Source organism: Biomphalaria glabrata, chromosome 4 (genome assembly GCF_947242115.1).
Source record: "Biomphalaria glabrata chromosome 4, xgBioGlab47.1, whole genome shotgun sequence".
Lineage (NCBI taxonomy): Eukaryota > Metazoa > Mollusca > Gastropoda > Planorbidae > Biomphalaria > Biomphalaria glabrata.
In genome coordinates, this window is record NC_074714.1 from 44,127,199 (window position 1) to 44,238,406 (window position 111,208).

General features: G+C 34.7%; 4 protein-coding genes across 13 annotated transcripts; 2 read left to right on the top strand and 2 right to left on the bottom strand.

Annotated features, from left to right (window-relative positions):
* Window positions 1–4,922: 4,922 nt before the first annotated feature.
* On the top strand, window positions 4,923–16,774 carry LOC106064066 (ras-related protein Rap-1b). 3 transcript variants are annotated; one of them, XM_013222557.2, is made up of 8 exons: window positions 4,923–5,040; window positions 6,854–6,963; window positions 9,636–9,704; window positions 9,919–9,975; window positions 11,352–11,492; window positions 11,597–11,737; window positions 12,867–12,967; window positions 14,373–16,774. In XM_013222557.2, exons 2-7 carry the CDS (start codon window positions 6,907–6,909, stop codon window positions 12,954–12,956), a joined length of 555 nt encoding a protein of 184 aa, XP_013078011.1. In that variant the 5' UTR covers window positions 4,923–5,040; window positions 6,854–6,906; the 3' UTR covers window positions 12,957–12,967; window positions 14,373–16,774. The 3 variants fall into 3 exon arrangements, with proteins under 3 accessions (XP_013078011.1, XP_055881848.1, XP_013078013.1); XM_056025873.1 differs by lacking the exon at window positions 4,923–5,040 and adding an exon at window positions 5,159–5,181; XM_013222559.2 differs by lacking the exon at window positions 4,923–5,040 and adding an exon at window positions 5,401–5,666.
* Window positions 16,775–16,873: 99 nt separating this feature from the next.
* LOC106064067 (intraflagellar transport protein 122 homolog) lies at window positions 16,874–42,269 on the bottom strand. The gene is made up of 27 exons (XM_056025872.1): window positions 42,128–42,269; window positions 41,310–41,540; window positions 40,624–40,700; window positions 39,863–39,996; window positions 39,478–39,630; window positions 37,992–38,183; window positions 37,261–37,399; window positions 36,730–36,788; window positions 36,485–36,628; window positions 35,643–35,780; window positions 34,822–34,986; window positions 34,134–34,253; window positions 33,726–33,844; window positions 32,322–32,475; window positions 31,828–31,989; window positions 31,506–31,672; window positions 30,975–31,146; window positions 30,299–30,401; window positions 29,433–29,573; window positions 28,849–28,946; window positions 27,707–27,809; window positions 26,498–26,661; window positions 26,106–26,217; window positions 25,267–25,395; window positions 23,394–23,473; window positions 20,779–20,940; window positions 16,874–17,519 (listed from the first exon to the last, which is right to left on the bottom strand). Exons 1-27 carry the CDS (start codon window positions 42,184–42,186, stop codon window positions 17,439–17,441), a joined length of 3,558 nt encoding a protein of 1,185 aa, XP_055881847.1. The 5' UTR covers window positions 42,187–42,269; the 3' UTR covers window positions 16,874–17,438.
* Window positions 42,270–45,000: 2,731 nt separating this feature from the next.
* Window positions 45,001–57,032, bottom strand: LOC106064064 (GATOR complex protein NPRL2-like). 8 transcript variants are annotated; one of them, XM_056027711.1, is made up of 12 exons: window positions 56,905–57,031; window positions 56,389–56,520; window positions 55,115–55,206; window positions 53,989–54,157; window positions 52,594–52,702; window positions 52,132–52,268; window positions 50,687–50,784; window positions 50,460–50,496; window positions 49,524–49,617; window positions 46,450–46,570; window positions 46,177–46,331; window positions 45,001–45,719 (listed from the first exon to the last, which is right to left on the bottom strand). In XM_056027711.1, exons 2-12 carry the CDS (start codon window positions 56,449–56,451, stop codon window positions 45,652–45,654), a joined length of 1,143 nt encoding a protein of 380 aa, XP_055883686.1. In that variant the 5' UTR covers window positions 56,452–56,520; window positions 56,905–57,031; the 3' UTR covers window positions 45,001–45,651. The 8 variants fall into 8 exon arrangements, with proteins under 8 accessions (XP_055883686.1, XP_055883684.1, XP_055883685.1 ...); XM_056027709.1 differs by having other exon boundaries at window positions 56,389–56,639; XM_056027710.1 differs by having other exon boundaries at window positions 56,893–57,031.
* Window positions 57,033–57,124: 92 nt separating this feature from the next.
* Window positions 57,125–97,725, top strand: LOC106064063 (uncharacterized). The gene is made up of 9 exons (XM_013222553.2): window positions 57,125–57,575; window positions 59,807–59,849; window positions 65,145–65,315; window positions 66,708–66,853; window positions 84,349–84,484; window positions 85,214–85,359; window positions 91,693–91,852; window positions 93,689–93,790; window positions 94,237–97,725. Exons 1-9 carry the CDS (start codon window positions 57,435–57,437, stop codon window positions 95,568–95,570), a joined length of 2,379 nt encoding a protein of 792 aa, XP_013078007.2. The 5' UTR covers window positions 57,125–57,434; the 3' UTR covers window positions 95,571–97,725.
* The last annotated feature ends 13,483 nt before the right edge of the window (window positions 97,726–111,208 follow it).

The window sequence follows — 111,208 nt, forward strand, 5'->3', positions numbered from 1 at the left end:
CAACAATACAGTGGCGTGGCTCGGGTGGGGGAGGGGGTCCACATTTGACAATCTCCCCGGGCCCCCAAATGAGTGTCCGAAATGTGTTTTTACATTAAATATTACGCGATTATCTCATGTCATGATGTCAAATGTCAAAATCCCAAATCCCTAGCTACGCCTCTGCACCAATAATAGGAACGTCGCCCCCCTCCCCCATCACCTGAGGCACCAACACAACGACACAAAGTCGGCGTTAAGATGTAGAGTCTAGAAGGCTCGAGTTCATAGTGGAAGTGGTAGTATTTTTGGAACTGATTTGTGACGGCTCGATTCTCATGTTGCGCAATGTGAGAATCCTGTCAATGTTGATAAGCAGCCGAACTTTTCGCGAAAGTGGCGCGGACAGGCTTGAGAGGCTTTTTGTTTCCCACTTTGGTAAATCCGAAGCTAATGAAAATGAAAAGAGGAAAAGGATGGAGTTAAATCTTAACCCATATATACATTTATACAAAGCTTATATCAACTCACTCTGTCTGTCTGTCTGATCAAAAGTTTGTAGGCCTTACACGTTATTTCTCACACACCCAATCTCGGATCAAGCTGAAATTTTACACAATCATTTCCTTTACCTGACAACACAAGAATCAATAAAAAAAAACAACAACCAATTACTAAATAAACTATTGGTAATTAACTATTATGTTTCGTATCTCGAACAAGGGAAAGAAATAGTACTCGACTGAAGTGGTGGTATAAGCTGAATTAATCTGATCCAAACTATAGATACAATTACTTTTCGTATACGCTTTTTTTTTTATAATATTTTTACAAATGTTTTTCTTGTTATATCTATACACCACAGAAGCATATTTCTATTTACCACATATATTTGTTATCTTATTAATTACAGGCGTTACTTCAAAAGAGAATATTATTACGTCCTACGTATTTTATGTGTCAATTTAGTCATGCATGTTAATCAGTGACTTAAACTCTGCTTTTGATTTGAGTAACACCTTTAGCAAAATCAATAAATTTGGAAAGCCTTCAGGACAGAAGACTCAAAAGTAAAGTAGCAATTATACATAAGACACTGAACCATAATCTTCAAATACAAAATCTAATAAAATACCCAGAAAGACACAAAGATAAAGGTACATTCCTCGTTCCATATGCTAGGACAAATTTTAATACAGATGCTCCTTATTCCCTGGTGCTATTAGAGCATGGAATGGGTTGCCTGAGCTAGCCAGGAAAACCAGTGACTTGGCAGAACTTAGGTCATTGGTTAATATGCATGACTAAATGCATGACGCGTAGGACGTAATCATCTTCTATTTTGAAGTAACGTCTGTATTATATAAGATAAGATAATAGACAGATTTAAAATGTATCCTGAACTTTCACTATTTCAGTTGGTAAGCTCTGACTAATTGAATGGGCCACGTAGCACTGACTGGTTGAATGTGCCGTGTAGCACTGACTGGTTGAATGTGCCGTGTAGCACTGACTGGTTGAATGTGCCACGTAGCACGGAATAATTTAATGTGCGTAGTAGCACTGACTTTTAAATGTGCTATGTAGCACTGACTGGGTAAATGTGCCCTATAGCACTGACTGGTTGAATGTACCATGTGGCGCTGACTAGTTGAATGTGCCGTCTGGCAGTGACTAGTTTAATGGGCCCTGTGGCACTGACTAGTTGAATGTGCCGTGTGGCACTGAATTAATGTACCATGTGGCACTGACTAGTTGAACTTGCCCTGTGGCACTGACAAGTTGAACTTGCCCTGTAACACTGACTCCCAGCACTCAAACCACTTTTCCATTTATGTTTTTTTGAATTATAGCCAGGGCATGATGAAAACTTACAGCCAGCTTGCTTTTATAAACAGTCGCAAATTACACACCAGTTACTAAAAATTAAGACGAGAGTAATATAGGCTAATATAGGCTAATCGTGGAACAGGTCTAATCATTGTCTACTATGTACTGCGGCCCTTTTGGAGAAATTTGTTATTTTCACTCTAAAAGTTAATCACTGTAATCTGTACTTTGTTGACACTTTCTAAAGATCGTGTTTACGTTCTTCAAGCAATAAAATGCAGTAAGAGAGAAGGAGAAGAGAAAAGGATATGAAGAAATGTGGTGGCAATATGGAAATTAAAGAAAAACGTAATTAAGTGAAAAGAGGAAGACTGTGAGAGATTTTGAAATCAATACAGAAATTGAACAATGTCAAGGACGTCATATTATTAGATCCCTATTGCTAACTAAATAATAACAAATATCTTTTTCTATGAACGAAAGCGCTTAGAAATCTTGATTTTTCAGGTCTCAAAAATGCACAAAGATTATTATCTATATATATAATTCTCTTCATGGCTCAAGAGTTTGGACGTGAAGAAGAAGAAGTAAAGGAAAGATGTACTCTTTTATTTCTTCGGATAGAGTTATCACACGAAAAAACAAGAGGGGGGGGAGAACAAGTAGTATTCACCCGTCACTACGGATGGCTGCATGGTCGTGCGGTTTGCGCGCTGGACTGTCGTTTGGAATTATCAAACCTTTCCCGCTCCCATCTCCCTTCGTCCTGCGGGAGGTTTGGACTAGGAAGTAAACTATCTTCAACTCTGAAGGAACATCCGAAACATGTAAAAGATTTTACAAACAAACATTTTACAAACACTAAGTAGCAGCGCCGGACTTAACCATTGTGACCAAGAAGTAATGGAAAGAGAACAAGGTGTAAATTATTAAATTAAACCATTATCACTTATATGTAATAACTTCCTCGGCCTCCTGATTCTGAAATTATTAAAATCTCCTGAAAGCTCATAAAAATGTTCTGCAAAAATGGATTTAATTGTCATTTTGGAGTGCCGATCCCACGCGGGATAAAAAAAAAACCGGCCTAGTCAACTTTCCTTCAATAAAACTTTATTGTAAAGACGAATGTATTTTCTGATACAAAATCTTATTTTGGACATTATGCTTATCCCCGCCCAAACTAGGCCCGGCGCAAGCCGTTTAGCATAGGGCCCAGCAATAGTTAGGACAGGCCTTGTTTAGAAGAACCTGTTTACAAACGTTAAGGCAAATCTAATCCAAACATGGGAAAGGCTTCGTCTTTTACCATATTTATGAGACAATCCATCATCTCTTCGCGACTGGTGGAGTCCTATGCATAAATAAATTATAGAAGTGTTTCGAATTTTGATTCTGCAGTTCTAAAAGTGCAAAAAAAAAAAAAATGATTATATGTCTTTTAAAATACCTAGTACATCAACTTTTTTTTTTTTCCGAAAAAAAAAAAGGGGGGGGGGAGTACTTCTAATATATTATGTACATCAGGAACACAAACTAAATAAAAGTTAACTGCTAACTTTATCCCCGGAGATACTTGCCCTAAAACATCCCTAATGAAAAATTGTATGGAGAACTTCTTCCTGATAAGGAAATCACTGCGCAGTTTATCTTCTTTGTGTAAATCCTCCATGAGAACGCAAACGCAGGCATAATATAGATGATGCAATAGATGAAAATAAAATAACCAGTTGGACCTGTATGATCATAAATGGTTAAAATCGAGTTAATCGACCATGAGATATAGAGGTCTCTAAAAGTGATGTCTGTATTCTATTTATTTGCTAATTCGGATTATTAATATATATATATATATATATATATATATATATATATATATATATATATATATATATATATATATATATACATTGTTTAAGTTTAGACCTTACAATACATAGGCCTATCTACAAACATCAAAATATTTACAGCTTTTTACTTATAGAAAGAACGTCCATAGAGTTCAATAACTAGAAAAATCAATAATTTTTTTCTAAGCCATTTAGATGTAGGGGTAGCTCACCTAATAAGCCTCTAAGTTATCATAAAGATTTCCTTAACACTTGAAAAAAAGCACACTTACCCTACATTAATACAAGATCTAGATATATAGATCTAGATCTATCTAACTCTAAACCACAAATGGCCTTCTCTACTCTACCTCACAGAAGCTCCTTCTAAAATTCGTACAAGTGCCCCTTCTTCCCTAGTGCCATTAGAGAGTGGAATGGGTTGCCTGAATCAGACAGGAAAACCAACGACTTAACAGATTTTATGTCACTGATAACTAGTTTGACACGTGAAATGCGTAGGACGTATTATCCTTTTTTCTTTAAGTAACGTCGGTAATAAGAAAATTACGCTATGTAGATCTAGATGTTTATCTAATTAGGCTACATGAGTAGGCCCTACATCTGTATTTTTTTTAAAAGTAACACTAAATAATTAGGCCTACGTGAAAGTTTTGTAAGTTATTTTTTTATACTATTAAGTGATTAAATATTTACGTAAATTTGTTTCATTATACAAAATCATGACATAGATCTAAAAAGATGATAGATTCGAAGATCCTTGAAGTTAAAGACCTACTAAACTAGATCTATTTTCTTCCCTTTCATGCCTACTTTACGAAATAAAATGTCAGTCCTTAGCAAAATGTTTAAAAAGGCACGCAAGCAAAATTAATTTTAAAATTATTAGATCTAGATCTAGATCTAATTATGTTATACTAGATCTAATTTCAGACCAAGCTAGTGGATCAGATATGTTCATTTCACAAGAATCAAAGGGATATTTGACTTATCAAACAACCCCAATCCTTCTAAATCTTTTCTCATCATGTCCACAAATTTGCCTGCTCGGCATCATCGCATTATACTAGCCGAGAAGTTTCCTATCATTTCAAACTCAATTAAGAGTAGATCAAATAAGATCAAAGCTTGTGTAGGTAATAATTGAAAGAGGATGGAGACAGATAGAATAGAGATTAAGAGCAAGTTTTAAAGAATAGACAGAATAAGAGAAGTAAAGGGAGAAGTAAAAGAAAAGATAGTGGCTGAGCATGCGCTGAAGTTGTCGCATGGTATGCTGGGAAAACACTGCCAAATATAGAATCATGCACAGTCTGAAAATTTTTGACGTCACAAATTTCTTTACCGGAAGCCATCTGTAAATCAGTCAAGGGCCAGTCCGGTGAGTAATATTTCAAAACGAAAATAACATTAAAAATAACTTTTAAAAGCCCATCAATTGCATTATCAACTGTATATTAGATAAGCCATTGCACATTAATATGTTTTGAACTGTTTCATGCAATACGACAGCAGGCTTTAGGTGTGGCAAGTACTGCAAATGCAGAGAAATTGAGTCGAATAGTGAAGACAGACACTGAAGTCTTGTTACTGTGAATGTGTAAAGTGTGTAGGCTAAGATTAGGGAGTAGGCAGTAGGAGGGTGGGAGTGGTAGATTATTTTTTTTAAGTAGGTTATGTATTCAGTCATTTTAGCATTCCTTTTTATCAGTCTATGTTAGACCAATATTCGTACATTTATCATAAACATTGAATGATCAACAGAACCCTGGATTTTTTATTACTAGTATTAGAATAGATTGATGATTAAATCTTATATTTATCTTTAATCTTAGTCTTAGTACTCTTAGTTATAGTTATATACTCAGTATACTGCTGTGAGTGTGACTTGACTCGACTAAGACTTGAGTGGATTATAATTATTTCCATTTGAATGATATTTTATAATTTTTGGTAGATCAAGATCTATCATCAAAAAAATATTTTAAAAAAATTAAATTCTCAATTGTGAGTATCAAAATTCATAAGAGTCTAGATTTCTAGATCTAGATTAATAATAATTAAATTGTTGAAATAAAATATGATAGGCCTACAATGTACACATTTTATATTATATATTTAAAGTATTATTATGATTATATAATTATAGTCTATAATATAGTTGTATAATATATCAAATTATTAAATATATATATAAAAATATATATAAACTTATGAGTTTCACTACCATAGATCTATTCAATAATTCACCATTGACATTGACTGTCTCACTCAGCAGACAGATCTGAAAATTCTGATCTAGATCTAAAGTCTAAAGTTAAAGAGTAAAGTAGAGATCTCTATTTTTCTAGGGCCCTGGTCTAAATTTAAATCTATAATAATCTATAGATCTATATAATATTAAAATTAAATAATATATATATATAATTTATAATATAGAATATAGATCTATATTCTAGACTCTATATAGATTGTATATCTACTAATCAATGATCTAGACTCTAGACAAAAACTTTAGATCTATTTAAGTAAGGTCTAGACTAGTAGAGCTAGTCAAAATTGATGGTGACATGACAGTAATCAGTAATGACACATTGATCATTGGCAATCATTTACTCGCTGTCACTACTAATTCTACTATATTAATAAATTTCAATTACAGAACATGTACTTTCTTTCATAATTAGGTATACTAGTACATATATAATATATATAATAATAGCCAATGTTGTTTTGTATTATAGAACTAGTAGGACGTAATCATCTTCTTTTTTGAAGTAACGTCTGTATTATATAAGATAAGATTTAACAAGATTAAATGAGACCTAATTTTTTTATGTTAACAACTGTGAGTTTTTCTTTTTAAACACAGACGACTTGTATTCAAATTGTAGTATTATATATACTTTAAGCTTGGCCTTTGCCATTGGTCTATTGTTGCTATAGTATGCATGTATATATTTATTTTTATATCATATTGAAGTCTTTATCTAAACTACTATGTAAAACGAAGTCCTCATATAACCTTCATAAAATTTAAAAATTCCAAATAATGTGAAGCTCTTTAAGAAGTTTTAACTTTTTATTATTCTATTAACTATTTATATATATTATATATATATATATATATTTATAATTATACAATTAAATAATTAATGACTTTGTATTTTTTTTTTTTTTTTTTTGCCTGTTAGGGTTGTGTTTAGGATAAATCACAAGAGAAAGGAAATACCAGCAAAGCTTAAGTATGCGTGAATATAAGCTGGTTGTTTTAGGCAGCGGTGGTGTTGGCAAGAGTGCCCTGGTAAGTAGTTATTATCCCTGGCAGCCAAAAAAAAAATCAGTTCTGTGAAATTTTGATAATAAAGTGCTCTACTTTATTAAGAAAATGCCTAATAACAAACTCAATTATACTGTAAATGTCAAGTCTGGTCTCTGTTCTATTCTGGAAGATTCCAGATGTGAATCAATCTAAAAAAAAATGTTTTTGAACACTATTAAATATAATTTCATAATAATTATTATTGAAAAAAAAAAAATTCAAACTACTACCAGTGCTAAGTGCGGCTGAAATAATTGCTAATGTTGGTCCACTAAACCTTAGAAGGGAATGGTCAATACTAAATTGCTTTGAGGGGTATAAAAGGCTGGATGAATACCTCCCAGCTAGAAAACTAGTTGATGTTTGGAGATGCAGAACCAGATGCAGTCTTTTATACATCATGCCACTAGACTATCTGATAAAACTGGCCTCTCCAACTAACAAAACATTAAACGTTTTCATCATTGGTTTTGTCCATCGAACCCAGACATATGTTTGTAACATATACTGATGTAATATATTATATATACTGATGGTTCAACATCAATAAATTTAGAAAGAGCAGGCTATGGAGCCTACATCTAGTTTCTTGGCTCTGGCTCATTTAAAATCTTTGGACTATGTGGTAGCCTTTGCAGTTTTGATGCAAAGGCCATGGCAATCTGTGAAGTTTTAAAAGTCATTGACTCTCTACTCGGCTAGGGTCATTTGAAGTTAACACAAATTTTGCGGTCGCAGACTCAAAACCTGTACTACAGGTTTTGCAATGCCTTGGATCATGGCCTCCCAATATCGACACTGTCATCATCGCTTCACACAACCTTAATCAACGCAATGGCACCCCTGTAATAACGCAGAAAGTACCAAGTCAAATAGGTGTGACTGGCAACACCATTGCAGACTAACACCACCTATCAAGCAGGCTGTAAGTTTTCATCATGCTCTGGCTACAATCCAAGAAATGGAAAAGTGTTTGAGTGCTTGGACAAGTACTAAAAAGCCTGCGGTGTCTGGGAGTGCATGAGGCGCCCTGACCGCTCTTCCCCGTAGTAGGGCCTTCCAGGCCTGAGCAAGCTATTATAGCACAGTGCAGGACAGGCCACTGTACTGTTGGCTCATATTTCTCATGGCTATGGCCAAACTTTGACTCATGGTGCCCCCGCTGCAAGGAACAGTATCTCATATCCTTTTTGACTGCCCCAGACTTGCTGATCTTCATCTTGACAGGTCTGGGAAACAACAAATTCTCGACCTGTATGATGATATGTATGCACTACGCAAAAAAAAAAAAAGCAGAGTTTCTGTCCAGGGCTTTTGCAAGAGAGAATTTGAGCCTCTCAAGTCTTCACTAAAATGGAGTTTGATGATCATGAAGATGACAAATGCTAAAATGACATATAAAAATATTGAACTAAAAATTAATAGAACTTTAAAGTAGTTTTAAAAATGGGCTGCAAAAAAGTTGTACTTTTGTAATTCAAGTTTTTAATTGGCAGAAAGTGAAAATCTTTATCCAACCAAGGTGATGCTATTGCATTATATGGCTAATTAATGCTTAAAGAAGAGCTGTGAAAGAAACTCTAGGATTAAATTTTAACAGGTCATTATTGTCTTGATGATGTAAAGGGGTCTTTGGTATGAGGGTCAAAAATTGGTAATTAGTAATGATACAATACTGACAATATTAGAAAGTACAATTTTAAAAATAATTATTTATAGGCCTGCTAAGTAGATACTGCTTTTATTTTTTTTTACAGTAAAACAACCACTGCTATCAAATATTACAAATGTTTATTACTAAAACATCATTTTCAGGTCTAAATACCCACATTCCGTACTGGTGGTATATTATAGAGTAAAATGAAAAATAAATTATAAAATGTAATCTTACAGAAATTTTTTAAAATTAAAGTTGGATTGGTGATTATTTCTTAGCATGGGTGAAAAGAAATCCTGGTTGCTTAGTGTGTTGAGACAGTGTTACGGTGTAGCAGTCCTGAAATAAAACATGATGAGAAAGTGCTGTCTCTGAGAAGCTAATTTAACTGCATTAATAATACTTGTATGTGTTCCTGCTGGTGCTGTTATCACTAGCTGTAAAGTAACAGAATGGCAAAACATTTCCGTCCTTTTTAAGGTGATGATGCTGTGGAGGTTTACATATTGGCTTTTGTGAATAAATTTTGTCTGGAACAAAGATGTTTAGCGACCTTAGTCATGTCATAAATAGCTTTGAAACACATGAAGAACTTCCTGGACTTGTCCATATGCAAGGCACCACTCAATGAAGAAGGTCTGCTATTCAGATGTGACATAAGTTGCTATTTCTTTCCTCCTTGTTCTAAATCCTTTTATGAATACACCATTGCCCAGTGTCATTCCATTTGATTTTGTTTTGTAAACAAAGTTCAATGTGCAGCGACTTCTTAACTTGTTGCAATATGTATACTGTATTATCATTTATATTTGTATGATAGGAAAAATCTATTCAAATTATTAATATTGAGTTTAAATTATTCAAAATTAGTTTAGTAACCAAGATATTTAATTGCTGTGGTTATTTGAAATTTAATTTTCACTTTTTTTTTTCTGATTAAAAAGTTCAAGAATAAAATATTTCAGTCTGTCAAAACATCATTTGTGTGTTGTTTCAGACTGTGCAATTTGTTCAAGGTATTTTCGTAGAAAAATATGACCCAACAATAGAAGACAGTTATAGGAAGGTGAGCTTAGATATACATTTCTTATTCGTTAAAAATTACTAACTGGCATAGAAGATATTTATATAATATTATGTGAAAGGTGTAAGGAGATTTATACAGAAATTAATCTTTGGTTTGCTTAGCCTTTACAGGTTATAATTAATTGCTGTTATAAACAAATGTAAAGAATATTTCTTGTCAGTTATAAAATCTTGTGTTATGTTTTGTGTTTCAGCAAGTGGAAGTAGATGGTCAACAATGTATGCTAGAAATTTTAGACACAGCTGGCACAGTAAGTTTTAGTCTATATTTTATACCTTTTATATTGCTTTTATACCTGTTAATTAACCTATTGGGTGGTCCTTTTTTATACATATTATTACCCAACTAGTTGACCCACGGCCTAGCATACGCCATTATAGGTTGCAGTGCCCCGCACTTTCATGGGACCCGCAACTAATTCTCTGTGTAAATTATTAAATTAAACCATTTTATAACTTATAACAGATTTCCCCCTGCCTCCTGATTTGCCAGGAGCTCCTGGAAATCTCATGAAATTGCAAAATATATGAAAAAGTCTCTGGAAATTATTAAAATTGTTTAAAAACTCATACAAATCTCCTGAAATATATAGACAAAAAATGTCATTTTGGGGTGTTATTCGATATGGAAAATGCCAATCCTATGTGCGATAAAGAAAAACAAAAAGAAACGGCATTATGCATTACCCGTAATTGTGGACTCTGCTGAAAGAAGCTTCTTGCGCCTCAAACTAATGAAGAATTACTTGAGGTCACAATTCTCGTAGATAGATTTAACATTTGGTAATTCTTTCTATTGAGCATGATCTAGGTAGGAAAGAATTTTTATGATATACTGTATGACTTTGCTACAGGCAAGGCTTCTGTACATAGTAAAGAATTTATTTTCTGATACAAATTCTTAAATTTCATTTTTTTCTACCTAACTTGGCCCCGCCAAATACATTTTGTTAGGGCCCCACATTGGTAAAGTCCAGCCCTGCTATTTAGTGACGGGTGAATACAGAGTAGATTACTTTCTCTCCCCCCCCCCCCCCCTTTCTTTTTTTTATGTTGAGTAACTAGTCTGACTTACAGAAATAAAAGAGTGATTTCCATGACTTCTTGGTCACAATGGTTAAGTCGGGCCCTGCTATTTAGTGACATGAATATTACTTGTTCTCCCCCTTTTTTTTCCTGCCCTTTAAGTTATGTGGGATAACTCTTATCCGACTTGCAAAAATAAAAGAGTGATCTTTCCTTTACTTCTTAGTGATCAAACTGTTGAGCCATGAAGAGAATTATATATATATATAAATGATCAGTTCTTTAAGGGGGTTATACTATACATAAAGAACTGATCATTTATATATATATATAATTCTCTTCATGGCTCAACATTTTGATTTGCCATCTCACTTGACATCAGTTGGTGCCTAATAGAAGCTGTTTAAGAAAGCGATTGACGTTTATTTATATTGTCTTTTTTTCTCCAACTCTTTGACTTTATTTACAGATAGATTTTTTGTTTTTGTTTTTTTATTGCCACATAGATTTTGATGTGCATGGGTGTTTTCTGTGTGGTTGTTTATAAAAGTATCATTCAGGTGAAAATCCCTTAATGTTTTATATATTTTTAACCAAACAGGAACAATTTACAGCAATGCGAGATCTGTATATGAAAAATGGCCAGGGTTTCTTGTTGGTCTATTCAATAACTGCACAGTCTACCTTCAATGACCTTCAAGATCTCAGAGAACAGATTCTCAGGGTGAAAGACACAGACGATGTAAGATTTGAATTCAGACTTTGATTTTAATTACTAAGCATCGACCAAAAAAAAAGAAATGGTATTTTCTAAATATAACTTGGATTTATGATTTTTTTTCCTAGGTTCCAATGTTATTAGTTGGCAACAAATGTGATCTTGAAGATGAGCGTGTTGTTGGCAAAGATCAAGGACAGAATCTGGCTAGACAATTTCAGTGTGCGTTCCTAGAAACCTCAGCGAAAATGAAAATAAATGTTCTAGAGGTAATTTTTTAATGCTTGAACTATTTCATTCTCTTTTAAGAAAAAAATAATTTAGTAATTTATATTATTTTTAAGGAATAAAAAAACAACTCATTAATGTGTGTTCAGTTTTGTGTAACATCTGATCTGAACATCAGTGTATCTAGCTTTATAAGGTATCATAGTTGAGAGAACAGTTTAATTTTTGCACATTATAAACGTTCATTAAAAAAAGGTATTTTATAATTTTAAAATTTAGAAAGTAGCAAATCTTGTAGAGGCTTACCCTGAACTGAAGACATTACTTTCTAAAAATCCAAAATATACGGTACTCTAAATGTAAAAATGCATACATAAAAATGGAACAATAGATGACATTTTAGAGCAATTCCTTAAAAATGGCTTTAGTATATAACATTGTCGTGTGGTGGAGGTTGATTGGTATGGCTTAGTCCCTGAATCAATAGTCTACTTTTCAAATCTCAGTGAAAACCGAGATTTTCAATTTTAGAATTTTATGGTGCTCCTAAGTCCACCCTATTGGTACCTGACATTTGTTGGGAAAAGTAAGTAAAGTAGCTTGATCATTGTGCTAGCTACATGATTCCTTCGTTAACCATTGGCCACAGAAACAGATGACCTTTATAAATATCATCTGCTCTATAGATTGCAAGGTCTGAAAGGGATACTTAACTTGTTTACTTTATTGCCTTATTGTTAAGTCTGTTTTTATGCTTAGCTTGTTCATTGTGCTAGCCATACTTAAAGCATTAAAGCATTTTTCACAGAAAAAAAAAAATTTTTGGTTGTAATGTTTTCCATTTCTCATAAAGGGTATCTAGATGTCACATTTACATTGTGAGGGAATTTAAGTGTTGACATTTAAACATTAGAATGTTGCTTAACTTTTCCATTTGTACTTACAAAGCAAATTGTTTTTCACACATAAAGTTGGTTATTGTGTAGCTACTTGATCTTACCATATTCTCTTTACCTTTTTATTGTGGCAACTCCTTGTTGCTATTATACAGATAGATATCTTTTAAAGATTCACATTAGTTTATGAATGTGATAGTTATAAGGTGTTGTGTGCTATGATTGACTTCTTAAAGCCTGATATTCAATTAATGTTTTCTTTTACTGTTCCTAGATATTCTATGATCTAGTCCGTCAAATAAACAAGAAAAACCCAGGACCAGGCCGACAGAAGAAAAAAAAGAGTGGTTGCAACTTACTTTGAGTTCCGAAGAGGTTAGTGTTTTTTATCATTTACTGTGGCCTTATATATTAAATAAAAAAATACTTACTAAACTGTTAATAGTAAATAATGATCAAAAAAAGTGTAACCCAAACACCCTTTAATTAATTTAATTTTACAATTACAACTTAACATAAATTACTGTACAAATCATGTATACCAATTCTTTTTACAAAGCTTATTATTAACTCACTGTCTGTATGGGTAGAATCTTGTACATGCTATTTCTCCTACTTCCCACTCAATCAAATAACCAATTAATAATCGTTGATTAATTTTGGTTTATTTAGAAATGTATTAAGCTAAAGTAGGCTGAGTGATAAAGCGCTTTGCTTCTCAACCAAGGGGTCCTGGGTTCGAAGACTGATTTTTTAAAGATATTTATTGCGTTTCTGAGCTCACCAACCTGACATTAGTTTGAAAAGTAATGTTAAACTAAAGAGTTTTTTAAATTATAAAACCGTGTGATTGTCAAAAGAGATGAGCCAAGGCTCTTCGAGCTCTAGGCATGTAAGCTTGCTTGAACAAACCGTTCTGACTGGAAGAGATCCAAGTCAATGCCTATGTAAAGCATTGCTATTTCCGGCATATCTGGCACTCGGGGCACATGGACTAGAATGCATGGCCGAAGGCCGAGTACACCGGGAACGTCCGCCATTTCCCTATGTTGTACCAAGCTAACCCTGCAGGACTCGCCATTAGTGTAACGGCCCCTTGAGAAACGGCACATGGATTATCGACAGGGACGTGGAAGCTCTCTTTCAACTCTGCACCATGCAATGGGAAAGCTTTCGCATTCCCTTGGACACTCCCACAGGAGTTTAGTTTTGCTATTCATTTAGCCTAATTACTTCCTCAAGTAATCGTTTCCACTCGGGTGCCACATTGAGGCAGAATAGCATACCTGAGAATTATAAAACCTACTATTTTTATAGTACTCATTGGCTAATGTGTCAGCCTTCCATCACGTAGGCTCAAGGCCTTGCGTTCAAATTCAGACTTGAGTAACTTTAAAACAAAATGTGATTGGGCTAAAACATGCTAAGCATTCTATAAGCATAAAAGTGCGCTAAACGAAAACAATTAATAACAAATATTTCCTATCACACAAATATATTTTGTTAGTTTGGATCTGTTAAAAATTAGTTACATGAATGACTCAAAATAATTGATGCAATTTCACTTTATTTTACTTGTTTCTTCTTTTGTAATCATACTGTAATAAAATCAGATATACAGTTTCACAATGTATATGACAATAAATTGGAATGAGTTTAATTGTAATAATTCTAATCAGGTAGAAGATTTTTGTTTCTAGATAAATTTTATGTTCAACTATTTCAGTTATCAGTTTCTGTAATTTTCTGCATTTCATTTTAAAAACATTTTTTTCCCCAGGTTTATGCTTAAACAAAATGATGGCAGGCTTTAAAAAACAACTATTTCTTTCCACTTGAAGAATGTTGATGGCAGAGTAGCACCAAATGTTTTCGTTATATGGCAGTGTAAAAACAAATAGAACCAATATCTCAAGGTTATTTCGTTAAATGGTTTCCTGTTCCCGTTGTATTAGTCTCCCCTTCAAAGCCATCAATCTTTATAGCCTGGACCATTTCCACCAGTGTTTGGTAGTTCTTGAATATTTATTTTTTGCAGCTGTTAGGGCTATGACAGTGTTAGCAGACGAGATGAATTGCGATAAAGCTTTGTTTCTTTCTCACTTTTATTCCAGTACACAATTGAGATTTTTGTGATGATCGCTACAGCACTATTCATACCACTTCCTTTAGTGGGTTCATTGAAGATACAATGTAATATATTCAATTTTAATTTATTTTTTGTTAAAGATTTGCAAATCATCAAGACATCTGTAGTTTTTTTTTTTTTTTTTAAATCTATCTAGGTTGTTTTTTTTTTTAAGAGATTTTTTTTTTTTTTTTTGAAGCATGTGAAAAAAAATTTAATCAGTTTTTCAGTCACTTGTTTGATTGTAATCAAATGCATGCCATTAGGATAGTGCTTAGTCACTGAGATCCTTGAAACAATTTATAACTGAATTGCTAATTATTTTTATTCTGGCTTTTTTTTTTCTTTTTAAATTTGCTTCAAATGATTATCTTTGATTTCAAAGTGAACTTACTTGCATTTCTAACATATTTTTTTGTTGTTAAATTTTTTCTAAAGATGAAATGGAATATTGATTAGTTTTGTATTGTCAGCTTTTATTCTGTTTTTCTTTTGAACTTTTCATAAACAGTGCTGCTAGGCTAGGTTTTTTAAACATAAACTCTACATTCTACTGAAATCATTGCAATTGAATTTTGTATTAATTTAAAATACATTAAATGCGTTGAAGAGAGTTATGTTGAACAATTTGACCACTCTAGTTGAAAAGTTAAACTAAATATTAAATGGAGCAGTTCACCCTGGCAATAGGAAAGTTATAACAAATTGGGCATTTTGACATCCATTAGCCATTAAGATACAATAATGGATTTCCGGTTATGACAAGGGACCAACCAACGAAGAACATGTGGTTCAGCAATTTGTTTATGGTACTGACAATACTATTTATGTCAGTCAAGAGTATAGATTAACTCTCTTATTTGCAGTAACAGAGTTGTGGAACATAAACACATTTTCATTTGCTAGAGTCTGCAGTATTATTTGAAGCCTAATTTATTGAATTTTTTTTGCCAGAGAAATGTCATTCATGTTAATCTTTCTTCTCGAGAACTGTCCTGCAATAGTAATTATTTATATGAATATCATCTGATAATATTAACGATGTATTGTTTAATTGTTAAGTCAGTTATGGTTTGTCTTTTATTTTTTATTAATGCACTTTGGCTGTTCATGATTTAAAAAAAAATTTTGTTAATATTTTGCCCTTGGAGAACAACACACTGTATTATTCACCTTTTTTTTTTCCCCCTCTTCCTCACATAGAAAAAAAAAAGAAGTTATGTTTTTGTCAATTTTGATGCAAGAATTTTCTTTTTTTTTAAATTTGATTCTTAACTTTGCTTATAGCCACTTGTCCAGGTCATAGTCATTTGTGAACAGCCTTTTTTTTATTGTTCTAAAAAATTTTTATCCTGAGATTACTGTTGTTGTGACAAGTATACTTGAAATATTGTTGTCTAAACACATTTCTTTCATTTAAAAAAGAAACATAACTTGATTTAAATTGGCAAGTAGTTGTTTAACTCTATAAACAGCCCTACCATTGAACACAATCTGAAAATGTATTTAATTTTTTTTTTTCTTTTTGTTGTAAATATTGTTTAGATCTATGCTGTACATTCTTCATTAGTTGTGCTTTAAGGGGAGAGCATGAAGGCTGTGTGGTAGCTTAGACAAGGCACCACATACACACACACCACATGCATACGCTGTTGGTTCATTCTGTACATTTTGGGGAAGTTGTGGACAAGTCCTTGCAATAATCTTTTGACTTAATGACAGTTAACCGTGTAACCATTCATACGATTGTATTTACAGACATAGTCACTATATAATTCAAGTTATTTTGTTTAGTTGGTTTGAAATTCAACTTTTATTTATCCTACTAGAAGACTGTTTTGACAGACTTGTTAAAGCTTGCAATTGTATTTGGCTCAAAAATGTGTTTTCTATAATTAACCCATTAACAAAGTAGTCTAAGTAAAGGTTAGCTCTTTGTTCATTATATCTTTTGCTTCTAAAGTTGTACAGTTTCTCTCCAATCACTATGTCTACACTGATCACAGTTGATGGACGCTTTATTCAAATAAAGGAGACATTTTTGAAAACATCAATACATTTGAAATGTATGGCATTTTTTTTTCTTTTTGTATTTCATAACCCTTCTGGTTGTAATAAAGATCATATAAAGTACAAGTTTCACAACGCAGACATTTGATTTGAATTCTTTTACTACATATAGTACATTATTGTCAAACAAATAGTTCTAAACAAGATTTGTGCTTGTAGATGACAGTATTAAGAACTTTAAAACATTTATGCTCTCAACACATTTCATATATAAAAAAAAATTAGAGAAATCATCACAGTTTTTTATTCCTACACTTGCCTCCAGGTTCATACCAGTTTCTCATTCTGAGATTATTAAACCCTAGAGTTGAGTTTACAGGGGAGTAAAACAAAAAGGAAACACGTGGTAAGGTCAAACTAAAAGCTTGAAATGAATTTCCTCATCACAACTTTTTTGTTTTCCTTTGTGAAGTAATTTATTGAATATACATTTTACAGATAGTAAATAGGCTTTCTATATTTCTTATTAGGTAAAACAGTTGCTGGATTAGAATGTTCTTGTTGAGCAGATTACACATGAAACTGTGTTCAGTTTAAACCATGGAGGCAGTAAGTTTGGGACGGAATTGAAATTAATTCATTTTGATATGTAAAAAAAAAAAACATTTGGTAAGATTAGATGCACTGGGGTGTTGGTCCTTTCAAACTTCAGTCTTCATATTTAGTTCTGCAAAATGGGCAGTGTCCACGCTGAAGATATTGCTGCTCAAAGTCATCTGTGTGAAACAGCTGTTTGAGTAAAAAAAATTTGATTAGAAAGTGTTTTCATTGGGTCAGAAGTGCATGAAAGCAATAAAGTGTATTTCAATATCTTTACAATAAAACATGAAAAAAAAAAGATATCTCACATAGCTCTAACAGCATACTTTCATAAACATTACGATACAATTACTCAAAATATACATTGATAGGGTGATATTATTTATTCTATTTTTGTTTTGTTTCCAATTATATTTCCATACTGTACAAGCCTAGCAATATTCAATACATTTATATAAAATAAGTTTTTATCAGTCGAGCTCAATAAGAAGTGATTTCTAAACATTTGAAATGTAGAGACAAGGCCTTCAGGCTAACATATTGATGAATAGGCAAAGCAATACTAGTAGAGATAAGTTACACATGGAGTGATCAGTTCACTAATGTATAAGGGCATCTCATCATTATAGATGCACTTATGACAAAATTGGGACCACCTTGTAATTGAATAATATACACAAGCTTGACATATTTTACATGTCTGATTGTACATTGTATTATGAAATCTATAAATAGATGTTCAAATTTAAGCTTTTTAGTGGAAGATGAACACAATATGTCCTAGAATCTCAAAGATGGATGTGAAGTCTTCCTTTTGAAAAGCGCATTACACTGGTGGGTACTCTGGGTCTATTGCACTACTGTGTGCATTTTGCTGTTTTTTTTAAACTGTTCTATTTGTTAATACTTTTGTCTTGAGAGTATCTATATATATATCTTCTGTTTTGATCTTCTTGAGAAGTCTTTAATTGCACAGCTCCACATAAAATAACCATTTAGAAAGTTGACTATAGATACATGGATTACATGTCCAGCTCACCATAGTTAGGACCTTTTTGATATTGTACAGATACTGTCCGTCTTCGATGTGTAGAATTTCATAGTCTGGTATGTGATCAAATCTATTTTTCTTAAGAAGCCAATTGATATTTTAGGAATTTAAATCAAGGAACTTTGAAGCATACAAAAAAAAAGATGGATCTTCAGCTGAGTTCACTCCTTGATCAGAATTTATCTTGCAACTACACCAAGATTGACATCTATCTTATAGTACTTTTCCAGTTAATTTTTTTAAAGTCTCATTTAGACAGAATGGAAGCCTCTTTATTTTTAGATAGGTTGGACAAAAGAAAGCCCAGAAAAAGATCTCAACCTTTAAAACTCCACAAACTCTAAAAATTACATACTAATCCCTTGCTCGTTACATTTTTGCCATCTACTAAATATTCTTTATGTTTCATCAGCGTACTCCAGGATTCATAATTCAATTGTACGGTTAGGTCTCTATCCTGTATTTTAAAAATCTTATTACTACATCCCTTCAAAAAAGAATATGCGCTTATTTTAAAAAATGAACACAAAAAAAAGTAATAGTAAGTTGAATATATTGAAATAACTAATAAAAAAAAAAAAGTAATTATCTTTAATAATAATAATAACTCCTCCCCATCTTAAAAACAAATTTAAATTCAAATGACCTCTTGTGTACAACTAATTTTAAAATGTGATCTTCAAGTGTACATCTTTCTAAATTTATGTCACGAACAGGATGAGAATCTACTATCAGCTACTTGAATTATTATCATCTGTGTTTCCTGCTTGGGAAGTGAGTCCCCATTTATTTTTACTATCATACTAATAATTCCCCAATGAATGAAACATACTTCCTCATTATGACTCAACTAATAATGAAAAAAAAAAAAATGATCATTGAAATAAATACAAAGTGAATAACCAAGCAGGTTTGAACAAAGTCATATGTGACATTTAAAAGAGTTTCACACTTTGTATGTGAATCATTAAAGTTTAGATTAAGTAAAAAGTCTGGAATCCAATTTTTCACTACCAGATTTAACAAGTTTTGTGGCATAATAAAATCTAATCAAAAGTAACAAGGTTACAAAAGACAGTTTGTGTGGAAACACAAACTAAAAATCGGCCCCCGAAGTGGTCCACCCTGGCAGGCTTCAATATTTTCAGAAAGAACATCCGAACGAAATTATATCAAAGACAAATGAGAGATCAGAATGGAGAATGAAGGTTAACAGATCTTGTGTAGTGCCCCAATGGTCCAGCAGATCAATGGATAGGTGAAAGTGAATGTAAAGTGTAAAGTTAGATGTGAACCTGGCCTAACTAGTTCCCCTTTCAGACCTTGTGGTCTATAGGGCAGATGATGTAAAGTTCATCAGTTTTTGTGGCCTGCGGTTAACGAGGGTGTCATGTAGCCAGCACTACGACCAACCGCCTTTACTTTTCCCCAACTAATGTCAGGTACACATTAGACCTGAGTGGACTCAGAGGCGCTCAAAGATTCCAAAGTTGAAAATCCCAGTCTTCACCGGGATTCGAACCCGGGACCACCTGTTCGGAAGCCAAGCGCTTTACCACTCAGCCACCGCGCCTCCCCTGGCCTAACTGATGGCTTATAATTAATCCAATTGTTTTGAAAAGGCTCAATCTCTTATCCAAATCCTCAAAAAAAAAAAAAAAAAAAAAAAAAAAAAAAAAAAAAAAAATTCTGCAATAAAAAAAAAATTTGGAAAATGAAGTTTACAAGATTACTATTCGTTTTAAATTAGGTCTAACTTATAATGCATACTAATTAGCTTTTTCTCTTTAAAAAACTGCTTGCATAACTGATTTTAAAAATTAGACTTTTCGTTTTCAGAAAAAAAAAAGTAGCTGTTGCATCAGAACTTTGAATGGTCTAAAATATTGTGATGTTGGATTTTCAATATCTTTTCTAGTTTACGAGATCAAAACGGGACGGACAGACAGACATTTCACACAAAACTAATAGCGTCTTTTCCCCTTTCGGGGGCCGCTAAAAAAAACTAACAAATAAAATTATTTCTTTTTCAAAGATAATCTGAAGTAGTGGTTTTCAAATTCATATTTTTATAACATTTGTAGACAACTTAAAAATTTTGCGCCCAATGCTTAGGAGTACCGGTACCCTGACATATAAATAAAAAAAAGTTAGCTGTTCTTAGAAATTTTGAAGGATCAACAAAGATTATATATATATTTTAGCCTATTATCTCTGGTACCGGTAGTTAACAGTAAATTGGGCATTTTTTCCATGTTGATATTTAGCTAACCCCTCAGCCACAAATTTATGTGTCAATGAAATCTGTTCTCCATGGTAAAGTAATATATCTGGATGAAAATCTCAGCTGAAATTAATAAGAAACTAATTATAGTGAGCATGAGCAGTGGGTCTCACCTTATTACATGTGGAACATAAAGTGAGTGGCACATCAGGCAGTAATGACCTAAAAAATTGGTAGCGTAGAGGTTTGGGCCACTTGAGGATGTAGACATCTGAGCGTGACATTGTCTGCAATGTGGACTTGTTCACAACCACAGGTTGAAAGTCTTCCCCTTCCTAAGATAAGTTCAAAGAAACCAGAAGATACTGGGTATATTTATGCGTTATCTGTAAGTTTGTTCTCTAAGCAACATTTTAAAAATAATTTATAAAAAAAAATAATAGGCCTCTTAAGAGAATGTAACAATTTATTTCAATGTTTCTTTCAGAGATTTTAATTTTTATCATATTAATAGTTTATTCATTTCTAAATCTTACTCTATAATATTCACAAGTCTGTCAACTGTTGTTTTTTAAGCTAATGTCTTTGAGTTCAAATATAAAGGATGAGTGCAGCTTTTCTTGAGCATGAATTTAGGCTGTTCCTTAATTTTCTTTTGGTAAATACTTTTAAAAAAACGATTACTGTAAAATTCATCCAGATATCCCTTTCTTTCTCCTTCCCCCCCCTCCCCCTGCCCATTTTACCAACTCATCTGATTAGTGATAGGAGCATATCTTATTGAGAAAGTTCAATAACAGCGCTAAACAAAAACAATTGGTAAAAATAATTTCTAATCGCACAATTTATTGTTGTTGGTCTAGAATCTAGATCTATTATAGATGACTGACAAAACTAATTGATACAATTACACTTTATATAAGATTTGATTTTAAAAAAAGTATTTTTACAATTTTTCTTTCTTAGTTGTCTGTTTCCAACTGATAAGGGATGTAGATACAAGTTACTTATACTGATGCTTCATTTAAGTTTTTCATTGCTCAAGCATAAAGATGTTTACCCTTTGAGTCCTAAAAAAAAAAGTTCCCCTTTCAGACCTTATGGTCTATAGTGCAGATGATATAAACGTCATCTGTTTCTGTGGCTTACTGTTAACGAGGGTGTCATGTGGCCAGCACAACGACCAACCGTCTTTACTTTTCCCTAACTAATGTCAGGTACCCATTAGAGCTGGGTGGACTCAGAGGCGCCAGAAGAACCCGAAATTAAAAATCCCAGTCTTCACCAGGATTCGAACCCCAGTCCCCGGTTCGGAAGCCAAGCGCTTTACCGCTCACCCACCGCGCCTCCCCTTTGAGTCCTAGGGACATTAAATGTTTATAAACTCCTTTTTCTTTTATTGTCATTAAAAAAGATGATCTTTATTTATGTATCGACAAACACAAAGCCTCACGCTACTATTACTACCATAAATAGTTTGCACAGATTGTTTCGGGATTAACAAGTAAAAATTTAATTACCAAATCATATATTTTTTTTAAAATGGTACTTTGGGTGTGCCTAGTACGAGTTTAAGTGGAAGTCACACCCAACACTTTGTTTTTTTTCTATTTTATTTTCTACTTTTTAGTGAGTTTTAATATAAGCAATGTTTTTATATATGTATTTTTTTTTTTTTACTATTGCTTTTTTTAGCCTTAAACTTTTTACACTAATTTTTGACTTCTATTGATGAAGGGGAGATAAAAGCTTGGGCATTATTTATGGTCAAAGAGATGTCACTCACACAGAAGTTCCCCCCTCTCTATGCAGCCGATGTGACCAAATAAACAGAAATATTGGAAACAGTTTGGGATCAGCAGCGCCACAGGTTTTGCCAGGTTGTAGCACAGTGTGCCACAGTCTGCCTAAGGGTCACCACTATTGCTACTCGAACAATGAAAGGTTTTGTGAGCCAAACATGACAAGTGTGTCACACTTAGGTCTTACCATTCACCTCCTGGCGAATTCACAAAGTTGTTTAGTGTTATATGTTTACATACAACTGTCATATACCAGTTTTAGAACCCCTGCAATATTTGGTGACTAGTAGTCACTTAACTATTCCATGCTAGTTAGCACGAGATTTTTCTTGGTTTAGAACTGACCACGAGGTGTACAACACAGTTGATCCTAGACTCTTGTAGAGAAAGGAGTGTTATGGATATCTTCTACAGTAGAGTAATGTACAAGTATTGAAGTTATCATAATTCATTTGTATTCAGGACATATTTCCTTTTATGTATAATTTGTGATGGCTGAAGTCGCCAATATCTTTGTGATTGGTTTAACGTAAATAAAAACCATGTCTGCTACCAACTCGTCTATTAATGATTCTAAATATTGTGGTCAGAGAGCTCAGTATGTTAGTGTTCTTACTCACCTGCGAATCTAGTGCGTGTGAGAAAGTAATTAACAAAAAAGACAAAGAACATTATAGTAGTACCAGAAGAGGTATCTACAACACACAGAGGCAGATCAATTCAAGACCGTCCAAGCCTGTACAAATAACCAGGTCGTGACAACTACCCATGACTTATCTCTGGTTAGCTTAGTGCATTTTTGATATAAAAACAAAATTAATCAATAAGGACTTATTGATTAACTAGTTAGTTGATTTTTTAAATTGATTCATGTGACGTCATCAAGCATGAGCTTGTATGTAAAATTTGATGACAGTTGGATGAGTAGAAGTAATGAAAAAATCAATTGCGAAAATCCAAACACATGCTAGTGTCTGCCTACTTACGTGATAAGATTTAAGTCTTGCTGTAAATGGATCCTCATCTTCTTCTGGAGCTTGATCACCAAGTCGCAGTGACTGAAAATCTTGCAAATGGTCAAGGACAACAGCTAGCCAAAAAAACAACAACAACAAAAAAGCTTCTAATTAAATGATATACATGCTAACACAACTTTTTTACATATATTAGTGTACACAAATTTCTAAAAGATGGTATTTATTCAGAGTTGTTGTGCATACAGATTGCGTTGACTAACACTTAATTCACTTTTTATACTTCAACATAGTAAGATTATTTATAAAAAGACAAAAAGGAGGCATGCTTAGTAAAAAAAATAATTAAAAAATTGTTCATTAAACAAATATAAAACAAGGTTACAAAGACAGTTTGTGTGGAAATACAAACTCAAAAATTGGCCCCCAAAGTGGTCCACCCAGGCAGGTAAAAAGGCAGGTTTCAATATTTCAGAAAGAATATCAGAATAAATTTCTATCAAAGGCAAATGATGGAGAAAGAAGGTTGACCGATCTAGTGTGGTGCCCCAACAATCCAATAAATAGGTGAAAGTGAAGGTAAAGTTGGATGTGAACCTGGCCTAACCGATGTCATATAATGATTATTTAATTGATCTAATTGTTTTGTAAAAGGCCAATCTCTTATTCAAAGCATCAGGAAAAATAAAACATATCCACATAGCTATATAATTTTAAAAAAATTCTCCCCTTCCTTTAGTTCAGTGTTTCATGTTCATTCTATGGAACATTGCAGTTCATGCGATAATTTAAAAAAACTACTTATAAATTGTTGTTTTAAATTATGTTCCACTTATATGCATATTAAATAGATTTTTTCTCCTTTAAAAAAAAAAGAACATTTTTTTGTAAATGTAGTAGTTAGAACTTATATAACTTAACTTTGCATAAATGTGTTGAAAATATGGTAAATAGTCATCTCCCTTACAAAATAGCCTCCCATGTTTGTTACTATTAATAGTGAATTGTTGTAAAAATGGTGTATTTTTTTTTTATAAAAAACTGCTTGCATAGTTGATTTAAAAAAATTTTTGCTTTCAGAAAAGAAAATAGCCCTTGCATCAGAACTTTGAATGGTCAAAAATAATATTTTTTTACAATTGTATTGCTAAGTTATGTAAGTTCTGTCATACTAAATACTACTTTTACAAAAAAGAGAAAAAAATCTATTTATTATGCAAATAAGTTGGAAATAATTTAAAACAACAATTAATAGTTTTTCATGTTATCGGGAGAATTGCATAGTACTGTCAAATACTATGGAACACAAAACTAAAGGAAATTTTTTTTTTCAAGGAAATGTTTTTTTCTTGAGGCTTTGAATAAGAGATTGACCCTTTACAAAACAATTAAATCAATTAGATACTCATTATAAGACATCAGTTAGGCTAGGTTCACATCCAACTTCACATTCACTTTCACCTATCCCTTGGTCTGCTGGACCTTTGGGGCACCACATAGGATCTGTCAACCTTTTTTCTCCATTCTTTTCTGTCATTTGATAGAATTTCATTATGATATTCTTTCTGAAAATATTGAAACCTGCCTGGGTGGACCACTTCTGATAGAATTTTATACCAATATTCTTCTGAAAATATTGAAACCTGCCTTATTTCCTGCCTGGGTGGACCACTTTGGGGGCCGACTTTTTTGAGTTTGTGTTTCCGCACAAACTGTCTTTGTAACCTTGTTTTATATTGAGTTGGCAACAGTGAAGTTCAATTTAGCGTCCTTGACATTGTTTAGTTTATTTTGAAAATCCCTATAGCCTATTTGTTTTTTTATCTCAAGATAAGTCCATAAGATGCTTCAAGACACTTTAGAGCTGTAATAAAAAAAAAGATACTGTTAGTCTTCGTTTCAGCCCAGGGACCAGTTTTTTTCTTCTTTTTGGGAATGGACATGTCTAAAATATGTATAGCTTCCTGGTCAGTCAAGCTTTCATCTATAACAAATTCAACCAGTGGCAAAACCTCTGAAAAAAAAAAAAAGGAAATAGTTATAATATCTATTGCGATCTAAAAAGAAAAAAGTAAGAAAAAAGAAAGAATCCTATATGCCAAAAAAAAAAAAATACATTCAAATGAACTGAAAGTTATTTTTAGGTGTAGCTTGGATGATAAATTATAATATAATCTTAAAAAATGCTGAAGAAATGTACAATAGCAATTGCAAATAGTAACAAGGCAAAGTTTCTGCAATGCAAAAATAATGATTCAGACAAATACAGTATCATTGAACTTTAAAAAGAAAACTTTTTATTTTCTATGCTCCTGTATGCTTCATAATATGGCTATGAGCAAGTCAGGCCTTAGGCATAGGCAAACTAGGAAAGTGCCTAGGGCCTTTGACTGGTGGGGGCCTTACACAGGAGTCAAAACAATTTTTTTAGAGAAGAAATAACAAAACTTGTGCCCAATATTGTTGGAGTATACTGGCCTGACTAGGTTTTAAATACACTGTGTAATTTTATTTTTCCGGCATTCATTTTTTATTTCAATTTCATTTCGCCTAGGGCCTCCAATTATGTTAGGCTGGCCCTGCAGTAAGACTAAGACTTTTTGGAAGGACAAGAGTTGGATGGAGAAGAAACTCCATAAACAAAAACCTGGCATGCATGAACAGCAAGCTGTTTTAAATTCAACACACATTCTTTTAGAACTTCTACATATACATTTTTCTCACCAAAAGTAACAAAAGAAAAAACAAAAGGTTGCTTGCAATTTACACATCTATTGCCAGTCTTGCTGAGCAGAGGGTTAGTGGTAGAGCATCTGTAACACATTGGCAGGAGTTCCTGAAAGAAACACATTTTTTAGATCTCTATTTTCCCCAAAAAATGTTTCTTGGTAAATACATAGTAGATTTAAAAAAAAAAAAAAAAAAAAGATTTAATTTTTTTTTTCTATCATTAATATAAAATGTTCAACATTTCTTTGATTCAAAACCTTTATATTTCCCCTTAAATTTCCCTTATTTTCTATTGGCCTTAATTTGCATGACTTTAGTCCCATAGTATGCCAATAATTGGTAACTTTCATGAAAACCCTTTTAATTTATTTTGTTTCTATAAATACCTCTGCATCATGAAATGGTTTGGATCTAATAGTTAAACAGCCAAGGTCAATTGCAGTTTGGAACCTCTGCGGCAAACACAACAGTCTCAGTTTTTCATAAGCAGTTCTTGCCAGTTTGTACGCTCCAAGATTCTTACTTTGTTTTGCAATAGTGTATAATGCAGATGTGATGGCCAGTTAAGTAAAATACTTCATTAAAAAATAAAACATTTTAGTTCTAATTTAGGTCCAGAAGATTGCACAAGTAAGAGTGGTTGATTTCAATTTTCAGTAAAGTTTTTGTTCATTCAGATCAGACCAAAACAGTTATCAAGTATGAAATTCAACCAAGAGAACTAAACAAATTAAATCATAAATTAAAAAAAACAAATACTGGCTTACTAGAAGAGTCTAATACAAGTCTTAATATATATATATATATATATATATATATATATATATATATATGGCTCCTCAAGTCTCAGAAGACAATGGATGCGCCTAACTGAGTCATGTCTTAATATAGTAAGAGAATAAGCATATTAACTACATTTGTAAAACTGGTCATTTAAATAATTACTTCCTTCTTTTCTATTCTATGGCCTCCTTCAGTAACGAAGCAACTATGGATCATCTCATGGAAATGAGATAATTGCCTGGGCATTAGCTGTGGTCAGAACGAAGTCACCCACATATCAGTTCCCCCCTCTCCAGGCAGCTAATGTATCCAAAGAAACGGCAGTGCCAATACAGTTTGGGGTCAGTGGCATTGCAGGTTCTGCCAGGGTGTAGCACTGGGTGCTGCAAACTGCCTTAGGGTCGCCAGTTCCTGAATTTTCCTCAGGGTTGACTCCTAAAGCCTTTCCCATGATTGGGTATAGCTGCAAGGCAACAGAGGTCTGATTTCAGAGTTTTCCTTCTCCTAGGTGGGTAGCCAGCCATGGCTAATGAGCCTCTCCTGCCCGTGGCTTACTGGTTAAGGCAACAGTTTCTTGCCTTTGTCCCTTTTCCTGTTAGTGAGAACAGTTCTGCCGGACTCAATTTCTGAGCCACACAAAGAAAGGCCAGGAGTTGGACTGGTTGTCAGAGGCTAGTTGAGACGCATGCCATTAGGAAGAATTATTAGGTAGTGGACTGCTTACATCCATTACCCCTTCAGCAAGGACAACCTTGCGGTTATTCCCTTATGGTAGAAAAAAAAACAAACAATCATATGGAACCCAGAAGGATATGTTTTAGAGACACCATATGGTACATCATTCTCAACATTGTGAAGTAAATATCTTGACATATTAAACAATCCTTCAGGTAGAACACTTGTGAATGGCTCAATCTGAAAATTCAAAATATAATTTAAAATGCTACCTTAAACAACTATAATAATTTTGTCCAGAGAGTAAAAAAGTAATTACATTTTTACAGAATAACCCACAGAAACATTAAATAACCTAACATAAGCATGAAAAATGAAACAACACCTACAAGACTTGATCACCAGCCTCTATGAAAATGGAAATGCTAAAATAATTCCTTAATTTTACATAATCTACAATGAACTCATATGAACTTTTTTAAGATACTAAATATATTTTAGTCTTTTTTACTATGCATGCCATGACTTTTATCTAATATCTGTTGAGGCTCTATTAGTTATTTCAGAAGACTAAAAGAAAATGATTTTGTATGAATGCCGTCAATACAGTGTTTTCAAATTGTGTGTGCATTGATGTCTTATAAAAAAGATTATTGCTCTACAATATATACCTCTAAAGTTTTTTATATTTAGTAGCCCTAAACTGGCCTAAATGTTGTAGAATTTTTATTTCTAAGAGTTTTAAGATGACTCTACCGAGTTGTTAATATTGCTATGATGAATCAGTGAAGAACTACATATGTTGCCCAGACTACCACAATTGTCTCATAGTAAGTGAGTTCTTCTGTCACCAGCAGTTCATTTCACTGCACATTTTCATTGGGGCTCAAAAACAGCATTTTGAAGTTCTTGATAAAAACTGACAATTGTTCTATTAACATGACAGACATTCTTGCTATTATTAAAAATATATACATATAGAGCATTTGTTTTCCCATCTAATGCTCTTTCCTTTTCTGTACTTCACAAAAGAAGATTTACTTTTGTTATTCTTTTATTTAACTGTGGAAGATGCTCCAATCATTGTACACCTGTCAAAGAGGCAGCCTATTTGGGTGATATGTGTTTCAAACTTTCGTAACAGTGGCCCTGATTTAGAACCATGACCACTGCCATCCCTTTGCAGACCAACTGGATGTTTGGATCAGGATTTGATAATCTTTCTGAAGGAAAACCCAAAACTTATCAAACAAGACAAAAACAAGTTAAATGTTCTTACCACATGTCTGTAGATGGTGTGATACACAAAGTAGATGTTGGCTTTCATCTGAAACTCTTGAAACTTGTGCAACATATCTTCCCTTTTCTCTGGCTCTTCTGGAGAACAAACATTGTCATTGAAATCTTTTTTTTTTAGTTATTTTATTCAAGATGCTATTCAAGAGAACTGCTCATTTTGAATTAACTCAAGTAGAATATTTATATTATAAACAGGAAGCAAGCATAAAAGAAGGGATGCCAGATGCCATACACAACAATAGTAGAAAGAAGGGTGAAAATGCAACAGTTCCTGGTAATTACAGATGCCCAACCTGTGACCACAGCTGTTTATCAAGGATTGGCCTCTTAAGTCACATAAGAAGTTGAAAAGGGAAAAGACTATCTCTTGAGATATAAAATGCCACAGAGCTTAAAAATATACCTAGATATGTAATAGAAAGTTTCAAATATACCTTTAGCGATTTCTAAGATATTGCATGGAAAGTTTAAAATATACCTCTTGCAATAGCTAGACAATGAGTGAAGAATTTAAATTATACCTCTAGCTTTATATAGACATTATATAGAAAGTTTCAATTATACCTCTAGCAATATCTAAACATTGAATGGAAAGTTTCCAGTAGTAGTAGCCAGCATCATCAAAACGTGATTCAGCCACAGCATTGTGTGTCAGCTGTTCTAAAACCTTTACCGCCTCCGCCTGGAGTCCAGCTTTATGGAATGCTGTCAAATTGTAAATACATTGCATAGTATTATTCGTTGATGGAGCAGAGCTATTACCACTCAAACATTTATATAGACATATGGTATTCATAAATACAAATTATGAATACCATATTCTACACAAAATTTCATATATATTTTCAAATTTGCCATTCCTAGATGTATTAATAAAGTTAAAGAAATTAAAGAATTTGTGTGTGTGTGTGTATTGGTACTATTGTTATGAATTGTAAGTATCCTAAGAGTTAGCTAGGTATCTTGTGTTAAATCAGTTACTTGCTTTAAGAAATTATTTCCCATTTTTATTACTATTATAAAATCTACAACGGTTTGGGGTTAAGGCAAGGAGACGAAAGGCCCAGGAGAGATCTGAATGGAGGGATGTGATGAAGCAGGCCAGAGCCCTCCATGGGCTGTAGCGCCACTGCGATGGATGGATGATTACTATTATAAAAAAAAATCATATGATAGAAATTCTATGTAGTGGCTAAGATAAAAAATTGTTGATGTTTTAAAAGAACAGTTTATTATGAAAGACAAAGTTGCAGCATAAAATTCTAATGTTTAATGAGTGAATGGGAGATGACAATGATTCCTCCTCCTCATCTCCCAGCAGAAATTAAGTTGAGGAAAAGAATAAAAAAAAATACTTCAGCAAAGATCTTCTATTGTCTTTAGACACTTTTTTTTTTCTATTATTGGGAAAGGACAGGGAAAGAAAATACCTTGTTGGGCTTCTTCAAATCTGTCTTTCTCTGCCAGCCACTGGGCATAAGGCACATACACATCTGTCTTAAATTCTGGATGTTTCTCTACCAAGGTGAAGGCCTGAAACATAAGTTAAATGCTGCTTATCATAGCTTCCTGTTTGTTCCCACAAACTCTTTTACTTCAAAGATTATATATTTTTTCGACCTTACCACTAAGGTCTACAGTATAAATTATGGAAAACAGACTGGATTTTGTCTTATAAGCAGATTTTAGAAGTAAATATAAACAGTACATCACATTGTGGGGAAGGGAGTGGAACTTCAGAGCCAAGAAAAAATGTATAACAATAAAAAAAGCAAACTGGTCTATATGAGAAATGTAAATATATTTAGAAACAGTTGTTATTTACAAATATAACTCAGAAATATTGTTTGTGAAATCTTGTTTTTTTAAATATATTTTAAGGCACAGGTGCCAAAATAATTAACATTTTATACATCTTTATATTTGAATCCCTGTTTGATCACTGACTGCATAATTTGATGACCCTAACATCATTTGAAATTTGAGCATCTAGGTATCAAATGAAAATTTAAAAAAGTAAATATTAGCTATTGATTTTGATTGGATGCAAAGCAATTATTCAATATGGCAATCATTTAAAATATTATCTTGTATATTTCAGCTTACATCATCCCAGTGCTTGGCCTCAACCCACATGACAATGAGTGCCTTTTGATCTCCCATTTTGCTGTACACTTCTGCGGCATAGTCATACCGACCCATCTTAGCCAGGTGATGGGCAGCTCGGCCAAGTGCTTCCCTGTCAGCTTTGTCTATCTTACGAGACAGATCAATCATCCTAAAGTAGACATACACAAAGCAACATTTAATAAACAAACATATACAGAAGATGCAAAAGTTACAGTAGTTGCCAGACTTCTAGAAAGTCAGAGAAATATTTTTAGTATAAGATGGTTGCAGAAAATGATTTGTAGTAAATGATTTGTTTTCTATTTCATTTTAAATCTTCTTATGTTTTATTGCCATTTGTTTCACTTTGTATTATTTCATTTCAATTTTGTTTTAGAAAATCATTCACTCTTTTGTTTTCATATTCTGTGTAAACCTTCAGAGCAAGTTGATAAAAATACAACAAAAAAACAACAATTTAAGTACTAAAACAAAACAAAAGGTTTATTTGAATTTCCTGAAACTCACATATCTGGCCACTTGTGATCCCCAATGATATCAATGGCTTTAAGATACTCTCCAGCAGATATATACATTTCTGCTGCTGCTCTAGGCTCATTGCTGCTCTTGGCCCAATCTGCCTGTTTGGTAATAAGTAGCTTCTTATCTTGGGCATCACCAGCTCCCAGGAATTCCTGTTCAACAAAAACAAAATGGTGCACATTTTAGACTAATGGGTTGTGGATTTAGCCAAAAGAAAAACTTCCAGCTAGTAGCTAGTTTAGTATAGAGCTGTTAGGCTGAACATATTGAAAAGTAATATCAAGTTTCTGTTTGCTGTAGTCCTAACCTTGGCATAGTCAAACATTCTTAAGTCTGTGTACATGTTGAGAGCTTTTTGCTCCTGGTTGGACTTTTTGTACAACTTGGCCGCTTCTTGGAACTTGGCCTGGTGAGCATACACATCTCCCAGGAAAACCATATTGTCTTGCTCACCTCGTTTCTTGCGCTCCTGTGGGATAGCACATATTTTTACACAAATTTGTCAAAGCAATAAAGCCAGTTAACTTAGGCTTCTATTGGTTGTAACAAAATAAATTTACTTCAAACCACTTCACTGAACTGTTACAAGTAAAAGACAAGACATTTAAGAATCATAAATTAATTTACTATCAATTTAGACTATGGCTATCCATGTAGCAAAGTACATGAGAGTTATAGTTCAAGACATAAGTGTCTGTGATAAAACATGATTTGTGTTAGCATTTTCAGTAGTAGTAGACCTAGAAATAGTTTGTTTAATATACAATGATGAAGAAAGAAAGACAAGGTGTAAAATGCAACCTCTATTGAATGTATCAGATGCAAGTAACTCAAGTCTTTGATCCTGATGAAAGCTTTCTTAGCTGTTTCAATGTCCAAACCTTCAAGTGCTTCATGAGCCAGAGCTTCCCAGTCACCTTCAGTCACTCCAAGACATGCCACTTTGTAAGCTTCTCTGAAATGAAGTGAAACATGTAAACAACGTGAGTTGAAGGATGAAAAAAAATGATCAATACATCATGACATTACTATTATTATTTTTACGTCATGACATTTAAGTGGAAGTTATTTTCAATATTACAATTAGAAAACTATTAAGTTATGGTCCGAATGAAGATTCTATATTTCTACAGCAATGTGTTTTTATAAAAATAAAAGTTGTGTTCTTTGATCAATTCTGGATATTATATTCTTGTCGCTACTTAAGTTATCCAAGTTACCCATATTTAATAACTGGACATTAGAGAAGTTTTTTTGTAAATAACTTTTTTTTTTGTAATAATTATTGAGTTGTCAGTAATATATATATATTTACTTTAATGAGCGTAATAAATAAACAATAATTAACAATCAAATACTTTACAATCAGCAGTAGTAAATGTCTGACTTTAACAGCTAAACATAACTTAAACTTGAATCTCCGTCTCGTCTTAACTCTGCTGGTCCTTTACTGTGTCGGACTGATGAGAACCAAGGCCCTCTCAAAAATCACAAAGACCATAGTTAGATAATCATACCATTGTTGATCTACATGGGTAGTGTTTACATCAGTCTGTTTTAAGTCACACACAAGACTACACCAATTGTGTCATAGTTCAGTTACAGCAATATCTTATAAAAAATGTGTGATATAACATCTACCTATACCATCAGGAAAAAAATCCATGAAAGACTGCTTCATTTGCTTTGAGTATTAAGATCATATTCAAGTGGTTCACTCACAATACATAATCAATAATTCAATGCAGATAACATAAATCAGTAGGATATTATTTCATACTCTTTGTCAAGCAGTCCAGACCTTAAAAAATTAACCACCAGGAGCAATTCCCTATAACGATTTCCTGTTGTTAGGCACTTTCGCAGTGTCTAATGCAGATAACGAAACAGAGGTAACACTCAACAAAATCCAATAACACCAGCAAAAGGCCGAACAATCAATATAAGTTAGTTGACGCTGATACTAAACAAGAAGTTTAATAACAATGAAAGGAACCATCGAATGTCAACTAACTCTATATGTTCATAACAAGCTTCCTATCTGTAAGGCATCCTGGAAGTAGGAAGTAGTAGTTTACATTGACTAATATTTCATTCTATTCAAAACCTAGTCTTGTTTTTACTAGTCTCTAAGTCAAAACTTCCCCTATTTCCTAACCCTAATTCCTAATCATGCCATAACACCATACAATGTGTATAACTCACTTGAACATTTTCTTCTCTAGATACTGGTACATAGGAGCTGACTGTGGGACATCAACAGCAGACATGGCATACACATTCAGACAAAATATCTTTGACCCGCTGAAACCAACAACAAATCCCTGAAAAGAAAAATAACACTTAAGTTACCTCATTAGGCCAGAATAATAATACACTTCACCATAAGGTCATTATTTGCAGATTAATTTTCAAGTAAACAACCTTTAGCAAACAGATTTCATAAGAGATATAAGCATACATACATTTCTATATTAATAAATGGTAAATTAAATTTAATCCTTTAATCATATAAGGCATTTTCTGTATTTTTTAAATTGCTTATTCATTGTTATTGAGTGACATTCTTAATATGTATGTCAAAGGTTACTCAACCTAAAATGTATGTATTACCTGAAGTTTCTGCTGATGGACAGGAAAGTTTCCTGCCTTAATATTTAGATATCCATTGCCAGAGAAACACAGCATGTCTTCATACTGAGTGTTCCAGGCCACACTGTTGGCATTTTTCTCCTAAAGATTTACACCATGACAGGAATACATGAGTAAATTGTACAAAGCCAGAATAATGTATAGAAAAACTCAGAATATAGTCTTGAATAAAATGCTAAATTGTCATCAAATAAATTAATTGCCAAATATTTATGAAGTTATATTGGATTTTGTTTGCCAGTATAATTTCAAACTATAAGAAAAATTTAAGTAAATCATAAATATCTGTAAGTCATAAAAAGTAAACTTCCTATTCTAAACATGATATTCACAGACAGTTATTACCACTTCTCAAATATAAAGTCACTTTTTAAAACCAATTCCTGTGCTGCTTTGCTATTTCTTACAGTAAAAGTTACACACAAAAAAATATTATTATTGGAAACTTAATCTGTTGGTATACAATTAGGATAAATGTCTCTTTTCTACACTTTTGAAATTTCATCTGGTTGGATAGTTTACTTTTATGCTTAAGTCTCCTTACCATACCCAAATTGTATAAATTGATATTTGGTTGATAAATAGTTGTAAGCTTTATTATCAAATCTACTGTTTTTTGCTTAATACATACAGGGTTAAGTATACCAACCTGAAAGAGGAGGTCCTTGCTGGCCAGGTCATAGACAAGACAAGTGTTCTGCTCATCCACTACTGCCAGTTTGTTCTGTGAACAGCTTAAGTCCAGACATCTGACAGATGTGGCTTGTTTCATCAACTGAATGGGGAATGGGTTGTCTGCAAATATCTTGAATATCTAAAACATAAAAAAAAATATAGTTGTAACTTTTTTGCGGGTGGGGAAATTTAACAATGTAAGAGTAAATTTTTACTTATCTTCTTATATTATACAGACGTTACTTTAAAAAAGAAGATGATTATGTCATGCATCTAGTCATGCATGTTAATGACTTAAATTCTGCCAAGTCACTGTTTTTTCTGGCTAGCTAAGGCAGCCCATTCCATGCTCTAATAGCACTAGGGAAGAATACTTGTGTGAAAATGACAATGAACTTGAATTTATCTTTACAGTTATTTGCATACAAAAATAAATATGTTTTTACTGCCTTTTTTTTTTTATTATTATAGCTTTTATATAGCGCTACTTTCATGCTTATAGCATGCTCAGAGCGCTTTTGGTCCAATCTCATTTGTGGACCAGTGGGGGGGAGGGGGTATCTAGGAGTTGGTTTTCCGTGCTGCCTTTAGGCGCTCAGTAAACACAACTCTGCCCGAGTTGGGTGTCGAACCTCGAGCCCCCTTCTAGGTAGCTAAGCCAAGCCAAGTTCAAGCGCACTTGGCCTCTCGACCACGCTTCCCTTTTTGCAACATATTAATACAGTTTGTTTTTTTCTACCAAGACATATTTATTAAAGCATTGTAGAAAAATTACAAAACATTATAAACACTTACTTGGCCATTTTTTAATCCCACCAGAAGACCTTCTTTGCCAGGTGGTCCGCCTGTCACCTTGATGTAACGTATGATTGATTCCATCACCCACTCTCTCTCCTTCTCTCCAGCAAATGACAAGCACTGAAGTTTCTTTTCCTGTTACAGAATACAGAGTTGTTGTTTTTTTAAATTAAGTTAATTTGAAAATTTGAGCAACAGGATTTTAAGATCTTTCAGAAGAAAATTCTGAACAAAAAAATTCTATTTGTTTTTTTTTTGTTTTTTACATGCTACAGATGATCACTTAGAATAGAAAATTATTACATTGTAGCCCAAACATCCAGCAGGACAGAGGGGGATGGAAATAGGCAGGGTTCAAACCTGGGACAATTGAGAATGCATGACATATGACCAGGCAGCCATCCTGAGAGTATGAAACACTGCTATCATAAGCTAATCAGGGAACAAAAGGTATGAAGAAAAACCATACACTATTCTCTATCTGATGAGACAGGCCTGGTCTGTAAACATTGCCTGAGGGTAAATTAATTCTTAACCTCATTATAAATTCAAATTTATTTTTTTTAAGCACTCCTATTTTAAATTTAGGACTAACCAAGGAAAATTCATATCATGAATATTAAGGTGAGTTTTATTTGCATGTTTTGCTAGTTATCAACAAGAGGACATCACGTGATATAGTCAGATATAAGACTTAGACTTAGGTTCTCCCCACTGTTTGGCACATTGGGCGGCAATCTGTCTCTTCAAAGATCTGTCACCTGGTGTCCACTGTTTTGAGGTTCTCCATATTAACTTCTCTTTTTAAATGGCTTAAGAAATTTAGATTCCAAACTTACATGACATAAGATGATATTCTGTGAGCAGACAACCAACAGACTTGATTCAATCTTCTTGTTGATCTTCTCTTTGATCCTATAATGCATGTCAGCTGAGTCATCTGAGTAGAGCTCATACACTATGATTCTATCTGGCAACTGAACCTGAGTACACACAAAATTTGAATATTACTTTTTTATGATATACAACTTAAAATCAATTAAATCTTATCTTCTAGCTTTCAGTCTATTTCTTAACTCCTTACAGCCAGACGGTTTCTGTAAATTGCTATTTTCTTCACCAAATCACGACACTTGATGCGAACTGAAAACAACAAAAAAAAAAAAACAGCAAAATTAAAACAAAAGCTTTAGAATTATTTTGAATAGTTAGACTTTCATAAATAAAATATACTGTCAATGTTGTATTCTTTAGAACAAATAATAGGGTCAAGAAGGAAAACTAACTTGCTTTAACACAAGATGAAAGAAAATGTTATATTTATACAAAGATCATAACATCTATGTTCGATTTCAAAGATATCTAAGTAAATTTTTAACCATTTAAATCTTGAAAATTTAAATAATTTTTTGTCTGACTTAACAGCCATTTTTAGGTACATAGGAAATGAATTCGTGCTTAACCTTGCCAAAATAAGAGCTAGAATCTTCAAATTTTACATTGAATGTGATAGAACAATGTTCGCTCCAAGTGTTGCTCAGCAACTATTTTTGCATCTTAATCTAGGAAATGAACCTTAAAGAATTTTTTTTATTTTACTTTATAAAGCACTCACCTTTTTGATCTGTGATAAGATGCTGTATGATAACATCTGTCATGTTGTCTCTGTAAGCATATCTGTCTTTGAATAAACCATGCACTGTGCTGAAGACCAAGTGATACACAGCAATGGTTCCATCATTGCTACCAACTGCCTGAATTTCAAATAGTGAAGAGTTACATTACAGTAGACATTAAATACATTAAAAAGTGTATGAACTGATATCAATTTTTACAATGGTTTAAATCAAACAGTTATCAGTTACATATTTTATAAAACCTAATAAGTACAACTCACAAAATAATAAATAGCTCAGTTTCGTAAATCACAAAATATTTAAACAAACACAGAGGAAGTGAGAATTAAGTAGCAGGAGTACAATTTGAAATGTGTCTATTTGATGTATTTCGATTTCAGAGATGCATTGCAACTTATTTAAATTGAGCATATTCAAGAGCAATATAAACTTTTATCAAATTAGTTTTTAATTAATACTTAATAGCTGACTTGATTCATTTTTTATGTAAAAAGTAAAAAAGAAATTTATCTTAGTGTGGCTCTGAAAGTCAATTTGTAATATACAATACAATAAAACCAGTTTACACTCATGCAAGATGCATAACATTTCAAATAGATTCTAGCAAATTAAGTAAATACATTTGGCCATTTGTCAAAAGTCATATAACTGAAACAATATGAAACAGAATTCTAAAAACCTAAATAACCATTTAGTTAAATGAAGTTACCACAAAATTAGAGTCTGGCTTGACTGCACAACACCAGACCCATCCAGATGGCTCTCCAATGACTCCCAGCTTGACTCCCTCTTTGGTATGAAGGCAGCACTGTTTGTTAGCTCCCCCAAGTACCAGATACTCTCCCTTAGAGAACCAATTCAGGCAGCAAGGGTCAAAGTTTAAGGGTCTGTCTTTACCAATCTATCATGAAAGAAATAAAACTTTAAAAATTAGAGTTAATTTCTGTAGTTTAATTAAGCATTTTTGTAAGAAAAATAGAATAGGTTAGAGAAATTTTTGCCATATTGGTGTTCAATTTCAGGACTTAAGCTTATTCGCCCATTTTGGTCAAGTAGAATTCACTCTGAACAGATTTCAAGCTGTAACTGCCTTCATCCCCTTTTTTCTTGCAAGACGTTTAGGCTAAGACATAATAATCTTCATTTCTGAAGGTACATTTAAAACGTATAAAAAACAAAACAAAAAAAAGCCTTTTTTTTCCCCACCTTAGATTCCAACTAGTGGTTTAAAAAGTCACTCCTGTTACATTAAACAATTAATATTCTATCACTTGCCCTTGAATTCTCTTTTTTTTTAAACCACAATTAATTTTCATTCTATTGATAACCATAAATGAGGAATGAACTCTTGAAGCAAGAACACAATGAAATTATTGTTAATCAAATATATATTATATATATATATAATCAGTATATGTATAAAAAAAGAAAGAGATGCACACACAGAAATGTTTTGGGTTAAGTTTAACCTGTAGTCAAGATAAAATACCTTAAAGTGTTAATAACAGCATTTTCTTTAAGGTAGTAGTGGGTGAGGAGATGCCACAATCAGTTTTAGAAGCTCCAGTTCCTCACACAACAAGTTTTAATGTCATCAAAAATCTTTTTGATTAATAATAGGGAAATGGAGGTGAAGGTCCAGTACAAGAAAACTACTGGAATCTTATGATTCTGAAAGTCCTTAATCTGATGTTGTCCTCCTGTTTTAATATTAGGGAGAGGGCAAAGTGGACTGCTGTTCATTAACAACTAAATAAAACTCAGCATTATAAGCCAATGCCCAGGCTCTCAACTCACCCAAGGTTGTCTTACCACAGAAGTAGGCCAAAGAATGCAATAAAACCTAAAATAACTGCTAATCTAGGAAATATGTTGCTCAGAAAAAAATAAATGATAATTTAATTTAATTTACACACAGTCTACTTTCTCCACAAATTTACACAAGTCTTTTTCTTTCAATTAACACTACTGCCTACTTTCCCTTGAGTTCACCCAAGTAATAAATATATATAGTAATCTCTAACAGTTCTTTTTTTTTTAATATAAAAAATGTTAAACCAATTTTCAAAGTGTAATCAAACTTCTCATTACTCATTAAATGAATTATAAAATGACATCTATTAGGATCGAATTAAAATTACACAGTAATGTTGTCCGCGCTAATTATTACATAAGAGATATCCATACTTACTGACCTGTTTCCCTGACAAGTTATAGAAGGACAGTCTCTGTCCCCAATCTGCTATGGCCAGGACATCACTTTCATCTTTATTGGGATTCCAGCTTATTGACCATACAGGTGCCAAGTTGGCTTGTGGTCTCTCAATTTTTACCTTCTCTTCACCTGTCTAAAAATTTAATTAATGTTACAACTTGTTCAAAAAGAACAAATCTGCATAATTATAACAGCTTTTATGATAGTAAATGTGATTTTTTTTTGTATGGCCAGTAATGTTACTGTAATGTACTGACAAACCTGAACTCGCACTGCACATTGGTAAAGCAAAGTTTCAAATGTTTATATTTTCAGACCATTGATTTACATACTAATGTGTGTGAAAAATAAATTTACATCTTCACCTTGTTTCGTATGCTGACTAAACCATTATACAATCCTAGAGCCAAATACTGTCCATCATTAGTCCAGCTACAGCAAGTGATACGGCTGCTGACTTTATTTTTGGACACAGATTTCTGTTCAGGTGACCAAAGTCCTAAAGAAAGATACAAGTTTTAGATTGTACAAATGGAGATTAACAGATATCTATAAAATGTCAAAAAAAAAATTAAAAGAATAATAAAGGAAATTTTAGAATATAAATAATATCTCTTTAAGATCTATAAGGCAGATGATGTAAAGGTCATCTGTTTCTACACAGACAGTTAAAGAGCATGTCATGTGGCCAGCACAAAACCAACAGCATTTACTTTTCACAACTATAGTCAGGTACCAATTTGAGTTTGGTGGACTTCGGGACATCCTAAAAATCCAGAAATTAAAAATCCCAGTCTTCACCAAGATTTTATCTCAAGACCCCTTGGTTCAGAAGCCAAGTCCTTCAACAATCAGCCACCATGCCCCCAATTATTATTTTTATTATTCCTTATAAAAAGAATATTATTTCAAAATGTAAAGCTTTACATACTATGACCAGATTTTTGGTTGAAACTAGAAAAAAGCTCAAGAGTTCAATGTATTTTTTTTTTTATTAATTTTTTTTCCTGTACTTATAGTTGTATGCAAGTATAACTAGTGCCAAGAATATATAATATGTATCATAACTGTAAAGATTAATGCATTATAAAGACTTTTTGACAACTAAATGTGAACAATGCCTTACCAAAGTCTGTCACAGCACAGCTTGCCAGCTGATGTGTCACTGGGTTGTATGCAAGACATTGAATAGCCTCATTGTGGCTAGTGGAAAACAAAACAAATTGTAACTAGAAAACCTGTACCACAAAGTAATGTTGCTAGAAGATCGAAGGAGTTGTTCAGAGGTCAACAAAGATGTCATTCAGCTAACACGAGGACCTCAAAATTACATTAAGCAATTAAACATGTGGACAAAATTAAGAATATATATATATATGGTGGTTGAGAGGCCAAGTACGCTTAAAATTGGCTTGGCTACCTATGAAGTGGCTTGAGGTTTGACACCTGACTCGAGCAGAGTTGTGTTTACTGAGCGCATAAAGGCAGCATGGAAAACCTCCCAGATACCCCCCCCCCCACTGGTCCACAAATGAGATTGGACCAAAGCGCTCTGAGCATGTTATAGGCATGAAAGTAGCGCTATATAAAAGCTATAAAATAATTTATATATAATATATATATATATAAAGGTGTGTGAGACTGGGTAAAAAATGTAATGGTACCCTATTTAATACATTGGAATAAGTTGCATATATCTAGATCTATTTGTTGACAGAAGCTATACAGATACAAATCTAAGTCTAAGTGTCTATAATATTTTTATAACAAAAGATGTATGTTTAGGCCACATTTATGGATTCAATTTCTTACGTATATTTTAATATTCCCTCAAGTTTGTTTGTCCAAATGATAACACTTTTGTCTGCTGAGCCTGAGGCAAATCTTTTACCATCAGTGGCATAAGCAACACAATAGACAGTTTCCTTGTGACCTTTTAATGACTGGATTATTGTTCCATCAGAAGCATCATAGACATGTACTTTGTTACCAGCTGCCACAATAAGCCTTTGACCATCAGGACTGAAGCACAAATTCCAGACACTGTGAAGTAAATGAAAAGTTAGTAAAATTTAGATTCTCATTTTTCTTAAAAGTCTAAAAGTTCAGGATCTAGATCTAGATAACATTGATAAAAGGTCAGAACGAACTTTTAATTTATATTTTTGTTGAGCAATTTTATGGAAAGTTGTCACAACTAATCTAGATCTAGCATAAGAGTAAGAGTATAGACACTATAGAAGAGAGCTTTTTGTGATTCGACTCTAGATCTAGTCTAGCATCTGGACTCTCCGGTTAGATTTGCCACTGAAGTCCTGTGATTGTGAAGTGACCTGGTCATTCATTAATTTAATTCATTAATTATTGCCATTGTGAAATCATTGTAATTTTTACCGGATTGAATTAGAGTTTCATCAGTTTATTATTATAATTATAATTCTTTATAGACTCTAGATTAGACTGATTAGTCTGATTAGAGTAACAGTCCAGTAATTTATAGTAGATCTAGTTAGATCTATACTAGATTTATATAATCTATCTAGAACGTTTTAGTTTTGTTTATTAGTGAATAATTAGTGCCTAACCAGTAATAAAGTAATTATAAATTGTCACTAGATCTAGATATTTACCATTGCTCGTGTTTATTGTTGTCGATAGCTTTATCAACCCAAGTAGGAACAGCTCTCATTTTTAATTTAATTTAATTTTAAACAATAATCATGTTTTCATTCGTAGCAACCGTAGCGTCCTAAGGTAATACAACTATTGGAATTTGTCAAGGGAGCTAATAACACTTCCGTCTTTTTGGGAACACTTGATTATAATTTCGCGTTAATATTTTAGCATTCTACAGAGTTATATAAACGATATAAACTAATAAAATATAGAAAAAAAAAGATCTATAATATTTATAACTATCCTACGTGGCTCTTGAAGATACGAGAAACAGCGCATCTTCTATCAAGTAATAATTAATAGTTTGTTTGTTCATTTTTTTAAGTTTCCAAAGTCCTCTCCCTAGGTTAAAATTATTTCACTTTAGGTTAGAGATTCTCAAACCTTTTTTGACCCTCGGATCCCTTTATATAGTAAAAACTTGTCAAAGGAACTTTATGTGAAAAAGCGCATAATAAGTTACCAATATAAAAAAAAAAACAAGTTGAAGGCCGGATTGTTAGTTGAGATTATGATTTATTTTTTAAAATAAAAGTGCAAGAAATTAATGATTTGGTTGATGTTGGTGAAATTTTGTGAAAGCATTGATGTCCGGCTTCATGTTTCTAAGCAGGAACCCAATTAAATCTCCACTAGCACAAATGTTCTTTCATTTGGGATAAGGTTTATATCCACCTTGAATCCATGTTCTACCAAATAAGAAGACGGAAATTCAATGTAATGTGGGTAATGTGGGATATAAAATTGGACTCTGTTTTTGAAACCAGAATTTGTGGCATCCTTGTTCAAACGTTGTTTTTAAGTTCCTTGTTTGTGCATATTTCAATAATCTGCTCCTGTATAAGAACAGATTTATGTGTGCTTTGGATCAGAGTTTGTTCATGTGCATAAGTATAAGGAATATCCAAATGAATAATTTCTTCACCTCTTTGGTTTAGGTCGTCGTAAAATATAAGTACGCAATAGACATTAGTGAGGAGCAAGCGGACTAAGATTAAAACTATCTGATCCGATGAACTGACTTTTATTAGCTAGGCTAATTTAAGTGAATACAATTTTCATCTTTCTGCTGACTGGCGGACCCCTGGGGTCAGCGTACTACAGTTTGAAAACCACTTCTTCAGGGTGAAAATAGTGCTAGGCACTTTAACAAAAATAAATCAGAAGAATAGCAAGGTATTGCGCTGTAGACACCTCAGATGATGCATTTCTGTAGATCAGAATACAGGGTAGAGCTAACAGCGTTATTTATCCCAGCCCCACCCCTATTATACAGCCCTTCGCTGCTTACTGGCTATATCTACTCTCATTCCACTCCTAAAAGAATCTATTATACAGACATCCAGCAGGTGTACACGTTGGCCTAAAGTGTGAAGAACTTTGTCTTTTACTGTGTTGTTTATTGTAATAGCAGTAAGGCCTGTCCAGCTCTATAAGCCAATTTGACTAATTGCTCCAAATTGGGCCTCGCAAACAAAAAAAAAAAAATAGAAGAGGGGCCTCGCAAGCATCCATTAAATTGGGCCTTGCAATTCGTAAGGCCGGCCCTGATGGCATTAATAATCGTTTTCAGTCCTTTATAACATTTGGTTTGATTGCTTAAACACACAGGATCACTTATACGCTATACTTTTCTAAAGGAATGGTGTATCAATGTGAATTATAATATGTTTGGCAGTTTGACCAATACTTCAACTTGGAATCATTTACAGAACAATAAGGTCACTTCCTCTAACAAATATGATACTTACAGTAATTTTAAAGCTTTTGATTTGGTGACATGTTTCAACAATTAAATTGTCCAATTTAAAAGTTTATTTTGACTTCTTTGTTCACCTTTGGGTATGCAAGTGTCTGGTGAGCCTAGGACTTACTTAAAAAAAAAACAACTGAATGTACTAGCTGCAACAAACATTCATTAATCCTAAGTAAATTTAAAGCAAATACAGATGAAAAGAGTGAGGCGTATCCATGTGTTAATACAGTCATCAATGTTAATTAGAGTCATTGAATTTTCTGGCGGATTAAATGCAACCCTTTCCATGCTCTAATGGTACTAGGCAAGGAGGACTTGTATGAATTTCTCATTGCATATGAAATGTGCCTCTATTTTTCTAAGTATTTTATTAGGTTTCGTTTTTATATTTGCAAATTATGGATTAATGTGTTATGAATTATTTCTATTTAACATTTTAGTCTTCTGTTCTGAAGTGTCTCTAAATTTAGTAATTTTACTAATAGCATTACTTTAGCCAAATGCAAAAATTTTCTGTTATAAATCTCATGTCTCTATTTTGCATCCGTTCTAGTTTGTTAAAATTATTTTGAGTTGAGAAATCGCAGAGGAATAGGTGATATACCAGACGAAATATATATATATATACATATATTTTAAATACAGCATAGCCGAATTCCATTAAAAAAATACATTGTTTTTATCTCAACCCATTTGAAAAAGTTAGTGATTAATTTTTTTTAAGTTACAGAATATTGTGCAACATTATTATTTTTTTCATTTATTGAATACCTATGTTACAAACTTTACTCAAACAAAATGTAGGTCTTCAATAGATCTAGTATTATGAGGATCACTTACACTAGTAAGATTTCAGAGAACTACAATATATACTATTCAAGGTATTGTGGACAGAGCTGAAAAAATATGTTACTTTGGAAATACCAAGAATATAAAAACTGGTTTAGCCAGAAAAAAAAATAAATTTTCTGTTGTTTAATTTGAGTAAGTTAATAAGTGATTTCTCAAAGTTAAATATATCTACAAAATCGCTTGTACCCAGTATCATAAAAAAAAAGTGACACAATAAAATGTATATTATATGATTTTATTACATCAAAAGGTTATTCTGTCAGCAATTGACGTTCATAAACATCCAGTCAAAATTAACATTCATACTTGTAATGTTTTACATGTACAATTTTGTTTCTGTTAGCTAAATCCTTAGCACATAGTGCCAGACAATGTCAGCCACAAGGTACACAACCAATTGTTGCATTCAAGATCAACTCCAGGTTCAAGTTACATTCTACTTTGTCAATGGTACAATTATACCAAATGAATTTTACAATCAACAGTAGAAAAAATAAGTATGGTATTTTAAAAAGACAAAAAATATCAGAGCTAATCTTAAGTTTGGGGATGTTTGCATATTAGGGACTGAAGGTTCAAATCACAGTTTTATTTTTACAGCATTGGTAATTCTTCTAACAATAACAAATGATTTTAAAATATTTTTATTTTTTATTATTGTTTATCAATTTGCTCTTAAAAAGTAAACAAATTTGATAATAATAACCAAAGAACAACAATCATTGTTTGGTAATTGCTAGATTGTAAAAAAAAATAAAATTGAAGTTCCCATTTAATAAAAAACCCCTGTATATTTATCCATTTCTGTATCTTCTATAACTAAATTTCCAAGATAAAATCCTTTTTTTTTTTTTTTCAATGTCATGTGAATCACTTGCAACAAACTACAATACTTTCATCTGCTTCACATCTCTCATCAAGTTCATGATGACTCAAGCCTGAAAAAAAAGAATACATGGGTTTTAAAACAGAATAATTTAGCCACTACAATGTCAGGTAACTAAGAATAAATATTTTTTTTTCAGAATAAAGATAAAAAAAATGCTAACCATTAAAAAATAATTTTTCTAAATTTTCCAGAACCAGGAATACTAACCAACGACTCAATAGTGATTTAGACTAATTAACATGCACAATAAACTTAACAAGAAAATATATGTATATATATATATATTTTATGAAGGAACATCTGTAATTTATATTAGATAAGATCACCATGCCAACCAAGGACTTAAAAGTCACATAGTCATTGATTTCATCATTACAGTACTGTAAGCAAGATAAAAATCATTGTAGCAAATCCAAGACAGTTTAATTTAACAAAAACAAGCACCCAATATCAAACAAGAAACAAAAACATAACTACTCTATTACTTATAAAATCCAACACTTTACCAGTCAGTGCACAAATTTGGTCAAAATTGTGCTTGCCATCCAGGAATCGTACGATGGGCTGCAGTTTGCTAGAAACAGCCGATGGTTTTAAAGCAATAGGAAATTTATGAACACGTCTGATGAGACCTTTCATGACACCAAACAGCACAAGCTTTCTAAGAGAAACGAAGTATTTTTGTCATTATTATATATTAATGACATTGCAATGCAATAGAAATTAGTAGAAGAAAATAATTCAATGAAAAAAATATTTATGTAGGTATGTGATCTTACCTCTCATTAACCTTCATAATGTGTGGATTCATCTGTCTAGTACATATGTCCTTTACAGTAGTTCCATGGGTAAATGAGCAGTACAAAGAAAATATATCAACATAGTCAGGAAGAGCACGTTCTGAAAGAAAATATCCGATTCTGTATTCTTCAATACAATCCACAAATTAACCAACATATCCATATATTAGGGTACAAAGGTAAACATTAACATATAGGTAAGCTTATTAGCTTACCAGGATCATGTCACCATTAGAAAAATCCCTTCCCAGGAGCTATCGACTTCTACATGAAGTGGCGACTGAATGCTGCTTAAGATTTGCAGGACAGGTCCATAGACAAGACAAAAAATGTTTACCAAAGTCAGTCATAACATGGAAACCAAAAAGAGGAAAGCAAAACTAAGGTCATCCACATGTGACATGGAGTCTCACCTTCTTAGAGGTCCTAGAATCTTTTGGCATTAGCTGGGAAGTCACGTATGACAATCTTAGAACATGCCACTCTATGTGCCACTGGCCTGGGAGGACCTAAGTCTAAGTAAGTCTAAGAAAGCTTACAAGCACAAAGGAAAAATCCAAGCGCAACTTGATTCAGTAGAGAAAAGAATTCTAGAGCAAAACCATGGAAGAAATGCTAAGAGGTTTCGGGAACCTAAAATTGATTTTTTAACTGCACAGTAATAATGTTCTTGACAATGTAAGATAACTCTTGCTGGAATAAAGTGATCTAGGCATTTGCAAGAATTATGTTTGAGATTGTGAATCTAGTTATGGTAATTCCTCTATTCCAGATGTAATGCTAAACAAATGAGGTGACAGATTAAAATATGCCACCACCATCCAGTCATTCTAAATTGATGTAGTCCATTTCACTGTACAAAACAGTTCCTATATTTAGTCAATAAATGCCCAAACAATTTTTTAAGCCAGATTAGGATGTAATCACCAATAAAAAAATGATTTGTTTTTCTACCTATCACAATTTTAATGGTCATGGTTTTTATGTAGGTATATTGGAAACAAAAGGATGATATTCAATGATATACGAATTAGTTAAATTATATCCCTACAAAGAATAAAGTGGCTTGATTACCAAATAGAAAATCTGCGACATTTTGTGCCTTGAGAGAACTTTTTTCCTTTGCAACTTCTTGTGTGACTAGAGCCCAATCCTTGAAACACAGCTGTGGTCACAGGTTAGGCATCTGTAATTACCAGGCACTGTTGCACTTTCACCTTTCTTTCTACTACTATTGTGTATGGCATCTGAAATCTGGGACCCTTCATTTATGCTTGCTCTCCATGTGGATCTATCCAGTGCCATTTTTTCCCAACTGTTAGTGCCGATTTTGAAGACTTTCATGTCAAGTTTGCATACATCAGTATACCTTAAAAGTGGACGATCTGCGGTTCTCATGCCTTCTGTTAGATCACCGTACAGAATGTCTTGCAGAAGTCTACCTTGTGGCATTCTATGAACATGACCAAGCCAGCTGCTGATGACAGCGCTGATGTCATGGCTCTCTGCTCTTTGGAGCACTTCGTAATTGGTTATTTTATATTGCCACATTATTTTAAAGATCCAACTTAGGTATCGGAGGTGGAAGATATTAAGCTTTTTTTTCTGCCATGAGTAAGTTGACCATGTTTCACTTTCCTATAGCAGAGTGCTCATCACACAGGTCCAGTAGACTAGGGCTTTGGTTTATGCTAGTCAAAAGGCATTGTCCGATACTCTTTTTTGCAGCCATGACATGGTGCCCATTGCCTTGGCTATCCTGTTATTGATGTCCTTATCCAGTAAAACATAATTGGATGTGATGAAGCCAAGATAACAAAAACAGTCAACAATTTCCAGTGATTGGCCATTAATGGTTACGTGAGGTGCAGTATTTGTGTTCTGAACTAGTATTTTAGTCTTGCTTTGACTAATATTTAAGCCAAACTTCTGTCAAGTAGCAGATAGTTTGTCAATCAGGGTCTGAAGCTGAGTAGCAGAATTAACAACAATAGCTACATCATCAGCATAGAGAAGTTCCCTGATAAGTACCTTCCTAACTTTGGTTTTTGCCCTCAATCTGGATACATTAAAGTGTTTTCCAGAGGATCTAGTATAGAAAAATACACAATGCAATAGGCAGGAGAAGAATATGCCAAACCGAGTAGGTGCGAGTATAGATCCCTGCTTGATATCACTGCCTTCAAAAGGTGCTGTATGGGCTCCATTAAATTTCACTGTACATTTGTTTCCTCACAAAAGCATTCCATGAAACTCAGTAGTTTGGGAGGACAACCAATTTTTCCTTAGGGGTTTAAAAAGGCCGCTTCTGATGACCTGATGTATAAGGGTCTGTCTCTCTTTCTTGGAGTTTCTCCTGCAGTAGTCTTAGAGAGGATATCATGTCTATAGTGGATCTGCCACTAATAGAAGTGCAAGCCAATAAAACCAGCACTAAGAGCAGACAGCTCTAAAGATGAAGTGGAAAAGTAAGTATAAAAAGTAAAGGTACCCATGTTAGACCTTGTGATCTTTAGTAATGCGATGATGTAAAGCTCATCTCTCTCTTTGTCCGATGATTAACAAAGGTGTAATGTGACCAGAACAACAACTAACCGCCTTTACTTTCACAAAATATATTAGGTATCCATTAGAATTGGGTAAAGACATTCTAAAAATCCAGTGATTCAAAATCCTAGTCTTCTTGAGGATTCAAGCTCCAGACCCCTTAGTATACAAGCCAAGTGCACTATCACTCGACCACCATGCCCCAGGTAAGAGTAAGACAGCAAACAAATAAACGGATGTAGCAAAAAGAAAGCAAAAGTCTCAAACAACACTTGTGTGCAAATAAAAGTTAATATTATATAAGTAGAAGTGAAGGTGAACTGTACCAGTTAGGGTCCTGGGATCAAATCCATAACATTAACAAAACAATATTCTTGATAACTTATTTGATAAAGAAATGTACATATCTCTACAACAATGATTTTATTTTCAAATAAAACAAAATCAGCACACTATTGCTAAGTGTATATCTATCAGACAATCCAACCAATAATGTAATTGTTTACCTGACTTAGCCACAAAATCTATACATTCTAGTTGCAACCTTTCATCTTCCATAAATGTATTAATATCTCTTGTCACAGTGTAAACATTGGAATACTGTGGGAAAACAAAATGTATAATTGTAAAAAAAAATAATTGGTTTATCTGTTTGTTTATAAGCATATACTTCTATAGCGATTCTACATTACATAGGTCAGGTTACAAAGATGAAATATTAGAGTCAAGCTGTAGGTCAGAAAGAAAGCATTTATAAAAGAAGTTGTTCCTATAGCAAAAATAAAGAAAAAGAGTCATACAAAATTAATTATTGTTCTTCTTTGGACAAGTGCTTTTTGTAAAATTAGACATTATCAGATCATTAAGAACAAAGATTGATACGTCAGTTACATTAAAAAATAAATAATGAAAAAGTATCATATGACAAATAGAACAACTATTAAACACAATGTACTATTTACTAAAGCTGAAGTCACTTGCAATGGTACACTTGTACCATGAAGCAGTCAAACACAATTATTTATTTTCCCAATTCTAAAAAAGGTTGTCTACCCAGTTTTTCAATATCAAGGCCAATCTTGCACAAACCAAATATACAAAGATTTAAAATAAAGACAAAGATACACATTATGTTTAGAGAAAAAAAGATCTATTTCTTTTGTACTGCATAAACCATAGAAACAAATGTAGTCAAAAAATTTTTTTAGAGACAATAGTGAAAGCGTAAAATCAACTTCATTTATAAACCAGTTTAGCAACCTGGAGTTTACTTCTGATATAAACTTTATAGATAAGCAAGACCATTACATATCAAACTCAAGATCTTATCTTATACATTACAGATGTTCCTTCAAAAAAATAAGATAATTACGCCCTACAATATTTTGAAATTAACATTGGTAACTTCATAACAGAATTTAAAAAGTTGATCTAGTGATTACCTGAAAAATAGGAACAAGTGCCAATAATTTATAATATCTGCAATCAGAATACAAATCCAATTAAAGACAGTCTCATGAATATTGAATGTAGAGTACATTAACTAATACTAAGCAAAATGTCTTGAAACAGGGAATAAGTTAAGTGTTTTACTTTCATTAACTTCATACTACATTAGTACAAAAAGTTTTTGCTGATTAGAGAATGGCATTAAAAGAAAAAGAGTTACAAAAGATTCTGTAGGTCTGCCTTGACTAGATTCAACTCAACATCAGCTTCTGCTGCAATCTTTAAAACATGAGACACACCATCAACATAATGAAGTATCTGAGAAATAATACAGAACAGGTTATTTAGAATATTTCTACAGCTTAAAATATAAATATCTATTATAAATATATATTATTCTCTTTGTCGCCCAACCATGCGGGACACCACGCACGCATGCCAACTCTCTAACGATTGATGAAAAAGTCATGGAAAGATAACTTTTTTATTTCTGCTAGTCGGACTAGAGTTACCCCAACAGAGAGCACGGCTCAGAAAAAAAAAAAGGGGGGGGGGGGGGGGGAGAACAAGTAATCTTTCTCTTTACATTCTATATTTGACTACATTTATGTGTGTATTTTTTACACACATCAATATCTGGTGTCATTAAAATGGTTGCATGTTTTTTCTGTAGCTTTGTTTTGATTTTGCCCCTTCGTATTGCCCTTCATTTCCTAACCATGGCCTTGGCTTCACATATATTTTGTGGAGTCAACAGGTCTTTCAATGTAGCCAAAATTCCTGCATCATATAATTGTAATGGAGTGTAAAATTATCGCAGCTGCTACCTCACAAACTGTCCTTATTCCTCGGATATCCCTGACTCCATCAGATTCAAATTTGCCTTTTACCTTTATGCACAGACAATTCCCTGTTAGATTAGCCTTTGCCATGACTATTAATAAAACACAAGGCTAAACGTTCATAAAGATATGCCTGTATCTTCCAAAACCTGTTTTCAGTTATGGACAATTGTATGTTGCTCTCTCCAGAGTTCCTTCTTTTCATTCATTTACAGTTGTTAGCCCAAACCCACCCCATTTGGACAACTGTCTTTCAGGAAGTGTTCACACGTCACTAAATAGCGGCGTATGCTATGCCACGGGTCGACTAGTGAAATATAAGCTTTTTTGTACATAATCAATAAACAATATTTCCTTTTTTTTTTGGATAAATCATTATAACTTAAAAGGGACAGTTTTATTATTTTTAAATACAAACAGCAACAACATAGCAGATAAAAAAAAATATTAGTATATTCATTTCTATAGTTCACCAGAATGAGATATGGGAGCAGAATGATTAACCAAAGGATTTCATATTTGAATCTTATTGAAACATTCATTTTTGGGGTGTTGATAAATCAAATTCCAGCTTAAATATCTCCATGACTTATGTTCACCTTCACCTGTCTCTTAGTCTTTTGGACCAATGGGGCACCATGCATAATCTGTTGACCATCTCTCTCCATTCTTTATCATTAGCTACAATTAGAGTCACATTCAATGGATGGTCTGTCCAGTCTTTGATATTGTCTTCCCATCATTACTTTTTGTCTGCCTCTCTTTCTTTACCCTGGTTCTGTTCCCTTAAGAAAGGTCAAACTGAATTTTTCATTGGACTGACCTGCTGAGTAGTCAGGTCCCACTGATGCTTCATCACAACATCTCTTGGTTTTATCAGCACTGGGACATCATGGTCTTGTACAGTTATGGGCCCTCTGGTTACTGCTGCACGTTTCAGGTGAACAATACATGATGTACCTGAGAAGTATTAACAACAAAGGTTGAGAATAACAAGTCTGTGATATGGAAACATTGCTTTGCTTAACAAAAATATTCAAAACTCCATGTACAAAACCTTAGCCCTAAAATGATTAACACCATTAAATTAAAAGACTACTGCTATTATTTTTTAAAATGCTGATTGCTAGAATTTACTGTCATTGAGACGGGAATAAAACCATGTCTGAAAGGTTCAGATCAAAAATATATTCTCTATTCTAGATGTGAAATTTTTAAAGCAAAATTTGTATATAATCAATTTCTTACAGCTCAGAAAATATCTTAGATATCAAAAGATTTGTACCCATATTTATACTGCAATATCCTTCAGTGTTTAGATCAGTGTGAACTTGTTTTAAAAACTGTGACACTTTCTCTGTATTTTCTGGGTTTGATAGAAAGGCGTGCTCATCCTGTAAATGTGATATTTTAACAGTAACAATAATAATATTTCCAAAATGTATGTTGATTTATAATGTTAAGAACTTTTTTTTTTATTCATAATAATCATTATCATAAATGGGATTGGGTTGTAATAGGGGCACTGTAATGACTCCTACTAATGTACAATATGTGAATAAATTCTCTTTTGATACCTTAAGGTCTACAGCATAAGTGGAGAAAGATGACCTATATCTTCTGCGAACAGTTTGCTACAGTTGTGAGGCCAATAAAAGAAGAAACTGCTTATACCATATTTAATGCATATACCTCACAGAGATGTATACCCCACACAGATATATACCCCACACAGATGTATACCTCACACAAATTACAAAATAAGTAAAAACAAAATCTTACAAACTGCATAATTATATACCCGGCAGGTGCAAAGCATAACTTGCTGTAAACTTGTCACAATGGATTACTAGTATACTAAATATTTTCTGCCATATCGGTACTATTTGTTTTCTTGAGGTTTAGAATGAGCTTTCCAGTGTACATTTCACAACCATGCAGCCATAGGAATTATAAAGACGTACCAGTATGTCAATATATTCCATTATGCTATGTTTATGAATAAAATTAAATGTGTAAACCCAGCACTTTTGCATACTTTGCATAGCCCGTGGGTTATATGTGAGAAAATATGGTATTCCTGAGGGTTGACAGGGTATGACAGGATGGTCTCATATGGATATGTCCAACAGACAAGTGTTATATCACTAAATAACCATATCCCATAAGCAATACAGTCACATGGTGCACCTGTCAAGGTCCCAAGAGAAATGTAAACAGAAAATTTATTTATACAATGACTTCTCAAAGCTTCACGCTTCTATGCAGAAACGTAAATTAAAGAAAGGGAAATAATTTGTTCCTCTAGGAGTACATTCTTGAAACTTTCCAATTGAAAACTTATATAGGAAAGGAGCTTGTTTCAAGGTTTGAAAAATCAGACTGTTCAGTCAATATGTTTCAAGTTTATGTGAAGTCTATGTTTGTGAATCTATTATTGACATTAAGCTACATTGTGTGCTAATGGTTTATGTTCAATCTGTTGATGGTTTGTGCTTGAAGGATTAAACTGTATATACATTTCTAAAGAGGAATTCTGTCATCACTTCACTTTAACAAGGGACTCTATTGGCATACTATTAGATAATGGGTGATCAGATTTAACTTCTGAATATACCAAAACATATTAGCCACTGAATTCCATTGTAATAAATACATTTAGCGTCATAGAGTCAAGAACCTCAAGTTGTGTTAAATAGCTGGCCAGTTTCTTCACTACTGAACAGTAGGGTGTGGAGCTGGAGCCTTCATTGAACACAAAGCAAATGTTGAAGATAAATGCATTGCGTTGATATTTGGAGTTGTCAATACAGACAGGGCAGCCAACAAACTTACAGCCAAAGCTTGTCCTTTAAAATTGAAAAAAACAAACAGAAATAACATGGATTATAACAGCTATAACAATTAATATGATTTTTTTCATTTTGTAATTTTTTTATATCAAGACAGCAATAATGTTATATAACAATGTTAAAAAAAAGTAATAGAAATGGTATAAACTATTTGAGCTATATGTTTCAAAGGCAAATAAAATAAAAATGATAAGGAATGTGTTTTGTATTCTACTTATGAAGTTGGACAATAGCATATGTGCATTATCACAATGTTTTATTCCTAACGTATACAAGTTGATTATTTTGACATTTTGTCAAGTACTGGTAGTTCAGTATTCAAGCAGGAGGGCCTCATTAGTCTTGTCACACACATAGATGAAGGAAAATTCTGAATCTAAACCTCAGTTGCCTTGCAGCTAAACCCAAATTAGGGAAAAGCTTTAGGAGTTAACACTGGATGGATGGCTGCGGTCGTGCGGTTTGCAATCTGGAATGTTGCGCCACTTATAAAATTATAACATTATAAAAAGGGCATAAAAAATCACATGCACAACACTACCATGTCAGGAAACATGAAAAGGACCAAGATGCCTGTGTGTAGTTGCTAAATGAACTCTTTATGTTGTGTCTGTTCTATTTATGTGTATGTTTCTGTTGTGTTATCTTTATATGAGAAAAGAATCCTTGTAATCACCAACAAATTTCTATAAGGATCAATAAAGCAGTCTTGAGAATTGAAGCTTACAAGAGAGGAGATCCGTATACTATTAAAATCATCATCCTAAGAAAAGCTGGCTGGACAATGTAAAAGAATGGGCCAGCCTTTCTCTTCATCTCCAACTAAGAGCAGCTGCTGACAGGGAAAAGTGGAGGGAATTGGTTGCGTGAAGTGTCATAGCACCACTACGACAAAAGTCAAGGAACAGAAAATGATGATGATACTGAAAAATAAATACAGACTGATATACTTACAAAGTAATGATTCTGTTTTGAAGTTCTGGTTTAGTAATAATATACTGTTGGATAGCATCGAACATTTCCTTTGAAACATGTTCTTGGGGAACCTGAAAAAAAAATATTTATAAATAATTAAGTAAGTCAGGGAAAAGTTTTGCTTTGATCCTGATTAATGAAAATATCAAAGGCCAGTGTAGAACATTTTAGTGGATATGCACAATATTTTCAGGCATTTCCAGACTAGAGTCAAAGATAAAAGGACAATCAAAGTCGAGATAGGATATGGAAATGAAAATGTGAAAATCTGTAAACTTTATGTTATTCCAGTGAAACAACCAATTTGTTTTTTTGTGCCCCCCCCCCCCTTTTTCTTAAAAGCTGGGGACGTGGGGGAGCACTATATGCTCCTGCAAGTTTTTAACAATGTAATGAAAAATGAATTAAAAAAATGAAAAAGCACAATTTTCAGGTTTTATTTTGTTATTTATATTTAGACTTATATTTACATTTGAAATTTATGTAATGAATTTTTACTACAGTTAGTATATATACAAGAAAAAGTTCTTCCTGGACATGGAATTGGAAGGTTTTCCCTTCATTCAGCAAGGGAATCAACCCCTTGTACTAGAAGTAAGAAGAGACAATGCCAAAAAGACATATACTGAAGTGTTTTCTCTCAATCAGGGCACACTATTCATCCTGATAAAAACAAAGTTGAGGGTCAAATTAAGTCTAATTAATAAGGGAGCAGCACTGGGCAATAATATTATGCGATTGACGTTCAAGGTACATATAGTGCACAAATATCTTTAAGATCTTCTTCATGTGTAAAGTTTAAAGACATCTTGTTGCTGACCTTTTTGTTTGGTCACACAAATGTTGTCAGCATAACGAGGTACAAGAGTCTGAGGAATTTCAATCATTCTGGCACAAGAAAGTTGAGAAGAACCATATAATCAGAAACATTTTGAAATAATTAAATAGATATCCAGGTCTAGGGTCTACAATTTTAACAATGGACTCGATCTAGTTATCTAGATCTTCTAGGCACATTTCTTATTCCTTATGCCAGAACAAATTTGTACAAGTGCTCATTCTTCTATAGTGCCATTAGAAAATGGAATGGATTGCCTGAATCAGTCAGGAAAACCAACGACCTAGCAGAGTTTAAGTCAATTATTAACATGCATGACTAGATTGACACATAAAATGCGTCAGACTAAATTATAATTATTTAACTTAAATGTCTTAAATTTAACTTAAATCTATATTATATATTTAGACGAGACCTGGTGACTAATTTTAGGACCTTGTGTGTGATGGAATTCACTGAGCAATATACATTTGATCATGATGATTTTTAAGACAGTTATGTTATGACAGTTTAAGAATGTTCCTTTGTAACTTTGTTAGATCTAGATCTATGTATAAGTATGTACAACTAGACTAGATCTAGCATCTACCAATCTAGTGACTATAAACTAGACTCCTGGCTGGCTAATTTACTCTAATCTAGATCAGTCTAGATTCTAAATCTTGACTATAAAGTATAAATAAAATACTATTAATATAAATTCTAGATAGTATAGACTTATAGACTATAGTCTATAGCTATTTAAGCTATTATTATAATTTATAGTAATAGACAATAGGGATAGTAGCCTTTATTCTATATAAACTATATTGAATTAATATTCTATATTACTATGATAACTATGAGTAGTATGAGTAGTATGATTTAGATAGAACCTATCTAGTCTCTAGACTCAACTAAAAAAACTAATGATGACTACTTGTTTTCTAACAATTATTTTTGGCATTGCGAATGCCTAGACCTATAGATCTATATAAAATATAGGTTTTAGATCTAGATAGATCTACATGACACGGGTTAGGGTAAACTATCGTACGATTGTGAGCTCGACAGCTAACTAGAATGTAAACACAAAATGACCCGAGAGTGGCTGCCCCTGGTTGTTGCTTACTATAAAAGCAGGTTTTGAAACTATCGAACCCATTTTATTATAGTCCAATAAAATCGTTAACGGCCCCCGTGTTTCTCAATAGATCGACTGTGCAGTAGCTAGACTGCAGTTCGATAGTAGAACTTGTGTAGAACGTACGATGATACATTCTTTAAAGACACACTTGTTTGTAATTACGCTCTGTTATTACAGTTCACGTTTTACTGAAATTACTGACATAAATATCAAAAGGTAAAATAGGTAATTACTTTGAAATAACAATGCGAAGAATTTCACAGAGAAAAGTGGTTTGTGGATATGGCAACGCTCGGACTAATTCAAGAGTTTGACATTCGTTAAATCGTGCAATCATGACAGCACATGGATTTCTTATCTTTGTCCTCAGTCTGTGTGTCGCCGAGACTAAACTTGTGGGCCGTTATACCAGGAGCGAGACTTCGGCTTCTACTGAGCGTCTCGATTGCAAGAATAAGTTCGACTGTTCCATGACGGTAATAAAAACAATATTCAACTATAATACACCACTCGAAGATTTTATTTTATGTCATGTATAGAGCAATATGCATAGCCTAATGTAGCATTGGCTACATGCTATAGGTTAAGCATAATAAATTTTACAAAACAGACAAGAACATATAACTAAAAAGGCTATTTAAAGTTGATTTGAGTAATTTTGGAATATGCGTCAACTAGAAAAAAAAAAAGCTAGATCAGAAGCAAACTAGAGCCGTGACATTTATTACAAACGAAAACGAATATTCACACAGAGTAACACCATAAGTAAAATCAAACAAAAATAAATAAATTCGAAACACTTCGGGTCAGAATAAAGAGTACACTGCACTATTAACCTAGACTTGTGAACTATAACATACAAATACAAAAACACACACACAAAAAAACAACAACAACAAAAAACAACAATAAAAAAAAACGAATAATTACTCAGAAATACACAAAGGCACATTTATTATTATATCTACAAGAACTAGATCTAATTTGTGCAAGTGCTACTTAAATTTTTCGCTAATGACATTATATCATGGAACAGATTGACTGAATCAGTCAGGAAAACCAATGAGTTTAGCAGAGTTTAAGTCTAATTAACATGGTCGACTAGATTAACACATGGGTACACGCCGGGAGTAATTATCTTCTTTAATGAAAGAACGTCTGTTATAAGATAAGCGCTAAATTAGGCCTACAAGAAGATAGATGCGCATTCTATCAGAAGCTTACGGTGTTAGTGTGAAAAAATGCTCTTATTTTATCATAAACAATAATACAACTCTAGGTCCAAGATCTATATTTTAGATTTTTTAAAGTTTCCAAACATTCCTAGTCCAAACCTCCTCCAAGACGGCAGGGGATGAATACTGGCAGGGTTCGAAAGGCATACTTCACGACCAGGCATATAGATCTCTTCTCCATTGTAGGTCTGTTATGAATTCCAATTTTATTTCCAACATTGGTAGATCTATATTAAGAATAAAATTATCTTTATGATCTAGGTCTCTCTCTTCAGTTTTCTATATCTGCGTTTCATTATCTATGGGATTAATATCTAGGTAGTTTACCTAATAAAATTTGTCTGAAATATTTATGTCTCAGATATCTATATTATCGATATCTCTAGCTATAGGCTATTTCTATATATCTGTAGTATCTATAGTCTACCCGCTCCGCCACCATATCAATTGGATCTGACTTTAAAAAATACGTAAAAATAATTTATATCCCTTTCCTCTTTAGGCCCTAACCTGGTATAGATATATTACCAATGTCTCTAATAGATCTAGGCTGCCTTTGGAATGTTTTTAATTTGTCATATCCCTAATACTTATGCCAGAATATTGGATCTACTTGCCCAAATTGCCAAAAAAAAAAAATAATAATAATAAATGTGCAGCCTATTAAAATATTTTATTCATTAACAGTAATAAACACACACACACGTGCACACACACACGCACATTATAGCTCTTATTTCAACAACATACAGAGTTAGATTTATCCAAATGTTTTCAAATTTCTCTTCTCCCCCCCCCCTCTTTCCCTGTCTCTGTCTCTCTTTCTTTTCCAAGCCACCCAATTATTAAAGAGATACACTGACATGTATGGTTGGAGCATCGACTGTTTGAAACCTTTTTGCAATCATTGACATTTCTTATCAATACAAAGAAACAATCAGGAACCGAAAGTTCCGTCAGAAATATTCACAAGGGACTATGACTGAAACACTCTGGTCGAAATGATACTTGTGTAACATGTCTTTTTAGTTTTTTTTAAAGCTTATATTTTAATTTTAATGAAAAAGAAAACTAATTGACAAACAAAAAAAACAACAACAACAATAAAATAAAAACACATGACAAGAACTAACAAACAATCGCAATGTAAACATTGTTATAGATTATACCATATATGATTATACTAATGATCATTTAGTCTTGAAAATTTCATATCCATTTTACAACATTATTTTTTATGTCAAAGGTGCTGTGTCTCCTAAAAGTGATTGTTTAGTGACATTTTAGTTTCTTTCATTGTCTTAGAGACAAATAAAATCATCCATCACTAAGCTAGTAAGCGTACTAACCTAGGGCCTACTTCCGATGAAAAGATCAATGACAGAAACACGCTAATTAATTGATTATTACACATTTAGCTTATTTGTAAGACTGTAATGTAATTTTATATATCGACTCTTCTTTTCCCACAGGTAAACAACATTTCATATGAATGTAATATTGGTGCCGAAGAAAGTAAGTTTAATTATCTGAAGGGTATATCGGTTGTAGATATAACACGAGTAAAATATTTAAAATGATTGTTTAAAAAAACATAGACTATTACTTGTTTTTGTTTAACGCAACTTTCATGCTTATAACATGCTCAGTGCGTTATGGTCCAATATTTTTTTGAGGGGGTTTAGGGGGAGGTATAGGAGAGGTCTTCGTTCTATCTATTTAGAAAAAAAAATTAAAAAAATGCTTTTTGAGTTGAATTCAAACTCTAGCCTCCATGATGAACGGCCAACTTGTTAGCCATGGATTTATTTAATTTTTTAAATAGTGTTTTATAGTCTATTGTTAGTTTAACTACTGCAGTTAGCGGCAATTTAGTCGTATGTTTTATATCGGAGTTTCCGTCTCCTAGACTGGCTCAACTCTGGCTGTCGACCAAAGCTATAGAGTCCAGTCTGACCATTAGCTACGGGAAATACTGCATTCTTCATTAATCTTCGGACTCGAAGACAAGCCTTATTATTAGTTTAACAATTTTTAGCGAATAACCAACTTCTTTACACATTGTTTATTAATTTATTTACTCCCTGTCTCTATAGAAACCAAAATTATTTAATTGGCTAATATTTTTTGGATTGAATAATGTGTTGTTATTAACAATGAATAGTTGTGGTCAGTTTCAACTTGATCCGTGAATGGAAAGTTACCCTTTCAGACCTTGCGATCTATAGAGCGGAGAATGTGAAGGTCATCTGTTTCTTTGGCCAACGGCTGTCGAGCAGGGTGCCCTGTATGCAGCACAACGACCATCCGCCTTTACGTTACCCAACAAATGTTTGGTACCTATTAGAGTCGGGTGGACGCCCTAAAAATTGAAATTTGAAATCCCAGTCTTCACCGAGATTTGAACCCAGGACGCCAGGTTCGGAACCATTCAACCACCGCGCCCCCAAATGATAAACTAATTGGTTACATTTGTTGGTTGATTAATATGTTGTCATCGGCAGTGAATAATTTTGCAAATTTTCAACTTGATCTCAGAATTGGAAATGGGAGAAAATTAAGTGTAATTTTTTTGTGAGGCTGAGTGAGTAATAGATCCACCCACTTTCTTTAAGATGGCAAGCCCCGACAAGCCGTATTGTATGCGCTTCGGACTGTCAGTATTTTAAAGATTCCAAGTTCTAACCTACCCGCTTCATTCCTATGCTGTCATGCATTAGGTCTGGGTTACGAAGTAACTCCAGCTGTATGTAACGAATGATGGCTGTCTTGTAGAGTGTTCTGTGCTTCCAAAAGAAGGGCACAGTCCAAGGTCGCTAGACCTAAAAACACGTCCTGTCCGAAGCAATGATGAAGGGAGTCTTTTTTCCGTTATTCGGATTAGTCCCAATTTCTATGCGTCAAATTATAATAATAATAATAATAATAATATGGCTTGTCTTTGAGTGCGAAGATTAATGATGAGTGCAGTATTTCCCGTTGGTACGCAGCCCCAGCTGTGACCAACATATTTTGCCACATCAGAGCAAGCGCAATCATTGTCCGACGGTGGTCGATTAAAATTTTCTTTTCGCCGTCTGCGTCTGTCATCGGCAGTGGATTTCCTTTTGGTTGACTTAACTGAGGTGCCCCACGGAAACGCTTAATAGACCAGCTTGCCTTAGCTGACATAGAAGAGAGCACCTGGTTGCATCCGGATTCAGAACGAGACAGCTGGAGATCACTTATCAAGGCGTCCAACTATAGATTCATTACAATAGCTATAAAACCATCTGGAGAGAATTTTAAACTTAAAGTATTCTATAGGAGGGAGGTTTAAACTCAAAATCCCCTCTTGGCTTCGCTCATAGAATTTTGAGTGTACCATTTGATTTTTTATTTTATATTGAAGAGGTATTTTTTTAGCTTTAAACCCCTCTGGAGGGGCGGGGGTTAAACTCCCCCCCCCCCCCCACCTTGGTTACGCTCATAGAATTTTGAGTGTGTAATTTGCTTTAATTGGCTCAACATTTTTCGGCATGCTTGATACTTATTTTCCCCTTTCATCAAGCTTCTTTCTATCTTGCTATTTGGACGGAAGTTTTAGTTAGTCTCGTAGTACAGGGACTGTCAGAGACCACAGCATTAATAATAATAATCTTTATCATCCATAAGGAAATTTGTCTTACAGTTTGTGCACTACACCAAAAAAAAAAAACAACAACAACAAATAACTCTTGAAAACAAAATGTTTCACTCAAATATTAATTGTGAAATGTTTTCTATGATAGTGAAACTGCATTACTGTTTTAATTGCCAGGGGAACTAAAGAGTTTTTGTGTCTGTTTTTGTAATCGGTGTCAGGTATCTTCCAAAGTCATGTAGGGGGCCTAGAAAATGAGTTTTGAAGCATAAAATAAGTAAATGTTCTATCCTCCAAACTGAGTTTATTACCTGGAAGTAACGCAACTTCATTCTCAGGATAACTAGCTGAATTAATGTAAAGTTCAGATTAAAAAAAAAAATTATACCTATAGCCAATTTCTTTTGTTCAGTTTCATTTTGACAAATAATTTACAGCATATTGATATGTGACCTACCATCATTCCTTTTCTCTACTTTTAGAATATGATTATATATATATGTATTGTATATACAGACTAACTGCGGGCATGTTGCAACTTGTACTTTGCAACACAATAGAATGTCTCAATTCAATGACTTGGTAGGTCAAAGGTCGTTCAGACATTTTGGACAAAATCATTAGACTGAAACAAACCTTTGTCACTCTAAGTAAAGTCTAGCGCCTAGGTTCTAATTAGAGAAACACCGGGTAGTCGTTACCGTGCGTTTATGTAATTGCTAAAATATTATGGCTGATCTCTTTCCTTAACACCGCTGATTTATGTTGTAGATTTAATATCCAGTGTCAACCATGACTGTTGAACCGTGATAAGACGGAAGATTTCGATATGCGCAACAGGTCGAAATTGTGGGATGTATTGGAGCTAAATCGATTGTAAATCGATTATTGATCTGGAAAAAGATAAGCGTGTACAGCCAGAAGTTAAGGATTGTGTTGGTGTCACAGTGACATTGACGCAACTGATTTTGTTTTGTACAAGAAATAAACTGAACATTTTAATAAGCTTCTAAAAAATATGACACGGTTTGGGTGCGTGCGTTTATCTATAAGAGCTTTATATGAACACCGCTTCTCTGTATGCGTCCCCCCTCTCTCTCACTCTTTCATTACCTCTGTCTCTGTCTCTCTCTGTCTCTGTCTCTCTCCCTCTCTCTCTGTCTTTCTCCTTTCCCCCCCCCCCTCTCTGCCTCTCTCTCCCTCCCTCGCTCTCTCTCTCTCTTTCTCTCTCTCTCTCTGTGAAGAATGTGATCAATCAGTCAATGAATGACTACCTGGTCGTTCGCTATGCGCTATGGACTGTCCTGCCCATGGTCCCGGGTTCCAACCTTGCCATCCTTAGTGAGCCACGATATTAATAATCTTCATTTGTGATGGAACATTCAAAACATGTCAAACAAAACAGACCAATGTGGAAATTGGGACGGGTAGGGGAGTAGCAGGTGGAATGTATACAACAAATGTAATTAAAAAAAATATTGCATTGTGATGCCAATGATGGTATTATATGACCGTACTGCATCATCTGATCTGAGCTGTTCTCTGTTTAGCCTATATTAGAATTTTTATATTAACCTGTGTTGTTACACGCCTACTAACTATACGTTAAATCTGTGAAGCCAGACATATGTAAGAAATTCAAGATTTAGGCTACATACAATAAAAATATCTTAAAGAATATTGAAATATTGAGCATACAGTGGTACCTTGGTTCTCGACCACATTTTGTTCTAGAATTTTTGGTTAAGAACTGATTGGTCGGAACACCGAAATTATTTTCCCCATATGTTGGCCTAAATATGTAACGAGATCTCATGTCTTCTTACGGACCTGATACCTGTGGCTATGTACATGCTATAACTAAAAACATGCCATATTGCCAAGTGAGGCGCAAAGATTCGTTTCAGTCCAGTGATTTTGTCCAAAAAGACTGAACGATCTTTGACCTACCAAGTCAATGAATTGAAACATTCTATTGTGTCTCAAAGTGACTCAGAGTAATAAAGTATAATTATTAACGGAGACTTGATCATGTATTTCTGATTGTACATGTGCCTACAGGTGGCAACATGTTGTCAGTTTCTCTATTTAGATGTAAATATTAATGATATTTTTAAAAGTAGAAGTAAAGAATAATCGTAGACAACGCATTCATGTGATGTAGACAATTAGCCAAATAAAGAGAAACCGAAAAACATGCCGCAATGCACGCCATCTTCAAGTTAGGGATTAGTTCCTTTTTACAAAGCTTATATCAACTCTGTCTGTCTGTCTGTCTGGTAAAAAGTTTGTACACGTTATTCCCCCCCCCCCTCCCATAATCAATTTTGAATTAAGCTGAAATTTTGCACAATCATGTTTTACCGACAACACAAGAATCAATTAAAAAAAAACAACAGTTAATCATTTAACTATTGATAATTAATTATTTTGTTTGGTGTCTTGAACAAGGGAAAGAAATCGTACTTGACAGATGTGGTGGTATAAGTTGAATTAGTCCCCATGAAGACTCTTGAGCCCTGAGTGAATATTTTACTTATGCATTTAAAAAAAATCGATCGTGTACATGCTCCAAAATACCCTCTTCTTCCCTTTCCCTTTCACAACTGGTCCAGATAAGTGAATTGGATCATAGCACATTGATAAACAAAAACAATTGTTAAAAATATTTCTAATCGTACAGATTTATGTCTTCATTGATTGCGCATACAGTTACAAGAATAGTCCAAACTAATCGATACAATTACATTTAATATAAGCTTTGCTTGTATTGTTTAATAGTATTGTTTTAAAAGGTTGTTCTTGTTCACTTCAATATTTAACGTCTTTCTCTTCTTCTCTTTACTGATGATTTTCTTTGGACACGCCTTTGAAAGATTCAAGTCGATATAGCAACGCGAAAACAAAGATCAAAGATAAGCACAACGCCCATGGTTCGAGTCTTCCATCAACTGCGGGCTGAATCAAGTTGACACCGATTTATCTGCATTCACTCTCGACCGATATTAGCCAACTTTCCCCAGATGCTTGAGTTTGAAAATCTGTTCGGATTTAGAGATATTTTGTACTCACAATTTTTGACTGAATATCAGTGTATTTCGAACACATAGAAAGAAACCACTGTACAATTTTTAATTGTCTTTTTTCTGCTTAATATTTTAATAACTCATGTTTCTTCTTTTTCCCAGAATGCGTGACCTTCAACTGGAAAAACGTGGATCACGATGCTATTTCTACAGAAAGTATCCATCATTATCCATATTTGTCAACTGTATCCATTGAGCTGAAGCTATACACATTTCAGGAGACGAGATTCGAAATCAATGTTTTGAAGTTTGCTTTCCAACTGCCTCAATTGAGTAAATATATTTTGTGTCCCTACTGTTACGTCACACTGTCGTCAAAATAAAAAATTTGAATCATTTATTTTGACCACTTTTCATTCTCCTATCAAGATGAAATTCCGCAGTTTCGCACATAAACTAATTCTCTTTGACATCAGATTTTGTTACGATTTTAGAAAGATCACTTCGTTAATTATTGAACAAATAAAAAAAATATCTATACAGAAAACAAAAACTACCAAGAGAGATACCACCATTAGCTTTGTAAATAAAATGTTTGTTTAGTAAGCTGTTTTACATTTTTTAGAATCGGATGTTCCTTCCGAGTTGATGATAATTTGTTTCCTAGTTCAAACCTCCCACTGGACGATGGGCAACCCTATACTCCCATTTCATGCGAAAGTTCTTTTTTCGAAATCTTCCTTTCTCGATTATTTTTATATTCATATAACATCAAACCACTGTCCTGATGTTTCCTTTTCTTTACACTAAGATAGCCCAAACAAAACTTAGTTCTCCTATCCAGAGCTGTAGTGGGTTCACACACAAGCCTGGGAGTGAGGGAGCGGTCATGGCTCTGCTAAGCTCTAAATGAGAAAGTTACCTAAAGACAACAAATGTTTCTTATTTCCTGCTGGCATTCCTCACGTATGGCTTTTGAAAACTTTACCTGCTGATAACATTAAACGATAACTATTATGCTAGTTTTTAACTGACAAATAGGCGTTTATAAGGACGTCATTCTGGGTAGCAACAAAAGTCAACAAGGGCCATTACTCCTAGGTAGCATAACCTATAGATATAACACATACTTTCAAACCTTGATATACAGCTCATTAACTCTTTCTCTCTTGTATGTATTACCGTTAATTTGACCTCATTAAATTAAATTAATGTTTGATTTTATAAACTTTAATTTGTGTTTTACAAAAAGAGCATGCATTCCCCTTTAATTCTAGACCAAATAAAACACTTTTTGATAACAAACAAAAACGTTATTCAAGCTTAATCATAACAGTGTAAGAAAATACTAATGAGCGAAATGAAGAATTCCGTTGAAACGTGAAAAATATCTACGGAGAGAAAGAGTTAAATTTTTATAATTTTTAAAGAGACACATTGGTGTATCCGGTGTGCGAAATAAATGAGTATTGATAAGCTATGCTTTTTTTTAAATGAACTTTTTAGCACCGATGAATCAAATTGTCAAAATTCAATAGTTTTTTTTTAATTTAGTTGGCAACATTTAAAGTTCATTTTAGCATCCTTGACATTGAAAAGTTCATCGTGAAAAACATCAATGAGAAATTTGCTTTTATTGCTGTGAATAGAATCCCGGAGCCACCTACAAACGTTTAACTCAAAAGAGTCAATTTTAATTATAAGCTTCTCTCCAATTTTCGCCAGGTTTTGGTCAAGGGGGTGTGGCACAGGCAGTGATGGCGGTCCTGCACAACACCGGCTCGTCTGCTGTGGTCTACACCAAACCAACATGCCGAATATTTGACTTCAGCAGCTCCACGCTGCTGTCATCTGACGTGGTAGAACAACAGGTAACACACCTCACTTATATTAGGTCTTATTTTTCGTGATGTTATTTTTAGAGCTCTGAGAGAGTTTTGAGAATTCTCTCAAATATTGTATACCCATATCTAGCTTAATCACTAATCTTCTCAACAGACCAGGCCGCGGTAGCTGAGTGAAAAAACGCTTGGCTTTCTAACCGAGGTAAATTATTGAACTGAGGGTTTTGAATTTCGAGATTCTTATGATCCCCTTTGGTCCACCTCAACTGTAAACTGACATTGGTTGTAGAAAGTAGAATTAGATATGGTCAGGGTATCGAAGATAATACCTGAGTGGTCAGTGGTCATAACCCTTTCACTGATATTATTTCATTATTAACAAATAGTATAGAGTGTATTTTATCAAGACACATGGAAGAGTCGAACGGGCAATATTCTAAATCTAAGCTCAATATTCTGCTACACCTCTGTCGTTCCTCTAGTTATCTTGCTAGTTGTGATGCAATCACTCTTAGGCTTTGCCTTATCTCAGTTTGCTTTGAACAGTCCCTAGTAACGTCAAATAAATAGTATACATCCAACTGCCGTTGTTTTACTTGAAGCGGATTTTAACATATTAAGGAACACTTCCCGGAAACAGACAAAACGTGCTTCTACCCTGCTATAATATTTTCCAGGTGAATGGTTTAAAAAAAATGGGTTGCTCTGAAATGACTTTTTAAGTCCGGAAGTCAGTTGCACCCCTCCCCCACTTGGCTTTCCCATTCCGCCTGACTAAACTTTGGTTCTTTTGGAATCAATACCTTTCAGTCTTTCTTTGCTTTGACAGTACATGTAAATAGCTTATTACCTCCCCTGATATTAAAAGAAACTTCTCTCAATCTTTAAATACAGTGAATGTTGAAGATCATATGTATGTGTGTGTGTGTGTGTGTATGTGTGTGTGTGTGTCTACTTCAGAAATACCATTGATCTAGAATCAATATTGGGATTACAGATTACCTTATGCCAGAGGCGGAATTTCATGGCGGCTTTTAGCTTTAGGTTCAGCTAAAACACAACAAGCACGCAATGTCGACCCCAGTCCTTGTTCAGCTCATGGACCTATAGCATTTAAATAACATCCGACATCTTGACTGAATAACTTTTGACATTTTTTTTTTGCTCTCAAATATGTGTGTGCCTTAATGCTTATCTTATATAATATAGACGTTACTTCAAAAAAAAGAAGATGATTACGTCCTACGCGTCATGCATTCAGTCATGCATATTAACCAATGACTTAAATTCTGCCAAGTCACTGGTTTTCCTGGCTAGCTCAGGCAACCCATTCCATGCTCTAATAGCACTAGGGAATAAGGAATATTTGTACAAATTTGTCCTAGCATATGGGATGAGGAATGTGCCTTTATCTTTGTGTCTTTCAGAGTATTTTATTAAATTTTGTTTTTGTATTTGAAGATTATGGTTCAGTGTTTTATTTATAATTGCTACTTTACTTTTGAGTCTTCTGCCCTGAAGGCATTCTAAATTTAGTGATTTTACTAAAGGTGTTACTCTAGTCAAATGTGAATATTCGTTTGTTATGAATCTCACTGCTCTATTTTGTTTCTGTTCCAGTTTCTTAATGTTTTCTTGAGTTGAGGGGTCCCAAACAGAGGATGCATATTCTATTATTGCTTGCTGTTATGTCTTGTGTTTTCGTTGTTGAGGTATTACAGCTAAATAAAAAAAAACAACACAAAAAAAACAACAACAACAAAGCTTATCTAAGAAGAAGAACTCCACACATTCACATACATATATCTCAATACTATAAGAATTATTTCACTTTTTGAATTTAAAAAAATTAACTACAGCTATTTAATCAAATAATTGGTTAATTTAAAAAGATACATGTTTTGTTTGGAACAATAAATAATATTGCAAACTTTGGACTTGATACGAAAATGGGAAGTGGGTGAAAAGACGTGTTCACACTTTGAACCAGACAGAAAGAGTAAAGTTTGTAACAAGATCTTTTCTGAGTAAGACTGGGGTGAACAGGTCAAGTCTCTGTCTTCTGTTCGTAGCCAGATGCTAGCTAATTCCATGTTCCTATTATAGACCTATTCTAAATACATTACATTTTGTGTCACGTTCGATGTCCGTTTTAATTTGGTGCGTCAAATAGCATAATATATGTTTGCATGTAAAGAATAAGCTTTAATAAAGACCAAAGGTATGACTAAGTGTGCGTTCTTGTGATATTAAAGATAAAGATTTAAGAACTTACATACATATATGAAGCAGTCATTGCAAGTCTTTGCGTTTCTAGACTTTGATATTTGAATGGAAAACACAGTGCAGTTGAAAAGTTTGGCTACTTAAGTTTCATACACCACCATATCAAGGTATTGATCAACACCACACCTATGCATAGTTTAACGCCATACCTATGTATTGTTCACCACCATACCTATGTATTGTTCACCACCTTACCTATGTATTGTTGACCATCTTACCATCTTACCATTGTTGACCACCATACCTATGTATTGTTGAACGCCATACCAATATATTGACAGATTTTATATATAAAAAAAGTCAACTTCCCCTTTCAGTCCATGTTGTCCACCGGGCAGATGTTAACGGTCATCTGTTTCTTCGGACAACGGTTAACGAGTAGATATTCATGTGGCCATAACCACTATCAATCGCCTTTACTTTCCCCCAACTAAAGTCAGGTACCCATTAGAGCTGGGTGGGCGCCCTAAAAATTCCACTCTTCACCAAGATTCCAACCTACGGTCCTGGGCCAAGCTCTTAACCACTCAACCACCAGGTGTTATCGACTGCAATAAATATAGCAGAGATCATGTCTGGTCACGAGTTTTGAACTTCTCTTGAATGGGCAATTCTTAACATTTATAGCTTTTTGTCCTATGACTTCATGTAGAGTGTAATTATCTCGTACAGTTCGGAGAGAAACACATAAAATAATAAAGTTATAGAAGATTGTTATGTTGAGGTGTTAGGACGTTACGTTCAATGCACTCCTACAAAAAAACAGGCTTCAGTTCTTGTACAAATGTCAACGCTGTCAAACTAAAAGAACAGAGAATCATTCACTTGTATCGCCAGTATGTGAACCGCGATCGACCCGAGAATACCAGCACGTCAATAGCATTGTGACAACATTGAGGGGGAGATAAGAGTGTGCTATTTTTAGCTTTACTTCGAAGCGCATTTAAATGTACGCAGTAATATAAGAAAGTATTACGAAAATGAAAGACACAGGTCTATTTTATGTCACTTGGGTTATTTGTTTGTCCGTTGTTCAGGGCTTTTGATTTCAACAAAACATTCATAAAATATTTTTTAAAATACAAAAAACAAAAGCTAATATAGTAGACCACCCTTAAGTTGCTATTCTCAATATTGCAAGTTTCATCTCCCCTTTTTCTAAAAAACAAAAAAAGACAAAAAAAAACAACAAATTAATTAACTAGATTGACTAATTAACTTTTTTTTTTAACAAATTGATTCATGAGTTGTCAAATTGTCATCGACAGTGGATAATTGTGCAAAATTTCAATTTGATCCGAGAATGGCAAGGGGAAGAATAAGAAGTGTAAAAGAATCCACCGAGACAGACAGACTGAGTTAATGAAAAGTTTTACAAAAATATTCTGGAATAATTTTTTAAAAAGAGATCTTTTTACATTTCTTAAAGGGTCAAATATAATGCGTTTCTAACATTTTTGTTTTGATGGAGACTTGACTTATTCCTGTGGACCTCCAGCGGAGCAAAGGGCCGCAACCACACATCTCCACCGGTTCTGAGCAGGTTTCTTTGCTTTCTCCCATGTCATTGCGAGGGTGGAGAGCTATTTATAGTCTGGACTTTATTCAGAAAAATAGTTAATACAAAAATATTATAATTAGATATCTCCAAACCCAAGGGAAGAAATACGAGTTGTAACTCTTCAGTTCAGTATTCCTCTTGTTTGTACATTTCATTCACACTTATAGATCTATAACAGTGGTTCCCAAACTTTTTAGTCTCGTAGATCCTTTGTCATGATTTCTGATTTTCGGTAGACCCCTTGCTTAACTTATATTGCATTTTTAAACTAATTTCAAACTGTAGTGAGTCGAAGAGGGAAAAAATTAATTTAAAGCTACGTTATAAGCTAAACAGATACACAGATCTATCTTTTTATTGATAAAAATCAAATTTAAACCAATGGAAATAATTAATATGTATTGCTGGAACACACTGGAAATGTTTTTTTTTCTTTTGCGTGTTCATCGTCTCTTACTACGGATCTTATGTTTCATATAGGAATGTGTTGTTCTATGAAGTAGTCCCTCAAACATTAAATATTAGTTAATTTGCCTTAAGTATAGAATCAACATTTTGTAAAATTAATACCACCTCAACATCCCTAATAATAGGCAGCATTTACAGACCACCAAATTCTAGTTTAGAATACATGCAGGAACTATGTAATCAGATTACGACACTTAAAGAGACAAATAAAAATGCAGTTTTTTGGATTATGGGTGATTTCAACCTACCTGATATAAATTGGAAAACACTAACCATAGATAAACACCAAAACCTTAAGGACATAAATGAGCTTTTCATAGAAACTTTACACAACCTAAGTTTAGATCAAATCATTAAAAAGCCAACTAGATTAAACAACACATTAGATCTCTTCTTAACCAACAGACCTGGATTAGTAGTTGATTATGATATTATCCCTGGTCTATCAGACCATGAGCTCATAAAAATACACAGTCAGATAAAAGCAGTAGCCAATACAAAACCCAAAAGAAAAATCTTACTCTGGAATAAATGTAACCTAACACAACTACACCAAGCTGCATTAAACTTTCAACAAACATTCTTATTAGAAAAAGACATTAACCAACCAGTCGATGACCTCTGGAATTTCATTAAAAACCATCTTAAAAGCATTATAGAAAATCAAATACCAACTAAATACAAATCAAACAAAATAAATAAATGCTGGTTTAATAATAGACTAAAGAAGCTTTGTAAACAGAAGGAAAACCTATATAGAAAATTTAAAGAAACTAATGCAGAAAGAGTTTACAAAAAGTATATAAAAATTAAACACTTAACCCAAAAAGTAAGCAGACAGCTGCAGAGTGAATACATAAACAATGTAATATCTAAAGACAACAACAAAAACCTATGGTCATACATTAAGTCTAAGAAAATGGAAACAACAGGCGTAGCGCCATTAAAAGATGAACATAACATAATACATAATGATAATGAAACTAAAGCAAACATTCTAAACAAATACTTTGCATCAGCATTCTCAGCCCCAGGAGACAAAGACATATTACTGAATTTGAACCAAGTAGACAACATAGAAGATATAGTAGTACAAGAAAATGGAATTCAAAAACTATTAGCCAACACCAAACCAAATAAAGCTTCTGGACCTGATGGTATTCCAGCTAGATTACTCAAAGAACTAAGTAATGAGCTAGCCACAGTGTTCAAAATACTCTTTCAGGCTTCGCTTAACCAGGGCAGAGTACCAAAGGACTGGAAAGAAGCTAATGTCACCCCCCTATTTAAAAAAGGAGAAAAATCTGACCCAGGAAACTACAGACCAGTATCACTTACCAGCATCACATGTAAAATCCTAGAACACATAATATGTAGCAACATCATAAACCACTTAGACAAACATAATGTCCTCACACCATACCAACATGGCTTTAGGAAATATAGATCATGTGAAACACAACTAATAGGACTAATTGATGATTTTTCAAAAGGTTTAGATAATAGTGAACAAATAGATGCTATCTTACTAGATTTTTCTAAGGCTTTTGACAAAGTTCACCACCATAGTTTGCTTAAAAAATTAAAATATTTCGGCATTAATGGTCCACTGCATCAGTGAATTAAAGACTTTCTGATAGGGAGAGAACAAACTGTAATAATAAATGGCTCTAAATCAACACCGATAACAGTAAACTCAGGTGTACCTCAAGGAACAGTCTTGGGTCCACTACTATTTTTAATTTACATAAATGATTTACCAAATTGCATTACTTCAGGAACAAAAGTCAGATTATTTGCAGACGATTGCATAATATATAGAACAATAAAAACAACACAAGACACAGATATTTTACAAAGAGAATTAGATGAATTACAGAAATGGGAATCAAATTGGAGCATGTCTTTCCACCCAGAAAAATGTCAGTTGTTAAGAGTAACAAAAAAACTAAAACAAATTAATTCCACTTATCTTATTCATGGCAAACCAGTAACACAGACTAAAAACGCAAAATACCTAGGTGTTATAATAAATGAAAAACTGTCATAGAATCCACATATTGATGAAACTACAAAAAAATCAAACAAAGCATTAGGATTTATTAAAAGAAATTTCTATAAATCAAATAAGAACATAAAACTAAAATGTTATTTAACCTTGGTTAGGCCAATAATAGAATATGCATCCTCTGTTTGGGACCCCTCAACTCAAGAAAACATTAAGAAACTAGAACAGACACAAAATAGAGCAGTGCGATTCATAACAAACGAATATTCACATTTGACTAGAGTAACACCTTTAGTAAAATCACTAAATTTAGAAAGCCTTCAGGACAGAAGGCTCAAAAGTAAATTAGCAATAATACATAAAACACTGAACCATAATCTTCAAATACAAAAACAAAATTTAATAAAATACTCTGAAAGACACAAAGATAAAGGCACATTCCTCGTCCCATATGCTAGGACAAATTTGTACAAATACTCCTTCTTCCCTAGTGCTATTAGAGCATGGAATGGGTTGCCTGAGCTAGCCAGGAAAACCAGTGACTTGGCAGAATTTAAGTCATTGGTTAATATGCATGACTAAATGCATGACGCGTAGGACGTAATCATCTTCTTTTTTGAAGTAACGTCTGTATTATATAAGATAAGATAAGATAAGATAAGTATCATTGTAAAATATTTTTGCGAAGAGCAGTTTCTCGTGTATTTCTTTCATGTGTAGCTCAAATATTGGGTTCGCGAACTGTTTTCACCAACAGGAGAAGCGGCGAAGGTGAGTAACTGGTGGCTTTGGACAGAAAGGATTCCTTAGCCTTGGCCTGCAGCCCACCTAACCAAAGGAAAACATAATTCAAACCTCTGCTGCCATGCATGCAAGGATTCGTGGGTCAGCCCTGAGGAAAAATATGGAGCTGACGACCATTATAGGCAGTTTTCAGCTTTAATGCTAGATCTCATCCCATTGATGTGCCCTTGAACTGTAGTGTTACTTAAAGAAATTCGTGTCATAATATCAGATTTAGGTTATTGTGAAATAGTTTTTAACACTACTTCAACAGCTGGTAAAATCAATGTTTTATCTATAGTGTTTTCCGTATTTGGCTATAAGTAAAGAGATCTTGTACGCTCACAAACCAACACCTTCTCTACATGATGTTAAAGAGAGATTTTGTGAACTTTATCTTTGAGTTTTTCGAAATTTTTTCACCTTTATCTTTTTATCAGGGTGGCATCGTCTCAAATAATCCTCCAATGTAATTAGTTTCATATAGCCATAAAAAGGCACTTAGACAGCCGCTTGTTTGACAAGGAAGGAAGGAATCCCAATTTTAAATAATGAACGCTGTACAGTATAGGTTTTTTTTTTGTTGAACATTTGTTAAATGTTGACAAAATTAAGCTATTTCATTTTTTTTTTAAGTGTATGAAATAGTTGAATTAATGGGGTGTGAAAATTAAAGTCACGACCTGCTTAAATGAAGTCCACTATCGTAGACCCCCATGGACATCTCATAGACCCCCAATTTATTTTTTCACTTTCGTAGACCCCTTGGAAGTTTTCGTAGACCCCTGGGGGTCTATATAGACCACTTTGGGAATCACTGATCTATAACCATGTCCCTCTGAAAGCCGGTGTGGACGAAATAGAAGCATTACTTATCATTCTACAGCTGCGCTGAGTCATGTCCAAGACGATCTTTCTTTGGCGTGCTTTAAAGGAGTACGCGTAACAGAGGTGCCTACAGAAAGCGCTATAAAGATCAACTCAGGCACCATTTTACCCTCACCGGCATAGAGTAAAGTAGCTGGTAGCAGGTGGCCTCTGAAAGAGACTGTTGGAAGGCCGCTGGATTCACATTTGAGGCCCAAAGAAAAGCCCATTGTAGAAGACAGGCACAGAGAACGTAAAGAAAGCTTAAATGGACCCCCGATTGACAATGGCTTTGTCTGCTGTATTTGTGGAAAAATATACAGATCGAAACTGGGTTTGCATTGTTATGTGAAATACTGCACTCACCCTTAATCTTCAGAATAGAAGACATTGCCATCCAATTAAAAAGTTCTATACATAGGCTTTATTTAACTCTGAAAGTTATAGGCCCACATGTAATTTTAGAGATTTTTCAATCAAAGTATAAGGTCTCATTTTATGACCTTTGACACAGTGGGCAAACGTCTGATAGTTTTCTTCTCATATAAACATCAAGTGTATTGGGAATATTTACGAGTTGGCTATATCGTCTGCATTCGTGCTGATCCTAATCCTAAGAAAGGCAATTTATTAGTAGCTTTGTCCAGCGCTCAGAGCGTCAGATTCCCATTGAGAATAGATCTTATTGCTTAGTAACCAGACGTATTGACATTTTAAGTTTTTCTTGTACAATCCTGGTCATATTTCGGGACTTGCTTTCTCAACTGAAGAAGAAACACAAATGATGATTAGTTTTGTGAATATATTGATGGACTGATTCTTCGTTCCCGCAGCAGCTGTTTGGTAAAGTTGTTCAAAATTAAGTATCTACTTTTGGAAGCATTAATCTGAGCAAAAAAATTTTTTTCTTTGGACCTCTATAATTATAAATCCAGATCATTCAGCTCGGTATCTTTAGTGCTGATCCCTATCTTCTTTTTTTAAGTAACGTCTGTAATATATAAGATAAGATGATGCCTAAGTCAAAAGTACCGGTAATTGCATTGATGCTACATGTATAGACCATCTTTTTGAAAAAGTGCTGATGTGCCTCAAAATCATAAAACTAAATTATGATACCAGAAGCAGTCTTTGAGTCCCCCCCCCCCCCCAGTATTACAATTACTGTGGACAAAATTTCATTTGTTATTGCTTCAGTAATACACTGAACGAGAGAAAAAATTCTGTCTGATACTGCGTTGAATCAAAAAAACATTTGATTTGACATGTTTTGAAAATCTGAATTTCTGTGTAAGACCAATGGCTAGTTGCCACGTCAACGGTGGCAACAATGTATTGATTCTAAACCGTAGTCCAGCGGTTTTGGCCTCTCAGCCACACATCCACATCTTGTGACTTCATTTGTGTGTTCAACGGACATCTCGATTCAAATACAAGGCTGTAGTTATTTCACTTGTATAAGTCAACACTCTAGCTGGCAAAAGAGGAAGATCTCCTCATTAATGTAAAGAAACAAAAGCTGAGATGGTGAGGTCATAGGGTCAAAAGTTATTCTTCAATGTAAAGTGGAAGGACCACAAAGAAAGGCTCGTCCAAAGAAAAACTGGTTGAATAACATAAAAGAGTGGACCTGTCACTCTCTAGATATCCTGCTAAGAACAGCTGCTGTCAGGGACAAGTGGAGGGATTTGGTTACACGAACTGTCACAGCGCGAAAGTCAAAAGACCAGACGACGAGATGATAAGCTATTTGTGACAAGTTCAGTTGATTTGGGTTAAACTTAAGTTTTCGAGTTTTATTAAGACTTCCTATTAACAGCCTTAAAGTTAAGTGTTCAAATCTATTCATTAAGAGGCTGCTACATCAGATGGTTTAAATGATACTGTAAATTATACGTCTATAGCCTGTCACGTGTTCTTAATGATGTATTTGTTAATGTTATTATTTCTGGTAATGACTTCTTTGTTTACATTTCGTAGATCGAGCCAGTAATATTTATTGTTGTTATCATGGTCGTCAAGGACGCAAAGGCGCGCACACACACAGACACAACAAAGCATTCACACATAGACCGGTAGAGTGAAAGAGAGAGGCAAATACAACCGATTTCATTTGTTTCACATCTTTTTTGTTTTTTTAAACGGAAATACGATTCTGTGATAGGAGAAAAGAGTGAGGGCTTCGACATTATCGTAAACATCGCTCTCAATGGTTTCCCTGGTGGCAAAACTTGTTAATTGTCGCCCACAGGAGCTTGTTAATAGGTTAGGGTTTGAAGCGCTCTGGCTAACATGGACAGAACCAATACCGTCTGATGAATGCAGTCTTTCATTAGGACAGAGTATCCCGCCCCCCCCCCCACTTTTTTTTCTCCCGCCATGTGTGAAAAGGTCGGGACTGGGCGTTCTGTAATTAATTATTACAAAGCTTACACCCACTTACTCTGTCTGTCTGTCTGTCTGTCTGTCAGGCAAAATGTTTGAACACTCTATGTCTCCCACTTTCCATTCTCGGATCAAGTTGAAACTTTACACAATTATTCATTGTACCTGACAAGACATGAATCGACCAAAAAAAATGAACCAATTATTTAATCAATGTTTTGGTGATTAATTACATTGTTTGATATCGAAATAAGGGGAATAAATGCTACTTAGTGAGTGGCATGGACAGTGGATGTATATATGGATTTGATTCCCTTATTACGTTTTGTCCCCTTTTTTTTTTCTCCCACTTCCCATTCTCCTATAAAGTTGAAATTTTGAATTATTATTTATAATTGATAACAAATCACAAATGAATAAAGAAAATTTGTTTATAAATTAGTACTAATTAATTAATTTTGTTTCATATGACAGAAGGGGAGCTTAACTATGCTATTTTCAGATACATGGCAATAATTAGCGGCTCTTTCCCTCAGATAAGCTTTTTTTTTTTTTTTTAAATAATCCTTTTTCTTTTGCTTGTTTTATCGTTTGACTTAAAGACAATGAGTTCTTCTTTTTAATAATTACATATTGATCTGGAGCTGTACTCTTCAAAATGTTTCTATTAACATATATATAGGTAGAAAAAAAAAGGTTTACGACATTCAAGAACTTAAATGTCTGTTTTCTCAATTACAAACTGCGACGTCTTTTTGGTTATCATAAGAATTTTTTAAAAAAAGGATAATTGATCGTTGAAATAAAAAGTAAATGATAGAAGGTGCTTTTAAAAGGGTTGAGGCTTACTTAGTTTGATAAGATTTCGTTTGTATATGGTAATGAGAAAACTTTTTTTTTTCCATTCCCTATTAGATCACACGTCATAGTCATAGTATGGCTGCCTGGTCGAGCGGTTTGCTCGCTGGACTGTCGTTCGGATTTATCGATGGTCCCGGGTTCAAACCCTGAACGTTCCCATCCTCCCGTCGTCCCCCTCGGGAGGTTTGGACTAGGAAGTAAATTATATTTAACTCTGAAGGAACATCTAAAACATGTAAATTAATTTTAAAAAATTTAAGTCAAAAACTAAAAGCCACAATGATTTATTTTAAGCTGACATTGCTCTGACCGAGTAACAGAGCGTCGTGATAATAATGCGAATGCGAATGCGAAGGGGAACTTGACCTAATGAATATATAAAAAACAACAACTCGTGATAGAAAAAGTACTTATGTTTGTTAAAAATTCATTTTGAAAGATGTAAACTTTAAAAGAGAATTTTTTAAATACTATTATTATTAATATTTTAGTGCCCAATGATTTTAAATTTTATTACTTTCAACGATGAAAACAAGACTATGGCTTGAATATTTCTGTTTCATTGGTGAATTCGATGTGGGGCGCCTCTGAGTTTGTGTGGTAACACAAACTCTCTTTGTAATTTTGTTTTTGTTTTCTTAATTTGTTTGTTCATAAGCATTTTTTTGTGAAATAAAGAACTTAATATATCACAGTGTGCAATTAAGTCTTAATATAATATTACATGTTGACCTCCATGGATCTGTTTGTCAAACTATTTTTTTTTTGTTACAAAACAATGTATTCTAGTGTTATTATCTATCTTTCGACCGAAATTCAGTTCCCAGTAAACAGCTTGTATTTTATATTTCGTTGATACAATCCCGACAGACAACTGGAGACAATGTCTTTGTCTGCTATGAACAAAAATATAGGCTAGTGTAATGAGGGAGGCTATCTTTGTGACCTAGATCTATGTTAGTATTTAGTCAACATAAATAGGGAATCTCTCAACCGTGGCACTGTCACATCATCAGGTGAGAAACTTGTTTAGCGGTTTTAAGCTGGGACTTAACGTCTCGTGCCCCGACCAGGTCCGACGTTATCTGATTCAGTTATCAGTCCTCACACGTCCTGGCTAAGGTGGGTTCATACCAGGCGCCTCTCGCCGTCAACGCCACCTGGCTCTTTTCTATTTCTTCTTTTGGAGAGCACTCACCTCCCCGACACACTCATCTGCCGGAGTGATCGCTGAGGGCGAGTCACGTGACACGTGTTTACAAACATAGAGGGCGTTGTCCTGTCGTTGATATCAAGTATTGAGAAGTGTGTTAACAGATGTTTAAATGCTAGACGGATAGGATATTATGCTTTCCATAGGCCGCGACTGTTCGGTATATTATATTGACACAATGAAATTAACTCTGGGCAAGTAGGCCTACTTTGGAAAGTTATTTAAACCAATTCATTCAAAGAAAGTTAAGTTTCTTTTTGTAATCTCGAGATCTGTGGTGCTGAGATCAATATTCCATGAACAAGAGTGTCACGTGGTCATCTGAGGCGCGGTGGCTGAGTGAATATGTTATATCCTTTTGACGTCCAGGCTCCAGCACATAACCAAGAAATAAACCTCTACATAAATGTGTAGGAGGCGCGGCGCTTGGCCTCGAACCGGAGGGTCCAGGATTCGAATCCTGTTGAAGACTGGGATTTCTATTTTCGGGATCTTTATTGGGCCTCTGAGTCCATCCATCTCTAATGGGTACCAGACATTAGTTGGGGAAAAATAAAGATGGTTGAACGTTGTGCTGGCCACATGACATCCTTGTTAACCGTGGGCCATAGAAACAGATACCTTTTCATCATCTATAAACCGCATGGAGTGAGAGGGGAACTTTACTTGACATAAATGTGTCAAATGTATTTATAGACGCTCTGTTGTTTGTTTTTTGTATGAACGTATTAATTTGTAATTTTATTTGATTGAAAAGCAGTCTAAGGAAAACTGACCGCTCTAGTAACCGCTTCACAATGCTTCAGTCCTTCATTCCTCGGTGAGAGGCGTGGTCGAGAGGCTAATTAGGCTTGAACTTAGCTTGTCTATGAAGGGGGCTTGAGATTCGACACCCGACTCGAGCAGAGTTGTGTTTACTGAGCGCCTAATGGCAGCTCGGAAATCCTTATCCCAGATACCCCTACCCCCCCCCCCCCCATCCCAATTGGTCCACAAATGAGATTGGACCATAGCGCTCTAAGTATGTTTTAAGCATGAAAGTAGCGCTATATAAAAACTAAAATTTAATTGACATCAAAACAAGACAGCACAACAGTTGAGGGGTCTCCTAACTTCTCTTGTACATTCCTTACTTGTAAAATGTATTAATAACATTCCCATTGATGGTACACTTCTTTTTCTTTTCTTTTTAAATTGTTTTCTTGTCTTGTTCATTCCGGTACATAAGACTTATCTTTTCTGTGGTGAATATATTATGCCGTAACATGATAGAACAGGTGCCGACGAAAGGTTGCCACCCCCAGAAGACAGTTCCCGATAGTCTGGACCACTTGCTTATTTCCAAACGTGAATTACAGAGTGTTCAATAGCCACACTCTAAGCACTCAAGCATTACAACAGTTTGAGCATAAAACAAAGTTATCTACCTTTGTATCTCTCAAGTGCATTCTTTGATTCGTTCACAACATATCAATTTCTTAAGCACTAGGAAGTTCAATTAGTGAGACAAATATTGATCAAGGTATTAAGTTACAACAACAGACATAGAAATCTTACAGGCCTTTATTTACGCAAGGGCCCTCCTTCATTGATTCACTTATCACTCATTCTCCCGCTTGCAGTGAACTAAAAAAAATTCGAAAATGTTACCAGTTATTACTTGCCTTAGGTCTAGAACAACTAAAGCATTTTCACGATCAAAACAGTATCAGTTTAATTGAACAAAAACAATTTTTTGTTGCAATTATGACCCAATATGTTGTTGTTTTTAAGTCGACACGTTCTTACTTTTAAAAGTACTATTTAAATTATTTAAACTCTATTTGTGCACATTTTGTTTCGTTGTTCCGCAATGAAGCCGACATTGTCTGAATGCTTGATTTTATGTGTCAAAATGTGTAACACCAAAATGGAATTACTTGTATGTTGAGGATGGAGGTTAAAAAAAAAGAAAATAGAATTCTTGGACAGCAGGGCCGGCCTTAGGCATAGACCAATTAGTCAGCCGCCTTGGGCCTCTGATAGTTGCCTCGCACAGGACTCAAAGAAATATTTAGAGAAAGGTAGCGAGACTTTGCATGTCTAGTGTCCAGTGGTAGGCCCTATAGCTGTAAGTCACCTTCAATTTCAAACATAGTGGCGCTGTAGGCTCTATGTCTGCTGGTCTAGCTCTAAGTCTCAGATCTCAAACATAGTGGCGCTGCATGGCTCTATGTCTGCTGGTCTAGCTCTAAGTCTCAGATCTCAAACATATAGATATAGGTTCAATAATGTAGCGAAAGTAGTGAGCTGTATGAATAATTTATTTGATGATTTTATAAGCGCTATTACTAAATGAATAAAGTATAGCATTTGGTACGGGGAATCTCTTTATGTCAAAAAATTCCTGCTATCATTATACTATCCTAAAAATTAACATATACATATACTTGGCATTTACATTCAAGACACGTGAAAACCTCCATCAATGACTCTATTTTTTAATAACCCACTTTCACTCCTCGCCATTTAGGGACTTCAATTTACAAATACAATTCTTCAACCTCCACTATTTAACTGCCCATCTCACAAGGTCATAGGGGCCCTGTGGTTGAGTGGTTAAGCGCCTGGCTTCCAAATCTGAGGTCCTGAGTTCGAATCTTGGTGAATAATTTTAAATTTCAGGAATTCAGTAAAACAAATGCTGTTTCATATTTAAGTAAAGCTGGATCAGAGAATGGGTGTGGGAGAAATAACATGTACACAGTTTTAACAGACAGACAGAGTGACTTGATATAAGCTTGGTAATACTAAAACATTGTTAATTACTTGATCTGATTCTCCTAAACTACGCGATTGATAAAACACATTTGTGTTCCCAGTATTTCTCTGTCTCTATAAAAACATAATGCACAATGTATGTCAGTGAGGTGTGAGGTAAAATACTAATAATGGCGGGTTGGAGTAAAAAAGAATAAATAAGTATTTAAAAATAAGGACTTTAATAAAGTCATCTAATTTAGGTCTACTAACAAGGTCACACTGTGAGCTGGAAGCCCTGGCGTATTGAAATGTTTCAAAGTTCTTTTATTTTTTTCCCTTATTTTCCTGGGCGTTTTAGGACTTGTCCGGGTGTCCCACTACTCAAACAATTTTATTCCATTACTTTTGTTTGGATTGTTGCCAGAGCATGATGGAAACTCACTGGCTGCTTGGGAGGTCGTGTTAGCCCTCCCTTGTGGGTCAAAAAGCTTGCCACGGTGTTGCCTGTCACACCAATGTGAATTGGAACACACTGCTGCATTATTACTAATGTGCTAAAGCGTTGACTTATATCTTGTGAAGTCGTGATGGTAGTGTCGATATTGGATGGGGGTGGGGGTGGGGGTGGGGACTATTCAAGGCAGAGCCAAAGATGTACAAGCTCCGAATCCGTGACCACGAATATCTGTGTTGCCCTCACAGAGTAGAAAGTTAATGATTTTTGAGGCTTCACAAATCGCCATGGTCTTTGCATGGAGACTGCAAACATTACCACACGATCCCATGTGCGTGATTAAATAACGGGTTTCAAAATGTTTGTTTAACGTCTGGCTTCTTAAATTAATCACTGGCTTTTAACGGCACTGTTTTATAGCCACCGCCCCCTTCTCTCTCCTTGCACACACACACACACACACACCATGAGACACACACACACACCATGAGAGACACACACACACACCATGAGACACACACACCATGAGACACAAACACACCATGAGACACACACACCATGACACACACACACAATGAGACACACACACACAAACTTTACTTTTTTTTTATTCTTTTGCTTATTGATATACAATGTAATTAAAACTTTCAGGTGTTTTGTGTTCTTCCCCTCTCAATTTCACTCTCTTATTAATGTTTTAAAAATCAATGTGATTAACGTTGAAGGAGACTTAACATTTGAGAAATCACAAATAGATTCTTCAACCCAAAAATATGTTAAATAACTTTTTTAAACAGATGGGGAATGTCGTGGACGAGGACCTTGGATTCGAATCCCCCTGATTACTGGGATTTTGTATTTCGGGAATTTCCGTCCAACTCTAATGGGGTCTGTAAAAGCTGCCAGTCGTTGTTCTGGCCGCATGACATACTCTTTCATCGTCGGTCATAGAAACAGGATGGGGCGCGATGGCTGAGGAGTTAAACGCATGGCTTCCGAACCTGGGGTCCTGGGTTCGAATCTCGGACAAGAATGAGATTTTGAATTTCGTGATTTTTATGGCGCCATTGAGTCCACCTAACTCTAATGGGTACCTGACTTTAGTTGGTGAAAGTAAAAGCGGTTGGTCGTTGTGCTGGCCACATGACACAATTATCATTAACTGTTGGCCACAGAAACATGTGACCTTAACATTATCTGCCCTACAGATTGCAAGGTCTGAAAGGGGAACTTTTCTTTTTTTTTTTTTTTTTTTAAATAGAAACAGGTGATCTTTTGATAATGCATCCAATGAATCGCACGATCCTAAATGTTTTTTTTTTTCTTTTGTTAAACAGATGTGATGCTTTCAAGTTCAGACTGATTTAGTTATAGATCTACTATTTCAATGCATAAAATATCGTAATTACTTACTTAGGCTTAACTCTTCCCGCGCCGTTCGGCGCATATGGCCGCAAGCTGTCACCACAGGGATCTGTCACAGGTGACATATGCAGTCTTTTCTCAGGCGGTGTCCACTGCTCTGAAGTCCTCCATAAAGGTTTAACACCAAGTTATACGAGGGCGTCCCTTTTTTGCACTTTTCTCTTATTGGTCTCCATTTCATTGCAACTCTTGTTAATCGTGATTCATTCTGTCAGAGAAAATGTCCCTCAAACCTCAAGCAACGTTCAGTCACAGAGTCACAGCCTTATTAAGTGGTCGAGTCCCAGTTCGGCATTAGGTTTCTTTGTTTGTAACCCAATCTTTGTAATTGACTCCTCAAATCTTTAAACATGTTTTGGGGGTGATTTCAATAAAACATTGCTTCAATATTTGCATACAACTTAAGTTATTTTCTGACCTTCTGTATGTAATTTAATTTTTAAAATAATGTTTTATACTTTAATCCTAGAACCTGACAGTGCCCAGTGAGTGCCTTGGTGTTGACATTGCACCAGGCAACTATACCTTAGATCTGACCACTATTCCCACCAACCACAGCTTATTGTACAAGATCACCTGGCCCCGGGATGAACGAGACATGGACGGTAAGTTAGTGGTCAGTTGCATGATTCAAGAACATAAAAAAAAGAGAAGTTGAAGTTTTTTCAAATAGTGGATGTTCATACCGGATGCACAAGTATAAGTAACTTGCTTTTTTTGCGGGTGTACATGAAACAATTTTCATCATCACTCCTTTGAGTTCCTCATGGAACATAGGGCCTCGACAAAAACACGCCACTCTCCACAGTCTCTTGCTAGCGTTTTGATGGTGTCCCAGCTCTTCCCGGTCTTCTCTGCTTCTTCAAGTACACTGCGTCGCCATGTTCTTTTTGGTCTTCCTCTGCGTCTTGTTCCCTGGGGGTTCCACTCTAAGGCCTGCCTAGCTCTGTTGCTGGTATCTTTTCTAAGGGTGTGACCAATCCATCTCCACTTCCTCTCTAAGATCTGCACTTCTATATTTTTCTGTCCACTCATCTCCCACAGTTTGGCGTTTTCTACTTTGTCATACCAGTGTATTTTTAGGATATTTCTCAGGCATCTGTTGGTGAAGGTCTGTAATGAAACAATAGTGTTGATAAACTATTTAATTTAAAAAAATAATTTTGTTCTTGTAAGCAATGCAGAATCAAATATTTATAATTTTTTTAAAGCTAATAGCTTAATATATTAAAGTGATTCTTAATTTTTATCTATACGTGATCTCAATACATTATTTGAGAATAGAATTATAATTGTATAAGTATGTCTCTGTATGTTCTTGTTGTACTTCAAAGAGGATGTCTGGGTCCAGAAGTTGATTGCTGTAGCCGCTGTGCCGAAAGAGAGAATGGTACACGTCGTTTTCCACCCACTGAAGAACGTCATCGCAATGGTCCGGGTGTCGCTGATGACCAGACATAGAGTGGTCAAGACTGAAACGGTATGAAGGCATCATAATGCACTTGTGTTGATTAGACTGAACCAAAGATAGTTCTTGTGATTATCTAATTAATTCTCAGTCAATAGGTCAGGATGTTTGCCCTAACGAATTGAATGTTGCTATGGAGTCTCGTCCCGGGTTTCAACTCTGCCCGCCGCATCAGTGGCGTAGCAAGGTACCCGTGGGCCCGGGTTCAAGAATATGTCGGTGCCCCCCCCCCCCCCCAACCCAATACGATGAATACTAAGTGAGACAAAACAATTGAGTAATTTGAATGTAACGTTACATTTACTGAAAGACACAAGTGGTGTAGCTTTTTTTTTTGAATAAGTAAATAGTAGCAATATCATTACGTTTGATTCAGTTAGGACTCCAACAAGTAATAGTGTCTTAAAAGTTAATGTTTGTACAATGTCTTAACAGAATTAAACGACTTAAATATGTTTCAAATGACTAAAGAAATGAGTTCTACATTCTACATATTTACATGGTACTAAAACGTTTCTAGTTAAAAACTTTCAAATATTCTTATAAACTATAATCTAATTCTACTTCCATCATTTAACAGTAAATAGTTGGAACATTTTTCTGGTCTACAAATAGTGAAGTCAGTAACCAGGATTGCTGCCTGGTCGTGCGGTTTGCACGCTGGACTGTCGTTTGGACTTATCGATGGCCCAGGGTTCAAACCCTGCCCGCTCCCATCCCCCGTCGTCCTGCGGGAGGTTTGGACTAGGAAGTAATTATCTTCAACTCTGAAGGAACATCCGAAATAAGTAAAATATTTTACAAACATTTTTACAGTGCATCTATTTCTAAAAACTTTTGGCTGTTTCTCGCTCATTGGAAAGAACACAGAGTGAAGCAAACCAAATTTTAAAAAAGACCGCTAAACGAAACAAATTGAAATTGAGAAATAAGATGCAAGCTTTGAAAATGTTTGGAAAACTTTATGATCAAATGTTATTGTCTATGATAAAAACAGCTTAAATGTAGCTGTTTATGATAAAAAAAAACTGCAAATCTCGGGGAGACTTGATATGTCGTTATGAAAAGCTTCTTTAGAGGATTGCATCCCTGAACAATATCCTATGGCAATATCATCTGTGTCAAAATACGACTAGGAGAATGGTGGCATCATATATTATTTGTTGTTTTTGTCATAATTTTCGTTTGCACTTGAAATGAAACTGGGCATTAAGGACTCAAACATGATGACAATTTTTCCCTGTCCATGAAATCTGTCAAGGTATTATGAAACAATGACAATGATAGTGCTGTAAAAATACGTTGATTTTGAAATTATTTCTTCCTTCCAACATTCCGCAATGGTGTAGAGCAAAAACAAACCTGTATCCATACCCCTAGATCGAGCTACTTCAGCAATCTCGTTTATGACTCTCTAAAAGTCATTTCTCAAATGATTTACCTCAATCTAGATCTTCTTCAGTTGACTTTCTGTTTTATGTAGGTCTTGCTGCTCACTTTCAGTATTTTCGACACATCTCTGACTGCGCTATACCATTGTGTACTAAACAAGAAGTACAATTATATTATCGAATGTTTCTAATTTTCCTCTAAGTGCTGCAGTTTCCAGGCATTCTTTTACCTTTGAGGAACACAAAGTCATTTGTGTTAACAGGGTTAGGACATCAAACTATCTAATTCTCATTGCAGTCAGAGAATTATTCCTTGACAACCTTGTGGACAACAGTTTTTGAGTGTCCTATGCTCTCCCTATTGTATTCAAGACACAGACATATTTTGAACCAAGTCATAGAAATCGGAAACGACTTTAGTTGTGGTTAGCAAAATGAGTAATACCCGACGGTTATTATACTATCCAGTATCCACTCATATTGAAAACACCAGTATAGCTTTGGTCTCGCAGTTTATTTATTCATTACTTGGAGCATTCGTTCAGCCAATTCTGCAGACGTCTAGTTCTCACACATATGAAAACCTAGAAAGACTCTCTAATTGATATTTTTTGGGGGGTATTACCACATCGGAGATCACACACAAAAAAATTAATTTGATCAACTTTTGATATGTCTTGAGTGCTCTCACAAATGAAGAGACAAATGGCGCGGATTGGACCTCATACAGTAACGGGATTTTCGTCAGAACTGCATCGTCCAACAGGTCTATTATCTCGTTTTCAATCTGTGGGGCTTTGTTTTCCTGTCAAATTTCAATATTCATAGCAGTTTTAAATAAAGCCTGGCTAGAGGTTTTTGTATAAATATAATGGTGTTAACTTTCTTTAAGAACTATGAACCGAATACTAAGCATTGTTCAGAGAAGGACACTATTCCATGATCAATGTAGACATCTCACTAGCTTCTAGATCCTTGTTATAAAACTGCTCTCCAATTCGGTTTGGTCATATCTTTTAATAATTCAAGCACGATACCTATGTAATATACTTTGGTTCATTTGCTTGCTTAATATTTAATGTTTTTTGTTTGATTGTTTGTTTAGATTTCATCTCCCTTTTCATTGTTGTTAAATGTTTTTACACAATACAGAATAAAAAACAACATTTCGGGACACATACACACAAGGGCGGACTGACTATATGGGCATTCGGGCAAATGCCCGGTGGGCCGGTACCCAAATGGGCCTGTAGGGCAACCTAAAGGGCATCATGAATGTCATTAAGACATGTATTAAATTGAGATTGAGGGTCTATAATATTATCTTATAAAAGTGAGTTTGAAGAAATCTTTTACAGTTTAATACCAATTTAATCTAACACATATTCCCGAAATAATGTTATAGCCTTCATTCATAGACAAGACGCACACTGGCTGAGTGGTAAAGTGATTGGCTTCCAAATCCTTGTGAAGACTGTGGTTTTTAATTTCGAGATCCACCTAGCTCTAATGACACCTGACATTGGTTGGGGGAAAATGAAGGCAGTTGGTCGTTACCGGCCACCTGACACCACACACCACACAGATGGCGATTTACTTACATACATGTTTGTAGATTTTATCCGTTTAAAAATTAAAAAGAAACACGAGGTCTATATTATCTTTTACATTATTTATTATTGTGGGAAGCGAGAGGCCAAGTGCGCTTGAACTTGGCTTGTCTTGGCTACCTAGAAGGGGGCTCGAGGTTCGACACCCGACTCGGGCAGAGTTGCGTTTACCAACTCCTAGATACCCCCCACCGGTCCACAAATGAGATTGGACCAAAGCGCTCTGATCATGCTATAAGCATGAAAGTAGCGCTATATAAAGGCTATAATAATAATTATTATTATTTTACCTTATATAATTATGATATACAATTTATGGGCCGGATCGTCTGGAAATTCCAGGGCCTTTTTTGACACCCACTCCGCCCCTGCATCAACACACAAAGTTTTTTCTTTGATTTTCTGAAAGGAAACCTTAGAATAGATTAGCACAACGATCCTACAAAATATGATAAAACTGAGTATTTTAAATACTTCAAATAAAAGAAACAAATAAAGCTTTGAGAAAATTGAATAATTATCGAATGTGTAGAAATATTAATCCGTCGAAATATTAATCCGTGACCACCAGTGCTATCCCTATGGTCACTATAGATCTATTTATATTGTTACTCCCCCCCCCCCTTTTTCCTTATTTATCTGTACAACACATCAATATTTCTAAACTAAATTTTCTTTCTCTCTTTCTCTTCCCCCTCTCATTAATAACAATACTATCAATGGGAACAAAAGTACCCTCAAACGTACAGTAAGGGTTAGCCACCTTTTTACAATAAATATGATGGAAAGCAGATATTTACATTTAAGTAATCCATGCCATTGGTGCATTAACTATTACTTAAAACAGGAGTTATTGTTTTAAAACTAATATAAAGTTTCGTGCAGCGTTTAAGATATTTTGAAAGAGCTTTTCATATCTAACATGCCAAATTATATTTTTTTCATTAGTTTCATCCCTCGTGGGCCTCAACTGGTCAAGAGTCATGGGCCCAAGTGCAATCAACCCTTTTGCGCAATCTGATTGACTTGTCATTTATTCTATCTGCCACAGTGTTCCTAGTTAACATAATGTCTTTGAATTCTGGACATATTACTCCCGCAGCTTTAACGACACACTCCTTCATAAAATCACATTCACTAAATGATTTGCTATGGCTTGCAATTAAGTTTGACAAAATGTAGCTTGCTTTCACTGCAGAATCACTATTGTTGTTCAGTTTAACAAATATTATTTTTCAATTCAAGTAGCTTGTCATCTCTTATTTTCCAGCGTATTAGTTTAATATTATTTTGAAAATTTTTACCTGGCTAAGCGGGCCGCATGCAAAGTGGTCGCGGGCCGCATGCGGTCCTGGGATGCTGTGTTTGACATGTCTGTTTTAAAGGATGTTTTTTTTTTTTGGTTTAAAATTAGGTTGAATGTTTGGACGTGATTGAAACGTTCTAATTTTCTGAATTTACAAGTGAAATTTTATTCTACCTGTTGTAAAACATAAAAAAGAAATATAATTATTTTAAAACACCAATTCTAGATTGATCGGCGTATGATAACAATTAAATATAAGTTTTGCGTTTTAGTTTCAGTGACTTTTAGGGCTTCAGTAGTAAATTTGTATATAGTTTCTTTCAAAAGAATTTCAATCCCAAGGACCCTTGTTGGTTAGGCATGTAAGACACATGTGTACGTAAATGTATCTACAGCAGAGGACAATAGACAAACCAAATGATCATCAAGTTTGAACAACTTCTGAACGATGTTAACATTACCCTAGTCATTGTGAAAGCTTGGAACTTACGTTTTGTCTTTTGTGTTTTTGGCAATGTAATCTTCTACTGAATGCAAAAAATGCTTATTCGGGTTTATTATAATGAACAGTGTAAATCATCAGGAACCATTTCATCGATGGCAAAGAAAAATACAAAAAACAACATACATAACTTCTCTTAAGATGTAGGATTAACACATACTTGGACAGTTCCACCTGTATACAATGGCACGCCAATCAGGCCTCGCCCACAGTTTGAGTATGATTGAGTAATGAAAACAAACCATTCATAAAAACCTGTTGAATTATGTGTGGCAGAAAAGTTAGACTTGAATACATCTAGTAACTGAAGACAGGGACCATAATCTCAATCCTAAGCATTTCGTTTCGTGTCTGATGTAGGAGATTTTTCACTGGCCTAGAGATAGAACAGAGCACAGCAAATTAACGCAAGAAATATGAACAATATCTGAACAATTGTACAATTGTAACTATGTCCCATGTTCTGGGACAAATATAAGATATCTTGCGTTGTCCTGGATGAGACTGTGTGGTGCGTGCTGTTGGCAGGGTCGGTCTTAAGCCACTGCAACCTATGCGGCCGCAGTGTGCCCCGCACTTTCATAGTCCCCTCTCTAATACTAGGTGTAAAATATTAAATTAAACCATTATAACTGAAATTATTTACATCTGAAAAATAGACAAAATTGTCATCTTTAAGGCATATTCTACGAAATATCGCCAAACCTCAGTAGAAATTTTAGCTAATCTGTTCACTAATGAAAGAATAACTGCTTTCCCAAACTACTTTGCTGCACCCAGAATACTTTTAACAATACCCGTAGCTTCTAACAATGCCCGTTACTGTAGCATCTGGTGAAAGAAACTTATCGCACCTCAAACTAATCAAGAATTACTTGAAGTCAACAATTCGCGAAGATAGATTGAACAATTTGTCAATTCTTGCTATTGAGCATGATTAATGTAGGAATCAGAATTTTGATGATATAATATATGACTTCGCTTAACGTATGGCTCGTAAAGTAAAGTAAATTTGATCGAGATTTTGCACTTAGTAAAGATTAAAGAATGAATAAAATGTAAAGACGAATTTAATAATAATACAAAGTCTAAATTTTTACTTATTATCATTATCCCTGCGCAGACTGGGCCCAACACAACTGTTTCACATAGAGCCCCGTGATTGTTAGGGCCGGCCCTGACTGTTGGTGTCGGTGTAAATTACTGTAAACACCTTAAACACATTGATGATTCCATGGGGTAAATAGGACCTCAGGCGAAGAAAAACCCCACCAAATAATAAGTAACCGGTAATAATTTGAAATTCTCCATTATGTGTAAGATACTCATGAAGGCTTTACGAAAAAATGCATGGCAGGCGAGGTAAGTAATCGTGATAGTTGAAAAAAAAATGACCCAAAGATGGCTAGGGTCATATTGACCCCATGGTACCAGAGCAGGTTTAAGAAACAAATAGTATTGACTAGGGTGTTATGTGAGTATTTCATTGAAATCAGCGTTACTAAATTCCCATTTTGTGGGGTATCTATGTTTCAGGTTCTAAAAGGTCAGACAAGCGTCATGTTTAAAGACGTAGCCGATGGTCAGTACAGAGTCCTGCTTAGCCCAATGGGCAATGTATGTGACAAACAGGAGTTTGTGTGTGCCGAAGAATTCTCTGACATGGTCACCTTGGACAATTCTGCAACACCTGTAGGTCAGTATACAGTAACAAGTGAGATAAATCCTGTAGGTCAGTATACAGTGACACGATTGATAAATCCTGTCGGTCAGAATACAGTGACAAGTGTGATAAATTCTGTAGGTCAGTATACAGTGACACGAGTGATAAATCCTGTCGGTCAGAATACAGTGACAAGTGTGATAAATTCTGTAGGTCAGTATACAGTGACAAGTAAGATATATCCTGTAGGTCAGTATACAGTGACACGAGTGATAAATCCTGTAGGTCAGTATACAGTGACAAGTGTGATAAATTCTGTAGGTCAGTATACAGTGACAAGTGTGATAAATTCTGTAGGTCAGTATACAGTGACAAGTGTGATAAATTCTGTAGGTCAGTATACAGTGACAAGTAAGATATATCCTGTAGGTCAGTATACAGTGACACGAGTGATAAATCCTGTAGGTCAGTATACAGTGACAAGTGTGATAAATTCTGTAGGTCAGTATACAGTGACAAGTGTGATAAATTCTGTAGGTCAGTATACAGTGACAAGTGTGATAAATTCTGTAGGTTAGTATACAGTGACAAGTAAGATATATCCTGTAGGTCAGTATACAGTGACAAGTGTGATAAATTCTGTAGGTCAGTATACAGTGACACGTGTGATAAATCCTGTCGGTCAGTATACAGTGACAAGTGTGATAAATTCTGTAGGTCAGTATACAGTGACAAGTAAGATATATTCTGTAGGTCAGTATACAGTGACACGAGTGATAAATTCTGTAGGTCAGTATACAGTGACACGAGTGATAAATCCTGTAGGTCAGTATACAGTGACAAGTGTGATAAATCCTGTAGGTCAGTATACAGTGACAAGTGTGATACATTCTGTAGGTCAGTATACAGTGACAAGTGTGATAAATTCTGTAGGTCAGTATACAGTGACAAGTGTGATAAATTCTGTAGGTCAGTTTACAGTGACAAGTGTGATAAATTCTGTAGTTTAGTATACAGTGACAAGTAAGATATATCCTGTAGGTCAGTATACAGTGACAAGTGTGATACATTCTGTAGGTCAGTATACAGTAACACGTGTGATAAATTCTGTAGGTCAGTATACAGTGACACGTGTGATAAATTCTGTAGGTCAGTATACAGTGACAAGTAAGATATATCCTGTAGGTCAGTATACACTGACACGAGTGATAAATCCTGTAGGTCAATTTTCAGAAGGCTTGATGCACATTTGATAAAAGCACCAAATCCTGAGCACAGTTGTGATATGTTTATATGTTATCAATACCGAACAGTTCCTGTAAAGTTAGGATAGATAGTTGGGGTGGGGGCGACCGCATGCTAAAGTAAGCTAAAGGCGATCTTATTTGACGATTTTAAAGGGGACCTTAAAGGAGGACGGCGTAAGAGAGGTGCGCCCTGTTAGCGCTATAAAGATCAACTTGGTCGTTATTCTGCTCTAACTGGCACAGAGGAAAGCTGGCAGTAGATGGCCTTTAAAATAGACTGTTGAAGACATCTCACGAAGACCGCTTGGAACACTTAAGGCCCATAGAAAAGGTCTTGTAGAAGACAGGCGCAGAAGACGTAAATAAAACTTAAATAGACCACCGGCGGACAACGGCTTAGTCTGCATGATATGTGGCAAAATATTTAGGTCGCAACTGGTCTTGCGTGGCCATGTGAAATACTGCCCTCATCCTTTATCTTGGGAATCGAAGACATTGACATTATTTATGCCCCTTTGTCCATAAGTATTACTCAGTCAATATATCTTTATGTTAGAGGCAGGTAAACATTTTACAATTATTTGTTATCAATTTATGACTAATGTTTAATATTTTGTTTCAGCTGAGAATTACCTTATTCTGGTGATAATACTTGTGGTGTTATCTCCTTTGTTTCTATTGCTGATGATTTTCTGTTTGTATAAACACCTGAAGCCTCATCAAGGTATGTCTCTTTCCAATAAGTGTAGTTATATAAGAGACAACGCTCCCTCTCTAAGAGCTTTAATGCAAGCTGAAATTATTTCAGTTCGTAAACAAAATCTAGTTATTATGATCTCTTTTTTGTTTTACCAATACCCGATTTTAAAATTGGGAGCTTAAATAAAAAAAAAAGTTGGCAGGGCTGTGCCGTATGACATATGGGGGCCAAACTAAAACAGAGCAAACATTTCGGGCAAATCATTAAAACCTAACAGGCTTTAAATAGTGACACGAATTTCAAAGTCTCAGATTTTGTAGCAAACGATTGCAGTTTTTACATTAGCAGAATGGGTCAATGCTAGACCATTATGTACGTAAGTAGCGTAACGGATAGATTCATTTCGCAATACATATATTGAAATGAAAACATCAAATACAACAATAACCTATATATTTTTTATTTCCTAGGGAATGTTTTTCTGTGCATCAATGCTGTAGTTACGCGGAAGTTAGAGGAGAGGATTTCTACCACATTCAGCAATCTTCTGACTGAACTTCTTCATGCTGAGGTAGACATCCGATTCTCGTATCCATCTTCTGAAAGCTCTGCATCCTTAGCTGACCAACAGACGTCTTTAATTGACCCTTCGGAAGACGTTGTCGACGTCACGGAAAACAGAGAGAGACGAAAGCATCATTACAAGATCTACTTATTTTTTCCTTCCACTGTCCATTGTTTAAATGGCAGCTGGTACTCTAAGAGAAACTGCTCCAGCAAAAAACAAACGTTTTGCGGCTGGCCGTGGACGTCCAAGAATTCTGGATACGAGATACTGACCGTAATATTTTCTCACCAGCCTACGACTAGTGAGACTATCTGCGAAGACCTTAGTTCTGATGGTCATCTCACAGTTTTAGACAATTTCAGTAAAAGACGGCCACCGTTGTCTTCCGTCACACCCTCGCTACACAACATGCCAGGTCTGGTCAACAATAGACTTCAGGATGAAGACAAAGTGTTTTATTTACCGAAAGATATCAAATATTTCCTGACTTCATTCCGGTTTAAAACCCCGCCGATGGCTTCAGCGGCTGAAGAATCGGATCATTGGAAGTCTGTAGTCAGTATGTTCTCGAAAATAGCCGAAAACCAGCCCGTGAACGATCCGGACATAGATTTCTCGGTGATAACTATCACCGATATCGACGAACTATCCAGCGTAGGTCAAAACACTATTCCCAGTCGCCGTATAATTGCTGGCCTTGTGCCTTTGGAAAAATGTAGTGAATTTTCAGAGTCTTATTCCAACGTGTCCGACTTTGCGAGGGAGATCCAGAACACGCGTGCATCGTTACCATATCACTCTTTGTCTCAAACTCAACAACATTGTTTGTTGCACACCGATGATGAAGTAATCTTCAGGAGTCAGCCCGCACACTCTAACTCAAAAATTTCAGCATCCATTCTGGATGTATTATCTCCTGAACGAACAGAAACACACATTCTAAGAACTAACCCGCAAACCAGATATTACAACCATCATTTCACCTTTCAACCAGACTCCGGCCAAGGAGATTCATTTGGAAGTTTCCAGAATATATCTGAACAATTGCCTGTTTATCCAGATAATTTTTTAAGTATTACCTCCCCTCACATTTTAGATTCCCTTGACAAGTATCGTAGTTTTCAGCCAGATTCAGGGCAAGGGATCTCGATCCAAAGCTTCCAGAACCAGTTTCAAGACTTTTCATCATACCCAGCGGACTTTGTAAGAGCTATCATACCACCGGAACCTCATTAAAGAAGCTTCTCTTTTTAACTTTGTATGAAGCTGAATAAATGGACAATATTATTAAAGTTCCTCATGAGTATTAACTTTTTCGGGGTGGCCCGGGGGGAGGGGGAGTGATGGCTGAGCCTACTGCATTATGCTTACAGCACAATCTCGAAGTAGGTGTATTTCTCAGTACAAGATCCTCTGGAAAAATCTTTAATGTATCAAGTTTGAGCGCAAAAAACACAGGAAGGTACTTATCGGGAACTCCTCTATGCTGATGATGCAGCTGTTGTGGCTGACTCTTCCACACATCTTTAGACCCTGGTTGACAAACCAGCTGCTGCTTGCCAGAAGTTTGGCTCACATATAAGTCAAAGCAAGACTACAATACTAGTTCAGAACACTTCACGTAACCGTTAATGGCCAACCACTGGAAACTGTTGACCATTTTTGCTATTCATTATATGTTCTACTGAATAAAGACATTAACAAAGGATAGCCAAGGCAATGGGTGCCATGTCACGACTGCAGATAAGGGTGTGGGACAATACCTTGCTGACTAACAATACCAAAGCTTTAGTCTACCGGATCTGTATGATGAGCATTTTGCTATATGAGTAGATGAAACATGGTCAACCTAGTCATGGCTAAATATCTTCCACCTCCGATGCCTAAGGCGGGTCTTTAAAATAATGTGGCAAGATAAAATAACAAATGAGTAAGTGCCACGATATATATATATACATGTTATTTTTTTGGGAGGGATATGAATTTCTATTTTGTACACCTTTTATTTAGCCCATAATTTATGTCTTTGTATGTCCATTCATTACTGATATTGTTACATACATGTTAGCGAGATAATGTCAAATAGTCCAATGATAGTCTAATGATAGTCCAATGAAAGTCAAATGATAGTCCAATGATATCTTAGCTACGTTTGAATGGAAGAAATTATCTCCTATTCTTTCAATGGGCATCAAGGCAAAACTATTTGCAGTGGCGTAACAAGCTACTCGTGCCCCCCCCCCCGGGCAAAGGATGTGAAGGTACGCTCTCTCCCCTTGATTGAGAGTGTTATAGATCTGTTATAGATATAATAGCACAGTGAGTGCTTGTAAATGTGTACAGTCAAGACGTTGTTTTCTTGTAAGTGTCTTTATGGAACTATTTGGTCATGGGCCCGGGTTCATTAAACCTCGTCGCTCCATTGTTGCTACGCCATGAACTATTTGTTTGAAAAGAGAGTTTATCCAAATTTTTCTTAAATCCAATGAAATCCAACAAAATTATAGTCTAAATATGAAATACTACAGCTATTGCTCTGCTATTTGAATCTGTAGGTTGCCTTCGAAAATAAATCGACCTTCATTGCTCTCTCTCTCTCTCTACAGATATTTTGCAGTGCAGCCGTTTTTCTTTTTTTTTCTTTTCATATTATAAAGTGCTTTTAACTGTTACTTTTCTATTGCATTTTTTTATGAAAAATTATTACTTTATTATTATAATTTTTAATCATTAACATACTCTATCTATCTATCTATCTATCTATCTATCTATCTATCTATCTATCTATCTATCTATCTATCTATCTATCTGTCTGTCTGTCTGTCTGTCTGTCTGTCTGTCTATCTATCTATCTATCTAACTATCTATCTATCTATCTATCTATCTATCTATCTATCTATCTATCTATCTATCTGTCTGTCTGTCTGTCTGTCTGTCTGTCTGTCTGTCTATCGATCTATCTATCTATCTATCTTTCTATCTGTCTGTCTGTCTGTCTGTCTGTCTATCTATCTATCTATCTATCTATCTATCTATCTATCTATCTATCTATCTATCTATCTATCTATCTATCTATCTATCTATCTATCTGTCTGTCTGTCTGTCTGTCTGTCTATATGTCTGTCTGTCTGTCTGTCTGTCTAGCTATCTATTATGTAATTGATATTTGCGTGTCTGTCTCTCAGACTGTATATACAATGAGATCAACAGAAATAAACAGTATAGTGTACAAAGGTCATTTGTTTTCATAACGCTTTAACTTCTAAATTGTGTACATATTTGTGTTTTTGTAAACTTTAACCTTTATTAAAGAGACTTGTATTGATTGGTATGTTTAACTAATGCATTTTTTAATGTTTAAAAAAGTAATAAAAAAAATCTCGAACAGAAATTCGTCCATCTTTTATTTTCACTATTGTATCGTCCCCATTAACCCAAACACAAGAACATATGTCAGAGCAATCCAGTCGTACTTAGGGAATTGAGATGTTACAGAAAGATCCTAGGTATTACACACAAAGACGCATCACAACCGAAGAGATTAGAGACAGAATTGGCACAGCGATTGGACCCCACGATGACCTACTTACTACTTTAAACAAAAACGTTAATGAAACTCTATGGCCATATCACAAGTTCCACAGGGCTCGCAAAGACCTTCCTCCAGGGAACAGTACCATGAAAAAGAAGAGGCAGACATATAAAGCGATGGGAGGACAACCTAAACGAATGGACGGGCCGGAAAGAGATTTCTATCCAAGGCAATAGACAGAAAGGAATGGAGAAAGATGGGAAACAGATCTTTTATGGTGCCCCAACGGTCCAACAAACTTAGTGCTAGATGAAGGTGAGGTGAAATCACACTATGTGGCTTTAAAATTAACACGGTCGAGTGCTTCTGGTCTGGTGGTTGTTCGTAGCTCTGGAGGTCACAGAGACACGGGGAAGGATTAAGTGTCAAAAAGTCAGGTTTGGTTTTAACATGCAATGCTGTCCACATTGCGTACATTCATTGGTGCCAGTCTTAAACGTGTTAAGTTTGATGCCTCGTTAGTTTACGTAACGTGTTAAGTTTGATGCCTCGTTAGTTTACGTAACGTGTTAAGTTTGATGCCTCGTTAGTTTACGTAACGTGTTAAGTTTGATGCCTCGTCAGTTTACGTAACGTGTTAAGTTTGATGCCTCGTTAGTTTACGTAACGTGTTAAGTTTGATGCCTCGTTAGTTTACGTAACGTGTTAAGTTTGATGCCTCGTTAGTTTACGTAACGTGTTGAGCTTAGATAAGCCAAAGAAAAGTAAAGTATGGTGATTTTTACAAAACTTCAATTAAATCACACTGTCTGTCTGTCTGTCTGTTAGGTCAAATCTTGTAAACGTAATTTATTCCATTTCACATTCTCAAATCAAATTTAAATTTTCCTCAATTATTCAATGTCCTAAAAAAAGTGAATAAAACAAAAATATTAACCAATTAATTAATTAATTATTGATAATCAATCAATTTTGTTTTTCATATAGAAAAGCGGATATAAATCTAGTAACATTGAAAGATATGGCAGTAATTTGCGGTTCTCTCACATACATAAGCTTTTTTAAATATTTTGCATGTTTAGCTACTTGATATACAGAAAGACGCTTAAAAAGGTAAATTCTAACATGAAAAGCTCTTGGTAAATAACAAATTGACATATGTGCTATCCATATTCAAGGCCATAAAAGTTCCCCTCATCCACAATCTAGTAATAGTCGTACATTGTACACGGTCCTATGAAATGTTTCTTTGAAACGTTGCATTGGAAAAGACTACTCTATGGTTAAATCACAAGTCTAAAGTGAAACTACAGCCTTGAGGCATTCTTTAACTCTTTGCCGTAGGCACGGGAAAAAAAAGGCATTGGCGATTTTAAATAACTGATGGACGATCGTTTGACACTAAAACATTAAATACTGAAATATGAAAGGGTTAATATACGTTACAAATTACTTTACAGAGTAACTAATGGGACTAGTAATATCATGCAGTAATATCTTATCATATCTTATATAATACAATCTTATATAATACAGACGTTACTTCAAAAAAAAAAAAAAAAAAGAAGATGATTACGTCCTACGCGTCATGCATTTAGTCATGCATATTAACCAATGACCTAAATTCTGCTTAATGTCACCGGTTTTCTTGGCTAGCTCAGGCCACACATTCTTTCGGAAGGATCTGTCCTTATTTCCAAGAAATATAAATGTTTTTTTGGTACGACTGAATTCCTGAAACTGTTATGTACCACAAGGCGGGCTAATCAACACACAAAATAGTTCGTGTACATCACTCAGTCATAAGTCCCACGCCATTGTATTCAGGCTGAGCTCTGTTACTATGACCGCTTTCCCACATCACTAGTAGAGAAACCTCCACAAGTTGACAGACCGGTACTGGTTTCCAGATGTGAACTTGTCGTCAACCCAAGATTGAGGCCACACAGCATTGCAGTGAGCTCATGAGGAACTTAGAGGACTAGATATAATCTAAGATAAATTATGCATTCCAGTATGTCTGGTCTGGCGATTATATTATTTCAAATACCATTTATGGAAGTCACAAACAAAAAATATTTAAGAATCTGTATACTTATAATAATTATTTATGTATCTAAACAAGGTAACAATCGCAGCAATAATGAATGAAGATAATATTTAAAAAGAAAGCTTTATCTAATAGATAATTTTTTATTCTGATTACTTGTTTATTTTATTTAACTATTAGTTTTCTTATTATTGAATTTCTCTACATTTAAATTGTTCGTATTTGGAGATTCTCATACATGGCGGAAAAACGTATTCATAGCTAGCATTTTCATGTACAAATAAAGGAGTTACTATGACCATAGACTTTTCAAAAGTGTTTTCTGCTAATTTGTTGTTCTCTGTATAGAAAGTTGACTCAACAACGTGGGTTACTTGAGTCAGCCAAGAAAACCAATGACTTGTCAGAATTTAAGTCAATGATTAAGATACATGACAAATGAAATGAGTAATAATCTTCGTTTTTTTGAACTAACGTCTGTAATCTATAGATAAGATAAGTAGTATGTAAGTAAAGTTTCCCTTTCAGACGTTGTGATCTAAAGGGCAGATGATGTAAAGTCATCTGTTTCTGTGGCCCCCACAGGTTAACGAGGGTGTCATGCGGCCAGCACAATGACCAACCGCCTTTACTTTTCCCCTACTGATGTCAGGTAGTCATTAGAGCTGGATGGACTCAGAGGCGCCCAAAGATCCCGGAATTAAAAATCGATTCGAACCAGGGACTTCGGTTCAGAAGCCAAGCGCTGTGCCTCTCAGCCACAGCGCCTCCGAGATAAGATATGACACAAAATAAATGTCACTATGGAGGAAGCATTAAACTTTTCACTCAATGAAATAAAATGTATTTAAAAACGAATGGGCTACTAAACAGCGGCAATAAGGGAGGCTTGACACGAAGATCACTGCCACGCATTGAGATTGGTATTTACGGACCTGTCATGTAGCTTAAAATCATTAGCATTGCAACTTAAAATCATGTTCAGGACAGAAAGATTACATGTTTTTTTCCTGCACCGCCTTAATGAACAAGCTTTTTTATGTCAAACCTTTTTCAGAGCGCCTTATTCTATGGGAACATTTCGTAGGGAAAAAAAGCGTTTCCGTTGCTAAGTGCACAATAGTGAACAAAAAACAACAACAACAGATCTATCATTCAAGCACAAAAACAGTCTGCAAAAAATATCGCTAAACAAAATTCTGAAAAAATACATCAAATAAGATGCTTAACCGGGCCGGCCATACGAATAGCGTGACCAATTTAATGGATGCTTGGAAGGCAATAACAACTACTACTATATTACTACTACTACTATATTACACTATATTAACATTTATAACACAATATGCGTAGAATGCAATAAATGCGATGAAATAAAGTAAAATTAACCCTTTAAGGCCTACATTTTCAAAAGCCTTCGACAAGAACCATGACTGATAGTGATACTTTAAATGTAATTTGCGAGGCCCCTGCATGGCCCAATTCGGAGCAATCGGTAAAATCGGCTTAACGCCGGCCCTGATGGTTAATATTGTGGTTTACGAGTGAGTACCTATGATACACTGATACGCTGCATCAATCAAATAGTAGGACTACTTTCTAAAGTTCGGTTTGTTTTGTTTGTTAATTTGTCTTCTTTTGAGTCGTCCTTTGCGCGACCAAGTGTCTGGTAACTAGTGAGGACAAATACAAAGGTCCATGTAGGATTGACATTAGTGAAATAATAATACTTTAAATAAAACGAGTATATTAATATATCTCTGAACACAATCATTATTTATTTTCGAATTAGAATATGCACAAGGTCGACTCCCATAAGATATACTGCATGTTGATGTAATGTAAGACAGGAGAGACCTAGTTTAATAGTATCTAATGCACAATTAGAAGTAAAATGTTTTATGTAGTTGACATTTAAAATTGAAAAACTAGCAATTTTTATATACATTGAAAATAGATGATATCTTTTTCCAACAGTTATCAGCCTTTAAACCCTACGATACATTATTTTCTTAGTACAATGATATAGAGAACTCTATGGACATCTTATGTCAGCCTAACACAAAGAGCCCCAAGACTGACACCAATAGTTGGAGGAACAAAAACGTAAATTAATGTATATCTTAACTTTGGGAAAACTGATTTCTACGATAATTTGATGCCACTTTGTATTTAAAACCGTTGAATTATACAGACACGGTTGTACTTTGGCTACTGTCTTTATTCACATACTGTTTGCAATTTCAACTTTTAATATTTTAGCTACTTTCTTTTATTATACTTTTAAACCGTATAAGACATGCATAAGATATTACTTAAAAGCTAAATAATATTTTTTTTTTTTAAATGTTATTAAACAGTAATAATTATTGAATCATTTAAATTTATTTATAGATTTAATAGTATCAAGGGCAACCACTCGTGTATTTTTTAAAAGCTCATTTCTAATAACAAGAGTTATATACCTTTGGTCAACATTACAATAAATAATGTTTAAGTAGAGATTTATCTATAGAAGTTAATGTCTGAGGGGAAGGTCTTTATTTAGAGTAAAGATTGTTGTCACAATCAAATCTACAGATCCCGAAACGCTGTTTATTATAAGTACCATGATCATATCACACGACAACTTAAAAAATGTTGGCATAATTCTAACTTTTTATAAATCATGCTTACAAAATGAGATTTGAATACCACCAATGAAAAAAAAAAAAAAAAAAAAAAAAAAACTAATGTATAAGAAAGAAAATATAATTAAACGATATATGCACAATCTTTTTTACATCTCAGAGGTATGGGTGGTCCTACATAAATATAAGTAGTCCTATGGGGCTATGAGTGGTCCTACATAAATATAAGTAGTCCTATGGGGCTATGAGTGGTCCTACATAAATATAAGTAGTCCTATGGGGCTATGAGTGGTCCTACATAAATATAAGTAGTCCTATGGGGCAATGGGTGGTCCTACATAAATATAAGTAGTCCTATGGGGCAATGGGTGGTCCTACATAAATATAAGTAGTCCTATGGGGCTATGAGTGGTCCTACATAAATATAAGTAGTCCTATGGGGCTATGAGTGGTCCTACATAAATATAAGTAGTCCTATGGGGCTATGAGTGGTCCTACATAAATATAAGTAGTCCTATGGGGCTATGAGTGGTCCTACATAAATATAAGTAGTCCTATGGGGCTATGTGTGGTCCTACATAAATATAAGTAGTCCTATGGGGCTATGAGTGGTCCTACATAAATATAAGTAGTCCTATGGGGCTATGAGTGGTCCTACATAAATATAAGTAGTCCTATGGGGCTATGAGTGGTCCTACATAAATATAAGTAGTCCTATGGGGCTATGAGTGGTCCTACATAAATATAAGTAGTCCTATGGGGCTATGAGTGGTCCTACATAAATATAAGTAGTCCTATGGGGCTATGAGTGGTCCTACATAAATATAAGTAGTCCTATGGGGCTATGAGTGGTCCTACATAAATATAAGTAGTCCTATGGGGCTATGGGTGGTCCTACATAAATATAAGTAGTCCTATGGGGCTATGAGTGGTCCTACATAAATATAAGTAGTCCTATGGGGCTATGAGTGGTCCTACATAAATATAAGTAGTCCTATAGGGCTATGGGTGGTCCTACATAAATATAAGTAGTCCTATGGGGCTATGAGTGGTCCTACATAAATATAAGTAGTCCTATGGGGCTATGAGTGGTCCTACATAAATATAAGTAGTCCTATGGGGCTATGAGTGGTCCTACATAAATATAAGTAGTCCTATGGGGCTATGAGTGGTCCTACATAAATATAAGTAGTCCTATAGGGCTATGGGTGGTCCTACATAAATATAAGTAGTCCTATGGGGCTATGAGTGGTCCTACATAAATATAAGTAGTCCTATGGGGCTATGAGTGGTCCTACATAAATATAAGTAGTCCTATGGGGCTATGAGTGGTCCTACATAAATATAAGTAGTCCTATGGGGCTATGAGTGGTCCTACATAAATATAAGTAGTCCTATGGGGCTATGAGTGGTCCTACATAAATATAAGTAGTCCTATGGGGCTATGAGTGGTCCTACATAAATATAAGTAGTCCTATGGGGCTATGTGTGGTCCTACATAAATATAAGTAGTCCTATGGGGCTATGAGTGGTCCTACATAAATATAAGTAGTCCTATGGGGCTATGAGTGGTCCTACATAAATATAAGTAGTCCTATGGGGCTATGAGTGGTCCTACATAAATATAAGTAGTCCTATGGGGCTATGAGTGGTCCTACATAAATATAAGTAGTCCTATGGGGCTATGAGTGGTCCTACATAAATATAAGTAGTCCTATGGGGCTATGAGTGGTCCTACATAAATATAAGTAGTCCTATGGGGCTATGAGTGGTCCTACATAAATATAAGTAGTCCTATGGGGCTATGAGTGGTCCTACATAAATATAAGTAGTCCTATGGGGCTATGAGTGGTCCTACATAAATATAAGTAGTCCTATGGGGCTATGAGTGGTCCTACATAAATATAAGTAGTCCTATGGGGCTATGGGTGGTCGTACATGCATACAAATATTGGACACTCATGTTCATGTAAATCTGAGTACCGTTAAGCAGGGCCGGCCTTAGGCATAGGTAAACTAGACAGCCACCTAGGGTTGTTGATTGGTAGGGCCCTGTCACAGAACTAACAAAATATAAAAAAAAAATAATCAAATCCGAAACATAGCAGAGCTATATGCCTACAAGTCTTTTAACCAAGTATTTATCTCTTTTAAGTTCACGAATTTGTTTGGGTTTACGCAATGGAGTAAATCCGGAGACTTTTGGTCACGACGGGCTGCCAACTAAAAGATTTTAAGTAATGTTCGAAAATAATGCGTAAAAAAAAAGATGTAAAAATGTGAAGTTGCTGACCAGTTGAAATATGGATTTTTTTTTCTCTATTGTGGAGGCCCCTGGGCTGTAGCCCCTCCTTCCCTCCCTTAAATCCGGCCCTGGGTCACCGTTACACTTCAACTTCGTATAAAAGGAGTAATTATATTTAAAAAAAAAAATTAATGTTTCTTGATCTACATCATTTGGTGGCAACCTAATTCACTTCGCCTCGGGCCTCAAAGTTCTTAAGTCAGGCCCCGCGGTAAGTACATACATTCACATATGACGGAATTAACACACACGGTAATTGAGGGCACACGTTTTGTTTTCCTACAAATATTATGCAATTCATCTCTAGATCCTTTATTCGTGGCTTTGTTTACTGTTCTGACAGGAGCGAATAAGGTGTCTTAGCTCGGCCATTACCTTCTAGAACAGTGTTTCCCAAACTGTGTTCCGCGGAACCCTAGTGTTCTGCGAGGCCAGAATAGGTCAAAATCCAAGTCTTCACTGAGATTCGAACTAATGACCCCAGGATCGGAAGCCAAGCGCTTAACTACTCAGCCACCGTTATCTTCAAAGGGCTATACTAAAGCCATTGTCTAGTTGCTTGTTTGTCTATAACGTTCAATGTTAGATTCAGGCTTTCAATTTCTCTCTGCTTTTTATTTCTCAATTTTCTTCGAGATATTTCCAGGTGGCGTGCGGGCATGCAACGAGTTTAAATTTGAGACAGGCCATCAGTGCTTTCACCAACAAATTTTCTAGAACAATTCAATGAAAAAAAATAAATCAACCAAATCATCTTCTATTCACGTCTGCTTGAAGTAAATTGAAAAATGAAAAAAAAAAACAAAATCACACTCTTATGAACTTTTTTTTCACTTGTCCTAGATTGTGACGATTTCAATGATATCAAAACGTCGAAGTGATTAACCGAATAAAAGACAACATGAAATGTCATATGAGATTTGTAAATTGATTTTGATGAATAGTTTTGTATTTAGACGATCTTCTTAAAGCCGGGTCAGATGATAGTAACGATAAAATGAAACTTTATCCTGACGTGGAGCTACAGGAGACAGATTGATGAAACTAGACTTTGTTCGAGAATTTAAAAATATAGACAAAAGTATCGAACTTTTTAAGTCCTAGAAACAAAGTATCCTGAGATCGACTTGATCAGGGCCGTTATTACTTTCGCTATAGCCATAGAATTTTTTTAGCAGACGACAGTGTTAAATCTACAATTAGGTAAATACAAATTTAAAAAAGTAAAACAGCTTGTAATTTTAAGGCAGACATTTTTTTATCCCAGGTCAAAAACTTGTGTTGTATTTGCCTTGTCATTGTAGATACTTAATTGAAAATAGATGAAGTACATTTTATTACTACCAATGCTTAAAAAAAAGAAAAAGAAAATATTTTTTTTAAATTACAAGTAGGACGTTCAGATCTCTAAATCTTTAGCGTTATTCTAAAACGCACTTTCCGAAGATGAACATTCTCTTTTAGAAGATGAACATTCTCTATCAGAAGATCAACATTCTCTTTTAGAAGATCAACATTCTCTTTTAGAAGATCATCATTCTCTTTTAGAAGATGAACATTCTCTTTCAGAAGATCAACATTCTCTTTCAGAAGATCAACATTCTCTTTTGGAAGACATTTGATTCTATTCTATTTACACGTTTCATACCATTCTTCTGATTTGAAGATAACTACATCCTAGCCCTGACCTCAAACAGGACTGCGGTTAATGGCAGTCGTAAGAGGTCGAACCCGTGACCATTGAACGATAGACCAGAACGCATACCAAACGACCAGGCAGTCACCCTTAGTCACCACGAACGTGATTCTATCCGTCTTTTTAACGCGACATAGATTTAAAAACATTTAACGATGGCTCTGTTCAGGGCCGTTCCTAACAATTGCGGGGCCCTATGCGAAACTGATTACGCGGGGCCTAGTCTGGGTGGGAATAAGAATAATAAGTGAAAATTAAGATTTTGTAATAGAAAAAAAAATTCGACTGTACTAAGTACAAAATTGCGATCAAATTAACTTTACTTTACGAACATTGCAACCTATAGCATATTTATATGCCAGTAACTATAAAAGTAAATATAGTATTGTAGCTTCTGATTAGGGTGAAAATTCATTACTTGGAAACTGACAGTGCCTTTTTTCTTTTATCGCGCGTTAGGATTGGCGTTTTCCGCAATAAATGACGTCCACAAATGACAGTTTTGTATATTTTTCAGGAGATTTTTATGAGTTTTCAGGAGATTTTAATGAATTCAGGAGATTTCCAGGAATTTTTCGTATATATTTTGCAATTTAATAATCACACCTAGAATTAGCGCGGGGCCTATGAAAGCGCGGGGCCCACTGCAACCGCATAGGTTGCAGTGGCCTAAGACCTGCCCTGGCTCTGTTTACGTCTAGAAAGATATAACGTTCCAATAACTTCTACTGTCGTCGGTTATGGTAGAACGCTGGGGACGGAACATGATGTAAAACACGAGATCCTCCTCTTTGTGTTTGTGCGCGCGTGTGTGTGTAAAGCAAGCGTTGCAATAATAACACAAGAGTTGGCAGCAGGGGCGTCACTATGGGGTGCTAGGGGTGCGGCCCGCACCAGGTGACATCCTTTTTTTTTGGTGTGACACCCAAGTTGGAAAAAAATATACCTTGTCAAAAGCAGACACATTGTAAAAGATAATAATAATATCTCAAGATATATGCCCAAACATGCCTAGACTCATCTAAATGGTAGTTTGAGTTTAAAATGACAAAGCACAACGTTATACCATTTCTGTCTTAAAGTATAACCAAGGAAACCTGTTCAGGTGATGTTACGTCTGTTTCTAATTTTAATTAAATTTCATTGCAAAATTTGCAATAACATTTAAGTAAATGTCATAAACAGTTGGATTTTTAAAAAATAGACTTGAGTAAAAATAAATAAAAATAGGTAACCGGCTCTCTGTATTAGTTCAACAGAAAGAACGGACTAGTGTTCATTGGAACATATTTGAAGAAAGTGGTTGGGGGGGGGGCGTCTGACTTCCAGAGCTAACCGCACCAGGTGACACCGACAAGAGTGACGCCACTGGTTGGCAGTACAACTTTGAACAAAGCCGACACCTTTGCCTCATCATTTCTTCATGGCAGTCAAGCTCTGAGATGATTGAACACGCTGTTACAGGCGTTGAATGAAAAGAAAGATAATCTTTATGAGAGAAACAAAAAAGGGAAACATTAGAAATGTTTACACCAACTCTAATTAAAAGAAATGAATGTCTTACACTCGCCTAAGAAGCAGAGATATTTATTTATTCCTATTGGAGATTTTCTGGATAAGTTTGAGTCTTAACAATGTGAAGGACGCAATTTTAAGAAATCACTGTTGCCAACTACAATCCAAAGAGAGAAATGAGATTTTACAGCGATAGAAAGTGCAACTAATTTACCGATTAGCTTCTAAATTACTTAGCTTATCAGCACTTCCTATTATCTGTACACCGGATGCACCAAATAATTAGGTTTAGGTATCCACCATAGATGAAAATCTCGAACACCAGGGTGTGCTTAGCACTAGTTCCTTATACTGTTTACTGATTTAAAACAATTTATCTATAACTATGTTAGAAACAAATCACATCGGGCGACTTCACATTAAGTTAAGGAACTTTGAGAATTGACAGGACTCCCCCGAGGTGGTTGGCCGTTGTGTTGGCCACATGACACCCTCGTTAAAAGTCGGTACTTTTACAGTAAAAGACACTCTATTTCAAACTTGACGGACTTAGATTGATCTAGGTAAATTCATCTCGATGTTAGAAAGTTTGTTAATAAAATTTTTTTTTTATAAGAACTAGATCTTTGATATAACTGTGGAGGACATTAAGCTTGGAACTAAATGGTGTCCTTAAAGTGATTTGTCGTGGAAATGAATAATGACCTGTAAGAAAGAGAAGATTTAATAATAAAATAAGTAAAAAAAAAGGTCAACTTCTTGACACTCTATTTCTTACTTATATCTCTCTCTCTTTTTCTCTCGCTTTCTTTTTCTTGCTTTCTCTCTCTCTCTCTCTCTTTCTTTCTCTCGATTTCTTTTTTATGCTTTCTCTCTCTCTTTTTTTCTCTCTCTTTCTCTTGTTAAGGCTTCCGCGCGGTGTTGATTCTTGGAAACATATCTAGTGTTGATCTGACTGGAAGTAACGCTGAACTCAACTACTTCAGTAACACCGGCGAAAGGCCGAAACAATTAAATATTTAGTCGACGCTAATATGTTGTTCTACAAATATGTTTAATACTCAAGAAGGGAATCGTCCGATGTCAGTTATGTCCGTAAATCCGTATATCTATTGTACTCAAGTCTACTACTCTACACGAAGCGTCTTCTTTTAGCGTCACTTAGAGCGTTCTTGTTTTTTAAAGATCTATCACGTCACTTGTCGCTAATTAAAACTTTCCCATTCTTCCCGAAACAAATATCTAATTCCTAATCATGTCATAACACTCTCTCTTTCTCTCTCTTGCTTTCTCTCTCTCTTTTTCTCTCTCTCTCTCTTTCTCTCTCTCTCTCTTTCTCTCTCTCTCTTTCTCTCGCTTTCTTTTTCTTTCTTTCTCTCTCTCTCTCTTTCTCTCGCTTTTTTTCTTGCTTTCTCTCTCTTTCTCTTTCTCTCTCTCTCCCTCTTTCTTTCTCTCGCTTTCTTTTTCTTGCTTTCTCTCTCTCTCTTTCTTACTCATTTTATCTCTTTATCTTTCTCGCTCTGTCTCTTTCACCGTCTCTCTCTTTCCTGTCACTTCTGTTTTTCTTATCTTTGTCTTTTCTACCTTTCCTCTTCTAAGTTTATTTTTATTCTCCCTCTCTTTCTCTCCTTCTCTTTAAAGTATACGCACACACAAACACACGCAAAGAGAGTTTGATCTACTTTGTAAGCGCTCGGGGGACTTAAATTAAGATCTATATTTCTCTGTTGCTTCCTATATCACCAGACACTGCCTTAACCATAGTCGACCATCTGGTACACAGCGTCCGAAAATATTTATTATGCCCTAAGAGAAGGTGACCGCAACGCTTGCCCACAGGGACGTCACAGTGGTCATTACCATTTGTTTTTGTTTTTTTATACAGAAGCAAATATCTTTTTATTTATCGTTTAGTTTCCAAGTTTATGTAAAATATACTGACTCGTTTTATTACAATATTATTTTTTAGAGATAAATTATGCGCTATTATTCCACCGCGAGTAACTATGGCCATTAGCAATGTAAACATTGCGTGGAAGACTCAGAAATGTGAAAGACTATGCAAGTATTGATGGGACTTTCTACCTGGATTAACACTGGAACACCCCATATTCAAATCGCGAACTTCCTAGATCCTGCTCAAACCAATCGTTATAGAAAACATCAACACTGACCTTCCACGTCGCCACCTGTGGGCAGTTTAGGCTAATAGCTCGTTGCCACGTCACAGGTGTGACGTCACGACATAGGACGTGGCTACGCGCTATTGATTTATACTTTCCCTCGTAAACTTCAAACATATTTTTATGAACTTTTCTAGAAGTAAATTTTCTTAAAGTGCATAGGACATCATCTTTATTTTGTTCAGCTTTCGTTCCCACGCGTATTACTCTTGAAATGTCAAACATTAAATTTAAAGTATTTGTGTTTTATTAAACGCACATGTTAAGAGAGAGAGAGAGAGAGAGAGAGAGAGAGAGAGAGAGAGAGAGATAGACAACGAGAGAGAGAGAGATGGAATAAAGATATAGAAGAGAGACTCTGGAAAAGATTATGTGTTATCAATTGCGTTCTACAGCGATTCGAAACAACTCCACGTCTGTTATTCTGATATAACCTAAAAAAAGAAAGTTTATGCTAATTATTAATGTCTCTATCTAAATCCTGAATTTATATCAAGGTTAAAATGATAAAGTTAAACTAAAAAAAAAATGTCTTAAGTGTTTGAATTGCGCAATGCGGCACTCACTGATCATTTCTGTATAACATTTAGAATTTTAGATTAAAATATAATAATTAGAAGCCAGTTTGAAACGTCTGCCATATTTGAGAAATTTTACCGGAAGTCATTAAAAAAAAAAGAAGAAAGGTTGCAAAGAATTTATAGCCTCTTCTTTTTCATGTACGGACACAAAGAAACCAAGAGAGAAGAGAGAGAGAGGAGAAAAAGAAAGAGAAAAGAAAGAAAGAAAGAGAGAGAGAGGAGAGAGTAGAAAAAGAAAGAAAGAAAGAAAGAAAGAGAGGAGAGAGAAAGAAAGAAAGAAAGAAAGAGGGAGAGAGGGAGAAAGAGAAAAGAAAGTAAGAAAGAGAGAGAAGAGAGAAAGAAAGAGAAAAGAAAGAAAGAAAGAGAAAAGAAAGAAAGAGAG

Bases quoted from the DNA above. Each gene is read 5' to 3' on its own strand.
- LOC106064067 (XM_056025872.1), bottom strand. From the start codon at position 42,186: ATGAGAGCTGTTCCTACTTGGGTTGATAAAGCTATCGACAACAATAAA. The intron at 39,631-39,862 runs GTGAAGATGTAA...TTAAATTTTTAG, and splicing joins TAGTCAGCATACGAAACAAG to ACAGGTGAAGAGAAGGTAAA. The intron at 32,476-33,725 runs GTGAGTTATACA...ACTTCATTTCAG, and splicing joins CTAGAGAAGAAAATGTTCAA to AGAAGCTTACAAAGTGGCAT.
- LOC106064064 (XM_056027711.1), bottom strand. From the start codon at position 56,451: ATGATCAAATGTATATTGCTCAGTGAATTCCATCACACACAAGGTCCT. The intron at 52,703-53,988 runs GTTCTTGACTCT...TCACATTTACAG, and splicing joins GCTATTTAACACAACTTGAG to GATGAGCACGCCTTTCTATC. The intron at 46,571-49,523 runs GTAAACAATTAC...ATTTTCTTTCAG, and splicing joins AGATTTTGTGGCTAAGTCAG to AACGTGCTCTTCCTGACTAT.
- LOC106064063 (XM_013222553.2), top strand. From the start codon at position 57,435: ATGACAGCACATGGATTTCTTATCTTTGTCCTCAGTCTGTGTGTCGCC. The intron at 66,854-84,348 runs GTAACACACCTC...CTTTAATCCTAG, and splicing joins CTGACGTGGTAGAACAACAG to AACCTGACAGTGCCCAGTGA. The intron at 91,853-93,688 runs GTCAGTATACAG...ATTTTGTTTCAG, and splicing joins CAATTCTGCAACACCTGTAG to CTGAGAATTACCTTATTCTG.
- LOC106064066 (XM_013222557.2), top strand. From the start codon at position 6,907: ATGCGTGAATATAAGCTGGTTGTTTTAGGCAGCGGTGGTGTTGGCAAG. The intron at 9,705-9,918 runs GTGAGCTTAGAT...TTTGTGTTTCAG, and splicing joins TAGAAGACAGTTATAGGAAG to CAAGTGGAAGTAGATGGTCA. The intron at 11,738-12,866 runs GTAATTTTTTAA...TACTGTTCCTAG, and splicing joins TGAAAATAAATGTTCTAGAG to ATATTCTATGATCTAGTCCG.